Source organism: Pogona vitticeps, chromosome 7, assembly GCF_051106095.1.
Source record: "Pogona vitticeps strain Pit_001003342236 chromosome 7, PviZW2.1, whole genome shotgun sequence".
Lineage (NCBI taxonomy): Eukaryota > Metazoa > Chordata > Lepidosauria > Squamata > Agamidae > Pogona > Pogona vitticeps.
In genome coordinates this window covers 17,810,262-17,951,734 of record NC_135789.1, presented here as the reverse complement: position 1 = coordinate 17,951,734, position 141,473 = coordinate 17,810,262, and the positions used below count along the sequence as shown (strand labels likewise).

The window sequence follows — 141,473 nt, the reverse complement described above, 5'->3', positions numbered from 1 at the left end:
TGGCCATGGTAAAAACCACTCCTTAAATATTTCACATATCTTGAAAACCTTATTAGGGTTGCTGTCGGACTTGATGGCCCATAAGGATGACACCCGTTGTTTCGTGCCTCTCGAGTTGAGTCTCGGAAAACAAGAGGGAGCAGGATATTATGGGGTTACGAAGATATTTCTAATGGTATGTTTGTTTTTTGGAACTTTTCAGGTTCAGGTGGATTGAAGGGTGTGAGATGGGAGCTGGCTGCCTTTCCTCCAACAAAAAAGGCTGAATTTGTCTTGTCGCTATAGTGCTAGGCAAGCGTTCTGGCCCCAAAGCAGGGGAGGTCTGTGAGCGTGGGGATGCCGGAGCCACAGATGGGGACGTGGCCACTTCCCAAAGAGGGGCTCATCAGCGTGTTCCGTCGAACATGCTTGAAGCAGTCTTGCGATCAGGCACCCTGTCTTACTGAGCAATCCGATCGCAAGCATGCTGGACTTGAACACACTTCCAGGGATGCCTTGAGACCTTTTCATTGAAGGTGGGAAGGTCTGAGAGACTTCCCAATAGAGTACCGTGGGGTGTAGGACTTACTCAATGACCCTGTGTCCCCACTGTGGTTACCGTCACCCCTGCTCTCAATCCACAATCCCGAGTTCGAAGGTTGGCCCCTTCCGCCTCCCAGGACATCATAAAATATGCCCCTTCCAGATGTGGCTGGCAACTCCCATCCTTCCTCACACTGTACGCCGCAGAATTCTGTGGTGCTTGTTCACAAAGTCGCTAAATATGGACCCACCCCTTCTCCTCCTGCATCAAGAACCTGAATGTTTTCGTTCGCGGGTTTACAAAATCCATCCCTTTGTTGAAGAACCACGCAATCCCCTGGCACTGCCAAAAGTTTTAATATGCATGCAGAGATGGGTGTCTTACTGTACTGGGCTGGGCTATTTCTGCTCTTCTCGAATAATGTTGTTTCTGTTTTTTTCCCCAAAATCGACAGCTGGACTGGTCGGGTTTTGCCAGCAAACCCCATTCTCTGTGCAAAAGTTTGGCCTGGCATTCAGGCCAGCTGTTATTGAAAAACAGAGAGAGAGAGGGGGAAAAAAACTCAGAATATGGAGTCATTTTGTACAGTGTGGGAACAAGGAGTTTGATTTAGTTTTGATAACCTTTGGTACCTGATCAGACCTCTGACGAGTCAGTAAGGTCCCCTGCGCCGTTTGCTAAGGCTGTGAATGATTTTGGTCCCTGCGTTGTGGCTGACCTTTCTTGGTCGCAGCTGATCCTGTGATGGTACGCGTGGCATCTTCTGGCCGCACACATGCGTGCGCAGATGGAGAGAGACAGGCGGAAGGCCTGAGAGGCAGGGGCATGGATGCGCAGACGCACAGATGGAGAGACCACGAGTAGGGACACATGTAGGGAGGGAGGGAGAAAAGGAGAGAGAAATGGAGGGGGAGAGGGGGTGAGCTTGATCGGGGAAGATAAGCTGTCATGAATAGACAAGAAAGAGGAAGAGAGAGGGATACACACGTTGTTGTGACATGCTGTCAAGTTGCCTCTGACTTGCGATGATGATGATGATCGTACCAGTGAGCGATATCCAAAATGTCCCGATCTCAACGGTCCTGCTCAGTTCTTGGAAACTGAAGCTTGTGGTTTCTTTTAGGGAGTCCATTCATCTCGTGTTGGGTGTTCCTCTTTTCCTGCTGCCTTCCACCTTTCCCAGCATGATGGTCTCTTCCGGGGAATCCTGCCTTCTCATGATGGGCCCAACGTAGGACAGACTCTCTTTCAGATTTGCTCCAGGATCCCCTTGTTCATCTTCCTGCACTCCGAGAGTATCTAGAAAGAGAGCTGGGGACTCGGAAGCAGAGAGGTGGGGAAACAGGAGTGAACAGAGAGAACACAGCCAGAGTCAGAAATAGCAAGAGGGAGATGTCAGGGCACCCATGAACGGACCACCCACAGAGAGATGGGCAGAGGGGGAAAATAAGACATACAGGTGTAGTTGAAAAGATGCAGACAGCATGCAGCACGTGACAGGTGGACAGGTAGAGACCCCCCCAAAGCAAAGTCAGCGATAGAATGATGGCAGACAGGCCAATCCACTGAGCCATATGCAGGCAGACAGGCCTGCACCCATGCACACACAGAAGGGTGCAAACGCAGAGACACCAGCATAGGGGAACAGAGAGGCTCAGAGCGGTATCTGTGCGCGTTTGTTCCAGCCCCAGTGAAAGCAAAAGCCTTTAATGGAAACACATTTATTTCAGTGTGCAAAGTTTGGTGGCAAAGGAATGGGACTTAGCAGGGGATGAACTGCATGCACACGGACAGCCAGAGAGACACAGTGCAGAGGCCCATAGAATGGGAGCTCAGGAACAGATCGTGGTTTACCAGGCGTGCATCATTTCTGAATCTGTCCCTTTTTACAGAAATCAGTTTCTGGAAGCCAGGCTAGGGGATCGGAGCCAAACGGCTTTGGCCCAGCAAAAGGATGGTCTCAGGGCGCCAGGAGGCACTGCGCACCCCTCTTGCGCTCTGCTCTTGCACGCCGGGTTGCCGTGTGGCGCAAGCACACAAGCAGATGAGCAACGATCCCTCCGCACGGAAAACAGACCAGCTAATGACTATGTTGGCCAGCGTGCAAGAAAGCGAGGCCCAGATCGGGCTGCTGAAATGATATAATCGTGTTAAGCGTGTCCAATTTCCTGCCTCTTTGTCTGAGCAGCCGTTTGCGAGCTGTCACGCCACCATCTTAATAAAAGTGGTCAGGATGGGATTGATACGTTTTAAGAAGGGGGGGGAAAGGAACAACCCAAGCTATTCTATGCAGTGACAGATGATTTTCGGGCTGTCCCCCTCCTGATGATTTAAAGCGGACCCTGTGCTGACAGGCAGGGTAGCCAAGGGTCTCTGGAAAAGCCTGAGAGATGGAAGTCTACCTGGAAACCTTCAACCAGGTGTTGATTCTTACAGCGTGCTGTGGAAAGAGGGTTCTGCCGACCAACCCTTTCTTTAGAAGGGCTTCGCAGCATCTGAAAGTCTAGATGATGTTTTCCCCAAATTCAATTATCCCTAAAAGGCATTTGATGCCCGCAAAGCACCTCTGTGTGTGTGTGTGTGTGTGTTTGTGTGTGTGTGTGTGTGTGTCCTTCCTATGTTGCTTCCTCCTGATTGAGAATCAGGAAACGTCACACCTAAAACCAGTACATTTCATGGTATCAAAATTCCCAAGTTTCAAGGATCCCCGGGAATGCAGAATTTCTCATGGTCCCCAAGTATGGGCAATGTCCATCCCAGGGCTCCTCAGACCTGGGATCGTGTGGAGTGTGCTTAATTTCTCCAGCGCCCATAATGCTTTGCACTCCGTCTTTTCACAGCTTGGGGTACCAAGGAAGCAGGGAAGACAGGAGAAAGGCTCACAGTTGTCTAAACATCTCAGGGAGTTTGTGGTGACGGTTATTGATTCCTTAAGAAGATTTGAGGGGAGAGAGGAGAGCCCTTTTCAAAAACTTGGAAGGCAGTCCTCCAGAGGAGGGGCAGGATCTGTCCTCCATCATCCCAGAGTGCAGGACGCGTCAGAATGGGCTCAAGCGACTGGAAGCCAGATTTCGGTGGAAGATCATAGAAAAACTTCCTAACTGCTAGAGTAGTATGACGATGGAACCCGTGACTTCATGAGTTGGTGAGCACTCCAGCGCTGGAGGCCTTCAAGAGAAAATTGGGTAACCCTCTGTCCAATCTGCTTTGGTTGGGATTTCTGTATCGAGCAGGGGGTTGGATTGGATGGCCTTCAAGGCCCCTTCCAACTTCATTGATTCTGTGATTCAGTTCATGCAGCAGCGGAACAGGACAAGCTGAACAGGCCTACATAGGGCAAGTCAGGTCAGACGTGTGAAATCGTGACTACAAGCTGTGAAAACCCGACTTCCAGGTCTACGCAGCCCACTTGGTGAGTTCCTTGCCTCTGGCATTGCACGAATCAGTTTCCCAGGTTTCCATCCTGTTGGGTGGGTGCGCCACTTGGATTTGTGGGTGGAGAGGGGACAGGATGAGTCACTCCGTTGCTGGCACACGCCTGGCCCCCCAGCCCCTGTACCAGTTGCTATGAAGCAAGGGGATGAATCACGCCCGTAGAAGTCATGCATGGGGCTCCAGAAACCAGGGGGAGATAGAAACCAACTCCCCACCCCGCTTTCTTGCAAGAAAACACATTGGAATAGGAAAAGCTGGCATGCATCATGTACCTTTTTATAGAGGGGGAGAAAAGTAGATGATGTGGGAGACACGGCCTTTCCTCCAGCTTGTCTTTCGTTTCAGGAAGGGGAGGGAAAAGTTTAAATCAAAATTGCTTCTTGTATGTCATGTAACGCCACCCACGGGTGTTAAGCCTTGTTCCAGACAATGAGGGTGGGTTTTTTTTTTGAGAAGGGTGTCATCTAAAAGGGGAGACTTGCCAAAAAGCTGAGTTTCTCTGCAGATTCACCAAGGGCGGGTACGTGGGGCAGACGGGGAAAGAACACCAAGGGTGCTCCGAAGCAGAGGCGCCCCTAAGCTTGATCGGTGGAGCTCAGGTTCCGTGTGATGGCACGGCAGCCAAAATGAGCCATGGAAGGCTTTGCCCCATTGCTGATGCGATTTCTCGTTGACCCTGGGTTCCTAGTCCACCTGGAGGGCGGGGGGTATAAATCGCAGGGTGCCAAATTAAGTCCATGTAACGGCAAGCGGGAGCAATGGTGTCGCGCCAGTGCGAAAGGCACAGGGGCTGGTAAAAAAAAAAGTTGGCAACCTCAATACTTCAGGAGCTGGTTCCGGAGGAATCCATGACGCTTATCTTCCTCCTCTGCTCTCTTCTTCTGCAACTTAACGTTGTCTGCAGCTTTTGAAGATGTTCCCTAACAAAGACACGTGTTCAAACTCTGTTCCCTGGGCAGCTTCTAAATCTCTGGTTTCTGAAGCTGGAGGTCTCCTTGAGGTCTCCAGTGGCATTCCCTGAACTGTTCAGGTTGGAACCAGACTGCAATAAGTCTGTAGTATAGATACAGCTGGTGTTTGTAGCTCAGAATTGCTGACAGAAGCTGAGCTCATCCACACTCTTATATTCTCCATGATTTTGTATCATCAATCCAAATCATCATTCTAAAGGGGAAATCAGAAGAAGGCTGAGTCTTGGAAGGGCAGCCATGAAGGAATTTAAAAAGATCCTCCAGTGCAAGGATGTTCCCTGGAGACCAAGGCCGAGATCATCCACACTCTTGTATTTCCGATCGCCATGTATGGGTGTGAAAACTGGACAGTGAAGAAAGCTGGCAGGGAGAAAAATAGTTTTAAGTGTGGTGCCAGAGGAGAACTTTGTGGATACTCTGGACAGCCAGAAAAAAAAGTGGGTTCTAGTTCAAATCAAGCCTGAACTCTTTCTGAGGGCAAAAATGTGGAAACTGAGGCTCTCCTCTTTTGGGCGCATCACAAGAAGGCAAGGCTTACTGGAGAAGACGGCAAGGCTAGGAAAAGTGGAAAGCAGCAGGAAAAGAGGAAGACCAAATGTGAAATGGGCTGACTAAAGGAAGCCACAGGTTTCAGTTTGGAGGAGCTGAGCAGGGCTGTTGAAGACCAAGATATTTGGAGATCCCTCATTCATAGGGGCAACTTTACGGCAAACATCACAGCAACAAAAATTGGTGACTGATTCAAAGTGGAGGAGCTGGTGGTGAATCGTGAACTTCCCAAAGTAGCTGATCTCTCTGGAGGCTGTTTATCTCTCCCACTCCTTTTTTCCTCCCAAAATGTGAGGGAGGGAGGGAGGGAGGGAACTCCGCCAACACGTGGGAAATGGGTGCTTCGTAACATCCATTGGGGACCCTTTGGTCCAGGGTGGACCTGATTCTCGTCGTCTTCTCCGGCCCAGGAAATGAAGGGCAGATAAGAGCCTGGTGCTCTCTGTTTTCCTTCTTCTCATCCTCATAAGGGCCAAGGCTGAAATCCAGAATAACCAGAACCACCTCATCCTAATAACTGTGGGAGACAACACACCATACAATGGGAGGTGTGTCTCCCTCTCTTCCTCGCTCCTCTTCCTTCTCTTTCCTTCTACATTAGAGGAGGAGCCGATGTCCCTTGACCACCAAGGCCGGTGGAGAGCCTTCATCATGACCCTCTCCCACAGCTTCTTGCGTTGCAAACTCATGGCGAGGCCCCTATCCTTGCTTCGGAGGCGCTGTCCTTGTGAGTGACATCGCTTGAGTCAACACACAAAATAGTGCATTGCCGTTGCCCACCCTACACCCACACACCTTGTTTTTCAAAGAACTCCACAATATCAGTTCACTTCTCCTCCTCGTTCAGTGCAGAGGTAACCATGAGAATGCTAACGTGTACGATCAGACGCGTCATTTCCACATGTTGACGCCTGTTTAGAGATATCAGAGGGGCTGTTCCGTGGGCACTTGGCAGGGATGTGGTCGAGTCTTCAGGACTGAGTCGAAGGTCCGAATGCGAGTCTTGGGTCTGAAGCCCAAAGTCTGAGTCTTTGGGTTTTCAGCCCAGGGTTTCCCCTCCCCCCCCCAAAGCTTGAGACTCAAGACTTGGGCTGTCCATCCGCTGGCCAGCTGATAGGCTGAGTTGGACTTGAGTGCGAATGGTGAGTCCCCACCCCTGGTTCTTGGTTCAAGCCTTTCTAGTCTCGAGAAGTGGCCACCAGGTTGTCCCCTCCAGAGTTTTCAAAACTTGGAAGTCCTCCATCTCCATTTTGTCATGATTGCGCACCCCCCCTCCTCCGCTTGCTTCATTGCTCCTTTTCCACGCCACGGTTTTAATCAAAGCCTGCACCGCCGTCATCCGTCAGAAACAAAAGTCGTGAACGGCGCTGGTGGAAAATTGCACTCGTGCAGGAGAGTGGCAGCTGCTTGCGATGAGGGTGCTCCGGAAAGGTCAGGAGACTCAGACCTTCAAAAATCTGGGGAGAACCATTCACATCGGGGAGGAGGGAAGATTGTCAGGATCTCTTAATTTCTTTATTATTCCTTCTGCATCCGGTATTCTGGTGGAAGGGTGGCTGTTTTCAATCACGCAGAAGAGGAAAGTATGTTTTCAGATAGAGTCTTGGAGCGCTCCTGTAAACTGCGGACTAAAACCCAGAGTGGATGGACTGCAAACCCCCCCCCCCCCAATTGAAGCTAATGGAAGGAAGGAAGGGAGTTTGGTACGAAATATTAGGAAGAGGAGCACGGTGGTGTGGTAGAGGAAGAAAGAATTTTTGTCGGGAGGCACGTAAAAACTAGAAATGGATCACCCAGAGGCCAAAGAATAACCCAAGAGTACAAGAATATGCTAGAGCCCAGGAAGACTGCAGCGCCTAAGGGAGGCTCAACTAAAGCCTGTCGCATGCAGTTCAATAGTTCACCAGGTTGTGGAAGTGCTGACACCTCAAGTCAAGAGCATGAGGCAGCAAGCCCATCCCAGATACTTTCTGTAGTCACATTTGGTTGTGCCTCTCCTCCTCCTCCGTATTTGTGTTGCTAATATTCTTAAGTGCCCTCAAGTCAATACTGAGTGATGGCAACATTCCTCTGGAGTTTCATTGCCATCAGATCAATTCTGGGTGAGGATAACACTTTTTTTTAATCTCTTCCTCCTCCTCCTCCTTTTATTTCTCCTCCTTCTTCTTCCTGATGTTCTTATTAGGTGCCTTCAAGCCAGTTCTGAGTAACGGCAATATTTATCTGGAGCTTTATTGCCATCAGGTCAATTCTGGGTAGGAATAACACTTCTTTTGGGGATCTTCTTCTTTGTCGTCATCTTTTTCATCTTCGTCTTCTTGATGTTCTTCTTAAGTGCCTTTAAGTCAGTTCCAAGTGATGGCAACACTACTCTGGAGCTTCTTCTTTTTCAGTGTGCTCAGGTCAATTCTGAGTGATGGTAACACCGCCTTGGCTTTTGTAGGTTTAAAGGTCTCAGCAACAGCTTCTCGGTCCCTCTTTCTGGTGCCACCTTGGGAGCATCATGTAGCTTTCCCATCATGGCCACTCAGATAAAGGGCACGTCATCCCATTAACCACATCTGCTCCCTTTGGCTGTTCTTGACCAGCCCTTCTCCCAAGAACCATGGCATGGATTCCATCTCTCGCCTCTTGGCTCCACTGCCAGGCTCTCCAATCCACCGAGCTACCCCAGCACTTCATAACTATCCCCTCTGCCTTTGCCAGCTTGAATGGGATAATGCACTTCGATGTGTTTCCTCACAATGGGAGAAATCTTTCTTTGTGGCTTTTTTCTCCCTAGTCAGTATGCGTGCACACACACACAAACACACATGTGGAGCCTGTTGCCACCTGCATTGGCAACAGATTCAAAGGGAGTCTTGCAATCTAAGTGCCGGGAAAAACCTTCCTTTTGAAGGTCAATGGCACCCGAGGAAACGGGCCAAGTGCATGGAAGATTAATCGCATTTTAAGGTTTAGATCTCACCTACGCCCAGAAATTCCGCAGAGAGGGCCAATAACGGCTAATGCAATTTTACATACAAATGAATCGTTTCAAAGGCGGGGGAGAAGAGAGATGGGAGGGGAGGAAAGAAAGAAAGAAAGAAACGCTGGCCAGAAGGATCCCCTTGATTCATTTTTTGAAAAGGAGAAAAGCTCCCTGCTGGCTTACCGAGTCAGCGGTTAAATAAACACAAGCTTTCCGGCCCCATCAGCGGTGGCCTTAAAATGTGACCAGAGGGCCTCGGAGACGGAGAAACTGGGTCGGGCTGGGGCTGTACAGTTGTTGATGTCACCTCCCGTCGCCTTGCCGTTTCCTTTCCTAAATTTAGCAGCTTTCTCAGTGGGGTCGATGCGGCAAGGTCTGGGTTCGAGTTTTGGTCTTGGTGGTGCTCTTGATGTCAATGCCATGGCTCCACCATGGTGGGTCTTTGCCCCACTAAACGGCTCCATCCATGGCGGCATGCAGGAAGAGGAGGAGGAGGCCAGCCATGAAGACTCACGACTCGTGGTTAAGCCGGACTGAAGTCACACCTGGCACTTGACTCGCCCTCGACTCGGGCTCCCTAGACCACCCACCCTCCCTTTTTCTCCTGCCTTTCCGGAAATCCAGAAGCAATACCTCCAGGGGAGGTGGTGGGAAGGACCGGGAGGGATGCCCTCCCTCAGTTGCCATCCCTGCTCTGGAGTCCTCGGCACGGGCCCTGCACTCAGGCGCATGGGCACAGGGGGCCTCTGTGGCAGCTGCAGAGGGACACACAGGTCCCAGATGGCAGCAGGTGTGTGACTACCAGCTCTCAGAATTCCCCAGAATAAGGGCTTGCGACTCAGACCTGAGGAACTGAGATTTGAACCCAAGACCTGGTCTCTGATTTGGGACTCGGACCCTAGGACTTCCCTGGAGGAGACCTGGTTGAATGGCCACGCCCACGGTGTGACTCCACCCACAGAGGCCAATCATTGGCTCCCACCTGGCACGTGGGGTGTATAAAAAAAGCCCCCTCTCCCAACTTTCACCAGTGAGTAGATTTGGGTATGGCTGGTGGAGGAGGAAGCAGAATGACTCTCCTCACTTGGGTTGCTGGGTGATTGCCAGTCTATGGGAGAAGTTTCCGCTTGAAGGGATGGTCTCGAGATCCAGTTTTTTTCCACAGTTCTTGCTCCTCCTTGTGAACACAAAGCTCTCTAAACCCTTGTTGGGAATCCTGTTGCCCTAAGGGTCAATGCATGGAGGAAAAAGAAGAGTCTTCGGTCTTCATACATTCAGTTCCTCTGCACTGGAGACATCCGAATGTGAGACTCCATTCTTCTGGAGGTCTGGTCGGGGAAAGATTTTGGGGGTTTTCTGGATTATAAATACTGTAATTCTCAATGCTAGGAGTTCTACCTACCATTCAGGCTCCTTACAAAAGCTTTAGTGTGGCTTACCTGGGAGAAAGGCCTAGATTGGAAGAGTTTGAGGCCGAGCAAGGCCTAGCCTCCACCCAGGCTTCCTGTTTCTGCCCCACGGCCAGCTGGGAGTTTTTGTGTGAAGCAGGAAGCCTGGGCAGAGCTTGCTTTATGAGTCTTGCAATTTAAGCTTTTCTCAATGTGCAACACATTGAGGCATGTTTGGCAGGTCGCAGTCCTGAAAGGGAGGATTTTGGTATTTGCTGTGCAGAAAAATCTGAAAACCCCACATTTCATGGGTGTTTTTTTCAATTTTATTTTATTTTTTCTGGCTGATGCAGAGAGAAATTTTGATGAGCCGTTTCTGCACACTGGGCTTTGGGAAACCGCTGAGAAGGAAAATGTTTTCAAGCCTACCATGTGGTGTTTGAAGAAGCTCTTATTTAAAAAAAAAAAAACTAAAGGGAACAACTTCAGTCACCTTTAAGAAGCAAAGAGCAGAGACGTGGGATATCTCAGTAAGGAACTACGTATATTTTGTCATCCCCCCCCCACAAGCTCCCGGATATTTTGCTCTCCAGCGCCAGAACGCCAGTCCTTCCAGGACTCGAAACCTTGATATCCAGACTGAAAATAAATAAATGACGGTGTCTTTTTATCCCCAACTGCCTTGTATTGTGCGAGCTAAAGCCCATTAAGGCTGTCGGGATTTTGTTTAGAGTTTTATGGCATTACAAGCGGTCCTGATAGGATTTAACTGGTTTAAATTAACCGGGTGATTTAATGGATTGTCCAGATTAAGGAAGAATCCGTTAAAAGACGAAATAGAAGGAAAGCCACAGCTTCAAGAGGCTCCAGAGAGATGGAGATTTTGCGTCAAACTTTTCCCAGCCCAGAAGACGCCCGGATGCAACCCGTTTTCCCCGTCCCATGACTTAGGCACCCATCGCTGCTCAGCTGCTATGGCCAGTGCAATTCTCGCCCTCTCTTTTTTGCTTGTTTCTTGTGCGGGCGCGCGCACACGTATAAAATCACATCTTTCAACAATCCAAGAAGAGATAATTAATTTATTGCTCCTGCATGAAAGCTTTTCCTTCTCCTCTAGACATTGGTTTATGGCACACCGTGATCAAGAAGCAGATTTATTTCCAGGAAGAAGAAGACTGGAAAGAAGAGGAAAGAAAGAAGCAACGGCTTTCCTTCCCCGCAATTTATGTAAAGGTGTCCTCTTTTATACTCTCGGTCTCCCCTCTCTCTCTCTCTCTTTCTCTCTTCTTTCCTCCCTCTTTGTCTCAAATAACATGCTCTTCTGCGCTTCGGTTCTGCAGTCCTGAATGGTCTCGCTGGTGCTCCTTCTTGCCTCTGGTGGGAGAGCATCCTTCTGCTTCCAGCCCAGCTCTACCGTTTGGCACAGAGAGGGAATTGCCCCTGGCTGTAGTTAATAAGGACCAGCTACTGCAGCTATCTTTCCTGAGTCCCCCTGGACTTCCTTCCTTCCTGGCAGACAGGAAGCTGGCTAGGGATAGGCTGTTTAGGTTCCTTAGACTACAAATCCCATGATTCTCCATCATGGGAAGTGTGCCTAAAAGACAAACCCCCTTACAGTGTGGTTCGCCTGGGGGAAAGGCCGTGCCAGGAAGGTGGCTGAACTAGGCCTAGCTCTGGAGGTCCAAGCTTTTCCTGTTCCTGCTGCAATGCTCCCTGGGAGCTTTCTCTCTGGAAAATATCCCCATACCCTCATTTTCCAACAGGGGGCAGGCACACCTGCTACTTAAAGAAGCGGCCTCATCGCTTTGCCGAATTTTTGGCCAAACCTCCTTCTCAAGAAAGTTCCAGTGGAAGAGCTTGAAACTCATTTTTCACGGCCGGCGTGAGGATTTTCTGGAGATGGGAAAGTTCACCATTAAGCCTCTGAAACGGAGACGGCTTTGGAGAAAAAAAATTCCGGGAGACACTTTTACCGGTGAAATTGATGGCTTATCATAAATCTTGAGTTGCTTTTTCTTCAGTCAATGAAATACATCGACTTGCGATTTCCTACAGGTAGAATTAGGTCTCTGCTGCTCACAGTAATGGCAAGTGACGTGTCCTTGTGGAATTCTTCGTTTCCAGAAGCTATTTGCATATTTCTTTTCCCCATCTTGGGTTATTTTATTTGCTTTTTCCCTTTCGCTGATCAGAGCCGTTTTTCCCTTTTTCCTTTCTCTGTTCTTTGATTGAGGACCTGTCTCTTTCGCTCCGTGTCATGTTTTGTCTGCTAAGGTTTGTCTTTTGTGAATGAGAAACCACAAATTCAGATGGGGAGCACCTGAAGGACAGGAACCCACCCACCCCCAAAATGGAAACAGAACCGAGGTATGATTTGTCTCAAAGAACCAACAACCCTCTTACATTTCCACAGTTAAAAAGAAGCAAGATATCATGTATTCTTTGAGCTGTTAGATGGTAAAGTCTTCCCCTTTGGGTGTGTGTGTTGTTGTTTTTTAATTTATAAACCTGAAAGAGAACAAATCCACCAACAATCTCAATGGGAACCGGGTGTTTCTGGGTTTTTTGTTTTTGTTTTTAAACCAGAATATTTGGGAAGGGGGAAATAGAACAGATGATGAGGATCAATCCACAGTGGGCGGCTTGCATCCCGGAAAGGTATGCTCTTGTTAAGAAAGGCGTATATATTGCAGCTTCTTTGTTGCAGATTTCACTTGTAGTCATAATAACAATGACACAGAGCTGGACGTTGTAAGTTGGACCTTGAAAGAGGCAGTTAAAGAAAAAAATTAACATGAAAAGAAGATTCATAGCTTGGCCTCCCATGCATGCATTTAAAAGTTTTAAGAGTGGGATCATTTCAAGAACATCCCTTATAAATCTAGTGTTGGCTGTCCAGACTAGACAATCTGGTGCCTTCTGGATATTATTGACCACATTTCCCTTCTTTCCCCAAAAAAACAGGATGGGTTCTGTAGTCCCAGAACATCCTGTCAGGGGGAAAAAAAACACCAAGCCTTCATGTAACCTGGGTTCAAGTATGACCTTTTTCCTCAGCCTTGCCTGGAGATGCTCAACTGTGAATTGGGACCTCCTACACAAAAGCGGATGCTTTTATTTTTGATCTCTGGACCCTCTTCAAGAAAAACAAAATTAAGATTCTGATCCTTCCTGGTCTCTGAATCAAGGAGGCCCTTTCCACTAAAGATAAGTTAAGATTCCAGTCCTCATGGGTTCTGCACAAAGAGGACCATCTTCTACAAACAAATGATGATCCTAGTCCTCATGGGGTTTGGAAGAAAGGGCTTGTTTTCAAAGGCGACTAAGAAAATCATCTCATGCCGAGACTAACAGATCTGGTTTACTCTGGGTTTCCGACGGCTCCGTTTTCAAGCGGCTCTTCCCGGTCGTCGTTTTAATCACATTATCTTCTCTACAACTTCATTAAGTGGATTTGGACTTGAGAGAGGAGAGAAGGAGGGATAGTCCAGCCAGCTGTTCACCACCTCTTGGGTCGTCTTTGATTCACATGTACTGACAAATGCAGATTTATGCAAACAAAGCTGGAGGTAATTAATTGCAACCTGTCAGAAAGCCAGCAAGAGACTAAATTTGGTGGCTTTTGCATGTAACAGGAAAGCTGTCTTGGGGAACAGAGATGAGGAGTGGGAAGTTGTCGTAAAGGAATACAAATGCCTTAATGGTCATTTTGGGCTAGGATTTCCTGGGAGACGGCTGAATTATTAGGAAAATGTAAAGAAAATTAGCGTCCCGGAGGCAGGAAAACCACAATCCACAGGCTGAAGGTCCAGAAGCAGGTGGGAGAGCTTCATTCGGTTGGTATTTCTGTGCGGAAACACCGGTTTTGCACTTCTCATGAACGGCACCCGAGCAGAGCACAGCAATTCAGAAATTCATACATTTAGAAACATTCGAGCGAAGGAAATGAGAAAATGGTCCTGCAAAGCCACAGATTCTTTATAGTAAAAAAAAAACAGGGCTAAAGATGCATCTCGTTAGAGGGGAGAAAGAAGTTTGGAAAATTCCATCAAGGGGAGCAAAGTTTGGAAAAGTCATGCACGGGAAAGTGACAACAAAAATGTATGTGTTTTTGATGAAGTGAGTAAAAAAAACTTATCAAATTTTCACAGGAGGGGGAGAGAAGAGGGGGAATGAAGTTTTACACTATGAAACAAGGATGTAAAGAGAATGACCTGGGATTCCACATAAAGCAAGATAGCCCAAATTAGATGTGCTTATCATATATTTAGAAGAGGTGCTCCATCAAGGGGAAAATAGGTCTGTTTGTCACACTGTGTGACTCTCCCAACCTACGTACAGTGGACCCTCTACTTACGGAATTAATCCATATTGGAATGGTGGCTGCAGGTCGAAAAGTCTGTAGGTCGAGTCTCCATTGACCTACAATGCATTGGAAACTGATTAATGCCATAACCGGCCATTTTTGTTCCATTTTGGTTTTTTTCTGGTCTGTAGGTCGATTCTCTGGCTGCAAGTTGAACCTAAATTTTGCGGCCAGAGAAGTCTGTAACTCGAAAAGTCTGTAAGTCGAGCCGTCTGTAAGTTGAGGGTCCACTGTATCAGGCATTTGGCATGTTTAATTTTGCAAATGGTCTCTGGAAAGACCACGCAGGCTTAGTTTGGGAAACTCGTTGAGGAGGAAATCATGTTGTGGGAAAGAAAAAGGGATAATTAGAAATAACACACCTGCTTCTTCATGCAGGGATGGCAAAGATGTGGTTCTTGGCCACCCAAATGTGGTCGCCAGTACTGTTAGAAATCAGGTGTGGACGTCAGTCCGTCTCCAGGACAAGCTACAGAAGGCCAGACACCCCCAAATATTTTTCTCTTACAAAGACTTTTTTCTAAAACTGAAAAAGACCATCCCCACCTTCTACTGGCCAGTTTTTTTAAAATACAAAAGTGTACACCATACCTCCCCAATGTTGTTGTTTTTTTATAAAAAGTGCCATATTTTCCTTTTTCTATAAGTCCTTTCAAAAGAACTGTATTTTGGAAGCCTGTGTGACCCCGAAGCTTGCCTCATGCTATGTCAGTGGTTCCCAAACTTTTTTGACTCGTACCCCCCCTTAGACTTACTGATTGCTGGGCTCCCCAATACAATAGGACTGCCATAGCCACAGAATCTGTACCTGCAGTTCCACTTATCCGCCACTTGGAGGAAAAAAATCCGAGAAATACACATTCCCAAGGTGTATTACTAGGACTGGCCACTAGATGGAACCAGAGGCCATGCTCTATATACAGGTGGCTGAATGGATGGAAACACATTTGTGACCTGATGCCTCTTTAGGGAAACCGCTTATGGCAAAATGGAGAAACCGCATTTTGAGGGGCGGGAGCAGAGAGAAGACGTCCTTGCAAACAGTAAGGCAGGAAACCCAGCCCTTTGGCAAGACTGGGCTAGGGTTTCCTCTCTCCACCGTGTACAGACACCAGAGAACCTTGAAGCAAGCACTCCGTTCTCGTACGGTACGGTACTTTGGGTAAGGCAAGAGAGAAGGGAAGAGGAAAGGATGAGATGGTCCCGTGGTGCCCCCTGGCTGGGTTTCGCAGCACCCTGGGGCCCAAAGGCACACAGTTTGGGAACGATTGCCCTCTATAATGTGTAATTTGACCCTGCAAGCAGAAAGTTGGTGGTCCTTCTTCTAATCCTCCCCCCTCCTTTCCGTGCTGTGTGCCTCCCCAACAGTTGCCTCTGCCATTGCACTCCAGGGACCCGGTGCAATTTCTTTCCAAATGCCAAGGAGGTTTAATATTTGAGCCCCATCTTCCGTGACATTTATACAAGCGCTTTTGAAAATTTGACAACTTTCCAGCATCGGTAGGTGTGGAAAAACGATTCTCCTTTTGCAGCAGCAGAACTTGTGAAGAGATCAGAAAGTAACTTTTTATGGGGGGGGAAGGAACCCATTGACATGGTGCAGTAGGACCCTTGTACTCACAGCGGATCAGTTCAAAGCGCTTTGCTGAGAACCACAGATGACAGCAAACACGATTAGAATAGTGAGCATGGCCAGCTCTGCTGGCTTCATCATTAGAAATGGATGTTTCGGGGATTTTTCTTCTAATGTTTTTAATATTTTCAGATTCTGGATAAGCGAGTCGGCGGATACCGATCCCGCGGAGAAGGGGGTCCTACTGTAAATCGGAACCCCATAAAATCCATTGGTTATATTTTCAGCTAAGTTTTGGAAGTAACTATAGACATGGAGCATCAAATGGACCCTGAAGGTTATCTAGTCTAGCCCCCCTCCCATCAGTGCAATATTGTGTGCCCTGAAGTCAATTCTGATTTATGATGATATTTGTAGGATTTCTGAGTTATGTAAGGGATAGGATTTTGGCAGGGCTACCCTCCATTGAGTTTCCATGGCCGAGAAAGGATTTGAACCCAGGTCTTCTGAGCTTTATTGTATCCCTCTACACCATCTCTCCATTGCCTTCTGGTTTCTTATCAGTAGCTAAATGGGAGTTTTAACTTACTTTTAAGAAATTCTAATGCTCCAAGTAGCTGTAGAGCTCAAGGGTTGATGTCTCTGGCTGCGGAGCCAGAGGTAGTGAGTTCGAATCCCCATCTGTGCCTTCTTGATGGGTTGGGCTGGATGATCCATAGGATCCCTTCCATCATTGCAATTTCAGTAAGTCAATTTGCAGTCGTACGACCACATCAACAGCTCTGCAGTTCTAAGATGATGGTGGTGGTCACACTCAGCCTGCCTCACAAGCTTGTTGTGAGTAATTAGTAGAGGAGGAAGATGGCCTTCAGCGCATGGGGTAAGAAGTAGGGTATAAATGAAGCAAAAAATGCCCAAAATGCAGCTGGAATTCACTGGTTGTCCATGCCAACGGATGTGATTTCTTTCCCACGTGTGTAAAGGGATCTCAGCCACTAAGTAACGGGGTTCTGATTTAAGCATTTCCTCGTTGATAGTTTTCCCCCATGAGACTAAAAGGAGAGGAAGCTTCGGATTTCAAACGATGGAAGTTCTGTTTGGAGGCATCTCAATATGGTCTCCGGAGCCAAAGTCGGTGCCATGATGTTCAGTCTCCGATAGACAAGTGATGGAGAAGAGGAGAAGGTGAAGGCCAGGGAGGATGACGAGGAATGGAGGAAGGCGATCAGGTAAGCCGATCTAGTTTTCTGTCAGTGGTTGTATCTCTGAAGAATTTGTGGTGGTGGAAGAGAGTCGAGGAAGGGGAAAGAAGTTCCTTTTCATTCATTAACAGATCTACACAATCAGAGTTATGAATGGGGTTCCATCTTGTGCCACCTTCCATTGGGATGGAATGACTTGTGTTGGCATGTAGGGTGTTTTAAAATTATTTTTAATTAAAACTTGTGTGCTATAGAAAGTGATTTGCTGTTGTAGATATGTTCCCAACTGTAAGTCAAGAAATGGTTGCTTTTTAAAAATCCCCTTTCATAGAAATGTCTCAGAGTGAGTTATGGAGACTGTAAGTGCCAGTTGATGAGAAAAGGGTGGACTGCAAGGGGGGGAGTTGTAGCTATTCTGTGAGTCACCTTACGTCTGCTGTGTAGCAAAAAGGGAATTGCAAATTCTGCAATGTTCTCAAAGTTTCTGACCCAAGGGGGGGGGGTAAGAGGTGTTGTGGTGACTGAATCAGCCTGGAATTTGGGAGACGTAGGATCTCGGCCCTATGGAACCCACCAAAACATCATGACTGAAGAAGAATTAGAACCAGGGCCCGTTTGTTCAATCAGTTTTCAACTTGGTCTCCCCCCCCCCCCCGGCTTGGAGGCTGTATGTAATAGAAGTAGTTCTTGTGGGGGGGAAGGTGGAGAAGAAGCATAAAAGAAAGAAATAGAAATGAAATGAAACTTAGTGTGTATTAGCTTGGGCCAGTCTATCTGATCTGATCTGTCTGTCAGTCTATCTATATACCTCCCTAACCACCCCCACCCCCCGGATAGCTATATAAGAACATGCTGTATCTACTGTATCTAGATAGCAGTGTGGATTCAAGATCCTTTGAAGGTGTTCTCCCTTCCATGACTTCTGAATGTATGGAACTCCCCGCCACTAGAAGCTGTGAGGGTCTGAATAGCTTTACGAGGGGGTTGGATCGATGCGGGGTGGGCAAGTTGCCCTTTGGCTACCTGTTACAAGGATTTGACAGGTAGGAAGGCACAAAGCCCTGATTTATTTTCGTCCCACGTTTTGAATTATGGATAGCTAAGGGTGTTTCTGGCTGCGGTGCCCGAGGTTGGGAGTTCGATTCTCCCGTGGGGCCTCCTTGAGAGGGGCTGGACTGGATGATCTTTAGGGGTCCCTTCCAGCTTGGCCGTTCTAAGACGGCTGGCGTCCACGCTGAAGGCCCTTCCTTTCCTGGGCCTGTCCTATTTTCCAGCCGGAAAGCTGTGAGATTCCTCAAAGCCGAGCCAGCTCGCTCGCTCGCTCTGCCTTGGGGTGTCCTTTTCTCCTGCTAATTCGTCCTGTAAACTTACCTGAGCTCAGAGAACGAGGTGACCCAGATTTAAACCGCCTCCCGCTCTTTGTTCTGAAACTGGGGCCTCTGTGACCACTCTCGTCCATTTCATTATCCGGTGGTAATTGTTTTCTCTGGCTTGATCTTTTGTTCTGTGCTGATGAGTTTTTACAATCGGTTTAGCGCTCCTCTGACACACAGCCTACGTGCCTTTTGACCGAGGGCTGATTTAACGTATGTGTGTGTGGGGGGGGGAGAATTCATCTTGGAGGCTCAATGAACACAGGAAGCAGCTGTCAATTGATTAGTACCATTGGATAATTGGTAGCAACTTGGTGGATTTTTGGGATGGCGGTCTTCGGATATGACCGAAAACACTAGACCGCAGTTTCCGATTCTTTTGCACATCCATACCTTGGCAGGTGGTTTGCTCAGACACACTAATAGACGCTCAACCTCGTTGTGAGAGAGATGTAAGGGATTACACTGCAATCTTTTGTGGACATTGTCCATCCAGGTACAGATTGAAGGCACAGATGACAACAGAAGAGTAAGACCGTCTAGCAAACTTTAGGACTGGGACAGGCGGGAACTTGTTTTGGAAAGGCTGTTAAAGAGCAGACCTCACAGAGAGGCTGAAATTCTATTGTGTACCCACTTTCTAGAACCTGCCACCTTCTAGATGTTGTTGGGTTGGAACTCCCATCGTCCCCAAGCACTGCAGAAGGTGTCTGAGGATAAAGGGAGATGGAGTCCAACAGCATGTGGAGGGTTGCAGGATAAGAATATGGGTGAAGCTTTCTAAGCTGTATGGGACCTCTCTCTGTTCATTGGGCTCTGTAGAAGGAGCCTCTCAAAAAAACCCTATCAACCTGTAATGCTTTGCAGCTCCCATGGATGTTAGAGTGCTACACCTGTGTGTTCCAGGCCTGGTTGGCTGTTGTTGCAGACAGAGTCTTGGCAAAACAAAGAATAATAAGAATAAGAATTATATCCTGAAACTCCACTGAGAACTTTGATTGCTTGGCCAACGCTACCAGAATTCTAGGTGGTGGAACTTCTACAGAACTAAACAGAAGTTGCTGAAGCATTGGGGACTTGCTGTTTTACTAGTTTTTGTGATCCCTCCTAGATTGGAACGCATTTCAGAGAGCAAGTTGTCGGTTTCCTTCAGAAACCATTTAATGTCCTAGCTCTCTCTCTCTCTCTCTCTCTCTCTCCCCAAGAGCCCCTGAAGCCCTCCCCACTATCCTGGCCTTTCTGATGTGGTGGGACAAACAGGCCATCAATGCCGAAGGAATTTATCAAGAGATGGACATGATTCGGCTTTGGATCGAAATGAGAGTCCAAGACGGATGGGGCTGTTTTCCTTTCTGCAAGCAGAGAGAGATGTGTATTGTGCTGAGCCATATATATGTATGTGTGTGTGTGTGTGTGTGTGTTTCCTTACCCATCTTTCTCTGAGCTCTCAAGACCTGTGAGAACGCTGGCTGTAACGGGCTTTTTCCTTTTACGGGAAAGGCCTGCTGACTCAGCTCTTTTGGGCTGGAAGAAAAAGAAACAGGGTGGGTGAGAGGGACCCTTCTCTTCCCCCCTGCACCCCCCCCACCGGCTTGCGCTGTAAATAAAATAAATGGGAAGCAGCCTCAGCAAACCTGATGGCAGGAGTGGCTATAAAATCTGGACTCTGCCAGGGTCGCCTTGAGAGGGTGCCGGCGTAAGGGAGAAATATTCCCGTTGGCTGGACATGGTGCCAAGAAACGAGAACCATTTTAAAGGAACATCCGCGCCTCTTTGAAGGACCAGCTTTCTCAGAGGTCTTCCTGCCTCTGTCTTTTAAACCCGGTTGTCTTGAACCCTGGCGAAGCCTCGCCCAGAAGACTCATACTTGAACTCAAACTTGGGACCAAAGACTCGGATTGGAGACATGAACCCAAAGACTTGGTGTGTTGATGCTTGCTTTCTCACCCACCTGGGTGCATATATTTGTACGTATGAATACCCTCTTCTCCCCTCCCCGCTGCCTCCCACCATTGCCATTTATGGCTCCTCCTTCCCTTGGTGCCGCTGATTGAGGACAAGATCACAGGGGCTCCTCCTGGCCCCCCAGATTAAACCCCGATGACATCTTTCTTGGGAGTTGTCCCCTTTTCATCTCTGCACTCTCTGTTATCAGCAGCACCATTGTGGCGCTCTTTAGAAAAAAGGTGCATTAAAGGGCACCTCCGAGATTGCGCCAGCTTTTTGTCCGCTTCCCCCCCCCCGCTCCCATTGAGTAATGATCTGAGACGGCAGCTCAAGGGGGGAGACGGAATGAGAAAACACCGGTTCCATTATCAGCGCAATTGTACCCGTAATCGGCAGGGGATAAGAATCTTGCTCGTACAGACGCACATGGAGACATACACTTGTGGCTTGTCTTCTTATCGCTTAATTGGATAAAAATGGGGAGAACGAAATGGGCTCCTTTGTTAATAATTTCATAAACGCCGTTATCTGCGGAGAGCTATCAAAACAAGGGGAAGTGTATACAAACGCCTTTGGTTTCTAATGCTTTCCTGAGAAATGAGTGGTTTTCATGGCATTTAAATCCTCTCGTTTTCCCTGTGCCATTCAGGGATTTCTGGAGGGCACCTGCAGTCCGTTCAACCACCAGACGTTTTCTGGATATTCATGCTATATATTTAGTTTTCAAACACACTCCTGCATTTTTAATTTTTGGCAACGGAGATGTTAGCCTTGAACCAGTGTATGATTCATCCTGTGGATGAGGACGTTTCCAGTGACTCCTGATGGTTGAGATGCTCCGGGAAGATGGAAGAATGCTCACCTGTAGACAAGGGACTGTCCCTTCTTAGGTGGGATGAGCAAGGTAGACTGTGGTGCAAGGCCTAACTCGGTTCGAGGCAATGTTTGCCAAGTTTCACCTTAGCAGCTGAGGTTGAGCAAAACACCTGTCCATCTGGTTTCCCTTGCAGATCAGGTCCTGCAAAGTTTGTGGGCTTGTCCTTAAGTGAAAGCTCCATCTACGGACTGAATTATTTCTGAACCAGAAGAAAGCAAGATACAGAACCATAAGAGCAGAAAAAGATGGAAGCTGAACCAGGGAAAACAGAGAGGTGCAGGAGTCCAGGAGTGATGGTTAGTTCATAAAACCTGTAGCAGGAAACCAAGAGGGTTGCTTTTAAGAGCGACGTCCACCCTAGTCTTCTCAATGTTGGGTATAGTCGTATTTACTGAATGTGGCGACTGAAGATCATACAGTAGATCATCTTAACTGAGTTTGATTTCTGTAAAGATTTAACACAACATACAACTTAAAAGGGAGTTGAGTGTTTTGAAGAACAAATCAATGCATGGAGGAGAACATTGAATACCTGGAGAGATGTCCCCTTGAAACCCCTGGGATCTCCTTCTGAGTAAGAAACGCTGATGTGCACGTGGTGGAGGGCCCTCCCGCTCAAAGTCAGACGACACCCTCTCGAAGAGGAGAAGACCCTCCTTAGCAGAAGGGTTACAGCTCAGGGAGCTTCTGACCTTCCAGGTTGGAAGCTTTAGGTTTCTGCTCAGGCCATGTTTACCTCCCTGGTCACTTTGGTGGACTTTCTGCAGCCATCCATCTCTGCTGGCTCTCTCTCTCTCTCTCTCTCTCTCTCGACCTTCAACAGAGTCTTATCTCAGAAGAGAGCCAGCAGAGGTCTAAGTTATTAATTGAAAATCCAATTTTTGGAGGCCAGCCAGTGAGAGAAAGGCAGAGTGAGAACCAAAGACTCGGTCTGGAGCTTGCTGGCCAGCTCTCTCTCTCTCTCTCTCTCTCTTTCTCCCTCACCAACTGTGCACTTTGTTTCTGTATGTGAAAATGAGAAATTTGCAAACTTCCTCCCTCTCATAACTGAGAATAATGTGCATTTTTCCTGCATGTTTTGGAACTTTTTTGGGGGTTCCAAAACTCCATGAATTTGCAGAAGAGTCGGGCTTGGGTTCAATTCTTTTGGCTTAAAGACACCATGGATTTTACACAGAGAGTAGAATTTTGCACCAGTATTTATCCCTAAATGCAATCTTTTTAGTGGAACGGCCAAAGTTTTCAGCACAAAAGCAATGGGGGGGTGTTTGTTCAAAACGGTGTGAATTTTTTGAAAACGATTCTTATTTTGCTCATGCTGCATCTAATTTTAAAAGGCTGGCATTTTCTCACCTTTGTGCAAGAACCAAAAATTCTTCCAAGTGGGACCCTTGTTTCCATAGGAGTGGCGTTGGTTTCCATGGGATTTGTTGACTGGTTCAGTGGGATTTGTTCCTGTTGAACCAAATGGGAAACCTGACACTGGTTCCTTCCTTATTCCCTTGGAGTTAACTTCAGAAGCCATCTGTAAAAGTAGTTGGTTTAGATTTCTACCAAAAGCCTTTGTGCAGAGAGCAAGAGAGGAAGGGATATTGGGGCGATAAAGCGGGGAAAAGGTGGTGGTCATCTTCCGTTTTACTTCCTGCACATCAGCTGGGGGGGGAGGGCGGTCGCAGAGGTGGTTTCTGAAGAGTTTATCCCAGTCGATGATAGCCATCAAGAGGTCCGTGTGCAGGTGTTCAAGAGAAAATTAAACCACCGTCTGTCTGATCTCCTTTGAGCTGGATCCCTGCCTTGAGCAGGGGGTTGGACTGGATAGCCTTCGGGGGTCCCTTCCCAACCTGTTCTTCTTTGATTTTTTTAAGTTGGTCCCCGTTTTTGCAGACTTTTAATGGTAGGGGCAGCTTTTAGTTGAAGGCTTCTGGGCAGGATTACTTCCCTTATGGAAAACCTCCAAACAGGTTGAGCCCAAACTTAACTTACCCAACTCTGCGTCCCAGGAGGATGCGGCTATTATAAAATTAAAGTCTTCCCTTCTGGCCTTCTCTCTCTCTCTCTCTAAGGTGGGTGATTCTAAAACAAGAACTTCAGCTTCAGAGGAAACCCATTCCAGAACGCCAGGGTCTCTTTCTTTGCTCCTCCTACCCAATAATTGGGTTTTGTGTCATCATAAATTACATTCAAAAGGTTGTAACCGCCAGAGTAGCTATAAATACAAGGGACACGTATTGATCAAGAACCGTCTGCACATAATAGAAAGGAAAACATCACTCTCGCCTTCGCGCGCTCTCTCTTTCGACCAAAAAGAAAAGAAGAAGAAGAAGAAAAAGGGTCAGAGGGATCTAATCTAATAAAAAGACATTCTTTACCAGAGTCCCAGATGGGTCTTTAAAAAGCACAGCCATTATTTCTGTGGGGCCTTATAGACTGGCAGTGAGAGAGAGGGAGAAAAAGAGAGAGGGGGAGAGAGAGAGAAGCCGTTCCCCGCCCCCCCAAGCTGAAGGACGGCCTATTGATCGTTGTGTTTGGCCCAAATTAAAAGCCATGTGTCCCCCCCCTTCCCCGTCTTTCCCCCTTCTTCTCTGTGTCACCCCCCCCCCCCCCCCGTTAGTTAAAATACTGTTTAAGCAATTCTCATAACGTCATGTTGGAGGCTGGGTTCCAGGATTTGATTTGATTTTTTTTTTCCTTCAGAGGAGGTGGGAAGCCAAGCCAGGCAAGGAGGGAAGAAGAAATTTCCCCTTGACAAGAAAGCCATGGTAGAAAACGAGATTTAGTGTAATTGCCTGGCTTTCAGGATAATGGATAGCACTGTAAGAATAGCTCAGAAATCCGCCCTCTCGGCTCTCCTCGGTGGAATTTATTAAAAGGTGCAATCATTAAATATGTAAATAGTTGATTTATAACCAACAACACAGGCTGTTAATTGATTCCTCCTCCCTCCCGCCCTCTGAAAAACAACAGCAACGTTTGAATTTACTGTGCAGAATCTTAGCAGATTTGATGATTCAGGGCAAATTGGTTCATCCGTCCTGGTTCAGTGAGATTTGAGTTGAGGCCGTTTATCAGAGATGCATTAGATCAGGATATAAGCATGGAGTAAGAGGTTGTGAGGGAAGAAGCCCAAAGTCTAGCCAGATGAGCCCTTTCGGGTGGGCCATTCAGATTTTCTGGACTCCCCCATTCTTTTTTGAACTCCAAGAATTCCCCCAGCAGAATTCCAGGAGCCTACAGGCGCTCAGATTTTGGCTCACCTGGAGCAGGGTCTAATTCTCAAAGGCTGCCTGGCTGCATCTGGGCCTACTTCCTGTTAAGACATAAAAAAGGAAGCTTGCTCTGTTATCTCCTGAGTGTTCAGCTCTTGGGCCGGCACCATCCAACCTTTCACCTTCCCTGGGCCACACTGGAAGATGAAAATTTGGTTTGGGCCGCACGTAAATTTGGTCTGGGCCACATGGGGGGGGGCAGCCCTAGCTGTCCTCCGCAGCCCCACTCCAAGCGCGCTAACCGGCAGCTGTGATCTCAGACAGAAGAGGCTGCCAGCTTCGACTCCGGTGGCTTTATGGGGCTGGGAGGGGGTCCACCTATTGATGGGGACAGCGCAATGCAGTCACGCAGCCTCTCTGTCTCCTCCCCTCCCACTCCTTTCTTCCTTCCCTCTCTCTCCCCCCCACCATTGTGATGTGCCCCGGGCGCATTCCGGCCGCAAGCGCTGGCAGTGTAACTTGAAACTTTGGAATTTCTTTAAAAATAAAAAATTGCACTGGGCTGCATTACAAGCTGACCTGGGCCTTACGCGGGCCGCGGGCCGCAGGTTCGACAAGCCTGATCTATATAATGTTAAGGTCATAGAGATTGCAACTCCTAGGAAGGTCTATCAGCTTCCCCACCACAACCCTTTTCTTTTCTATTAAAAACAGGAAGCAAAGCCCAAGACAAGCCACGCCACCCCAGAGAATTAGGCCCTGCAAATTAGGTGAGCAAAATGCAGGTATCTGTAAGTAAGGGGTGGGGGGCTCTGTGAGCTGAAACTCCTGGAATTCTGCTTTCCCAAAATGCTTTCTTTTCCCAATTTTTATTCACCATGCACATCCTTCTTATAAAAAAGGGCATTCAACTTTGTCTATCATCTGGTGGTGGGGAGTTCCACCCACTCATGTGGCAACCTGCTTCTCTGTATGTATTTGGTTCTATGCTATGCCACGTCCTTCTCTGCATTACTTTCCCCATCGGTCGCTGACACCAATCCGCCTCTTTTTTGGCTTTTTCTCCCCTTCCCTCCCTCCCTCCCTCCCCTTCTTTTCTGCCGTATTGTCTGAGGCAGGCGTTTGAGAAGCTGCTTTAAATCAAATGAACAGGCCATTCTAAGTGAAATATTTCCCTCCTCTCTCGGGTTGAACTGGTGCCCAAACGGATCTTATGGAAGTGTGTCAAGCTGGAAACCGGTAATAAGATTCCAGAATCTTGGCCACGTTCCCTGGAAAACGGTCAATCCCTTCCCATTGGCATTGACAATTTCCAGGCAGTTTGGGAAGGTAACCAGTACTCCCGAGTTTTCTCACTCCTGACAGAAAACGGGTGTCTCTACACATGGAGAGGGACCCACTTTTCAAAAAACAAAAAACCCAGAACCCCCCCCCTCCAAAACAGATAATCTCTTTTCTTGCTCAGCCACTTGAGCAAACTGCAAGAAAACACAGCAACCCCAAATGCTCTTTGATTTTGCACAGAACCCTTTTGTACAAAGACATTTACAAATGTCTTTGTACAAAAGTGGGGTAGAGGGGGAACACCCTTACAAGTCTAGCAAAACACACTCAAATTTCCCCCCCCCCCCGAATGTTTTGGAGGAAAGAAGCACGTGGGTCATTCCGAAAGGGTTTTGAATAAAGGCCCGGAGGAGGACGGAGCCCTCGAGGGTTCCCAGAGATTCAGCGGCATCTTGTTCTGTCAGATTTCAGGGCCATATCCTGACGTTGGAAGAGCAGGCCATTGTATTTTCACACGGGGAGCTCCCTTCATCAGCCCTTGCCAATTGGCCCGGGCGAGACAAATTAGAAGACCCAGGACTGAATCCCGGTAACAGCCGTTTGCCGTGGAAAAGACGAGGGTGCCTTCTGAGATGGGACGGGTGCCCAGAAATGTGCAGAAACCGACCCAGTCGGGGTTATAAATTCAAAAGGTTAAAAACGTGGTCCATGTAAGGAAAGCATCCGGAAAAGTGTGGAAGACTGAATGGTTGGCATCAAATGAGAAAGTGAGCCACACTCGACCCTGCCCGATCAGAGTTAAGCTCGAGAGGGGCTCATAGTTGGCGTTCCCCCTCCCGTCCTTGAAATTGTTGCTCCGAAGATTCAGAACAAAAGAAGGGACCCCCCCCAAAACCAACCAAGGCCAAGATCCAACCGCTTGAGATAAGAGGTCCTCCACATTCAGAGGAGCATGTATCTCTGTGCCTGAATATTTGGGACGTGCCAGATCGGGTTAGGAGTTGCCTTGAAGTCCAGTCCGTGGCTGGCTCTCCACCGTGGGAAGGAAAGGAGGCCTCGAAGATGTATTTTTTCCTGAGTCAACGTGGCTTTCCTGATCCTCTTAGGTTCTAGAGGGAATCCTGAAGTTCTTTGCCTCCAAATCCCGCTCTCTTTGACGCTGGTTGAGTCCTTTGTCCCATTATAGATGCTGCCCTTTAAAAAGGATGATGGCAAACTGGAGCAAGTTCAGAGGAGGGCAATGAGGACAAGCAGAGGGCTGGAAACCAAGCCCTAGAAGGAGGAAAGACTGGAAAGAACTGGGCCTGTTGAGCCTTGAGAAAAGAAGATGGAGGGGAGACAGGAGAGCACTTTTCCAAGACTTGAAAGGTAGTCCTACAGAGGAGAGGCAGGATCTGTCCTTCATCCTCCCAGAAAGCAAGACATGTCACAATGAGTTCGAATGACAGATGTCAGATTTGGGCTGAATTATCAGGAAAAAAACCTTCTTAACTGTTAGAGCAGTATGACAGTGGAACCAACAACCTCAGGAGGTGATGGATGCTCCAGCGTTGGAGGCATTCAACGGAAAATTGGACCACTGTCTGTCAGATCGGCTTGGTTTTGGATTCCTACTTTGAGCAGGGTGTTGGACTTGATGGCCTTCGAAGCCCCCCTTCCCACTCAGTCATTCTGATTCCTTTAACATCAACTCTCAATCCCTTTTTTAAAAAAAGTTCCGATGCTCCAATGATCACGGAAAAGGTGGTCATGTTGCGTCCCGCGCTCGCCTTAGAGGGTCTCAACATCGGATCTGATGTTGTGGGATTCTGTCCAGTGATGCAGCTGTAGAAGAGGAGGCCCCGGGAGGGGGGGCGTGAAAATGGCCAGCGCCGGAAAAAACACCAAGAGGAAAGACCTCTGGATGGAGGAGTGTTAGGATTTAACTTGACAGACGCGGCAACGCTTCATTTGAGACAGAACGGCTGACGTCTGGTGATTGGCACTTGCCTGAGCTGATGGCACTTGTCTTTATCTCTCTCTCTCACACACACACACACACAAACCCCCAAATGTGAAAATCATCCGAAACACAGCCGGGCTAAGAGCTCAGAGCAGACACCTGAAAGCCATCAGCCAAAGATCTAAAAGAGATATTTATTTATTGGACTTATTACATCTTCCCGTCTTGGGCTGATTGGTAAGCCCCCAACCCGCCACCCGTTTTTTTTTTAAAGCTTTTGGAGGCCACAGGTGGATTCCCCTCCATTGTGCTTACCGTTTGGGACACAGCTAGCCATGTAGCCGCGGTTTTGAGTCCAGCCAGTTGGGCCTTGTAGGGCCAGCTCCACTATTGGGCAGAGCTAGAGGGTGGCCTCGGGCGGGAAGAGGCTGGGGATCAACAGCGACCGCCGCAACTTCAGCGGCTGAAAGAGCGCCCACTCTCCAGAACCAGCTAACTGGCCTTGATTGCGACAGAAGACTCAAGTCTCCTTGTCAACTTCATCACAAAGTCTTTTCCATTTTTGAGCCTTGTCATCATCATCATCTTAGAACCACGGAGCCAGAAGGGACCCTATGGATCATCCAGTCCAGCCCCTTTCCAGGAGGCACCGGGGGGGGGGGATTCAAACTCCCAACCTCTGGCTGAGCAGCCAGAGAGACCTAAACCATGGAGCTATGAAAGAGGAGGAGGGGCCATCTTGTTTAGCCTCGGGCGGTGCTACAGCTTGGGCAGCCACCGTCGCTGGGTGGTGAACAAAGCCTGAACGAGGGCAGATCAGGGGAGCCCCGTCCGTTCTTAGACGCTCTCCTTGGAAGCACATGGTTTGGTCGAAGCGGGGTAAAGTTGGTGGTCCCCAGGTGTGCCATGGGGCAGCCGTCAGAGGGAAAATGAGAATCTGTGCCCATCATGCCAGGTAGACCCTCCTGGCTTAGCTTTCATCTGATGAGCACAGGAAGTTGCTTTTCTGGTTTGGGAAGAACCAGTGGCCAGCTTGGACCAGCAAGATTTATCCAGGATCTCAGACTCTTTGATCACCCCGGTGTAGAAAACGGATGGTCAGGCTCTTCCTGTTAGCCTGAGTCAACAGGGAGTGATGAGCGATGTAGTCCAGTGACCTGAGGAGGGGCGGCGTTTACCCACCCATCTGCTCATAGAGTCGCCAGCCAACAGCAGAGTCTACCTTTTAACATCTCTGCATTCTTGCCCTGCCAGAGAGCAAGGAATTAGCAGGTTTGGATAAATTCTCCAAAAACAGACATAAAATTCTCTCATTGTTGATACTCAAGTGTGAGTTACAGTTTCTGCCATGCTAACAATGAGGAACCTTCTGAAGAAAAAATTTGGTAGCCCTCATTCAGGAATAATAGCACAGTGGAATGCCGCTCAGTGCATATAAATACATAAACATTGAAACACTCAAACCTTCGGCCCTGATGGATGATTTATCCATTTCGGTTTCTGTAGCACTCAGTGTTATTAAAAGTGCCAATTTTTTTCCTTCCTCAGAAGAAAAATGTGGAATGGGTCGTTTTATAAGAGACAAAGGAATAGGAACTCTCATCCACTCCAGAGATGGGGCATGAATACACATAACAAAGGAGTGCTGAACTGTATCTCCCAAACAGGTTCAGCATCTTCGAGAACTTTGGGAAGTGTGGACTAAAACCCAGAACGGACTTGCAAGATTTCCCCCTTGTTGGCCAGAGCCACCAAACATTACTGTAATCCAAAGATGCCTGGTGGATATAAAAGCGAGATTTGTATGTTATCAGGATTCTGCAACACACCGGCACCGAGGGAAATGGTCCCCTTCAAAATGGCAAATCAATGTGCAAACCAAATACACCCAGTTTTAAAATGGAGGAGGCGCAGTGGGAAAGCGTGAGCCATTTGCAAGTATGTTTTGTTCCAGCTGCAAAATACAAAGAGTGTCGCAGCATTGCTCTGTTCCTCCCTTTCTGTGAGAGGGAGACGAGAGAACGGAGAGTCAGGACGGAGCCACAGCTGTGCCGAATCTTTTCAGGGTCTGTGTTTGGGTTTTTGTTTTTGTTTTTTTGGACAAATGCAGTTATCAAACAAATTCTCCCGCTCCTTTTGGCCGATGGTTCCTGTTTCCACAACAGACCGAGCAGTTGTGAAGAGGGTTGAAAGAAGAGGGTCTGCTCGTTCGCTGGGTAATCTTATAATGGATTATCTCGCAATTGCCAAACAGGAACGCGTTGTCGAGGTTTGGGGGTAAACAGACAGAGGAAGCCAAACGCAGCTGAGAATGACAGCCGCCGAGATAGAAGCTTGGGCGTCAGCCCAGCGAAAGCACTGGGTGTCCGGGAAATGCACCACATCAGTGCTGGTTCTTCCAAAACAGCTGCGTAATAGGAGAGAATTGAGTAGGACTGTTTCCCACCAGAAGCCGTCATGGCTTGATGTTTGGTTCCATCGACAATGGGAAGCGGGGATGTCTTTTGGACAAAAGCTGGCATGAAAATGAGCCAGAACGGGTTGATGGGATACTGCTGGACTCAAAAAGCTCATTTCTTTTTGAGATAATAGTCACCTTAACAGAAGTGTGATTCATGCTTCTTTTTATGAAGATCCATAGACCATTGGTGGATTTATAAATTTGCAGAACATTCTGGGTTTAAAATCCTGAGCAGCTCTTGTTTCAATTCCTGGAAAGTGACTACTGATTGTAGTCTTAAATTGTGTGGACACAATTTAAGATAGATTATCAGATACTTGACTTGACAACATTCTATGTTCCTGGTAGGACTGGGATTTTCAGATTATTTTGAATTACTAATCCCATAATCCTCCATTCTGGGAGTTCTACGTCACAAGACAGACAATTTGCAAACCCCTAAATGTGACTCACCTGGGAGACAAGGCCTAACCCTTAAGGCTTTGAGGCCTAGCTAAGCCTAGCTTCCTGTTCAGAAAGAAAGCTCCCGTCTAGCACTGGGGCAGGAAATGGAAGCTTGGGCCGAGCTAGGCCTAGCTAGGCCTCAAAGCCTTAAGGGTTAGGCCTTTTCTCCCAGGTGAGCCACACTGAGTTGTCTGTAAAGGTAGATGGAACTCCCAGAACAGAGAGTTATGGTGTTTGTACTCCAGAAACCATACTGGCTAGGTCTTTCTCCCAGGTGAGTGAACTTCCAGATGGGGAATTATGGAATCAGTAGTCCCCCCCTCCACACACAAAAATCCCTCAAAATCCTATCCCTTGTTCCTAGTGTCCTTGTCCATTGTTAGAAGCTTGTTTAAGACCATTGCTCAACAGCATGGCAACCAATTTATATCCAGAAGGTCTAAGGTAATCTAGCTACCTGTGTGTGATTTTACATGGATTATTCTTGTGTTTTTCAATTTTTGGTTTTCTACCTCTCAAGAGTGACTTTTTTTCTTTTTAATATCTGTTCCCATATTGTTCCTAGCTTTAATTATTGACTTCAGTGATGCAGGTTGCCTCTTTATACTCCTTGTTCTTGGCTTTAGGTGGTGACTTTTAACTTGAAATACTGTATTGCCTTCCAATGTTGTACGCCGCCTTGGGTCCTTTTCAAGGAGCAAGGTGGGGGTAAAAATATTTTGAATAAATAAAATAAATCAGGTTCAGATGTCCTGATAAGTGTGGGAAAGACCTCAAGTCTGAAAGGTTGTGGACTCATCATAGATCTTCCGGAGCTAAATGAACCCATGCTTAGCTCAGCGAAAAAGAGAAGACAATATTGCTAGACAAAATGGAAGGCAGCAGGAAAAGAAGAAGACTTAATGTGAGATGGACTGACTCCCTCAAGGAAGCCACAAGCTTGAGTTTGCAAGAGCTGAGCCGGGCAGTTGAGGACACGACATTTTGGAGGTCGCTCCTTCATAAGGTCACCCAAAGATGGAGGCAACGTGAGGTCACATGACAACCGCTTGGCCTAGTGCTGTCTTCCCGGTAAGGAACTCCACTTTTTTGCTTGAAAAATGTCTGCTTTTTAATTTTTTAATGGTTGAAAATTCATACGACGTTCCTTTCTCAACAAGCTGGCTTCCCCTAATTAGTTTCCCCTTCTTGAAAAAAAGAGGGGGAAAAAACTATTTCAGGAAGGTGGTGGTGGTGGTGGGAAGTCCACATCTGGTAACTGTTCCAAGTAATTCCCTTTTTAAAAAATTCATTTGCTAATGAATTTCCTACGGGTTGCTCAGCCTCTTTGTGGTGCAACCTGGGTCTCTCACAAAATGTAGCATCTCTTGGAGCGACAACAGCTTTTCCCTCTGCTAGAAGTACTCAAACTCCCTCTTCTATCAAAGAGACACCAGATGGGGACTTAATAACTACGGATCATGTTTTTCTCTTGCCCGGAGTTGTGTGTATAACAGACAGTGAGACACACACAGTGGGAGAACACAGAGTTTTTCCTGTAACCTAATCTCACTCTGATCAACTCTGGTTTGCTTGCTAGATTTTTATATCCCACCTTCTGGCCCAGAGCATGATGGTGGTTTGAATGATTTCAGTGAAGGCTGTTGACTGTGATTTTGTTGAGGGGTTCCGGGTTTGAGCCTGAACTTCAGTCTGTAGGGTTGGACTTATTTGAGGGGCTGAGTCCAGCGCTTCAGAGGCTTCCCGTAAATGTCAGACTCAGTAGCTACTGAGCTTAAGGTTGCCCAGTGAGTTCCATAGAACTCCCAGAATGGAGTATTATGGGATGTGTAGTCCAAGAATTCTAAAAATCCCATACGCATTCCTAATCCTAATCCAAGTCTTCGTAGTTTTAATTCAACACACCCTGTTCCGTTGATTCTTTGCAAAGAGTATAAAAGCTTCTGCTTAGAGATCTTACTGTGGACCAGAAACTGGATAAACCTTAGCAACTAGGAAGTGGAAAGAAATGGTCAGTCTTCACCATGGAGTGATATTAGTTTCAACTGAGGGCATCACATTGAGTGCTGATATTCCCTTTAGTTACTCCTTTATTTATCTTCATTATGGATCAGACTGGATGGGAAAGGGTTCATTTTGGAGAGCTCCCCCCCACCCTAAGATGTGAAAGAGAACTGTATGTCACAGCACATGATTTCCCACACCTCTGTATCTTGTGTTTAATGTGCTCTGTGTGATTGGAAAGTAAACTCAGACCAGAGATTCTGTTACAGGAGACGAAGCTAATTAAATGTTAGTGAGACCATTCCTAATGCTGCCAAGTTTGACCCGCTAAAGGGCAATGTCGAGGCAGGGCCTCACAAACGCCCACAAGATTAAGTCGCTAGCCACATCATGAAGAGCTTCTTCAGGTGGCATCTTAAATTATAACCATTTCCCAGCAAGACTGAAAGCCACCTGACAGGCAAGGCACTCCTTGTTGTGTGTTCCTGGCATCTGGACTCAAACGATCACACCCACAGCTAGAGCTTTCTTTTTGAATCAAAGCGGGAGTCCCTCTCCCTCTCTTAAATGTGCCATTGTGTGGGTGACGCCTGTCATGGGCAGCATTCCCAATTAACATAAAAAGGGCATGAAGGACAAGATGGACGCCATGCCGTCTTCTGCTGAGCACGTCTACATATAGATTTCATCCCTGTGTGGACAATGGGAGAGGAGAAAGAGAGAAGGAAGGGAGGAAGGAGCTGGTGATGGAAGGAAGGAGCTGATGAAGGAAGGAAAGGATCATGCCTCACCTTTATCAGTCATATTTGGTAGGAGGATCTCTTAAAGCCAGAGTAGGCCAATGAACAGGAGGAGGAGCCTCATGCTTCAGCTGACAGCATCGTCGGAGAGATGGCCAGTCCCCCCCCAACAGTGGGGCATTGGACAATGAAGAGAGTGTGACAGATGTGAGGCCCATTTGCCTCTGCCCTGGAAAAGGTGACGGCTTAGAAGATTTGAGCAAAAGCGTCATCCGCGTCTTGAAGTCTCCTGAGATCTGGAAACAGCTGGACTCCTGGGAGAGGGTATGCTGAGAGCAATGACTTCTGGGAGCCCCTTAATTCCATTTGTGGAAGACCCTCATGTCACAGCCTCTTGCATCCATGGTACTCAACCCAGTCTGGGGAGTAGATTTCAGGACCTGGGACAGCTCCCGTCTTCATCAACCTAAAACTGAGCTCTCCAAGATATGGAACTTATCTTGAGGGATACATTTCAACACCTTGAATCCCTTCTAAGAATTTTGGATCAAAACCCGGAGTGGATACACCGCGACCCCTTGCAAAAGATTTCTGCAACACTTTGAAGGCCATGAGTTTTCCTTGGTTGATATTTCTACAGGTCTGTTCCAGGGTGGAGACAAGCAGTCTGCAGAAGCTGGATCCTCCTGCCGGTTGGGAGCTTCTATGATCCGGTGGCCATGAGAGACGCTTCCAGTCCCGTTTGTTGAACCCAGGAGTTAGAAGGGCTGCTACATGCATCTCCCTGCCTTCTCTCTACCTTCCAAGATGCCCAACGAAAGGGCAGGAGGTGGGAGGGGATCTTTCCCCCCGCAGCCAAATGACCATGAGGGACAAAGAGGCAGGCTTCGGGGCTAAACCTGCAACGGACATCAAAGCCTCCTGTTCCCCTTGCCATTTGCTGGAAGGCAAGGTCGTTGATGGTCCATGTCGGTGGGAGATAAAGCTTTTCAGGAAGAGGGTGGTTACTCAAGGCTCTTTATTAACCGTCATCCCTTTTACCTCCCCACCCCCAAAAAAAAATCAGGAAAAAAAAGTCAGCCAAACCATGGCATCATTTTTAACTCCAGAGCCTTTTGTGTTCCCTGAGTTTATTTGTCTTTCCCGACAAAATCACAGCCCTGCCGATTGCAGCTAACCCCTAATAAGTGAGCAAAAATCTCTCTGTCCACCTCCCTGTTTTCTCTCCCTCCCCCCACCCACCCCCACCCCGGCTGCTGTTATCTCAGCATGGAACTGGGAGTTGGAAGCACGATTGACCCAGTAATTGTCTAAATCAGCGTCGCTCTAATTTAGTGGAATATGGTTTGAGCTGCTAAAAAACCAGCTCCGACTGCGAAGGAGATGGAGCAACCACCAGGGTTTCCGGAGGCTAGGAACATTTACTTAAATGGCGTCGTCTGCCTACGAGGTACCGGAGGGGCCACGGCGTACCATGGGGAGAGCTTAACCCTTGGAGGCAGAAATTAGGTCACCGGGAAAAAAAGCCTTCCGGCAGCAACTGGGAAGGAAAGTTAACTTTGGGGAAGGAGAGAAATGGGCGGCCCGCTGCCGAGACTGGAGGCCAGAAGGAGTGCTGCAAAAAAATGGCCTTTTTCTCTGCTTCCGCGTGACATAAGAGGATGCCCCGGTTGGACCAGAGCAGTGCCTCCTTCTGCGTTTTTGGGTTGTTGTTATTTTTTTTTCTTCCACCGTGGCCAACCCGATTAGCTTGAAAGGGGAAGGAGAGATCCCTCCCTTTCTTTTTTTGTCCTAAACAGCGGCTGATTCAGAGGTAGACTGCCCCTGGCTTGGGAGGCTCTAGAGGAATGAGATAGCCCTTTCTTTTGTCCCAGCCAGCTGCTTGTTCGGAGGTCAGGTTCCTCCTCTCAAGACCAGCTGCTCAAAGGATTCCCACTGGACTCTCGGTGAGGCTGAAGCAGTTCAGCCGTACAAACCCTGGTTCAGTCCAGCTGTTGAGTAGAGGGGCTGTCGTTGGGCTTGGTCTGCCATTTCCACCTCCGTCACACGCTGAGTTTCTTAGACTTCCGGCATCGCTGAGTAACCAAGTCGGCCATCGAGTCCAACCCCCTGCTCATGGCAGGAGTCCAGATCCAAGCAGATTGGACAGATGGTGGGCCTGTTTGCTCTGCAAGTGTCTCCAACATTGGAGCGCTCACCACCTCCCCGGGTCATGGGTCCCCTTGTCGTACTGCTCTAACAGTTAAGAAAGTTTTTTCTGATATTCAGCCCAAATCTGACTCCCTGTAACTTAAGCCCATTGTGGCATGTCCTGCACTTTGGGATAATCAAGGACAGATCCTGCCCCTCCTCTGGATGACTGCCTTCCAAGTCTTTGGAAAGTGTTTTCCTCTCTCCCCTCCGTCTTCTTTTCTCAAGGCTAAAATCACCCAGTTCTTTCCATCTTTCCTCCTTCTAGGGCTTGGTTTCCAGTCCTCTGATCCCCTTCGTTGCCCTTCTCTGAACGTGCTCCAGTTTCTTGGCATCCTTCTCAAAGTGCAGCATCTATAATGGGACCAAGGACTCCAGAGAAGGCCTAACCTGTGCTGAATAGAGGGGAACTCGTACCTCGTGGGATTTGGAGACTATATATCTGTTAATGGCTCCTCTGCCACCCGCTGACCTTGGACCCTTTTCCCTCAGTTGTAGTCAGGGGGTCACTGAGTACCACCCACTGTCTGAAACCGCCCAGCGCTTTGGTGTAGGGCTCTTCATGGTTTGACCTCAGCTCTGCTTCTGGATCCCCTTTGCCTGGTCTCTTTGACGGCCGTGCGTCACCTTGGGCATCTAGACCACCTTACTGGGATCTGCTCACTGCGAAACAAAGTACACAACCCATTCTCACCTCCGTACTCATATGGGCCTTGTGGGTTTTGTAGTCCTGCCAAATGTGGACCTCCACAAATTTCTAGTCCTCATGGATGGCGAGTGACTTCTCTTACAGACCTCTTGGCCAAGGTTTAGCTCTCCCCGTAATTCCTGAAGAAATTCCTGAAAATTTTTCCCTCTCCAAAAAAAAAGGGGGTGGAAGGATTTGGAGGGGGTGTGCGTCTCTTTTGTTTCTGATCATGGGGCGTTCTTGGCAAAGATACTGGAGTGGCATTGCCAGTTCCTACTCCAGGTGGAACTCCTACTCCTGAAGCTGAGGCTCCAGTACTTTGGCCATCTCATGAGAAGAAAAGACTCCTTGGAAAAAAACTTGATGTTAGGAAAGTGTGACGGCAAGAGGAGAAGGGGACGACCAAGGATGAGATGGTTGGACAGTGTCACCGAAGCAACCAACATGAATTTGACACAACTCCGGGAGACAGTGGAAGATAGGCGGGCCTGGTGTGCTCTGGTCCATGGGGTCACGAAGAGTCGGACACGACTAAACGAACGAACGAACGAACGAACGAACGAACGAACGAACGAACGTGTGTCTCTTTACAGAGCCAGGCGCAAGAATGCTCAGATTCAAGAATTCAGATTCTTGAATCTGAGCAGCTGGTGGGAGCAGGAAAGTGGGGGGAACTCACCGTTGGTTCTCCCCCCTTCTGTTTCCCCTCGCCACCCGCCGCCCCTGCTGTGTTCACCGCTCCCTGGAGAAGCAATCAAGTCTTCACCTGAACATTATTTCCAAAGACAGCACATCAACATATGTTAATGGAACAGTTTTCTAATTACGTTTTTAAAAATGAAGAGAGACGGGGGTATGAAAAAGAGTGCACATTTATTTGTGTTAAAAGCAGCTGCCCAGCGTGGAACGCGCGGGGCAGGTTTCTACCTCCACAGGGCTCTTCGGCAGCGGAAGGAAAGGTGGCTAAATCCAAGCTTAGAATTAATTGGACGCATCCCTCAAAATTTAAGGATTTCGCCATCTCCCATTAAGGGAAGATTTTCAAAGGCTATCCCTCGCCGGCTGATGGCTTCCCCTGGCTGGGTCTTGCCCAAGGTGGAGTCAGACCCTTGATGTTGTCCAGCTGTAGCCGCTAGGCTGCTCTGCCTCTCCGTTGGCTAAGCTCAGAAGAGCTGCAACAGAGGCACAACACTCAGGCCATGGATACAAGGTGAGTCTCTCACCTGGATCTCAGCTGCTCTTACCCTCTCGGTCACCTTTTAACACAGACCTTTTCCCCAAAGCAGACCAGGGGTTTCTCGCTTTGTCGGTTTGTTCATTTTGGGTTTGGCAGCTGGGAGTGCTTTGTTGAAAGACTCCATCAGCCTGGCGTTGGAAGCCAACGACTCCTCGGATCCAGGAGAATCAGAGCAGCTAACTTGCTGAAGCATGTCGGAGCCAAGAAGACCCTTGTTACTTTTGCAACATTTGTGAGGATGTTCGATATTTTATCATAACAGGATGCCACGGGCTTCACTCAGGGCAGTGAAGCAGGAGAAACAACTCCAGACAACTCGTTTTCAGTTGTTTAAAAAGAATGTAGAAACTCCCATTCAGAGATAGTGCAGGAGGAAGAGAACTCTAAACTTGGTTACTGAAGCCCCTCAAGCTGGCTTCCATGTATGTGATTAGGCCTCTAGCCTTTATTAGATATAATAATTATCTGTAACCTCAGAACTGCAGAGTTGAAATGCACTTGATGGGTCATCAAGTCCACCCCCTGTTGAGAAGGCCCAGTTGGGGATTTGAACTCCCAACCTCTGCAACCAAGACTCTTCTCTAATGAAGAAGGACTACAGATTCTTTTCCAAGAAGGAGGGAAAATTGATTTCCATATCACCAAATGGTTATCTATCTGTCTGTCTGTCTCATCATCATTATCATATTGGTTTTATTACTTCTTAGAAGAACTAATAGTATTTCCCTTTTCTTTACCACTAAATTTTGAGCCTGAGCAGGACTTTCTCGGTAACCCTTCCTGTTCAGGATAGATTATTGGCCTGTTCAGAATCTGATGAAATTCCGCTTCCAGTGACTTGTATCATTTCCAGTAGCCTCTGAACCCTTTCCTCCTTTCACTTCCTTTGCTCGTGTGTCATGATGGTGGCGAAGGAGCTACCAGTCCCACCTCTGGAAGTCTCCATGGGAGATAAAAAAAAAAGAAGAGAGAGAAAGACTCAGAGGAAGCTGTCTGATGGGCTGGCCAAAAATAGAGACAAGAGATCATGAATTAAATATGTAGCCATCTCTCTTGTCTCATCTCTGCCGACAAGCTTGTCTCGGAGTAATTTTCTCTTTTTCTCCTAAATGGGTAAGAAGTGTCACGGGAGGTGGCAGCAAGGAGGAAGGACCCCCCCCCCCCAAAAAAAACCCAGCAAAGTTAGGGATCTGATCCCACTATGAATGTGCCTTCAGAAGCAGCGGCAAAACGATTCAAAGAAGTCTTGCTAAATCGCCAGTGGCGATTTCCCATAGAATTCCTCCCTCCAGCCTGAGAGTGAAACCATAAGCACTTTCTGTTGGGCTGGTGGGGTTTCCGCAGTACAGTATGTGCAAAATGTGTCTGCACAAAATCAGTACCTTTGCTCTTTGGGAAGCATTCATCAAGAGCCAGAGGAGTGGCTGATGGATGAAAAAGACGCAAGCAACCCATTTGGTGCTTCCAGGCCAGTCAATAAGGCTGTTGTAGTTGTTGGGAAGGATGCATTTGGCTCAGAAATTATTACTGTAAATGCAAAACTTACTGGCTGTTTGAGGGGAAAGTATCCCTTGCAGAGGCAAACCCTTGAAATTATGGGGTAAAGGGACTGGTTTGGGGGTACACATTTGGAGAAGGCCAAGGGTGAACCCAAAGGCACCCTGAGAAGAACTACAGTGGGGTCTCGACTTACGAACGTTTCGACTTACGAACCGCTCTCATAGGAATATATGGACTCGACTTACGAACTTAGATTTGAGTTACGAACTCTTTTTTCCCCTTTTTTTAAAAGCTTAGGTTAAAAGGAAAAAAGAAAAAAAATCCCCTTCTAGTGGCAGAAGGCGGAATAGCAGCTTCCCATTAGTTTCTATGGACGAAAAGAGCAGATACGGATTAAATGGTTTTCAATGCATTCCTATGGGAAATGCAGATTCGACTTAAGAACTTTTCGACCTGAGAACTGCCTTCCAATACGGATTAAGTTCGTAAGTCGAGACCCCACTGTACTAAGATGTTGAGCTGATGACATTGCCTGATTAGGGACAGATGAAAAAGCGGAACATGCTTAGGGTGAAGAAGAAGAAATGTTTAAGGACAGACAGCAATTTAAAATATATGAAGGGCTACCGTACAAAAGCAGTGTGGTGCAATGGTTATAGCTTAGGAGAGTCTCATCCGTTTTTGGTGGCTATGTTCCAGACATGCACACACACTCTCTCTCTCTTACTCTCTCTTGTTCTTTCCTGTTCAGCATGACCTACCTCACAGGGTGGTTGTGAGGCCCAAGAGGTAAGGGGAGAGCCACAGACTCTCCACACACACCCCAAGTGCTCCTGAAAAAAGGCAAAAGAGAAGTGAACGAACAGGCCATCGTAACCTGCAGCTGTGAGTCAAACCGCCCCCACCGTTCCGACTTCGCCTTACCTCTTATGCAAATACGAGTTTCAAAAACGGACGTTTTGACAATCTGGAGTCAACCAGGAGAGCAAAAGGGTTTGTCACGGGGACAAATTAATGAGCCGGCAACCACGGTCTTCTTTCCCTCCCTCTCTCTCCCATTTTTTCCTTCCTTTACCCATCACGGCGGCTTGTGTGACAGGTTAAAAGCTGTGCACGGCCGGCCTTTTCCCGGGGAACTCGAGGCAGTTCTGCTAAGCGAGGGCCTCGGCTGACAACCCAAGGTGAATTTCGGTCCGGGGTTGTCTCTCTCTCTCTCTTTCTCTCTCTCTCTCTTTCCTCTTCTCCAGGAAAGTGTTGGAAGCCAATTAACCTGATGAAGAAAAAGGGGCAGAGAAATGACAAGCCCATCTAGGAAAAGGGGAGATGACGTCCCAAATTGGCAGCACGCAGGAAATCCTCTGATGAAATCCTTTCTTTTCCGGGGCTTTTTAATTGAACACTTTAGAGAGGTTTGGATTTTGATGGTCCTTCCTAACCTGATCATCTCCCTTCCCAAGTTAAGGGGCAAAAGGGATCAAATCAGAGCACCGTTTGGAAGAGGATGCCCGTTCGCTCCCATAACCCCAGGGCCCCATGAAAACACGGCGGGGGGGGGGAGCAGCACCTTCCTTCCAGATGTTTTTCGGGGTCCAACATCCATCAACAGACTGGCTCGGGATCCTGGAGGTTGTCGTCAAACCAGATCCAGAAGGCTGCACTTGGCTGGTCCTTCCTCCGAAAGCAGTTCTTATGTGCTTTCTCAGGGCACTGCTAACTCAGGGCAACCTGTTGACCTCCAAAACGTTGAGTCGTGTCTTGCAAATTCGGGACTGGGGTTCCCTTCCCAAGTCAGTCCATCTTATGTTCGCTCTTCCTCTAAAGCCGTGGTTCCCAATCAGGGGACGTTGGCAAGTCGGGTTCCGAGCTCTGAGTCCCAAGTCCGAGTCCCTATTGAAAAAAAAGATTTTCCCTCTCTCAGAAAAAAAGGGGTGGGTGGGTTGAGTTTCAGTCATGTGGGGGGGGGAACAAGTTGAGTCTCTGTCCAGTCATCACCAGTGCGATTTAAGTCTGACTTGACAGCGAGTCGCACAACTCAAGTTTCCATGGCTCTTCCCAGCCTTAGGTCACTCTTGGACAACAATTTCCAGGTGCCTTCACCACCAGCTATGGGAGTTGTAGTCCATGAACCTCTGGGGACTCAGGGTTGGGAGCCGCTGCTCTAAAGCATGGATAGGTTTAACCAAGGCATAGTGGACCTTCCTTCCTTCCTGTCTTCCTTCCTTCCTTCCTCCCTCTCTCTCTCCCTTCCTTCCTTCTTTCTGTCATCAGCTCCTTCCTTTCCTTCCTTCCTTCCTTCCTTTCCTTCTCTTCCAGGACTTCCCAAGCTTTACATGCTTATGAGGAGGAGGAGGTTGATATCCTCATCTCTTTCTGTGAACTGCGACTCTCGCTCTGAGATTTATCCCTTCTCCATCCTTTCCAGGCAGAACGTATGAGCCCTTCTGGCCTGGTGGATGATTACCGACTCGGAACTCCAGGCAAGACCCTGGTCCTTCCCATGCTTTCTGGACAGCTGCCAAGCAAGCTAACTGGCAGGAAGAAAACTCCATGCTTGTGACATATCCCACCAGCCCCGGGACAGCCCCGGTTTTACTTTCTCTCTCTGTTGTCTCCAGGAGATGAAAACTGCGTCTGACAGAGAACGTGCAGTTGACGGGGAGGCAAAGCAGAGGTGGCCTGTGGCTCCTTTCGTCCTTTCTAGTCTACTCTCTTTTATTCTCCTTCGCTCGTTATTGAAGCAGGCAGGATGGCGAGAACGTGGATTCGTGAGCCCCCACCCCCACCCATTTGGTGCACCTACCTGTTACACAATAAGGTAATTGTTCATTAACTCGCTTTTTAACCCTCATGCATCAGGGCTTAGCCCTGAACAGCAGCAAAATTAGAAACGGGCCATTTTTTTTTCTCCCAGAAGCCAGCATGGCACAGAGGAGGCTTTTTAAAAAAAACTAGCATGTTTATGTATTGGTTCCTCCTCCCTCGAAGGAGGAGGATTAATTGCATATTTTACATTAATTTGCATGTTTTACTCACTGGGAGAATCCAGTTGGTGTTTCTCTAGGAGTGAATGGAGCATCTCCGTTGCCCAGCAGGCAGGGATGACAGCAAGCCTTTTGGGGCAGGGCCCGAGGCTTGGGGCCTGGGTCTCAAGCCTCGAGTTCAAGTCTCCGTACTTTCACATGTGTCCTGAGGCTTCATACTCTGGACTTCGACTGTGCGGACATCACCCGGCGGACTGGCTGCCATCTACGCAGAGATAGCCGGCTGACATCCATTCTTGGAGCTGGCCCGTTGTCTCCTTGCATGTAGGTCACCCATCCCTGCTGATGGGGGCGTGTGACCAAGACATCCAGCCGCATCTTGCTGATTAGCCACGATTAGCCCCACATTATGCAAACCTTCTGCAGATGTAAGGCATTCACTCACTTGACTAAAGCATCCCAGGGCATCGTTTTCCTCCCTGCCCTGCTTGGAGCCAGACACGTTGTGAAACCTATGGATGCCTCTTAGTGTGCTTTATTTTTTCCCAGAAGTGTCACCGGCGCCTGGCTCTCCTGGCCGTTTTCCTTCGGGAGTCTGAGACAAGTGCAAAGAGGCTCCTTGGGATCAATGTTCTCATGTCCAACACATTTATTTTGCACCTTCCGTTGCATTTTACCTGGGCAAAGGACCTCTGACGTCGGTTTTTGGATGCCAGCAGAGGTAAGCCAGCTCCCTTGGCAAAGATTGTGGTTTTGCTACATGCTGTTGAGTTCCTTCTGAGTTAGGGTGACCCTATGGTTTAATGACCCTGTGAATTAATGAGCTAGCCTGGATCGGCCTGGATAGGTGGAGCCAGAGGTTGGGAGTTCGAATCCTCCATCTCACATTAGGCCTCCCTCCTTTTCTGCTGCTTTTTACTTTCCGCTGAGTCTTCTTTCCTTGCACCATGCCCAAAATACGGTAGCCTCGCTTTACTAGTTTCCCCTTCAACAGGGAATTTAGCTTTGATTAGATCAAGCCCCCATTTTCTTCTGGGCTTTCTGGGATGTGGCAAATGTGAAAATAAAGAAATCCACAGAAAGGAGAGAAAGGAAACTGCGCACTGCAGCCCCCAGGAAATTAAAGCAAAACAGAATTACGGCCGATTCCTAAAGCATCCATTTGAGTTTGGAACTGCAGTCTGGCCATTTGGATCTCTGAAAGGTGGAGATAAAATTTTGGAATGATCTCTTGTAGCTTTTTCGGAGCTGCAATTCAGCTGGTATCCATTGACGGATATTAAATTCTGGAGGGCTGACTCCATATACAGTAGTGTGGGCACTTTCAGCACCGTGGACAGCTCCCTCGCCATAGAGAGACATGGCTCTGATCACCCTCTGAGCTCAGCCTGATGTGTATTAAAAGAGGTTTGTTGAATCATGGAATAAAGGAGTCGGAAGGAGCCTCTGAGGCCATTGAGTCCAACTCCCTGCTCAGGGCAGGAATCCAAACCAAAGCAGATCAGAGAAGATGATGGTCTGATTTTCTCTTGAGTGCTTTCCAGCATTGGAGCGCTCACCCCCTCCCGAGGTCATTGGTTCCCTTGTCGTACTGCTCTAACAGTTAAGACGTTTTTCCTGATCTTCAGCCAAAATCTGGCTTCCTGTTGCTTGAGTCCATGATGATGTGTCCTGCAATTTGGGATGACGGAGGACGGATCCTGCCCCTCATCTATAGGACCACCTTTCAAGTCTTTGAAAAGTGATATCATATCTCCTCTCAGTCTTCTGAGTGGAATAAGTGGGTTCACACACTTCTAGGCTTCCACCCCGCCCTTCAGCTTAGCTACAGTCCTTAATAGCCGAAGGCAGGGGACCGATTTTCCTCTTGGCCTATTGAATCAACTGGGGTGTAGTGTGTCAATGTCTCTGTGACTTCCACCGGCCTACCAGTTGCAGCTTACTGCTGGACTTTAGCCATTGTTCTTTCATTCATTCATTCATTCATTCATTCATTCATTCATTCATTCATTCATTCATTCATTCATTCAAAACATCATAAAAAGCATATCATATAAATAAACGAGAATTAAACCAAATGTATATTAAAATATCGATGCAGTTGGCATAAAGCTGGCCATTTCAATGGGTTTCCATTGGTAGAAATGCCTGTCTAAACAGCCAAGTTTTTAGAAGTTTTTAAAAATATTATCAGTGAGGGTGCCGGGTAAAGGTACTTGATTCCAGAGTCTAGGTCTGGCTCCTAGTCCTCTCCCTCCAGCCCTCTCTTGGTCTTATATGGGTTATGTAGTGGAAAGCAAGTCCAGATCAAAAGGACAATTAAGATTCCTTAGTCTTACAAAAGGCCAGCTCTTGTTGGAGGAAATTGGTTCCTTGGTCATACTTCTTAACTGTTTGAGCGGTATAACGATGGAACCATCACATCCGGAAGTGGTGAGTGGTGCAACGCTGGAGGCCTTCAAGGAAAAAATGGGACAACCACCAGTCGGATCTGCTTCGATCAGGATTCCTGACTTGAGCAGGAGGCTGGACTCAATGACCTTAGATACCCCCTTCCAACTCTATGATTCTATGGGGAAAAACCCTGCTAAAAGGATGAGGGCCAACCAGCTCCTGAGATTTCAGGATTCTGCTAAAGGAGGAGGCAGCTATGGGGATTTTGATAGTGAGCACCTCCATTTCAAGGTTTTCCAGTCCAACACTCTATCTTATCTTTGCATGAAAGAACAGCAAGGAAAGGCACTGCTTCCTTCTGAACTGGGTAGAGCCCATCGCTCTTCCCGCACCCGTTTGCAGGAGACATCCGCTCCGCACCTGGTGGGCGCACCTTCGTCACCCATGTGAGTTTGGCCTACATATCTTTTGTGCTGAATTATTAGCCAGGTTGCACCAGTTGCCAACACGCTGGAACCGCAACACCCATCAAAGGTTTAAGAGCTTTAAATGGGTGTTAATTAGCTCAGCAGGGAAGCAGAAGTTTCAAATGAGGTTTATCTCCTCAGCTCCTGTTCAGTTCGACAATGCACAGAGCTAAAAAGTCTGGGGCTTTCATTCAAACTTTGCCTAATTGAACCGATTAGGGTTGTTATCCCGCTAGCTTGCGTGTAAATAACCATCAGCCCTGAGGCTGTGGTTTTTATGGGAGTTTTTTAAAAAATCAGCCATGGGACCTGGCGGGTCTGGTGACGGAAGGCAGGGAAGTGCAGGTTTTCCTCCGAACTTTAAAAGAACCATCCAACTTCTGGATTCAGTACCGCAGAGAGCACTTATCGAGTTCAGGCTGAGCAGATTATCTTGGACCTGACAGTCCCCACCATGACGCAGATGGACAGACTTGAAGCAGTGAGGGAGTGATGAGGCCCTCTTGAAATTCATTTGGTATTCTTGGGGGGGGGGGCGGGGAAGAAGACCAGTTTTGCTGCATCTACAGCTGGATAACTTGGGTCCTGCGTTGGTGGAATTTAGGCAAGGAAAGCAGCCCCACTTGGTCCCACATAGGATAGGTAGCCTCTGAAGAACAGGGCTGGCAACTGAGAGAGGCTGCGGCCTAAGAGCCTTTGATTGGCAAATATCCCACCACCAAAAGCTGGAGCAGAGAGGAGATTGCATAAAGCTTGCCGTCCCGGCTCTGGCAGATTCTTCTTTCTTTTCCCCATGGTCTTAAATGTCTGTGCCTCTGTATGCACGGTTGGGTACCCCGGGAAGTAATAAATAAACACCCAGCTCTTAAAGGATTAGACAGGAAGTGATGACCGGGGGGGGGGGGGAGAGAGACACACACTCAAGCGAAAAAGCTTTGGAATAGATTTGTAGAGAGGACCACATTGCATTCCGACGCTGTTAGAAGATGTTTTGGCGTTTATGGGGGGGAATGGGATGTAGATAAACTGGTGTCGTTGGGCTGTGCCCGAGCACGTCATTTCTCTCCCCCCCCCCAATACCACTTCCCCGGCCGATGCTTTCGGATGATAAGGGTGCTCAGGCGCATGGCGCAACCAAGGCACATGGTGGATGCTCTTCGCCTCCGGGGATTAAGATCTGCCCATGTGTGTAAACGGCTGCATGGATTTCGCTAAGCATCGCGTCAACCCCACATGTTTAAAACATGGCGGGTTGCTTTTTAATAGAGTGTTCAGAGAGGCAGAAACTCACCGGTCACAGAGAGTGGCCAGGCTGGTTAAGGCTGCCCCCCCCCCCCCGCACAGGGGCAGTGTATGGGGAGGGACAGGTGGCTGGAAGGAGAGATTTTACTCAACAGCTATATATTTCTAGGAGTTGCCTCTTTCCTAAAGAAAATTATTTTCTGGTGGCACTTTAAAGCACAATAATCTTTTGTGGTCTATTTGACCATTTCCTTCCCTTGTTGGATGGATGGATAGACGGACGGACGGATGGTGCTTCTGTACCGCCAACCTAATTAATAGTCGCTCTGGCCATTGCACAACATAAACAAGATTAACAATATGAACAAATAATTCAGCAGTCCAATTGTCTTAAACAAAAGAGATGAAGCAAAATAGATAAAAAGACAGTACCATGAAAATGGAATGGCCAGAATTCTATTACAGTCAACCTTTGACTTACAAACTTAATTCATTCCGGAAGGAAGTTTGTAAGTCGAAAAGTTCATAAGTCGAATCAGCATTTCCCATAGGAATGCATTGAAAACCAATTAATCCTGGTTCTTACCTCAAGGGGCGGTTTGTAACTCGAATCATTAGTTCCCATAGGAACTAATGCAAAGCTGGTTAATCCGTTCCTACCACTAGGGGCAGAATTTTTTTATTTTTTTCCTTTTAAACTACAGTAAGATGACTTAGGTTATAAAAAAAGGAAAGAAAAGAGGGAGGGAAGGAGGGAACAGACACCTTTTCAGCAGAATACCTTGAAAAGCACCTTTTCAGCCAAGACAAGCACCTTCTGGGAAAAACCAAGCACCTTTCAGACAACAGATCAGCTTGAAAAGCACCTTTTCAATCAAGACAAGCCAATATAAGCTCCTTTTGGGGGAAAGGGGGGCAGCAAAGGAGGGAGGGAACACCTTTTAAAGATCCAAAAATCAATTTTTTAAAAAAAGCTAAAAAATAAAAATACAGTCCGTACAGTACTGTACCAGGCAACTGTCTCCAAATCCACTCTCAAAATGCTGGGAAGAGCAAGGAAGCAGACAGGCACCTTCTTCACTGGCCAACGGTTAACTGAAAGTTCAAATTTCACGCGTTCCACACCTCCCACGTGGTTTTTTCAGTTCCTAACTCGAATCTAAGTTTGCAAGTCGAGTCAATATTTTTCTATCACAGAGGTTTGTAAGTCAAAATGTTTGTAACTAGAGCCGTTTGTAAGTTGAGGGTTGACTGTAATTCATTGCACAGAAGTAAACGGCCTTGGCATAGAAAATGATGGCAGAGGGCTGCTGCTAGTCAACAAGTTGTGGCTTGCATTCTGTGTTGTGTGCCGGTAGTGTGACTTAGCCCGAGGCGAGGGATGCAAGCGTTGACTCATCAACTAGGGGCCTGCTCACCCTCAACAGTTCATGGTCATTGTCCATGGCTACTAGTCCAGAGGGTTGAATCCCCAGCCTTGCAGGCAGCCTGCCCCTGTAATTTGTTGGAAAATTAACAGTGCAGTTTTAACGGTGCCAGGCTGATGGGCTTCCCTGGCAACCACTGGGTGAACTTGATTTTATTTGCTCCTTGAGTGCGGCTCTGCCATCCCTCCCCCCTCCTGATCTGTTTGTTTCTGGCACTGCCATAGCCAAGGCGGCACACAGACAAACAATGTAAAAGTGCTTCTGCACCTTCCTTCCGCGGGCGGGGAGGGACACGGATCAGGTCCCGAGAACAACAGTTCCCAGCTGTCTCGAAGAAAAGCATCAATTATTATTTTGCTGCTTCTTTTCTTCTCCAGTTTTTTTTTCTAAATGGAAAGAAGACGTACAAATACATTCCCAGCTGCTGTTGAGCTGGTTGTAACAAAGGGAGCGCTGAAACCCAACGGGTTTTCGGTCGGATGCTGAATCTGTTTCAGAAAACCTTACGCGTTTTCTGCATCAAAAAGCCGGGGAGAGAAATTCTCTATTCAGGCAACGGCATTGTGTTGGGGAGGAAGACGCGGGGCGTGATGAAAACTTGATTCATGTTCCCCCCACCCTCCTCCGTTGCCCTCCCTCTCTTCCCGTCCTGCATTGAGCTTATTGCTTTGTCCAGAGGAACGTTGTTTTTGGAGGGGGGGAAGATGAGAAAAAGAGAGGGGAGGAGGAAGGAGAAAAATAAGAATTTACGGGCCATGCTATTTGGCTGCAACTTTCTGGGAGTCTGAATACATTCAAGGGAATCAGGATATAGAGACTGTTTGGGTGTTAGCAATATCAATCAATCAATCAATCTATCAGCTCCTTCCTTGTCTGTCTGTCTGTCTGTCTGTCTCTCTATTCCTTGTCTGTCTGTCTGTCTGTCTGTCTGTCTGTCTGTCTGTCTGTCTGTCTGTCTGTCTGTCTGTCTGTCTGTCTGTCTGTCTATCTATCTATCTATCTATCTATCTATCTATCTATCTATCTATCTATCTATCTATCTATCTATCTATCTAATTTTCCACTACATCTACTGTTAATTGGGAGACACTCTGGGAGCTTTGTGGCTCAATGGGAATTTGAATCCAGATCTCCTTATATTCCAACCATCAGGCTGAAGAGTGTGTGTGTGTTTGTGTGTGTTTGGACTACAAATCCCACAATTCTCCATTCTGGGAATTCCACCTGACAGGCATGCCCAAATCTGGCTCACCTGGCAGAAAGAAAGGTGGGAAGGCTCTAAGGCCTAGCTCCGCCTGGCTTCCTGTTCAGGAAGGAAGCTCCTCACCAGCACTGGGGCAGGAACAGAAAGCTTGGGTGGAGCTCAGCCTAGCTAGGCCCCAAAGCCTTCCAGTCTAAGCCTAGCTCCACCCAGGCGAGCCACATTGAGGTTTATGTCAGGTCTGTGTAAATCAGGCAGGAATTAAGGGATTTGTAGGCCAAGAAATCCAAAAATCCCATGCCTTCTAATGATAACCCCACACTGCAATTAGAAACCTAACTCGGTAAAATGGTGATTGCACCAATCATTAATTCCTTGAAGCAAAATGAAAACAGTTTCCCCCAGAGAACTCTTTTCCTCCCTTCACTCTCAACTGACCCTATTTGATTGTTTCCCTCCTCTCCCCCATTCTCTTGCCTCTCCTTAGAAACCAAACACACTTCCCATTTATTTATTTTTTCTGTCCTCCGAGCCTTGCAAACGGTGTACAAAAATAAGCTGCCCCTCAAAGAAAGGGTTAAAAAAATCCCCTCCACGCAACAAATTTATCTTTACAACTTTTCCCATTCTCTGTCAGTTGACACTTATTAACCCGCTGCAAGACTCATTATCTCTGCGAATAAAATAAATAACGAGGGCTCACGCTATCAGACAAGCTGATACTGACGCTGGGGAGAAAGCTGCGTTGACGACAAAATAGAAACGCCAAAGCGAGGTCTTTTGGCATCAGCCTCCTCCCCTTCAAGTTTCTCCCTCCTCACAGCTCCTTCCAAATAAATAAATAAATAAATAAATAAACAAACAAACAAACAAACAAACAAACAAATAAATAAATAAATAAATAAATAAATAAATAAATAAATAAATAAATAAATAAATAAATAAATAAATAAATAAATAAATAAATAAATGGGGGAGGGGTGGGGGGAAACATTGCCTAAAGAAATTTCAGACCCTGCTCCACAATCTGTTTTTATTGGAATATTGACCTACAAGAGGATAATGATTGAATCGCAGAGTAGGAAGAGACACCAAAAGTCTTATAATCTACCCCAATGAAGCAGGAAATTCAGAGCTAAAGCACTCCTCCACCTGCTTAAAAGCCTCCCAAAAACGAACCCATTGTTGCAGAGTTTTGAATTTTTGGCAAAATTCCCCTTTACTAGACAGTAGAAGTTCAAAGATTCACAGAGGGGAATAGCTTCGAGTTCCCCAGATAGTCCACCCCTTTCTCATCAACCACCACTTAAGTCTCAGTAACTCATCCTGTGAGTTTGTAGAAGAAAGAATTGTAAACATTCATTACTTACAGCTGTGAACAGATCAACAACACAAAAAGAGGCTTCCAACAGACTTTAGGGAAGAAAAAAATAGAGGTGGGAAGGAGAAGCTGGGTCTCAGAGAGAGATTTATAGTAGAAAGAATAAAAACATTTCATTGCTTAGAGCTGTGAAAAGATCAACAGCAAACGAGCAGACAACCTCACTTCAACAGACTAACAAGAGGGAAAAGGAACACTGAGCAGAGAAGCGGGGCTTTCTTTGAATTCAGAGGTGGGATGGGAACGATTGGTTAGCGCTGGAGAGATTGACAGCCCCCCCAAGCCATTGAAACCACAGGCTTCATGCAAGATTGTAAAAGCTCCCAACACCTGCCCATGAACAGCCCTTGGTGTCAGGAGGTCCTTCTTAATGTTCTGTCGAAATGTATGTCCTTGTCGTTTAAACCCATTGCTTGGATGTGAGAGAAAAGAAGCGTGGTTTATCTGCCATAACAAAGTAGGTGGGTTCAGTCATCTCTAGGGAAAACTGTGTTTTCGCTTCTCCTTGGACTTGCTGAGCAAAGTGTTGATCTTTGGGTTGCCAATGAGCCCCTTTGCAACAGGGTGAAAGTCCATAAGACCCTCTCGAAAACTATCTTGAGAGAGAGCCCAGAATGGTAGATGTCTTTGGTTGGGTGGCTCTAGCTTCATGTATCCTGGCTGCGGAGCCCAAAGTCAGGAGTTTGAATCCCTCTCGGTGCCTCCTTGACAGGGGCTGGACTGGATGACCCCGAGGGTCCCTTCTAAGATTCTTATTCTTCTTGGAATCAAAGGACTTGGCCGTTTTGTTTGGTCCTTCTGTTTTTTGAGGAGCTTGTTTTCATCCGAGACAACAGACAGGGGGCAGTAGGTAGCCTCGGGTGGCTTGCAAAAGCTAGTGCTCCCAGCGATGTGATTGTTATACCATATATCTTCACAGCCTCCTCGAACAGAGAAAAGGAAAAGGTAGGGAAGCCATTAATTGATTCCTTGTTAATTAACCTTTTCTAGACCCCTTGTAGGCATCTGAAAATGGTTTTCTTTTGAGCAAGGCTTATCTCTGCCTTGAAGAGGGACAGCTCACAGACCTTAAACCCACAAGATCAGCAAAGGGGAAAGGACAGAGGGGCCCCCCTTCCTGTAGATTAAGCCCTTCACCTGTTCCTCTTAGTCTTTATTTATTTTTTTAAAAAAATTCTCTGTAGATTTAAACTCAAACAATCTTTTTATGCACAATTATACACAATCTGTTTCTCTGGGAGCAAGCTGTTTGAAGTCGTCTGATTTGCTTACCCCCATTGACTGATACAAGCATTTCCCTCCCTCCTCTTTGTGTCACATCTTGATATTAATCTAAAGATTACAGGCTGACGTTCACGCGGTGTTCCTTCGAGAACATATTTGGGCACGGGGTTTCTGGGAAACCAGTTTCCTTGTTTCTTCCTCCCATCTTGTGCCAAAAAACTTGACATTCTTCCTCCTCTGCCCATCGAATCGGACAAACCCAACCAAGAAGCATTAATACAGTAAATAGGAAGGTTGTCATTATAGCGCCACTCAAACCAGATTGCTGTTGTCCAGGAGGAACTAAAATTCCCGTGCTCACAACAAAAGCCATGCACAAAATCCAGACACCCGAATGGGTAATTCCTTTACTGGACAAATGTTAAAAGGAGGTGAGCCTTGAGGTTCTCCAGATCCCTCATCAAGCTGGGCATGGTGGAGGGTTATTTTTTTGCCCCTGAGAAGAGACAAAGAAAGAGAAGAATCATCCTGGCTAGATGCTGAAAATGTACGGCACATTGTCCTTTGGTATGAACTGGCCAATATTGTAGCCAGGAATGGGTTGCTTGAATCTTTCCAAAATCATCCATAGATGGGCCACTAACAGTAATCCCTCTAGACCTTTGCAGTCGCCCCCCCCCCACATACTTGCATGGTAGGAGAGTAATAAGATGCCTTTCTTCATGATCAGTTTCAGACCTATCAAATCTCGAACAAGCAACATTGGTGGGTGCTGACTTCAAATTTTGTTGACTTTCTTAAAAAATGGAAGTAACAGTGAAGTTTTACAGAAACTGTCCATTATGCTGAATCTTCTGCCTTCTCTTCAGCACCCTGGAGAGTTCCATTTTAGTCTGAACTTGGTCTTACCCAAGGCGCTATCCCAAGTGTTTAGCGTTCAGAAACCTGGATAGCTTCTCTAAAGTTCATCATAAAACCCAGCACGGATTCACCAGACTTCTGTGGACGGCTGCTCGTTGCATTCCCCCTTTCTTCCTCTCTCCCTCTCTCTCTCTTTCTTGTTGGCAGTCTTTCCGTCTAAATCCTGACCTGCACTTCCCATGTTTGAAAGCAAGGAGAATAACACTGTGTGATTTCCTTCCCCGGAGACACTTTCCGATAACATTCCACATTCATCCATCAAAACTGCCTTGTCGGCTTTTCTTCTCCAAGGAGGGAGGAGGGAGAGAGAGAGAGAGAAAGAGAGAAAGGCACAGAATAGGAAAGAAAAACACCTCATACAGTGAAACATGGTGTGATTTGCTCCCGACAAAGAGGAGGGAAAGGGGACTGACCGGCCACAAAGCTTCCCATGAAACAAATCCATGTAACCTTGTCTTCAGATGGGGATGTATATTTTTATAGCCCCCTTTCACAGAGGGAAAGACAAGAGACTTTCTGTCCCATTTCGGTGAGGGGCCGTGCATTTGAATTTGCCAGAAAATTGGGTGTTTGCCGCTGAAATTTTTTTTAAAATCATGAAACGTATCAGTTTCAATTCCGTGAGCCAATGCTGTGTGGCTGAAATGGACCATGAATGGAGACAGCCATGAAGAACCATGTGTCTTTATTGTAAGCAGCCCAGAGTAGTAATTTGGCACTAATGGGAGTGGTAAACTAACTAACTGACTGAATTAATGACACATACCACCACTCCAGCAGGCTTCCTGTTGTGCCATCAGTTGTGCGAGCCACCTCACAACCAGTGTGAGAATGGCCATGCGACAAGGCGCTTGTTGGGAAGGAGGACAATCTTTTCATGGTGAGAGCCATTGACTTGGCATTTAGACTGGGTGGAATGATGTTGGGCATGGGATTTCCAGAATTAGAAGCACTGAATGGATTGTTTCAGTCTTTTTGATCCCACCCATTATGATCTGGACTCCAGACTGATCGGTAAGCACCATTGCCAGTCCTGCTGTTGACTTGCAGTGGAAAAACCCAAGTAGCTGTCACATTTTCGTTCTCTCCTTGATGTGCATGAAATCTGGAGTTCTAAGATGATGGTGATGATGATGATGGAGGGAAGAGAGGCAAAGTGACAGGAAGTAACAACCAGGCTGTCTCTCCTTTGCTCCGGCAGTCCGTTGGGTGGTGCACCTTCTCCCCCATTGACCTCAAGTGGGAACAACACCCGGGCCTTTCTCGGCCTTTCCAGTCCCCCTGCTTGTGTCTAAAAATAACACAATCAGGTGTTGTGATGCTAGGCTTTGTGGTTTGCCCCCCTTCTCCCTCTTTTATAGACAGCACAATTGCTGGGAAGTAGAATTCTGAGAAAAGCTCTGGGTGCAAGCGGTGCATACAAATGAATCAGGCCGTGGTGGTGCGATTATTTACCCTGAAAACTCTTGTCTGTCTCTCTCAAACCAGCTCTTTGTTGTACAGTTGGAAATGTGCAAGGAGAGGAAGTGATGGGGTGCTTCTTCATTTCCACCTGTAGATTCAACAGTGATCTTTAACCCTAGAGTTAGGTGAGGGAATTTGCTAAATCCCCCTTACTGTATCCCTGTGTCCATCTTTTCCTGTCTTGCTCGTTTCCACTGTTTTCCTCCTCTGTAGCTGCTTTGTTTCCTTCTTTCACCTAATTGCAGCTATTTCTAAACACACACACATACCATGGTCATCGAAATGATCCCGGTCCATCAGCCATCCTGGAATGAAGGGCAGTTGTTGATCAGGTGTCGTCTCGCAATGCCACCACGGTGGGTCGAGAGAGGTCATGTCCCCCTAGTAGAAAACCACGGGATTGGAAAGGCGCATGGCCTTAAGCAGCCACTGTATGTCATGCGCTGGCTGAAATCCAGTTGCTTGACATAGTACATTGCCACTAGAGTAGGCCCATTGAATCAGTAGGGATGTGGTAAGTCCGCCTCTCCATAAGATCTATCAATTCAATGGGCCTTACTTTAAGACGGTAAGTCACGGCTAACGTAGGCCCGCTGAATCAGAGGAACTTGTGAAGGAGTAAATAGTCCAAATCCCCACTGATTCAGTGGGCCTACCCTAGGGTGAGAAGAGGGACTGAATGTGAGGCCATGTGTTCTGACCAGGTGCCAGGAAGGGTTCATCAAAAAAAGATCCTGGCCCGTTGGGGGGCTGGTGAGTCCCATGCCGTGGTTTGGATCTGCTCCGGGCTTTGCTATAAACTTTCCAGAAGCTGCCTAAGGTGCAGGTCCCCAAAAACTGTTCCAGCCCATCAGAGCTAAGCAAGGTGCTGAATCATCTCCCTTCCACTCCCGAACAGGTTTAGCATCTTGAGTAGCTCTTTTGAAGTTCGCATCACAACCCAGAAGGGATTTGCCGTCTTTTCCTGGCGTCGGAGTCGTGAACCCTCTTGATGTGCTTCCCCCTCCCCCGAAAGCCACTGCTTCTTGCTAACCCACCCCTCACTTTCCTCCCCTTTCCATCCATCTCCTTCTATTCCCCCCCCCCGCCTAGCCTTCCTGTGCCCTTTGAAGCTCAGACAGAGACTCCAAAGAGGGAGGAATAAATAAATATTGTAAGCACGGCTTTTAAGGCTTCCATCTGGCTCCACTTTTAATTTATTTTTTCCTCCTTTCTTTTTCTTGTTTTTTTTTTCATTTTTATTTTTTAAAAAAGCTTCTGTGCTTTTCCAGACGCCGTGCAAATGAGCCAGAGCTAATGTCTCTGTGCTTTCTAGATTAAGCACCAACGCTTTACAGAGCTAAACGCACATGGGGCTATGTAGGGAAGCTTCGAATACAGAACGTCTCTCTCTCTCTCTCTGAGTGGCGTTCCCTCCTCCTCATAGTCATCAAATACAGTTTGGAGTCGTGTATGCTGAGACGGCGGATGGGGCGGGGGAGACTTTTATTCTGTCTGCATTCCCCCCCCTCCGCAAAAACAACCTCCTCCATTCCCCCACTCCCCAGTGGAAGGAGGCGCAGGTATTTTTCAAACTGCGCATCTCTGAATTTTGAAATCTCTTCCCTGGCAGCATTTTGGTGGTGAATTCTGAAGAGCAGGCCCTCCTCCCAATAGTCAGATGGACGGCACAGACTTCTCCAGACTGAATCTGAATAGATCCTAAACCCCAAACCCCCAACCAAATCAGGATAGATCCCGTATCTCATCAAGAGACTTGTGCACAATCTTAATTGAGGTATTAATACTAATACAGTATATTTATAGGTAGGCATCCTTCAGTCTCGAGAGATGAGGGTCACATGCTCTGAATAGAGAGGTCTTGGAACAGTGTCTAGTGTGGCTGAGAAGGCCAATATGAGAGTGACCATCCCTTCCACACTGATGACAAATACGATCTGTCCCCTGTTTTTGTTATTTGCCCTTCTTTTTACAAAACTTTCTTATGCACCCTTCCTTCTTTTTATAAGACTTCGTTATGTGCTGTTAAGTCCTTCTGACTACTGGTGACCCTAATTAGGGTTTTTACTGTATGCAAGAGGTTCAAGGAGGAGTTTATCATTCCCACGCATCCCCATGCCCGCGTGTCCTAGTGGGCACTACCAAGTTGCCTCTTTGTAATTAAAAACCCGATGCTATTTAAATGACAGCCTTCAAGGTCTACAGTAGATCCGCCAAATCAATGGGATTTACATGTGTATTGGCTTCACGAAAGCCCCGTCGATTCAGTGGGTCTCCCCGCTCTTGAGTCTAGCGTCTGGATTTTACCCCAAAACCTGGAATAGGTGCCCCTTTTCTTCCTGGACCAGCCCTGCCCACGAACAGCCCCTGCTGTTCCATCACACCAACCTTGTTTTCCATCGCTCTCATCGACAGGCCTGGAAAGTAAACATCCAAATTACAATATAACTCCTGACTTCTGTTAATTAAAAGGCTTTTTTTTGGGGGGGGGGTGCGTGCCTGTGTGTGTGTGTGATGAGCTTCTTGATTAAAAGCGCATCAATTCAGAATGAGCATTTTGGCAGTCGGGAAGAGGGAGGGGGAGAGAGGAGAGGGTGGAAATTGCTTTTGTTGCACCGATTACTCTATTTTAAAACTCCTGGCTGTTATCACGCTAATAAAAAGCTGTCACTTTTCCTGTCATGTAATTTTTAAGAGTGCCAGCTCTTTTGCATAGCTGCATGGCTCTCTTGCTTTATTTCGGTAATTGCAGATGGAGGAGGTACCTATATAATGCGTGCACACACACACACACACACACACAGAGAAAAACACACCCATCACCGCCTTATTGAGACTGTGCTAGAGAAGAGGACAAGGTTGGGATAGAAATCTTTGTCTATTTCACGTGATTGAGAACAAGAACCCCCTACAAAACGGCGAGATGCATGTGGTTTTTTTTGCATATTTGAGGATGATCTTGGCCAGAAAGATAATAATAACAACATGTGCTGGATGGGTTGCTTGTATCTACGCTAAAAACTGCACAGCTGAACAATGACAGATTGTTGCATGAACTTTTAAGCTTTGGATGGATCTTCTGGGGATTCATTCATTAGGCATCCTTCAGTCTGGAAAGACTATGGTGACGTGCTCTGTATGGAGGACGTGGAACAGCGTCTAGTGTGGCTGAGGACACCAATTCGAGAGAGACGCTCCCTTCCACACTGAAGACAAATCCAATCTGTCCCCTGTCCAGCTCCCTGGTTTTGCTTGTTTCGGGACTGCCTCTTTGCCTCGGTCTGCTGTACAAGTGTCTCTTCAAATTGGGAGAGGCCATGATGCACCGCCTGCCTCCAGGATGGATGCTCAGATGTCAGGGTTTCCCATCTGTTGAGGTCCATTCCTAAGGCCTTCAGATATTGCTTGCAGATAGCCTTGTATCGCAGCTGTGGTCTCCCTCTGGGGCGATTTCCCTGCACTAATTCTCCATGCAGGAGATCTTTTGGAATCCGACCATCAGCCATTCTCACGATGTGCTCAAGCCAACATAGACGTCGCTGTTCAGTAATGTATATATGCTAAAAATTCCAGCTCGTTCTAGGGCTACTCTATTTGGAACTTTGTCCTGCCAGGTGATACCAAAAATGCACTGGAGGCAACACACATGGAAGGTGTTCAGCTTCCTCTCCTGCTGTGCACAAAGGGTCCAGGACTCACTGCAGTACATGAGTGTGCTCATGACACAGGCTCTATCGACCTGGATCTTGGTCTATTCCGTCAGCTTCTTATTGAGCCATACTTTCTTTGTGAGTCTTGAGAACATGGTAGCTGCTTTGCCAGTGCGTTTATCCAGCTCAACATCTAGAGAGAGAGTGTCAGAGATGGTTGAGCCAATGTACACAAAGTCATGAACAACCTCCAATTCTTGTGTAGAGATAGTAATAGAGGGAGGTGAGTCCACGCCCTGGTCCATGACTTGTGTTTTCTTCAGACTGATTGACTCCTGTGTATACTGAAAAATGTGAATAATAGTGAACCCAATAGATATAAGCTTGGTAAAGGAGGGGGGACCCCAGAACAATTATTTTCACATGCATATATTCTTCACTGAGAAGTATTCATAGCATAGTCTCTGTCTCCCTCTAGTGGCCAGGTTTGATAATACATGTGAAAATAGTTTTTCTGGGTTTTTTTATATGTATTTTTAATATTTGTAGATGGTGGATGAGTAATCCTGTGCATACTGGTCCCGTGGATACAGGGGTACTGTTGCATCTTTTTGGCTCTTCAGATGATTCTCCTCTGTTTCTCTTCCACGCATACTTTCCTGCAGAAATTATTTATTTATTTATATATTTATTAGATTTATATACCGCCCATCTAGAATATGTCTACTCTGGGTGGTTTACATATAACATAAAAATAAATTAAGGTAAAATCCAAAGAAAGACTTTGAAGACTTCTGTTTTGATACTCCCTGGGGAAGGTCGCTGGCTTAGTGACTGCTACTTTCAGGAGTCCCACGACCAACGTTGGCTGGATAAATCCGCTTGAGGTTGTAGTCCGACTTTAACTGAAGCCAGACAAGAAGCTGATCCTGAGCATTCAGCACCATGGAGAACATCTGAACATTTCAGGCTAAAACCCAGAGCGGATTTGCCTCGCTAGGCATGGCATCCGGACTCGATTTCTCTGTCCTCCTTCCAGGTGGGCAAGCGGTCACCGCCGCCCGGCAGCCATCGCCGAGGTGTTCCTTTATCTAAAGTCAAAGAAGGACACTTGTCCTCGCAGTTCAAAGGCTGAATCTTTTCTTTTAAAAAAAAACAAAAACCGAAAACGTTGTTCAAAGGCAGCCGGGGGACCATTTGGCTGAAATGAAGTGAAGGAGGAAATAATGAAGCTAATTAAAAGTCAGGGCTTAATTAACAGGTATTTAGAGCATGGAAAATGGGTCTTGTAACTCGTAAGCAACCAGGCCAGCCCTGAGGAAACTTCTGGTGCTTTTGTTTTGGTTTGTTTTGTTTGTTTGGTTGGTTGGTTTATTTATTTTTGTCTTGTCCTCATTTCAGGCAAACAGACCTGTTTTCCTGGGATCAGCTTTTTGGAACTCGAATTTTGCCTGGCTGTTTGGAACGACCCATTGGAGGCTGGCGAGCGACTCCCCAGTTTCAGCTGACAAGTCATGGCCTTTCCATACTTCCAGGTCGGCTGGTTCCCCAGTGAACGACTTCTAAAAGCCAACGGATTTTGAGATGAAACCAAGAACTTTTTGGTCCAGGCTCATCACGAGACCCACCTAGATGATTTGAGTTGGTCCTTCCCCTTTCTGCCAACCCTTTTGAGGCATCACAGTCAACATGCATTTCGTGGCTCAATTCTATACACATATGGGATTTTTGAATTCTCCACGCAAGCTGACTGGTAGTCATCGCCCATGTTGCAAGTGGATGCCACCACCAGCCAGCTTGCTCCAGTTTTCTGCATCAGGTCCAGCTCCTGAAGACTCTCTGAAGGTTGCTCCTTATAGACCGCATTGCAGTAATGTAATACAGTAAGACCCCTATATCCACAGGGCATGGGTTCCAAACCCCCAGCAGATGCTGAAAATTGCATATAATAGTGAATTTTATACATAGCATGGGAAAAGAAAGAAAAACCCCAGAAAAAATATGTATATTACCAGCACTGTCCACTAGAGGGAGCCAGGGACCATGCAATGTTCTCTTGTTGTTGAAGTCATCTCCAGCTCCCTCTAGTGGCCAGTGCTGATAAATACATTGGGGAAATATGTAACATATTTCTAGTTTTTTTCTTTTAATATTTTCAGACTGCAGATAAGTGAAACCACAGATACCGATCCCACAGATACAGGAGTCCTACTGTATTGCTCATTAACTAAGTGTCTAATTATAACCAGGCAGGTAGGGAGAATGTTGGGTTAAGAGTTGCAGATTCCAATCCCACTCAACCAAGAAGTTTGCTGTGGGACTGTAGGCTCTGGTTTTTTGTTTGTTTGTTTGTTTTTGGCCTGGTCTACATAACAGGTTTTCTGTGAACTGAACCACACACGTGGAGCTCTGCTCCTTGTATGAAGGACGGGATGAAAATCAGAGCACAGAGAGAGGGAGGAGAAACAGACCATAATCTTTATGCCCAGAGCTGATTAAATAAACTCCTCAGGAGATCCAGAAATGATAGTAAGAGGGAGGGAGGGAGAAAGAACAGAAGGGTTAGAGCACTGGTTCTTAACCTTGGGTTACTCAGGAGTTTTGGACTGCAACTCCCAGAAGCCTTCACCACCAGCTGTCCTGACTGGGGTTTCTGGGAGTTGCAGTTCAAAAGCATCCGAGTAACAAAGGTTAAGAACCACTGGATTAGAAGAAAAAGAGGAAGCATCTTGGATGGATCAAGATCCATTAGCTTTACAAAAGCTCTCCCCCTGGTGTTGGAAACTTCTAGGACCTGGGTTTGTTGATCTGGATCTACGCAATGGTTCTGAATGCTTTAACTCTTTTGGGGAATGTAGTCTCACAGCACGTGGCCAGCGGATCAAGTGAGCGCTACAGCACTGTGCAATCCCTTTAAATAATAATAAAAAACAGCTCAGTTCAACATTTCCCCTGGAAGTCGGTGACAGCACTGGTGTGCACCCTCCCCAAACCTGCTGACATGGCTGGGGGGGCGTGATGATGAGGCGGCAGGATCGCCTCTGCAGGAAAGTGCCGAGCAGAAAGGGGCTGCTCTCGGTTTTGTCATGGCAACAAATGCCAACTGATGGACCCCCCGCTGGCCACTTCCAGGCACGAGACGGGCAGCCTCTTCGTTTGGGGCCACCCAGGGGAGCCGTTTCCTCGGCAGCGTTGGACCGTGAGGTTGATTGTACATGACAGTGACGGGCGCCCGTCAGGGACGCCGCTGAGGTCACTCCTCCGAGGCTTTGATTTAACTCTAAGCATCGGGGGGTCGGCTGGCGAGGCAGAAGCCCCAATCCTGACAGAGTTGCCTTGACGGCTGTCGCTGGTGGTTATTTCTGAGAGCTTCAGAAGCAGAGGTTTACTCTGAAGGAGACACGGCTTTCATCCCGGATAACCAGACGGAATAATTTGGGGAGGCCTCCCATTTCATAAAGGCCATCTTAAATGCCCCCCCCATCCCGGATAATGCATTGAGCTCTCCATCTCTTTCTCTCTGTGTGTCTCTTACTCCCTCATCATGTTGATTTTTCCTCCCACCAGTGGGCAGGACACTAAATGGGTAGGAAGCACTCCAGTAGAACATCCCTTCATTCCGCCTATGGCACCTCCAGGTTAGGGAGGATCACGCAACAGCAAGAGAAACTGTTCTCGCTCTGCAGTTAGCGATGGTGTTGGGGAGACAGGGTCTCACCGGATTGAAGCGTCACCACTTTTTGAGGGCCAGGGGTGATGATGCCATCAGCCGCCCCCTTCTGCAGACCCCCCACGGAACGTAGGGCAATCTTCACAGCAGCTGGGAGAAACACAGATTTCCTTAGGTGCAGTGTTTTGTTTCAAGCCATCCTGTCTCAATGTAAACTTTTTACAGGTGGCTTAGACTTGAACAGATAATTAAGACCCATTAGCTTTACAAAAGACCATCTCTCATTGGTTGAAATGGACTAATGCAGCTGCTTGAATTTTGGGGAGCTCATTTTTGGGAGATAGCTATGAGTCTTTTGTCATGACTGCGCTTTCAAATGTTTCATTTGATGTATCACTAGTCCTTAGAGCCTAGAGGGTTGGCAGAGTCTGGAATTCCCTCCCCAACTAATGTTTTTTTTTTGTTGTTGAAAAAACACACAACCCCAAACCCAACATGTCTGTTGTTGGAAGTTTCCAGGAGTGCCTATGTTGCACTAAAACAAGGTGCCACCTCTCCTTCAGTGGGTTTCCCCTGGAAATTGTCACCAACGTTTCCGCAAAATTAAAACCAGGCTCTCAGATGCCACTGGGCTTAGCTTATGTCTTGCTTCCTCTCTTTCCAGAACTGGTGCAATCTGCAATGGTAAGAGAGTGGAGTGGACAATTAGACCTTTGATTGCTCACCCCCTTCTGCTTGTTTTCCTTACCAACCACAGAAAGATTTCTCTACCTTTCAACTCTTGAGGGGCCCTGCAAAGTGAAGCAGCACCTGGAGCTGCCTACAGGCCACATGAATGTTAATAGCCTCTCTCCAGCTTCCTGTTTAGGGTAAGTTAAGGAAATCTGCCACCCAATGATCAAAGGTGGCACTGCAACCCCAGTCAAACTTTAACTATCAAAACACAACAAGAGTTAGTAGATCAAGGCACCGAAATGGATTGGTGGGCGCAATCACAATTATCATCAAAGTATGCTAAAGATAAGCAACAGGGCTTTTATCTAGAAAACACCCTTTTTGACATAATTCTTCTAAAATCAGAGAGAAAATGTATTGTTATATAAATTTCTCTTAGATTTTGAAACACAAGATGAAGTCGCAAAGGCATGTATGATGAAATGGGCACAGAATGTAGGACATAATATTGAACTGAATCAATGGGAACGAATTTGGAAAACAAATATAAAATTAACAATATCTGTTGTATTTAAAGAGAATATATACAAAATGTTCTACAGATGGTACATGACCCCCACAACTCTGGCTAAAATAAGCACCCAGTTCTCAAATGTATGCTGGAAATGTAAACAGAAAAAAGGAACATTTTATCACATGTGGTGGATATGCAAATATGCCCAAAGATACTGGAGTAAAGTGAGCCAGATACTACAAGAGATAATGGAAACTCCAATGCCGATGGTACCATAACTTTTTCTATTAAATATCTTGCCAGATATACTAAACTCTGAAAAATCATATCTAACTATCCACATCATAACAGCAACAAGAATAGTTTTTGCGAAACACTGGAAAGAACCTAGAACACCACAAATAGAGGAAGTTAATAATGAGAATTAAAAAATATTTGCCTGAGTATTTTTTATGATATGTGAAACTATTTCTGGAAGAGAATGTACAGTGGTACCTCGCTAGACGATGACCTCATAAAATGACAAATCTGCATGACGATGAAGTTTTGCGATCACTATAGCGATTCGCAAAACAGTGATTCCAATGGGGGATTTTCGCTGGACGATGATTTGGTCCATGCTTCGCGGACTGTTTTTTTTCGCAAGATGACGATTTTTACAGCTGATCGGTGGCTTCGCAAAATGGCTTCCCTGTGTTTTTGGGACCCATGCTTCACAGGACAGCCATTTTAACAGCTGATTGATGCTTGCAAAATGGCTTCCCTAGGGGCGATCTTCGCAGGATAACAATGTATTTTCCCCAATGGAATGCATTAAATGGGGTTCAATGCATTCCAGTGGGGAAACAGTTTTCGCATGATGATGATTTGGCTAAACAGCAATTTCAGTGGGATGGATTATCGTCATGCGGGGCGTCATTGTATAGAATTACTATGGAAAATATTGATTTGTAATGTGTCAATTCAAATCCACCCCCCCCTCCGAGGGTGTCTTTACCCCAGTTACCTTACCCTACCTTTATAACGAGAAAAATAAAAATTAAAAAAAAGCTTTGATTAATTAGAATGAATTGGTTCATTTAAAAAACATAACGCTGAAAAAAACAGGTGAATATTAGTGGCCTGTCCCCAACTTTGGGGCTGCCATGACTTCCTTAACTTACCCTAGGATGATTGGGTTGACCAGGTAGAAGGCCACTTCTGTACATCCAGGACAGAGCTGTGGACTTCAGCCCGAAACACCTCTGCAGAAGGAGGACCGTCTGAACTCTTTTAAGTCATTCTTCCGGGGCCCTCTCACTAAACGGTGTCTCTGTCCCCCCCCCCCGAATTGTTCTTAGATGTTATGAATCATTCATTTCGCAAGGCAGCTAGGAGGTGGCCGGTGGCAGAAGAAGAACGTGAAGTGTGTTTTTGAGCAGTGGAGGAAGAGCCATGCATGGAAAAACGGACAGGTCCCCCATGAACTCTTGAGCGTAGCGCTAAAGCAGTTCTGCGCGCCACGACTCGGACGGGGCAATGCCCAGCTCTTAGGTTGCTAGGAAACCAAGATCCTGGCGTCGTACGAAGGGGTGGCAGAAACGGCGGCAGGCCAAGCATTCTTTGGTTTTCCTTTTTTTGTCTTGTCTGTATTTAAACCCACGAACGGGACCTGCTGCCGAGACCCTGTCGCGAAGGCACTTGGCTTTGCGCATCAGGCGAGTGTATGATCAGGTGCCCTAGCATCCTATCTAAGAGGCTGGATGGGTCAGCTGGCAAGAGTACCAAGTGCGAATCCTGCCTCCACCTTGATCTCTCTGGTAGAAGAGAGGGGGAATGAATCATTCCACTTCAACTTCCCCTTAAATCTCTGGATAGAGGAGGAAGTGTTAAAGGAGAGCGGTGTAGGGCTGGGCCCCGAGATTCCACTGCCCAAGGTCAACAGTTACTTCCCTTTGGTGATGAGAAAGCATTCTCCACTGTATTTAGGGCCGAAAGCCAGATTAGAGGACTCGAGAATAAGCTGTTAATTAATGGATCGATTGATTTTTCTTTCCCCCGGCTGCCAGAACGGGGACTCAAGGTATCTTACCAGATTCAGTGGGTTTCCTAAAAAATTCAGACCAAATGAAATTCTGAAGAGTGATGACACCAGCCAACCTGACAAGGCCATTATTAAAATAATATATTGAAGTGATGTACGTACCTATACATTGTTCCAGGAAAAGGGAACAATGATCAAGGGACTGGAAACCAAGCTCTAGGAGGAGGAAAGATGGAAAGAACCGGGGCCTGTTTAGCCTTGAGAAAAGAAGATGGAGGGGAGAGAGGGAGAGCCCTTTTCAGATACTTGAAAGGTAGTCCTACAGAGGAGGGGCAGGATCTGTCCTCCATCGTCCCAGAATGCAGGACACGCAACCATGAGCTCAAGTGATAGGAAGCCAGATGTGGGCTGAGTCTCAGGGAAAAAATTCCTGACGGTTAGAGCAGTACGACAAGGGGGACCCATGACCTCAAGGGGAGGTGGTGAGTGCTTCAGCGCTGTGGAGGCCTTCAGGAGAAAAAGGGACCACCCTGTGTCGGATCTGCTTTGACTGGGGTTCCTGTCTTGAGCAGAAAGTTGGGCTCGATGGCCTTCAAGGCCCCTTCCAGCTCCATGATTTTAGGATTCTGTGATTCTCTACCTGCCGGCGTTTCCCTCGCAAGTGCTGCCGTGATGGTTGCCAACCACAACATCTTTATTTCCATATTTTAGTTTTACTGTTCTAGTTGTTTGAGCATTAGAGTTCCTTATGTGGTAAACTCCCATGAGAACCTTTTATGACAGAGTCTGCAGATGCTGTAAATAAAATGCATAAATATTATTGCTTTATTTAATGCTTAGCAGCTTTGCGTGGGTTAGAAATCCCTTAGTGTTCCCTTAATCCTGGTGCTCTTTGTATTTTCCCCCCATTATTCTTTATCTTCTTTCCTTCCCCCACTCTTTCTTGTCTTGCTTGCTTGTTTTTTTTCCTCCCCTCTCCATACTCATTCAGTCTTTGTTTCTATCTTATTTTCTTTACCAACCACAAAACGATTTCTCTGTATCTTTTATTTATTCAGGGACCTTGCAAAGTGAAGCACTACATGGAACTGCCTACAGGCCACGTGAATGTTAATGACCCGTCTCCAGCTTTCTCTGTAGGGTAAGTTAAGGAAGTCTGCCACCTAGTGATCAAAGATGGTACTGTAACCCCAGCCAAACTTTGATTAATTAAAATGAATTGGTTTAAAAAGCATAATAATTGTGAAAAGAACATCTCTAAGCAACCCTTATTGTACATGTCATGATTCAGCTCTTTAGGGTCCCACTGGAAATCTAGTTTAATGCCAACCTGAGTCCTCTTGCGTCTAACTAGATCTATCCTAAGTAAGTGGCTACACTGGCATCTCTTGCCTTCTCCAATAGAGTGACCTCCTCCATCTACTCCAAAAAATTTAAGATAGCTTATATGTCCCTTGGTTTATTTCACAACGACCCCATGAGGTAGGACAGAGCTGAGCACCAGCAACTAGACAAGTCCCCCAAGTTGGCTTGATGGGTCCTGGAGATTCATACTCCAGGTTTTCCAGGTCCTGCCCAACATTTCCTGCTTTGGGCTGGAAAACCGGTAGCTCTCATCTTGCTGAAAGACTCTTAGCTCCTTGCATCTTCATAACTGACTGAAGGGTGTTCGACTCCATGGATGCTGGTGAGTCTAATTCTCTCAACACTCTGACTCTCCTCTCAGAGTTTGGTGTCATCAGCTTTAGTCATTGATTGGAGATTGTTAACATTTTAACCCAAACCTCTAACTTACAGAATCCGTTTTTGGAGACAGGCGTCAGGACCATGGATAGCTATAGTCATGTTTTAATCCAGGCAGTGCAGATATTCACCACAGATGACCACACAATGGCATTATCATCTGAGGAGGTTCATGATTTTCCTAGGCTTACCTGAAATCTAACAGGCGATCCAGGGGATCTTTTTAACATCTTCAGATTTGTGAGCTTACTGAAAACCTCTGACCATGAGCCTCGGATATGGAAATGTCCTTCCTTTTGAAAACACCGTAGCGCTAAACTGCATCACATGGGAGGGAATGCTGGAATGAAACAAACCCATCGCTTTGGCCGTGGCAAAAAAAAAAAAAAAGCAGGGAAAGGCGGGAGGAAGGGCTGTGAACACACCTCATCGGTTTTTGCATCATTGGGATAGTGGGAGAAATGCATCAGGACAAAGTTAGTTATTTTTTTACCAAAGCTTCGAGCTTTTTTGCAAAGACCCCTCAGCCTTTCTCTGTTCTTGGCCTCTGCTCTCGCTCTTGAGAGGAGGTCCCTGGCCCTTAAAATGTGATGGAAATGAGAGGACTCATTAAAAATATGGCCAGAGCTTCTGTTTCCAAGCAGGGTAGAACTGGTGCAAAACGGATGGGGGACGGCAAGGACGGGAGGCGGAGACGCAGCCCTGCATTTGCAGGTGGCGTGGAAGGTACATGAGCTGCAATTCATGGCTCTGATGATTGCCCCTCGGTAAATAGCTCTTGTCCGCCGTGCAGATTTATCGCTTTGTTTATTGTCATCACCGGACATCTGGGTTTTTAATCTTCCCAGCCTGAACGAAGCTGGAAAGGGCAGAGGGATGAGAACGGCCTTGCGGCACGAGGAGCAAACCATTACGGATGACCAGATGGGCAGATGGACAGCCCAGAGGAGGAGAAGGGGGGAAATGGGGTGGGTGGAAGATGAAGGTTGGCGATGGGGGCGTGAAGCCTTTCCCCCCACCTGCATCCGGCTGCGGTTCCCGGACTTGTCCAGAGGCAGAAGAGTCTAGGACTGGGTGGAAATGGAGAGGAGGGGGGAAGGCAAAGTCAAGTGTGACGGGGGCGTGAATAAAACCCTCAGTGGGGAACCCCATCACGGCAGTGTTCTTCGCCAGCCACGAGCACTCTTGCTTTGACATGTTGCCCCCGTTGTGTGGTTATTTATTCGCCGAACGCGCCGCAGCGCTAGAGCGCTGGCTATCTCCGTGCCAGCTGGTGAGTGTCATCACCTACCTTGCAGCCTCTTTTAAAGAGCGGCCATTAAATCAGAAGTCTGTCAGGCGATGCTTTATTTAACAGAAACGGGTTTTCGCGCACACATGCCCCCCCCCCGCTCGCCCTCCTCCGCGTCGTCATCTTCTTCTTTTTCAGTTGGCATCCCAGGAAATCCCTCTGGCATTCATCTTTCTGGGCAAGCATCAGTGATAAAAACACACGCAGAGAGAGACGAAAACCAAAAGCCATTCCGTTCTGAGCTTTGCCAGGCCTCCGACTCTGCCACGTTCCCCAAAGTTATTTAGGGTTCAACTGAAAACGCACGTCAGCCCAGTTGACATGGAAACCCAGCATCCCTGATCAACTGGTTTCCTCCCCCCCCCCCAGGATCCGTGCTTGTTCCCAAGACTCGGCGGCTTGTTGTGAGTTGCTCGGCTCACGTGTAACGCTCTAACATTTTAATTTGTAACATCTCGCCGCCCAGAAGCCACTGGTAATGGTGCGGCTAAAAAATATTGTAAATAAATAAATATCTCAAAGGACACATCCGTTCCATCCAGAAGGTACTTATAGGTGGTTTAACCCCCCCCCCAAAAAAAGGAAGACCACCATGTGGCCCAAGTGTCCAAAACCAAAAAACAGTCATAGGTAAGAGCCTTGATTGATTTCTTAAAACATTATAAATAAAAGTACTATTGAGCTTTGTGACGCAGTGGCTAAGCTGCAAGACAGCAGTCCCCCACCTCGGATGTCTCGGCCATTCCTTCAGCGTTCCTTGGCCTCCTGGTTGCTGAATCTGAAAGATAAGCGAATGTCCCAGTCCAGGGGGCTTGGGGAGAAGATGAAAAGCCCAATCAGGGTGTTTAACTCCTCTTTTTAATCAGGACCTCCAAACACACGGAGAGAGAAACCTGGAGAAGGACTTGCTTGCTTTCCATTCCCATCCTGGCTTTTTGTCTTGCACAATGTACAGTTCTTGAGGGTGTTTGATTTGGTGCACATCTCCGGCTGTCCTTCACCGAGAAGCTGTAGGCCTACTGGGGAGTCCACGGGTGGTCCCCGTCATGGCGGTGTCTGGTGGGAAGCAGAGAGACGGCCTTACAAAAAGAGGTTAATATCTTTCTCTCTCGGAGAGCATCTCCGGCTGTCACTTCCTAGAAAGCGCAAGGAAATTTTTTTTGGGGGGGTGGGTAGTTTCTCTTTATTGTTCATCCCGATAGCTGTACAGAAAACACCCAGGAAAGGAATTCTTTTTTAATTCAATTTTTTAAAAAAGAAAAAGCTCTTTTGTCTGACTGAGAGCACGAAAGACGTCGGTCTAGACAGTCTTGTCTCTAGTGGCGATTAAAGCAAAGAAGCAAAAAAAAAAGTCTTTTGTTGGTTTGTCTGTCTGTCTGTGGGGCAACCGTTTTTCTTTTTTAAAATGCTGCCTTGACACTTCTCTTTGACATTAAAGGCCTCGTTGGCTTTCCCCTCCATATGTTGAATTGACGTGTGTGTGTTTTTTTTAATGACTTTTTTTGTTTCTTTCTCTCTGCTTCCAAGTCCTTTTCGCTCCTCCCACATCAGGTGTAAATCTCTGATGATTATTTTTTTGTCCGTAAACCTCGGAACAGCAACCTTGTGAGGCAGGACAGACAGAGAGAACATGGTGGGAGAAAGTTAATGTTTCATAGCTTAGTGAGGATTCAAACTAAGTCTTTTGACTCTCAGTTTTGTAGCCTTAGCATTACACCCAACTTCCACTTTCATGGAAGCCATTCCAGAGGTGAAGAAGGCCTAGATAGCTCAGGGGTGTAGATGTGTGGCTGTGGAGCCCATGGTTGGGAGTTCGAATCCCCCACTGGGCCTTCTTGACTGGGGCTGGACTGGGTGATCTTTAGGGGTCCCTTCTGGCTCTGTCATTCTATGATGATGACAGTGCTGAGATGAGGCCCTAACATGATTTTGTTCCCATGTTCCCCTGCACAGACTCATTCTGCCTTGTTCCCACATCTACCTGTTGATTTTTTTTTAGTTTTCCTCATTTCTAGACTCAGAAAAGTACCTATCTGTTTCCTCACACACTCACCTTAACATACACAGTTTGAAAGTTTGAAACACCCCCCTTGCTTTGTAGTTTTTCCTCGTGGGCCCACCTTTGTCAGCTGGTTTTAACATGGTTCTAAACTGGAATCCTTGTTTCTTTGTTTTAATCTGATAATTTGATATTGGCCAGAATCCTATTGCTTAGTCACACCAGCATAAGTGCCATAGCACTAGAGTTCAGTGGCGTATTTGCGCTAGATGCCATTTGCATGTCAGTCCCACAAGTTGGCAAGTGAACAGGGTTGCCGGGGGGGGGGGATTCCTTAACTAGTCATCCCTTTGTCCAGAGAAAGGTGGACTATAACGAAGACAAATAAAAATGAAAAGTCACAATGAGTGGTTTGTGCCCTTATGTTTCCTCCAGCATGACTGTCATGGTTCTAACATTGAAATGTACTGTGTTTCTGCATTGCGACAGGTTTGAAGCACAGTTTTGAGTTGTCTTGCACCTTGGAAGAGAGAAAGGCAGCAGATATAAAAAAAAAAAAATAAAATAAAATAGTATTACATTAATACAGTCAAAGGCCAGTGTTAAGACATAAATTAATAAGTAATCTTTGTATATATTTTTCAGTTGCAGAACTGTCTTGCGGAACTTAAGGAAGCACTGGAGAAACCCAAAAATCATCACAGTCTTGTTCGCACCGCGGCCCGTCGGACTTCGCCACCGTCCCTTCCGGCTGCCGTTTTTTCCTTCAGCAAGTCCTCGGATCGCTTGTCACGCCACGCCGTATCTCTGCAAAGTGAATTGAGTGTGCCCGGAAAGGAGATAATAGGATCAGGTTTATATATTTATTTTCTCGGTTCCCCCTCCCCTCCCCATCCCCCGTTTCATCCACCAAATGACTGCCTGCTATCTGATTTGTGATCTGGAGAGGTGAATAGCCAAGACTTGAGTACAGAACAGAATCGAGGCTGCTGGGTCATTATCTCCAATCAGATTAGGAACAGGGGAGGGGGAGGAAAGGAGCTAAGGGAGGAGACAGCTTGAGAAAAATGAAGATAGCAAACACACCCGATGAGGGAACCTCCGTCTTCCAAACCTCCCTTTAAAAACTGATGTAGCCAAGTTGCTAAGACGCTGAGCTCCAGCCTATGGAGTTCCTGGACCCTGGAACGGCCCATCCTGGCTGGGTGGCATCTGGGAACCCCAATCACCCCCCCCCCAAAAAAAGTACTGTAACTTCTGCAAACTCTGAGCAGGATTAGCCCACTGCTTGTGTAGAGTCTGGCTGCCGTATAGCTAATATTCCAACCGGCCGCCTGAACTGCTCCCACTCGGTTAGAACGGTGACCCCTTTGCTTTTTTACTGTTTTCTTCTCCCTCCTCTGGACATAGTCTCTGTGTGTCGTGACTCAAATTTAGTTTTTTTTTTCATTCTGAGGGCAAGGAAGGTTGTGATCCGTGCCTTCTGAAGCAAATGAATTATTTTATTAAATAATAAGAGATGAGCGCTGGTTCTGTGAATATGCCAGGAGAGAAATTCCTTAAGGGCAAACATTTATAATTTCATTCAGATTTTTCATTGTTCTGTAAGGGGGGGGGGAAGCAAAGATTTACCTCTTTATTCTTCTGTACTCCAGGCATGGTTTTGCTTGTTGTGAATATATTTAAATTCCTTTCTTCGATTGCAAACTCTTTTCAGGTCTCGGAAGTGTTACCATTTCATTTGATTCAGGAGTTGGTTTTTGTCTTAATTCTATGCTAGATGTTTTATTATTACATTGTTAATCGCTCAGAATAGCGCTATGCACTATTGTATATATACGTAATGCATAATATATATATATATCATGCATATATATGTAATGGGAGCGGTATACAAATGCAAGAAATAGAAAAATGATTAAATTGAGGCAACACCTCTCCAAAATCCCCAGCCAGCATGGCAATGGGTCATCTGATCATGGGATGATGGGATTTGTAGTCCAAAACGTTTTTCCCTCCCCAAGCTCTGGAACCACTAGGGAAAGCAGAAATTCTGGGTAAGTTCGTACTTCCTCATTTAGAGTATAATTTCATGGCCACATATATGCCCCTACTGAACACCACAGGGTGGACTCTGGAGTGAACATAGGCTGAAGGGATAGATCAGTTTGCTTGCTATCAAAGATCTGAGAAGTACCTCCTTTCTTGGCTTCATATTGAGTCTTGCATGGTTTGATTTCTGCTTGCTCAGTCCAACGAGCTTCTTTAAGACTTCATTCCATGCTTGGGGAGGGGAGGATAGGGAAAATGAGGGGGAGAAAAGCAATCAGTAAAAGAAAAAGCTGCTTTTTTGGTGATAAGCCACAGACGGTGAAGTTCCCCCTTGGCGGAGAACGTTGTGCTGAGATGCGGTGGGAAGGGGGGGGGAAAGAACCATACGTTTGTTTCTTGTGGATAAGGGAACTCGCATGCCGAGAGAGGTTTACATGCCCCCTCTCCCCTCCCCCAAAAATATTGCTTAAACCAAAGTGGTGGGTTAATTACGACGAGGAGAGAGCCGGAAAGTCAGGCAGATTGGAAAAAGGTTTCTTTTGCCGGCACGCCAGCGCTCTGTAAAAGAGGACATCGGAAAAAACGGCAATCACAAGGAAGCGGAATGGGTGGAGAGCTCTGGGGTTGAGAGGTGGGGAATTCGAATTCCCCCCCCCCGTGGGCCTCCTTGTTGAGGGCTGGACTGGATGATCTAGTGGGTCCCTTCCAGCTCTGTCGTGATAAGATTAGGGTGTTATATCTGCTAAAATTGCGTCCTGGGAGGAGGGAAAGCTGCACTGCTCTCAAGGAGGAGACCAGAATAGTCTTGTCTTAGTCTTTTCATCACAGTAACTTAAGAGAGCAATTAAACCTGGTGGTTTCCAAGACGCAAGACAAATCTGGCTCTCTTGCCGGCCAACCGCCATTTCCCAACCTCTGCAGATTTCAGCATTTTTTCGGTGCCGGCTGTCGGTTTTTGTTCTTTTTGTTTCCAATGAGGAGGAACTGCCGATTGATTAACTTCTCGCCCCACAATAAAACTAATAGCCATGTATCGCTAAATCCATTCTGACTGAAGGCAACCCGTGTCAGAGTTTTCCAGGTAAAGAGTCCTCAGAAGGAGTTTCCTCTTCCTTTCTTCTGGGAGGGGATCCCCGGGACGACTGTGCAGTTTGCCCAAGGCCACCCAGGATGGCTCTTCTCTCGGGAGGCCCATTTGGCATTCGAACTCCCCACCGCTGGCTCTGCAGCCAGAGACCTCGACCCCCTGACAGGGCAAGGTAATTTTGTCACTCTGCTGACAAGGACAAAATAAGAGAACTCTTTTCTCTCTTAATCAAAACTGCATTGGTAGGGCTTTAGCACTAATTCTGCAAACAATGACAGCCACCACGTTCTTGCTTTTTGAGGATTAAAGGCATCACAAAGTCCAGCTTGGTCTAAATCCAGCGGTTAGAACCATTGAATCAATAAGATTTACTTAGATGTGAACTTAGGGTTCAAGCGTTCACCACAAAGGATCTACTCTAGTTGGATTTAGGCTGGACAGTAAGATCCTTGAATCCACGGATAATACATGCTAAAAGAAAAACTCTATAAATATGTATTTGCACCATGTATTACCAGAACTGGCCAGTAGAGGGAGGCAGAGACCATGCTATGTAATCTTCAACAACAGTGGCCAGTTCTCATTAATACACTATACAAATGCATATTTCTAGAGTTTTCAAAAATATATTTTTAATATTTTCAGACTACAGATAAGTTAAACCGTGGATACTGATCCTGTGGATATGGGGGTCCTACTGTGTTTTTAAAATAATCATCTGGTAGTTTTGTCGTTGCTCTGTGCATGGAAGGGAACCAGTAGTACTTTTGCTCAGGGAGAGTTTGGGCAAATGGCTGAGACCCTGGTGAGACAAAAAAAAGGGGGGGGAGCGCCCCTTGTTTATCTTGCACCCAGAGGCCAGAAGCCAAGTAAAGTGAAAAACTACTTTGTTGTTGCATTGAGAAAGGCTGAATTACTGGGAAAGTAACTTTAGGAAGTCTTCTTTCTGCCCCTTTACAGGAGAGAAAGAATGTGAAAATAAAAGGAATGTGGAAGAAACCAATCGGGCATTAGTCCTCTCTCCTCCATGAATCTCAAGGGCCAAGATCCTGTCGCGTAGCCGTGCCTGCAAAACATGAGCTGGTTGAAGCTGTTGCAAAAGGGTGCGTTGCGTAACTGGTTGTGCAGTCGGACAGGCTTCCTAGGTATAAACTCTCCCCCTGCCCCAGGAACTTCCTTGAGTGTAACTTTACATGAAGTGCAAAAGGCTTTCAGCCATGGTGTGGCTTTAGCCAGTCGGCCTCTCCCTGCTTGACTTGACCCCGCAGGGCTGTTGTGGAGTCAGAAGCATGAGAGATAGACGGATCCAAAACAGAGGAGAGAAACCTAACAGAGAATAATAATTAGAGCAGATGAATATCTTACTGAGTTTTGCTAAAATCCCAGTGGCAGGGAGTTCCAGAGCCTAAAGGAGCAGCCACCGGGAAGTTCCTCTCTTGAGTTTGGACAAAATAAACTTGTGAAGGTGGTGGGACCAAGAGAAAGGCCTCTCCTGATGATTTTAACACCCAAATCGGCTCATAACAAAGCCCTTCACCATTTGGGACCATGTTACCTGTTGGATTGCCTTTTCCCCGTATCCGCTGCCCGACCCGCCAGATCTCTGTGTTCCCTGTAACCAGCCCCAGTCAACAATCTGGCCACAGCATTTTGGACCCTCTGGAGTTTCCTGACACTTTCCAAAGGCAGCCCCACGTAGAGCGCGTTACAGCAGTCCAGCTGGGAAGTCACTACGGCGTGTGTCACCGTGGCTGGCTCAGACCTCCCCAGGAACGGACGTCACTGGCACACTAGTTTTAATGCTGCAAAGGCACTTCTGGCCTCCAGAGAGACTCAGGGGTGAATCCAGGAGCGTCCCCCGAGTGGCGCGCCTGAGTTTTCGGGGGGGGCAACGTGTGGCACTTTGTCCATATGACTTACCTTGCTTGAGTTACGCCAGCATGCATCACTAATAAGACATTGTCCATACAGTAATTTGTTTATAATGACTTGTGTTGCTACGCCTGTATTAGCCCCACTTCCTACACCCTTCATCGTTACCCCAATGGTTTAGGTCTCTGGCTGTGAAGCCACAGGTTGGGAGTTCGATTCCCCCACTGTGCCTCCTTGGCAGGGGCTGGATAGGGCCCCTACCGGCTCTGCAGTTCTAAGGTTATTATTATGTTATTATCATCATTAAAAGCCATTTCTCTTTCTTACATAAAGGAGGAATCTTGCGGGGTTCCTCCCCCCCCACTTCGCCCAACGCCTGTGCCACACTTAAAAGGCTGCAAACGGCTTTATCCAAACATCCCTTCTGGAGAAATTTCATTTCAAAGGCCGTATCCCTCTCTAATCCGTGAGCAAAGTTCACAAGTCATAAACGGCAACTCTTATTAACTTCCCTGTTGATAGATCAGTAACACGTAAAAACTCACTTATTTAATCTGCAATATGTCTGAACTTTGCATTCCGGCGGGTTCGTCTCCAGCACTTGAAAAGGTTACTTCTTGGAGATAACAAATGCTACACCTTGCGTTCTGGAAGAAGCTGTCCAAAAACCGGGGGGGGGGGGGGGGAAATGTTTCTGAATCCTGTGTCTTCTCAGAATCCAGGCGTATTCACAGAAATCAGATCTTGGGATGGGATTTTGCGCATTCTGGGAGTTTTATTGGGCTCACTCATACACACCTTCCAGACACCTGAGTGGGGCTCACCTGGAGACAAGGCCTAAACAGGAACACTTGGAGGCTTAGCTGGGCCTGGTTCTACCCAGCTAAAAAAGCAAGCAAGCAAGCTCCCAGCTAGCCTTGGGGCAGGAACAGGAAGCTCAGCCTCGCTCGGCCTAGAAGCCTTCCAGTTTAGGCCTTGCTTCCCAGGTGAGCCACATGTAGGTGCCTCGGAATCTGTATGATACGTTAGCTTGAAGTCCCTGAATGAGGAATTATGGGATCTGTAGTCCAAGAAATGCAGAAATCTCATCCCAGTGGAGAATTCCGTTTTGGTTCAGTTTGAGAATTTACCCTAAAGCACATCTTTATTTTGTATTTAGGGTAGAAAGAATTGGATCCTCAGCCCGGTGTTCCCATTGTATCTCTCTGCTAAAAGGAGAACATTAACAGTTCCGGCCGTACTCCAGCCAGCTGGGAAGGGTGGTCCATCCTTCTCCGAGATAATCAACCTGGATGTAATCCTTCACACTGAGCTGCAGCAGGGTCATTCAGAAACGGTTGCACCAGATACGGGGGAGGTCCCATGGAGATGCCCCCCCCCAAAAAAAACCCAGCAATCCGGCTTTGTCCGGGAGCCTCACAAGGTAGGAACTGGTGAAGAGTTAAGGAAGTTTTAAGCTGGGAGTACCCACCAGGGGCTCGTTTCTTGAAGGCTGTCCTTGATGTGCCGCGAGCTAAGTCTAGATCGTCCAAGTAAGGGACAGAAGGGAGGTGGGACAGAAGACAATGGAAAGGCACGCATATGTATGGAGACCAACGGACAAAACTCTTCCTGTTCATGTTACCTATTTAAATCCACCTGTAAACATCACAATACTGTACTCTTGTTTCCTCTGTCACATAGCATCCTTTGCTATCCTGTTTTGAACGTCTTCCAAGCTCGGTGCTTCTCTCAGAAATGATGGGGTCCCCTCCAGGCCTTTGAAAAGTTAACCTTTTGAACTCTTCGTCTGACATGGGCCCTTTTTCCATGTGAATCGTAGGGTGTGCTGGCTGGCTGGCTGGTTCAGTGGTGGTTTAGGTTTCTGGCTATGGAGCCAGAGGTTGGGAGTTCGAATCCCCCACTGAGTGCCTCCTGGGAGAAGTGCCAGCCTGGACGGCCTTGGGCGAAAGTTGCGCCGTCCCGGGGAGGCAGGTTCTGTTCAAGCAGGGCAGCTGTCACACCCTTGAACCCACGTCTTCTTTGCCCTTCCTCCATTTTGTCTCTCACACAATCCCTACCTTAACCAGCAAGGCACCGGGTGTCAAAAGTCCTGACGGAATGAATGGCTGGGTAGCTCAGGGGTCATAGGTCTCTGGCAGCTGAGCGAGAGGTTTGGAGTTCAATTCCCCCCACAGGAGCCAGACTTGATGATCCTTAGGGTCCCTTCCAGTTCTGCCATTCTGAGAGGATGATCATTATATACAGCAGGACTCCTTTATCTGAGGGATCAGGATCCACTGTCTGAAAAAAACATATGAAAAGAAAAAAAAACCCAAATATAGGTTTCTAACGATGAACTTACCACAACTGGCCACTAGAGGGAGGTGGAGACCATGCTATGTACTAATAGCATTTGCTCTTTTAATCGTGTTGGCTATAATCTTCATTTTTCAACATCCTCAGGGGGGCTTCGAACCTGATCCCCTATGGATACGGGGATCCTCCTGTCTTATTCTAATTACAGCTTGTGCTGGATTTTTTTAAAATTTCAAAATGCAGGAAGCCCTGACCGTTATGGCCAAATGGTAAAAGTTGGGGGGGGGGGAGCAGTGTGAAAAAAATCCGAGAGAACCCCCCACCCACCCCCCAAAAAAACCCAGTTTATTTCAGCTCTTCGGCTGAAGATGGAGACTGGAGTGGGGAGATGGGGTTTTACACAAAAACCTCAAGAAGGGAAACCTTCCAAACACAACCCGACTTGGATGCCATACTGAGCTGGTGGGGTGCCAGCTCATTATGTGGAATGGCGTGGAGTGCAGCCAAGCAGGGCATGGCTGGCATTTTGAACAGAAGTTCCCCGTGCTGAAACATTTTGTTCCACCCGTGCTGGCTGTTCTTCTGTCCGTTTCCCTGAGCTTCTGAGGGGTGGCATCTGTTTTTCTTCAGCTTTTCTGGGTTTTTTCCTGTCTCCCCCCCCCCCTTTTGGGGGGGGTTGCTTTCTGCCATATTTGCGAGGGGGTGTTCCTTGGGCACCGGGGGGGGGGAGATGCCCTTTCTCACTGGGGTGTCTGGGTTGCGAGATCTAATTAATTCCTAATTAGCATCTGCAAACAGCAACTTACCAGGGTCAAGCAGAAGTGGGGGGGGTGCTTGAAAATAACAAGTGATCAGGGAGACAGAAGGGGAGGGACAGAAAAATGGCAAGAAGTGTCGTGTCTCTCCCCCCCCCCCCAGCATCTGGCCTCCTGCTATTTACTCAGTCGGATCAGCACCCAGAGTCAGATTCCCGAGCACCAGAATTATTTCATTTCCTGGGGGTGAGAGCAGAGAAGAGGAAAGCTTTTCCTCTCCTCGGGAGTCATGCAGGGTTGCGCAGCCGGGCCTCCATCCCACGGTCTCCATGGTGAAACTTCCGTCGCGTTGCTTCTCTGAGCCCACGCACCATTTTCTCGACGGGTCTTGGAAACCTAGAGGATTAAAAAAATAACAATTTTGGGATCACAATTCCCATCCTCCCCCTCTGGGCCTTCCGGAGGGGTCATCAAGAACGTGGCAGGGTTCCTCATCCCTGTGTTGGATTCTGGATTCCACAGACTCACAAACACACACACGGTGGTGGAATAGGTGCCCCTTCCAGTTTGGTTGGACTACGGTTCCCATCCCTGTTGGTGCGGCCTCTTGGGAGTTGTAGTTTAGCATCTCCTGGAAGGGCTCCTCTTCCAGACCCCTGCACGGGCAAGCGAAGTTCTGTTGTGAGGAACATCTCCATCTTTATTTCCTTCATTTTCACAGGGAAAGAATCATTTTTTAAAAAATCCCTTTCCTCCGCTGGAGAAGAATACAAGCAGGCTTGTTATTTTTTAACGGTGCATTTTTCACCATCTGGGACTTTTTCCACAGGAAAATTCATGGAAATGTATTCTGTACAAACAAAAAACAAACGTTGTGCATTTTGTCCCAAAAAGCCTGGTCGGCATTTTGTGCAAAAATGCTTTTAAAAATCCCCCCCAAAAAAACAAAGTCCAACCACTAATGCTCCTTCTGATGGAAAAAAAAACTTTGTCTTTTCATTCAGTCTTTCCTCAGAGGGCTCAGGGGAATTGGAAACCAAGCCCTATAAGGAGGAAAGATGGAAAGAACCGGGCCTGTTTAGCCTTTAGGAGAGAAGATGGAAGGGAGATAATATGATGGTTGTGGTTTAGTCGTTTAGTCGTGTCTGACTCTTCGTGACCCCATGGACCAGAGCCTGCCAGGCCCTTCTGTCTTCCACTGCCTCCTGGAGATTCATGCTGGTCGCTTCAGTGACACTGTCCAGCCATCTTGTCCTCTGTCGTCCTCTTCTCTTCCTGCCTTCACACTTTCCCAGCATCAGGGTCTTTTCCAGGGAGCCTCCTCTTCTCAGGAGATGGCCAGAATATTGGAGCCTCAGCTTCAGGATCTGTCCTTCCAGTGAGCACTCAGGGTTGATTTCCTTCATAACGGATAGGTTTGTTCTCCTTGGAGTCCAGGGGACTCTCAAGAGCCTCCTCCAGCACCACAATTCCAAAGCATCAATTCTTCGGCGGTCTGCTTTCTTTATGGTCCAGCTCTCACTTCCATACAACACTACAGGAAAAACCATACCTTTGACTATTCGGACTTTTGTTGGCAAGGTGATGTCTCTGCTTTTTAAGATGCTGTCAAGGTTTGTCATTGCTTTCCTCCCAAGAAGCAGGCGTCTTTTCATTTCGTGTCTGCTGTCTCCATCTGCAGTGATCATGGAGCCCAAGAAAGTAAAATCTGTCACTGCCTCCATATCTTCCCCTTCTATTTGCCAGGAGGTGATGGGACCCATGGCCATGATCTTAGCTTTTTTGATGTTGAGCTTCAGTCCATTTTTTGCATTCTCCTATTTCACCCTCATTAAGAGGCTCTTTAATTACTTTCTGCCATCAGAGTGGTATCATTCATATATCAGAGGTTGTTGTTTCTTCCGGCAATCTTAATTCCGGCTTGGGATTCCTCCAGTCCTGCCTTTCACATGATGTATTCTGCATATAAGTTAAATAAGCTGGGGGACAATATACAGCCTTGTCGTACTCCTTTCCTAATTTTGAACCAATCAGTTTTTCCATATCCAGTTCTAACTTTTGCTTCCTGTCCCACATATAGATTTCTCAGGGGATAGATAAGGCGGTCAGGCACGCCCATGTCTTTAAGGACTTGCCATAGTTTGTTGTGGTCCACACAGTCAAAGCCCTTTACGTAGTCAATGAAACAGAAGTACAGTAGATGTTTTTATGGAAATCTCTGGCTTTCTCCATAATTCAGCGCAAGTTAGCAACTTGGTCTCGAGTGCCTCTGCCTCTTCGGAATCCAGCTTGTACCTCTGGGAGTTCTCGGTCCACATACTGCTGAAGCCTACCTTGGAGGATTTTGAGCATAACCTTGCTAGTGTGTGAAATGAGTGCAACTGTACAGTAGTTGGAGCATTCTTTGGCACTGCCCTTCTTTGGGAAGGCTTCCCGCTCAGAAAGAAAGCTCCCAGCTAGCATTGGGGCAGGAAGTGGAAGCTGAGCAGGGGGGGTTGGACTCGATGGCCTCCGAGGCCCCGTTTGACTCAATTCTTCTCTATGACTCTATGAATTAAAACGGGAGAGAAATGTAATAAAATAGTTGGGTCTTTGATACATACAGGAGTTATGGACAACAGCAAATACAGAGGAAAAATGGGTTGCCTTAAAACATGTTCTGTGCCTTAACAGTGTCGGGGTTTTTTTGGAGAATCGGCAACCGAGGGAGAATTTCTGCTTATTTTCTCCCCCCTCCCGGTGCCACTTGGAAAGCATGCCATTCTCAAAATAGGGCAGGGTTTGGCCCACGCTTCTGCCAAGTTTGATTTCCCTCACAGGCCAGTGGCTCTGCCTTCTTATCCTATCCACGCACATGGCCGTTCTGGATTCATCTCCGCTCTGCCTTTGGCTTCCCAGTTCCCCCCCCCCCCCCCGAGGGTTAGCAAGCCCGGCTTCAGAGTCCGGGAAGAAACAGAGGAGGTCCGAGGCTCTGCCAGGAAACGCAGCCGCCTGCCGGAGATTTGGAAAGTTCAGGCGCATATTCTGTGTCTGGATGAGACCAGAAGCGGTGAGGTGATGGTTGACAAGAGATCCAGCAATGTGATTTTTTGGTACAGATGTGAAAAACCTCCATCTGCTTTTAGCTGCCTTTCCTCCCCACCCTGAAGTGGCATCTGGTTTTGAGATTTTTCCCACTCTTGAAATTTGGACATACGTTTTTCAAGATAATCGATTCTTTAAAATGTGCATTAGCTGCACGGATCTGCATCTTGTGCTTTCTTGTCTGCAATACACATTGGGGGGGGGCATTTCTGTCTTATTACTTTTTTAATTTTCCTTCATGGAAGAGAGTGTTCCCCCCCCCTCTAAATTGTTGACGTTCTGTGCCATTTTGATCATTTTATCTTTATAAGTCAGCGCACGGGAGCCAGGAGAAGCTGCCGTAAGAAACTAGCGTTCACGTTACAAGTGGAATACCAGCCGTGTGCATTCCCAAACTGTTACCGGAGAAAAAGATTTCCAGCTTGCTTTCTGCTGACAGTAAATCTCTTATTTGAGCCAGGGTAATTCACATGGAGAGGCATCCATCATTTCAGGATGTGTGAGCCGTGTCTAGTTGCTTATTGTGGGTTCTTCTTTCTGGGGCATTGGAAGCTGTGAGCGCTCGCTTACCTTACGTAGATCAGCTCCTGCAAGCAACGGAGACTGCACAAGGGCAGAGGCCCAACAGATTTCGCAGCCCGAGGCAGAGGAACCCTCCCCACCGCATTCAAGAGCTGATCGTCTTGACTTGCCCGTACATAGGAATGGCCAGAAGCGATACCTGCACGATGCGGCAGGCAGCCATGTGCTGAGAAGTCAGAAGGCTGCCTTTTTCCTCTTCCCTCCTCATGCCTTTTTCCTTTTCATGTTGTGTCCCTTTTCTCCATTGAACCCTCGAAGCAGGAAAAAACACACCTCAAATAAGTAAATAAGAGAACCGTACGATCTTGAGCAGTCTGTGAAAAGAGAAAGAGGCAAGCCTGTCATGAAGATCTGATGAGGGGTATTTTCTCAGGGTTTGGTTTGACTGAGTAGACTTAAGCAATGTTTTCCAGGCGTCTCTTTTCCTGGAAAACTTGGCCAAACTCCTCAGCCAGTCAGTCTAGCAGCAGATCACCTTTGCAGCCACGAGGACTAGAAACTTAACTTCAGTTCCATGGCCGGGCCCCTGTTCTACGATTTTTCTACCCTATCCATGAATTCTGGGCAACCTATTCTGATGGATCGAAAGAAGAACCTGGACACATGTCAAAATATCTGCCGACTTTCTTTCCCACTTTGGTGATGGAAAAAGCTTACATATAATTTTGGAATGGGGGTTGAAGATTCCCTGGGGCTGTGAAAGGGTTGCCTTAAAACAGCTTAAATGCTCCCAACTAGGCAAGGGTGTTGTTTCCTGGTTAGGCTTCCGGTGTTAGGACATGCCATGAGATGGGTGCTTCTCTCATGCGTCTAAAAATCCCACCCTCCTGTCAAATGTGTAATTTGGGACAAGACAATGGCAGGCATTGGCCGTTTAAGTAGCACAGAAGGAAAGTCCAGCAGAATTAGCTTTCAGCATGGTGGTGTTGGGGAAAACACAACTTTCTCAGCTGGCTTTGATCTCCGGAAAGATTTGCTGGGAACCAAAGAAAAATGGTGGATTTTGAAAGTCTACATTCTCCAAGGAGAGTTCCAGAAACTTGGCAGATGGGTTGATCCATCTTTTTTTAAATTTATTGTTGTTGTTGTTGTTGTTGTTGTTGTTGTTGTTGTTGTTGTTTTGCAAAGACCAGACAAACAGTAATCTTGCAAAAGAAGCTTTGAGGTGTCCCGACAAATCAAGACTATAATGCAAAGTTCAAATGGACCGTGACTACAACCCAGCATAGCTTTATTAAACGCAAGAGGTGCCATGTAAACATCTGGGTCTCCTGGATCGGGACACTTGCAGAGCCTTCCAGAGGTCCACCGAAGGGCCGGGTGGAATCAGCGAAGACAGGAGCCGGAAGGGGCCTCAAAGGCCGTGGGGGCCGACCTCCTGCTCAAAGCTGGGATCCAAGTCAGGAGGAGAATTCCTCTTGAAGCCCTCCAGCGTCGTGGGTCCCATTGTTGTGCTGCTCTAACAGTTAAGGAAGTTTTTTCCTGATATTCAGCCGAAATCTGGCTTCCTGTAACTTGAACCCATTATTACATGCCCTGCACTCTTGGATGATGGAGGACAGATCCTGCCCCTCCTCTGTAGGGCCACTTTTCAATTCTTTGAAAAGCACTCTCCTCTCTCCCCTCTGTCTTCTTTTCTCAAGGCCAAGCATGGCCAGTTCTTTCCGTCTTTCCTCCTCCCAGGGCTTGATTTTCCAGTCCCCTGATCATCCTTGTTGCCCTCCTCTGAACGATGCACACGCAGGTCACTTCAACATCCTAGGTTAACAATCTTCACAAAAGCCTCGTAAGGTCAGCCACTCTCATCCTTCTTCAGAATTCCCTTTGGTCTGAATTTTTTTTTTTTTAGGAAACCCGCTGAATCTGGTAAGATGCACTTAGTCCTGGTTTTGGCAGCCTGTAAAAACACCCAATCGGTCTGCCGGTCAGCCCATCCGCAGCTTATTCCTGCGGCCCCTAAAGCTAACCCTTCCACCCCTAGGTACAGTGACATGCTTGAGGGGAAACGCTGGATGGGAAAAACACCCTTGGTCTGCAGTGTTGGAGGAGCCGAGTTTGCTGGTCCCTGGAGGTTCTGGGTGAAGTCACAAAGACTTCAGAGCAAAGCTCTCCTCACCAACTTGGGAGGAAAACTCTCCGTGGAGATCAGCCCTACTCTGAGCCCAAGGGCTCCGTTTGTTTCCGCCCCACCCAACGCTTATGAGTGTGGGCCACTTCCCTGGGGTCCAGCTGGTTTCACGGAGAGGCTCAGAGCTCTCAAGCGGACGTCCCGCCTGCCTGGAAAGCTCTCGACCCGACGTTGGCCCAGGGCCCCATCCTTGACCTGTGCCAGAATGGGCGGCCCTCTTCCCTCTTTTCTCCCCCTGTTTATGGTGACCTCCTTCCTCCACGCCTCCACCGACGAGGCCTTCCTCCGGGTGGTGTTCAACCACCACAGCCTCAGCCAAGATTTCGAAGCCCTGCCGTCTCATTTCAGGCCAGTCCGCCCCAGCGAGGCCTTCCTGGGTTACGTTGTGGAAGCCAAGCCGGCCAACGCCTGCCACCCCATCGAGGCTGCACCTCGGTCCAACGGTTCCTCGGCCACCTTTGCGGCCCTCATCCGGAGGTACGACTGCTCTTTTGCCACCAAAGTCTCGCACGCCCAGAGAGCAGGGTTTCAGGCCGCCATCGTACACAACGTCCGGTCGCAAACTCTGGTGAGCATGGTGAGCCAGGAGGAGGGGCCCAGCCCACCGGTAGACATCCCTTCCGTCTTCATCGGCGAGTCGTCTTCCACTCAGTTGAGGAGAATCTTCCATTATGACCCAACGGCCTACATCATTCTCATCCCCTCGCTCTCCCGCTGGGACACCGGCTGCACCGAACCCGGACGAGAACGTCCACCCCAGGGCACCCCCCGCTTCCGCGCCCGCTGCCCCGGCTTCACCGGAGCCCACATCCTCCTGGTCGGCCTCACCCTCGCGATCTGGATGGTGGCGTTTTACTTGGTGCGTTGCTTGTAATGATTCGATCCATCGGGAATCCTCTCCCCGCAGTGAAAGGCCATCGTTTCCATGGATTGTTAGGCCACAGACTCAAAAAAAAAATTAAAAAATTAATGTCTTCCTGACTGTTAACGAAAACTCCAGAATGTTTGCTTCATCGTTTTGTGTGTCTGAGTCAGGTGTGAGAAACCCATTGTTTCCCATTTTTAAGACCAACCCTCCAGGGGGAACATCGGTGAGGGTTAAAGCGTGTGACGGGGTCCAGTCTTTCTCCTTTTCCATCCCTTGGTTCTTCCTTCTTTCTCTCTGCTTTCTCTCTCTTCCTCAGTTTCCTTCCCCCCGCAAGGATGGAAAACATGTGGCCAGCGGGGCAGGTGCCATGTTGGCACGTGTTCCTTCCTTCCTTCCTTCCCCACCCCCCTTGCCTAGCCAGCTACCAAGGGAAGGATGATGGCTCTCACCCAGGCACCCGAGTTAATCCCTCACAGAGAGCTCGTGAGATCAACATCTCTGCATCATCTTCCATTTTAATGGCCATGGTTCAATCCTGCTGCTCTCAGCTTCCTCCATTTTGTCCTGTTGCTCTGCCGGGCTGCAGGGAAAACAGGTTGGAGGCTGAAGAGAGCTGAGATCTGCCGGTTTACGTCAGGTACCTAGAAGTCGTCCTATGACCTATACCATCGCAGGCGAATCATCAGTTCCTCTAAGCTTGGAGTTCCCTACACAGGCTGGCAGCAGGCATCCTGTCTGAGGATCCGTCCCCAAGTTCCAGTCCAGACCACATGCCTAGTCTAATTTCGCTCACCTCCTATAAAGAAGACGGGTCTTTTCCCACAGCCCTCTGCTCCTCCTCCCCCCGCCTCAAATCCACAAAGTGACCCTTCACTTAGGCTTCTTCTGTTTCCCAGGCGATGCCGCCCCCCACGTGCATGACCCAACTCCCAAGGTCTCTCTGAACACAAGCAGAGGTTTAAAGACCTGGGGTGAAAGGAGACCCACCCCAGGACCTCAGAGGGGAGGTGGAAGGTCACAAGTCTATTGGCACATGGTCTGATCGTGTGACACCAAGTTCCCAGCTCAGAAAGAAAGCTCCCAGCTGACACTAGGGCAGGAAGTGGAAGTTTGGGCCTAGCTTGGCCTAGCTAGGCCTCAAAGCCTTAAGGACTAGGCCTTGTCGCCCAGGTGAGCCAAAGTCAGGTGTCTAAAATGTCATAGAGAACTCTCAGACTGGGGGGGATCATGGGATTTGTGGTCCAGAAAATCAGAAGTTCCCATCCTGTACGAGGAACAGTGGTGAGCATTGGATTTAGTTTGGATCGAGAGATTATACGACCGCCACCATCAAACATTTGAATGGGCATGGGTTGCACGGTGGATGGTGCTTGTTTTCTGGACCTCAGGAAGGTAGAATCTAAAGTAATGGGTTCAAATTCAAAAAAGATTTTGAGTAAACTTTAAAAAGAAGTGCTCCACTGCAGAGCCCGAGGCTGGGAGTTCGAATCCCATCGGGGCCTCCTGGACACAGGTTGGACTGGATGACCTTTAGGGACCCCTTCCAGCTCTTCCATTCTAAGATGATTATTCCCACTGGAGAGGATTGATGACATCGTTACCTTGAAGTGATCAGAACAACGAACCCCATGGGTGGAGCTGACCGGACCCAGGTCAGTGGTCAAAATGGTCTACACAAGATACCATCTGGAGCTCAGCAGTGGAGCGAAGGGTTGGGAGTTTGATTCCCCCACTGATCCTCCTTGACAGGGGCTGGACTGGATGATCCCTAGGGGCCTCTTCCAGCTCTACAGTTCAATGAGGATGATGATGGTGGTCCAAACCTCATATCTCCTCAGTGGTGAGGGAAGTTGGGTCTCTGGCTGTGGAGCCAGAGGTTGGGAGTTCGATTCCCCCATTGGGCGTCCTTGAATGGACTGGATGATTTCCAGCTCTGCTGTTCTAAGATGATGGTGATGACGATGTCTTAGCTGTATATGTCTACAGCTAAAAGGGGCTGCACCTAATGACCCTTGGGGTACCTTCCACCTCGAGAATACTGGATTATAAATGTAACGAGGAGGTGCTTGCTAACATCATGAGAGCAGAGAGAAAATCATCTTTTGAGTTGAAATTCCAGTTTTCCGACCTTTTCCCCCACCTCTCGCCCTTATCCAAAAACCAGATCTTTGGGTCATCGATCTAGGTAGCTTTTGGATTATTGATCTAAGCAGCTTTCAAATGAAGTTCTTTCCATCCTATCATGGCTGTTTTGAGGCAGAATTAATCTCTCCCTCCACCCCCCAGCTTTCCTTTCCTTATTAAATGATTTTGTTTTAACTCGCACCGAGCCTGGCGTCCGATGACTTCCATGCAATGGGATCGATGCTGCTCAGAACTGATAGAAAAATTAAGCAGGTTTAATAAACTTCACGCATGGCTTCAGTACGATCGCCGGCGAACATCGAAGAACGGAAAGAACCCTATCGACGTCCTCTGCCTTAGAATAGCGCTGATAAGTCACCCCGGTGCAAGGTCCCGATCGTTAAAAAGGAGGATGAGAAGCCAAAGGGAAGGGAGAAAGTGTTTCTCAGCCCAGAGATGACTGTGGTGGTGAAAACAGATGTAATCTCTAAAATCATCCTCCTCTTAGAACTGCAGGGCTGGAAGGGACCCCTTAGATCATCTAGTCCAGCCCCTGTCAGGGGGGCTCCGTGTGCGAATCGAACTCCCAGCCTCTGAGCTATTTATTGATCATCATCCTCTCAGAACTGCAGACTTGGAAGGGACTCCATAGATCATCTTGTCCAGCCCGTCAAAGAGACCCCGTGGGGGATTCGAACTCGCAACCACCGGCCCCACCGCCAGAGACCTCCACCCTTGAGCTGTCGGGATGGCCGCCTCCTGCCTCTGTGACTCTCTTGGTTTCTTGGGGGTGCTGACAGACAGGAAAGGAATCCGTGATCCTGTCAACCTCTTTCCGTCGGGGCATGGAAACCACCAAACAGGGAAGATCCAGAAGCATCCACTGGAAAACGAAGGGTTCCCCCCCCTTCGGGGCCGTTGGAAGCGAATTCAAGAGGGTTCCCCTCTTGCTCACTTGGCTTCCCTCTCTGCATCCCACCGTCAAGGCACTTCCTTTCTCCCAACCGGCCGTAGCCCAGTGGATAAGCATCTCCTGCATTGGGGAGCCCCCTTGGCTGGGGGGAGCTTTGAAAATGGGGTAGAACCGTACCCCAAGAGGGGAAGAAGCAGAACGATGACAGAGGCGGCAGCAAAGGCCAAGCAGGTCACTGGCCTCCGCGGGTCTGGAACGAGGGCAAAAAATCCCAATGACCGAGCATCCTAGCCCAGAGCCGTTTGGACGATTCCTCCGTCCACCGCCCAGCGTATGAAAAACTTTTGGTTTCTTAAGTTCTTTATTCTTACCCGGTGGGCGTTGGAACAGGCTTACAACGGCCCACGCCAATCGCACATCTGTTCTGTCCCCATCTGGCTTGCTTTTCTCCCCCCCCCTTTTTTTAAAGTTTACAGTATTTTCGATGCTGTGGAGGAAACAGCAGATGACCTTTGGGTTTTGGCTACCGACGGTCCGTCTGGTTTGACCTTCTTGTCGCCGAAAGGCCAAACAGATGCCTTCAAGAAAGGCTACACATGGGACGAAACTGGCCCTCCTGCTCTTGGTCCTCTTGTTTAGCCACTTAAGCTAGACTGCTTCTGTGGGTGGAGGTTTTGCCACACCCCCTCTGCTGACTAGAAAACAGGGTGAAGGGAGATTCCTGTGACCTTGCCCAGCTTTCATGTGCTTGTTTTATCAAATGTGGGCCTCCAAGTCATTTTGGTGGCCAGCAATTGAAGATTTGGGCCCAGATGTTTCTAAAATATTAGCTATTTCTCTGTGGATTTAAGGCCAGCTCTCTCTATTTTAAGGATGGCTCTTTGGGTCTTAGGTCATTCCTCAGCAAGGATGGGCAAAGGGCAGCCTGCCAGTTGTTGTGGGACTACAGTTCCCATCATTACTGGCTATGCTGGCTGTGGCCGATGGAGGTTGCAGTCCAACCGAATCAAGAAGTCTGCATTTTGCCCACACCAATCATTAGAATCATATCTGATGCATTTTGTTTTACGTTCTTTGCATACATTAAAGTTTTGGATCTAAGCTAGAACTTGGAAATAACTAGTTGCAAGTAACATAATTACCTCTAATTAGATACTTTTGGGGTAATGATCAATGTAGGACTCCCATGCACAAAATTGCTTCTTATGTCTTAAGTGTAGTTGTTGACATCTAGTTACATGGATTTAACAGTTATTTTTCTAGGTCATTTTAAGACATTCTGACTTTTTAAAGGTTTTATGTCATTCTCTTGTCAATCCTCAATGGGAAGGGAAGTACAGTATTCCTTGGTTATGACTTTGTACTTTCATAAATGTTTCCAAGGTGCAGTATCAGAACTGGCCACTAAAGGGAACCAGAGAGCCTATTCTGCCCATTGAGAAAGAAAATGCAAGATACTAATAATCTGCAACTCAACAGATGATAGGTGGCTTCAGAACAACAGAAATAGAATCCTGGCTTTAAAAATAGTGAGTAACTCAAATTTCTTTTAAAATGTAACTTCTGAGTTGGTTTTTTTTTTTTGTCTGCTTCCTCTTTCTCACTCCTTTGTACTTTTGCTCCTCCCCCCCCTTTTCTTTCCTGGGAAACATAGTGAATTATGCATGAACACATACCCCAAATAAGTATTTCTGAAAAAAATTATGATTATCATTTGTACACCGTTATTCTGTCTAACGAGACATCTGCTCCCCCCACACCCCGTGCAAAAGAACTCCAAAGAAGGCCATGGGTGGCTTCCAGGCTTTTTTCTCCGAAGCTTTCTCGGAGTTGGTTGCATTCTGTTCAGGTGCTATTTCCCCCACCCTACCCTGAATAAGGAAAAAAAAATCACTGGCGTTCCACCACTCTCCTGCCACCAGAAGCCTGCCTTACACCCTCTCCCCCCTCCTACTGCAAATTACATCCCCCCCACCTCTGCAGATGCAGACCTGCCGCTAAGCCGCCGAGGTCTGTTCCCCGGGGTAATCTACAAAAGTACACATTGTTATTCTCCGGGACGCGAGAACAATCAGCACGGGTTTGCAGTAATGCTGCGAGATGGATTGAAGCTCCTTAAAAAGTGAACGGTTGCTTTTCCTTCCCGGAGAACTGTTTGGAAAGGGAAGGGGAGAGGGGGAACATAAAGGAGGGGGGAACATAAAGGAGGGGGGAACATAAAGGAGGGGTCTGCCCCCCCCCCAATCCATTCCAAAAGTCAGCGGGAGGGTGAGGACAAGGAGGAGTGAGCAGCACTCCTAATGGGTTGCATCCGTGGTGGCTGCAGACTCTACATTTTGAGGAGAGCCCTGTGAATCCATTCTGGGTTTTCCATCTGTTGTGTGCAGGAGGGGTCTAAGCAGTTGGAGCTGGTCTCTGAAGTGGATCTAGCTTCTTGGAAAGTTCTGAGCAAAATCCAGAGTGGATTCACAGCCGCTGCAACCGGCTTCGCCGACTACCCCTCGGCTGACGCCAGCTCTGGCAGTTCACAAGACCAGCAGAATTGGGTGTAAGAAGTGTGCTCTGAGTTCTGTGGGGAGTGAGGAAACCAACATGCCGACACCCCCAAGGCTCTCCTCCTGCATTGGGGATTGTGGTTGTGTATGAGGGCACCGATGCTCCTACAGTATATAACCGTAAGCCTATAAGAAGAGGTAGACTTTTCTGAATCCGAAATTTAAACAGCGTCTTTGCAATAAGTTTTCGTTTTCCCCCTGCTGCCGCCGATAAACGGGCCGATAAATCAGGCACCGAGAGCCTGATGCGTATTAAAAACAAAAGATATTGCCCTTATGCGTCTTGCTTATATAAACCGAGGCAAGGTTTTAGTCTCACTCTTGCACTGGAGATGACTTCGTTTCAGAGGGGAAGAGCTCTGGATGGGTCCTGTTTCGCTTGGATTTCAAATCAGAGCAGAATTTCTTTTGATTCACTTCTAGTGACCGACAGAGCTCAGAGACAGAGTGGGGCATTTTTGTGCAAAATTCTGTGCAAGTAACACAAAACCACCCTCTCACAGGTCTGAGGAACGGTATTGTGAACACCTGCCATATCTTCTCCTTGATCGATGAGATGAGCCAGATTTCGCCTTCCGATCCTCAAATAATTCCCGGGGCTTCGGAAACCGTAAATGAGGGTCAGAGACCTGAGGATAAAAACTGAGATTTAGATTACAGTACGTCGTACGAAAGCCTTTTTTTAAAGCCCCCCCCCCCGTAAGCACGGAAAGCGATTAGGGAGGGACACGAGAGACAAATTAGAGAAGGGGGTCTAACCGGAGTCTTACGGTTTACGGTCGGAGGTGATTTGGTATGTTTAGAAGCTATTATCAAAATCATGTAAGCTCCTGGGTGATTTAGAAGAAACAAGATTATTGTGTGTGTACTTTTTAATAACATGGCAAAAGGAGGGGAGGCATGGCTTTGATCCCAAGAGTGGGAGAAGAGGCCAAACCGAGTGGAGCGAGATGAGAATGCAAAGGGTGGAAATTCTGCACTCAATTGCCGACCGAGTCAGCCTGATTCAGATCTGAGCAAATCAGGACAGCTGAATTTTGCTCTGGAACAAATTGAACCAAATTTACTGACCGGGTAAGATCTGGAGCACAAAGCAAATCTGACAGGGCCAGGAAAAAAAAGAAGAAGCTCCTGTCTCATCGCTCAGGAGCCAGATGTAACCCTGGGCCACATGCACACACATGACACACAGCCTGAAAATGTGTAGGTTGGCTCCTCTCTTAAAGGTCTGCCCTTCTCTGTGCTTGCTGTGTGTTGCTCTGAAAACAAAAGGACAATTTTGGTTTTCCAGCGGAAGTTGAGGAGGGGTGAACGATCCGAATTTCCAGATCGGTTCAGATCAGGGCACAGATCAGGCACGGATCCAGTTTGAACCAGGGTCTGTTCTGAAGTCCCAGATTGGGTTCTGAACTGGACCAGTGAGGGTGGCTCTTTCCCTCATGTCCTCTGCCTTGCTCTTGCCTTCTCTTCCTCCTCCAAAATCCAGGGGTTAAGAAGATAGGAGATTTGGAAAAGCTTGAAGGCTGTAGCCATCGGCTGGATGGATCTGCTTCATAGAAAGCAACTAAACAATGACTTATGGGGGCTCAACCAATATGTGGGTTTGGTGGTGAATGATCTCAGCGTTCCCGTTGTTAGTGTTTGAAGTACCAGATGGTGTTGTGAAAGACTGTCATCTCTGATCGATCACGAAGAAAGTGGCCCTCGGTCATAATCTGTTCCGGATTTCATCTGAACTTTACAGGTGCTGTCCGTTAGCTCCTGGATCCCAACCTCTAAATTCAGAGCCTTAAATAGCTCCCGTGAAATTAGGACTAAAAATCTGGAGTGGCATTCTCAAGCCCACACTGGGTCTTTCCTTTACATGCCTGTTTTATTCTCCACTCTGATCAGAATGATGATATTTTGAATGAATGAATGAATGAATGAATGAATGAATGAATGAATGAATGAATGAATGAATGAATGAATGAATGAATGAATGAATGAATGAATGAATGAGGAGTGAAAGCTTAACTAGATGTCAAAATAAAGGTCTGAAAATCCATGGCACAACCCATGCTTCCCCATCCCTGTAGGCTTGACATCTTGGCGAATGCCTTTAAAGTTGAGGCTAAAATCAATCCACAAACACCCCACAGCTCTGGAGTTAATAGAGCTAGAATGAAATTTAACATGGATAAGTGCCGCGTTCTACAACTATGGGGGATGCATAGTTACAAAATGGGGGATATTTGGCTCAATAATACTGCAAGTGAGAAGGATCTTGGAATTGTTGTAGGTCAAAAGCTGAATATGAGCCCACAGGGTGATGTAGCTGCAAAAAAAAGGCCAATGCTATTTTAGGCTGCATTAACAGAATTATTTTGAATTGTGGTGCTGGAGGAGACTCTTGAGAGTCCCCTGGACTGCAAGGAGAACAAACCTCTCCATTCTGAAGGAAATCAACCCTGAGGGCTCACTGGAAGGACAGATCCTGAAGCTGAGGCTCCAATACTTTGGCCATCTCATGAGAAGAGAGAAGACTCCTTGGAAAAGACCCTGATGTTGGGAAAGTGTGAGGGCAAGAGGAGAAGGGCATGACGGAGGACAAGACGGTTGGACAGTGTCATTGAAGCTACCAACATGACTTTGACCCAACTCCGGGAGGCAGTGGAAAACAAGAGGGCCTGGCATGCTCTGGTCCATGGGGTCACAAAGAGTCGGACAGAACTGAATGACTAAACAACAACAACAACAGAAGTATAATCTTCAAATCCCATGAGGGACTAGTTCCCCTCTATTTGGCACTGGTTAGGCTTCATCTTGAGTCCTGTGTCCAATTCTGGACGGGAACCTTCAAGAAGGATGGCAACACACTGGAGCAAGTTCAAAGGAAGGCAATGAGGAGGATCAGAGGACTGGAAACCAAACCCTAGGAAGAAAGATGGAAAGAACAAGGCTTGTTTGGCCTTGAGAAGAGAAGAAAGAAGGAAGACAGGAGAGCAAACTTTTCAAAAGCTTGAAAGGCTGTCTTACAGAGGAGGGGCAGGATCTATTCTCCATCACTCCATAATGTAAGGCATGTAATAGTATGCTCAAGTGACAGGAAGCCAGATTTCGTCTTGAGTATCAGGAAAAAACATCTTAACTGTTAGAGCTGTACGACAACGGGACCCATGACCTTATGGGAAGGTGGGGAGCCCTCCAACACTAGGCTTTCCAGAGAAAATGGGACCACCCTCTGTCAGATCTGCTTTGAGTTGGCTTCCTGCCTTGAGCAAGGGGTTGGACTGGATGGCCTCGGTGGACCCCTTCCAGCTCCATGATTCTGTGATTCTTTTATTCTATGATTTATCCCTTCCGCTCTCCTGCAGGTGTCGGATCCCTGAAAGGCACCGAATTTTAAGATCCCTGCATTGCAGATTTTGCCTTGATTGTCCTTTGCTTGAAGGAGGTCCTAAGGTTGGAGAAACGGAGAAGCCGAAGGTGAAAACCACATGAGCGGGCAAGGGGTGAAAAGCTGAGGCAGGCTGGGTTGTTTTTTTTTCTCCCCACCCCTTCTGTAAAATTTGGATCAAGTGGAAAAGCGGGACCTTCCCTCCATCACTGCTCTGCTCTTGCCCAGGCGGCTGCATCTCCTCAGTGGCTTGTTGACATTTGAATAAATCAAAATCCAAACGAGCTGGAGGAATGCAAGGGGAATCGAGGTGAGGCGAGGCAGGAGAAGAGCGCTGGGGGACCCGTGAGGTGCTGGGGAGGGGGGGGAACTTTCTGAAACCATTGCAGGCAACGCCCCAGGCCAAGCAGAGCAAGGTCCTGAGGACTCCTTTGCTCATGAGGAGAAGCAAGCGATGCTGAACTCAGTGCAGGGAACCTGGCATGCAGGACTTGGATCGTCATGGAAGTGGACCTCAAGACCTCCTTACAGCTCCGGGTCCCCAGAGCTGCCTCCTCACCCGGATCTCTCGGGGCACTCCCGAAATGACAGGAGACAATCTACAAATCCCAAGGGCCCTTCCTGGCGACTGAAGGGGGTGTGTGTGTCTTCAACTGGAGTGATGTGGAGTGTGCGCAGCAAGGCTTTGGATCCGAGTCTGAATCTTTAGCACCAAGTCCCGAGTCCCTATTAAAAACAAGTTTTTTTTCTCCCCCAGAAAAAAGGGAGAGGCAGGTGGGTTGTGAGTTGCGATTCAAATCCGAGTCATTGGAAAAAAATTAAAACTGAGTCATGTTCGAATCAAATCGCTGGTGCGACTCCAGCCTGGCTTGACAGCGAGTCCCAACTCCAGTTCCCATCCCTGGTAGAGAGTCCCCCCCCCCTCTCTGCCCCCCCTCCCCATCCCACCCAAGCGCTGATGTCATAAGGCCCTAGGTGGGTTCAAAATGACCAGCATGATCAGATTGGAGGCCCCAGAAGGTAGGAGCCTGGGAGAGACCGAACTCATCTTCTGTGATTGGAGCGGGTGAAGTGGCCTCCGAGAAAATCCGCCCCGTGGCCGAGAGAACGGCAGATCTTTCTTGGCGTTTTCCTCCTCTCTTCAAGATGCCCAGGTGAGGCTCAAGACGTTCTACCAAGCTCTCCTGGTGTTCCCCCCTTGCTGATGACCATGCGGCTCGGTCCCTTCTCTCCTCCTTCCATGGTGGCCTTCTCCTTGCTTTTAGAAACCATCTCCGCCACACCGTTTGTCCACCTGGTCTACACCGACAACTCCACCTGCCTTGACTTCAAAGCCGTCCCGGCCTGTTTCGGGCCCCCGCTCTCTCACACGAGCATCATGGGCAACTTGGTGGAGGCAGTGCCCGGAAACGCCTGCCAGCCGGTGGAAGCCCCGCCAGCCTCCAACCAGACTCCGTCGGGGTTCATTCTCCTCATCCGCCGGTATGACTGCCCCTTCGGCACCAAGGTCCTCCACGCCCAGCGTGCTGGCTACCAGGCCGCCCTCATCCACAACCTCTACTCGGATCGGCTGGTGAGCATGGACGTGGAGAGGCCGGAGACGAGAGAGCAAATCCGGATCCCTTCTCTTTTTATTGGCGGGTCTGCCTCCAAGCTCCTGAGGAGACACCTCCGTTCGGGGAAGACCATCCAAGTCAGCACCGTGATCCCTCGGGATTACGAGAATCCATGCTGGGATCCCTCGGAGTACGCCGTCCTGGATTACTCCACTCGTCACCATGACCTCCGTTTCTGGCCTGGATACTGTACGCAAAGGATGATCATCAGATTCCTGGAGGAGTTTGGATTTCTCATCCTCCTCGGCCTGGTTCTCTCCTCCTTCATCTTGGCCGGCTGGGTGAAATGGCGCCACCGACGCCACAGCGCCCGAACGAGGACCTTCCAGAGGGGAGACCCATATGACCTGTGCGTGATCTGCATGGCCGACTTTGAAGAGGGCGATCGGCTGAAGATCCTCTGGTGTGGCCACACCTACCATCACACCTGCATCGACACCTGGCTTCTCATCCAGCCCAAAACTGGCAAGACCTGCCCCATCTGCAAACAGGAGGTCCGTGTGGCCACCTAAGGGTGTGTGTGCAAAGGGCAGGGTCCGGAAGCCTCATCATCATCATCAGGAGGAGGAGGAGGAGCAAGAGGACGGAGGAACCCCATCGGGCGAAAAGCAGAAAGAACAAGTTTCTCCCACACACCAGTCCGTGGTCCTTCTTCTTGCTGTTTTTTTTTTTTTAGGGGGTGGGGCAGGGGGAGATTTGATATATAATTGGTTGGAATAGGTACTGATTCAGATTTATTTCCCTTTTCTTGCCCGGTTTTACCCCTTTTTCTGGCTTTTTCATGGAAATAATAACAACAACAATAATAAAGCCGTTTCTTTGGGAGTGCTGATATGGAAAAGGGTCGAGCACCTTGCCGGTGAGGAAGGGAAGGTGGTCTGCTGTTGTCGCCAAGATCGTGGTTTGTTCTGAGCCATCAAAGCCAGTTCAGAGTTGCAAGGACCCTAATATGGGATTTTTGTTGTTGTCGTTGGGGACGTAGGCGAGATGTTCGCCTACGTCCCCAACAACAACCCCTTAAAAAGAGGTTGGGTCTCAGGTATTGGATTTTTGAGATTTGTGGACTACAGAACCCAGATGTCTGTGAGAACTCCCCCGCCCACCCCCCAGCCACGGCTTCTGGGGGCTTTAATCAAGCATTCAAAAGTCCTGGCAAATATTTTCATGTTCTCATGGTTAATGAATTCAGCCAGCTAATTCTTTGTCTCCGGGAGCTGCAGGGGATGATGGGCATGGGGAAGACAACCATGCTCATCATTCCCTGCCGCTCCCACAGCCATGCCCATCTGCTTCTGCCATCTTTCCCACCAATTTTCACAAAAGGAAGGTTCCCCCCTCCCTTTTGTGGAAGGAAGCACAGCGCAAGCAAGCAAAGGGGACAATTGACGGGTCATAAAGACGCGATCAACCCATCTATTGCTACTACTCTGACAAGTCCATGCAGCAACCCTTCTTGCGTTTTCCCACATTACATATAGAAAACGGTGTTTTTGACATATGCGAGATGTTCAAGGAATAATTTCCCATTGCTACATCTCGGTGAGTTTCTATGTCCCAGTAGGGATTTGAACCCAGATCTCCCGTGTCTTAGCTGGACTGTCTGTCTTCTAAACCTCACTGCCTCTGTCACTTCCCCTCCCAAAGCCCTTGGATCAGGGAAAGCGTTATTCTTCTTCTTTAAAAAAAACAAAACCAAAAATGAGAAAGAGACTACATGGAATACTATTTGATTATATCAAAATGCAAACAGCACATGGAAACCTATTAATGCTTTTCCTTTTGCTTTGTGGGGGGAAGAACGGGGTGCACAAACCCACAGAAATACATCAAGATCAGTTAAGAACATGTTTCCCCAAAGCCGTCTTAATTCATTTTATAGCCCTGTCTATTTATCTCCTGTCTCCTTTATTCCAAGTTTCTCTTTAATATATTGTATTACTAATTTCCGGCTTCTCGGCATCACTTTATAGCTTTAAGAATTCCTCAGAAGCATTTGGAGCTTAAGGACTTTGCATCGCTCCCATATTTTCATTATTAAGGCTTCTACCTGGGGAAGGTGAGTGGCAGTGGGAAGACCTAGCGAGGACTCCAGTCATGCGGGTTTCTGCGGGTCTGCTCTGGGTTTTGGTCAGAACTTTGCAGGCGCCCTCTGAAGAGCTAAACTCCTCAGGTAATTCCAGAACCTTGGACAGCTCCATTCAGACCAGATTACTTTATGCTTTGGTCATTCAGCCATTGCTAAATTTACAATTAAAACATAAATATGAACAGAGCCATGTGCACCTGCAGAGGTTTTGTTAATGTAGTGCTAGCAATTGGCAGACAAACAAACTTGTACCTTCACAAAATGCTGGGTTAAAAACAAAACACAAACCAGCTAAAATGTGCCCACAATTTATTATTTTAAAAAGTTCAGTTCAGGTTAAAACTTGGGACGGATCTCCTCCCACCCAGGTTTCCCAGGTTGTGTCTGTTTTTCTCAGAGGTGTCAATTTGGCCACCATCCGAAGGACTAGAGAGGTCCAGAATGGCTAATTTTGTGTTCCTTGAGTGATTTGGAAGATTTGATGCCACCGGTGGTATCTCTGACTCCTTCCGTTTTCATCTTTCATTTATTTATTTATTTTTATTTATTTATTTTATTTCTATCCCGCCTATCTGATCATATTAGACCACTCTAGGCGGCTTACAGTAAAAACAACAATGTAATTTTAAAACTTTACAGCAGAAACTTAAATAAAAAATAATAATAATAAAGAACAGAATAAGAAAAAAGATCGTCAAGGGTTTTCTGTTGGGAAGGCCCGCCTATACATCAATGTTTTTAGTTGTTTCTTAAAAAAAAAAAAAATTTAATCTTTTGCTCCCAGCGTCTCCTTCCTTCTCCCCACTCCGGTGAAGGATTCTACCTGAACACAAACACATTTTGTTAGGGCATCGTGTGCATCAAGGTGTGGGTTGTGTGGGTTTGTGTGTTGTTGTTTATTTGCACTTGTTGCTAAGCCAAGCGGCTAAGCCGTGAACCCGATCCTCCAGGGGAACCAGGAGAAAGCTCCGAGTCGCGATTCCTCCTTACAACTCAACAAATCAAACACCCGCTGGTAATGCGATAAGATGGATTGAAGCTGCTTGGGAACATAATGAAGCAAAGCATTCCCCCCCCCCCCAGAATCCAACCCTGATGTTGTGTTATGACACCACCACCCTTCTCTTCACCCACTCCTTGTGACATACCAGAAGCTTTTTTTTTTACACTCGCCACCATTACACTTCCGTAAGCTTTCCCCCTCTGTTCCCTGAGGGAGACGGAGAAGCGCCGCCTCGGACGATCAAGATTCATGGTTGTGGCTGGGAGCGAGTGCAGGACACTGTGAAATCTATCGCTTTTCGCGGAGAGTTCAGCTGCTGTGGTGGATTAGCATGAGAAGAAACCCTTAAGATCATGAAAGAAACACGCAATAGAAGAGGGCCGTTCTCCTTTCCGATCTTTGACATCACAGCCTTCTCCACAATGAACCGAGACATCAAAGATCTGAAGTGTCCTTGAAACTAGTGAAGAAGGGTAGTCTCATTCTCATTGCGAGCCTCCAAATGCATTCCCTTTGAGGTCGAGATTGCGGTCGCGGCATTCGGAGGGAGTCTGGGAAACATAGTTTTGTGTGCTTGGGTGCCAGGGGAAACTACCTTTCCCAGGCCTCCCAAAAAGAATGGAGCAGTCATGAAACACATGATGTTTTCGTTTCTGTGGCCACCTCCAGGTCACAGAGAAGAGGAACTCTGGTTGATCAAGGGGCAGGAGACAGGACTCCATGTAGGTCATGCCCAAATTAAGGAAGGCCCATTGGAGCTCCACACACTTGGAGGCCTTGGGAGCCAACAATTCCCATTTATACCAGCATCTGAGATAGAGCCAAGATGAGTAGAATGTCTGGTGCTTCCACTCTGCTGCCACCACCACCAGGCAACCTGAGAAGATTGGAAGAGGGTGACGGGTCAAGGAAAGGCTGGCTGATAGACGGAAGTGGGGGCAGAAAACCTCATACCGAGTCAGGTTCCAACGGAGTAAGACCTAGCTTCCGTTCATACTGGAGTGGCCACATGGAAAGAGTTTGCATGCTTCACGCCATCAGCACTGAATTCTTCTGGCTTTATTTCAGGTCCAAAATGTCTACTGAAAAGCTTCGCTGCCCTCCCATTTCCAGATGTGACCTTCCGTGTTTCCCTGGAACAGATAATCATGATCACATGGGTCTGAGTAACCATCTGCCTTCAACTCTTCCATGGCTCCCAGGCTGTCACCGGCCAATTAATTTTTCTTCTCCAAGTTCTTTAACAAAGCCTCCACATTCATAATGGGAATTCCTCTCCTGGGAAAAAAAATTGCGATGAACAAAATGCTCTCCCATAATCCTGTTCTGCAGGAAGTAGACTTTGTAGTGCAATAGAAGAAGCCATCGTAAAAGCCAAACAGGGGCCAGGCACCTTTTTTTTGCCCCAGATGGGGTCCACGTCTGTGGTGTGAACCTATCAAGAATCCAGACCTCTTCCCATGCCACCAAAGCTGCAATTTGCTTGAAAACATGGTGCACAGGGAGCATCCACCTTGTTTACAATATCAGCAGTCCAGAAAAACTGCCAGAAGGGCTACCACAGTTGTAAACAGGGCCCAAGCTCCTTACGCTCCTTGTTTTGAGGTCAACCTGCAGCTCCCTCCACCCAACTGGGAGGCCACCCAAGGCTGGACCCACCACAGGATTTCCTGCCCCTGCTTTCTAGAGAGGAGACCTGCCTGCTGGGTAGCTTTTGAAGAGAGGATCCAGCATAGTTTCCCTTTACAACAATGGCTCCCAACTTTGGGTCCCCAGATGTTCTTGGCCTACAGCTCCCAGAAATCCTGGCCAGCACAGCTAGTAGGGAAGGCTTTGGGGAGTTGTAGTCCAAGAACATCTGGTCACTCAAGGTTGGAACTCCTGCTTGGAAACACTTGATATCATATTAAACGAAGCAGCTGGCAAGGTGTGGGAGATGGCTGTCCAACTCCCCATGGCAAAGCCGTGAGGTCACAAAGGTCCCCAGGAGCAGAGTGTCTTGATGGCCAGCTAAGAGGAGGTGGCCGGAGACCCTAGAGGGGTAGCTGGCAGCAGTCAAGAAGAGAAGAGGATGAAAAGAAAAAGAGGCTGCCCGGATCTATCTGCCATTTCCACCCACTTCTCTCCAATCTTGTGGAAACTCAGATCACCAGCTACTGGGTACGTCTCCTGTATAGGTTCTCAAAACGATCCCCTTCAGCTCCAATCCACCCAGCCGAGCCTCGGGTAGGATTCAAGTAAGATCTTAGAAAGCTTCTGCCAGGATGTGGTCTCCTTCTCTGCTGGCGCTGGTTTTGTTCCTTTCTGTTTTTGCCGCCGAAGGCTTCCTTCGCACCGTCTGTCGTCCTAATTCCACCACGCTGGATCTTGAGGCCCTCCCAGGCCTTTTCGGCCCTCTGCTCCCCACGGAAGGGCTCACGGGGTTCCTGGTGGAAGCAAGGCCAGTGGACCTCTGCCCGCCCATTGGAGGCCCGCCCAGCTCCTCCTTCGTCTTCCTTGCTTTCCTTTACTGGTACAAGCTCTGCTTCACCATGAAGATCTGTCACGCCCAGCAGGCAGGCTCCCAGACAGCCGTCGTCCACAACGTGAACTCCCCAAACCTGGTGAGCCTGAGGAGCGAGACGGACGTCCATCTGCACGATCCCATTCCAGCCAAGGCAGCTTCCAAAATCCTCAGGCGGCTTCGCCAGGCTGGGAAGCTGACTTTAAAGCCCAGATATTTCCACTCTGCTTGCAAACGTTTCTTGGGAACTGCTCGGATCTCCTCCTCGTCTCCTTGCCGTTGCCGCGCCCAGCTCCCTGGGCCTTGCTTATTGCAGATGATTTTGCTCTACACCTGTTGGGTTATCTGCTCCCTGGGGTTGGCCTTGACCTCCTCCTTGCTCCTTGAGAAATGCCTCTCGAGGGGCCCGAGTTCGAGGTCAAGGAGAAGACAGCTTCTCCCGGAAAATTGGCAGAGCAGGGCTTCCATCGTGTTCAGTCCTTCCAAATACCAAGAGTGTGCCATTTGCTTAGAGAAGCACACCAGAGGCGACATCCTAAAAGTTCTCTCCTGCTCCCATGCCTTCCACAGGAGATGCATCAACATCTGGCATAACACGCAGGTGGGAAGCAAGACCTGCCCCCTCTGCAAGCAGAAGGTGACAGTGGTCAGCCTTTTGTACGCCACGAGGTTCTGCAGGGACAGACAGGGGGAGATCAGCTGGACGGCGATACCTCTCAAGAGTAGACCGACCGCTGAGGGCCACAGACCACACCGAAGGAGGCATCATCCTTCCCAATTCTGAAAGCCAGAAGGCCTGGAAAGGTATCATCTTCCACCTTCTCACCGTGGACCATCCAATGTGGGAGACTTGAAGGTGTTGGTGACCTTATAGAACGTGGAAAAGAACCTCATCACTATTTAATCCCTCTAGTATTACACCACATCTGGGTCTCAGCCCCCTGGAAACAAGGAGCCCCACCCAGAAGTTACTTTGGCAACCGAAGAAAGTTGGAGTATACTGCCATTCCCCAAGAACTGGTGGAAACCAGGAGCGCACACCCTAGCAGGGGGCACTTGGAAGACTTTACGGCAGCCTCCCCCACCGAGGCTGGTGCTGATCCATCTCGTTTTTCCAAACCACCTCGGGAAAATACAAAGCGAGTGTTTATGCAACCCAGATCTCCAACTGGCTTTGGCCGCTTATTTAGGGGGAGAAATTTTGGAAATGAATTCCTCCAAAAAGGTCATAATGCTATAGTTGTTGTCTCTCCTTTTATCCTCCGAATGATCCTGTGAATGACGGAAATCACTGACCCAAGATCAACCGTTTGCGCTTCCTAGCTGAGCAGAGATTTGAACCCAAGTCTCTTGGGTCCTAGCCCAGTGTTTTAATCATGACACTGCAATGATGCTCATTCTTTCCATATCCCTCAGATGTAGCTCCTAGAGAAGTCAATGAGGTCTCCTTCCAAGCAATTAGGCAGAGGTTTACAGCTTTATCCGGGGTTGATCCTGAAAGATCTTGTCCGTTGTCATTCTAGCCTGAGACTTAATTGTGGCCAAAAGTCAATCTTAGACATCATTCTAGTTTCACAAACAGGGAAACTAAGGGTGCAAGAGCGAACTCAACTGCATCTGAAATTACACAATACCTTTATGGAGATTGAGAGTAAAGATGGAATTTTCAAATTTTCAGGATTAAAGATACCATAATTCTCCATTCTGGATGTTCTACCTACCTTTCACAGCCTTATAAATCTTATAAAGTGATGCATGTGGGAGAAAGACCTATATTTAAAAGCTTTGAAGGTAAGCTAGGCCTAGTTTTATCCAAGCTTCCTTTTTCCTGCCCCAATGCGACCTGGGAGCTTTCTTTCTGAGCAAGAAGCTTGGATGAAACTAGGCCTAGCTAGGCCTCAAAGCCTTTCTCCCAGGTGAACCACAGTTAGGTCTTTGTAAGGTGCCTATAAGGTGGGTAGAACTCCCAGAAATACAGGGTTTGTAGTCCAGAAAACCCGAAAAGGCCCATCTTGAATTGAGGGAATCCTCACCGGGAAGCATCTGAGTTTCCCAAAACATTCAGGCTAAATATTAACACAATGAAAAAGCCAGGAGAAAGGAGGAAAAAAATCTCATTGAGTATGATGAAAAATCACCACCCTGCAGGTTGCATTGCATAGCAAAGCAATTTCTCATTTTTGATCCTTCGAGTTGTGTATCGTCTGTGCTCCAGCAGGACAACACCTCCTTGCAGTCATACTGAGAACTGTTGAATGGAGGGTTTGACTTGGCTTTTAGTTTAAAGGGTTCCTTGGTTTTCCAGAGAAAGTGGCCACTGTTTTCATCCTGGTTGCCTTCTCTCCTTCAACTTTAAAAAAAGCGAACTCGTGGTTCTGTGCATGTCTCCATGGAGTTGGCTTTCTGGCACTAGACCCTGTGGGGTCTCGTCACTCTGGCTGGGGCCCCAGTTGACTTCACTGGGGTCCCTGAAAGCCTAGGTCCAGAGAAGCAGATGAGAAGTAGGAGTCCCAATTTGAAATGCAGTCCTTTAATGCAATGCTGGTGAAGGCCTCCATCACTTTCCCAGACTCCATTTTAAAGGCACCTTGCAAAGACCTAAATGTCTTTGGCTCACCTGCAGAAAGGCCTCAATTGGAAGGCTTTGAGGCCTAGCTAGGCCTAGTTCCACCCAAGCTTCCTGCTCAGAAAGAAAGCTCCCAGCTAGCACTGGAGCAGGAAGTGGAAGCCGGGGCCAGGCTAGGCCTAGCTAGGCCTCAAAGCCTTAAGGGCCAGGCCTTGTCCTCCAGGTGAGCCACATTTAGGTGCCTGTAAAAGGAGATGGAATTCCCTGTGTCAGGAGCATTTTTTTTTTGGCAGTTTGATGATTCTAGAGGATTTTCGAAGTAGAAAATTAGCCCACAGAATCACCAATGTGGGTTTGGAGAAGGGCTGGTGAGAGTCAGACCACAGGCTGACTTGGTTCAGGATCCAGTCCACCCTGTTGCTCATCCTGACGCTTTTGCCAAGATAACCCTTTCTTGGATTAGCCTTGATGATAAAGGATATAGAAATATTGCAAATGGATTAATGAATACAAATGAGCAGCAGCTCTGAGAGCATGCCCCAGGTGCCAAGCCTGGCCAGAACAAAGGAAGCTGTAAGAAAGACTCATCAAAACATAATTAGCAACGCCATGGCAGACTGCTGCTATGTCTTTATAAGAAGTATCCGGTGAGGATCTTCATTAAAGCACAGGGGAGAGGTGGGGTTAACTACTTGGCAAAATAATTTAGTGACGTGCCCACTTAGATCCAGATGATAATCTTTTCATCAAGGACCACTCCCAATAAGTTTTTAAAAAGAGAGGGATCTCCCTGCTCTTCTGTGGAAAACGTGCCATGTTTTATGTGCTGTCAAGCCACAAACAAATTATAGCAACCCTGATAGGGCCCTCCAAGATACATTAAACGTTTAAAAAGTGGTTTTACCATTCCCACACCCACTGAGTTTTGTGGTGAGCCGGGATTTGAACCCAGGTCTCCAAAGTCCTAGTCCATCACTCGTTCCAATTTTCTTGGTGTGTCCCTTTGTTTATTTGTTTGTGTGCTTAACGTTAACCCTACTTTAAAACTTCCAACGGAGAGGTTTTAATTGCAGACCTGAGCTTTCCTAGGAAGCCTCATAGCGCCAAACTCTTTCCTGAAATGAAGGTAGACTTAAAATAAACCAGGCGGAAAGGAGGGGACAAAAGTAAGAAGGAAAACACTGAATGAAGTATGACAAGCCATACGTCGAGCGGATGGTGGGAGCAAAATATTGGGAGAACCTGGTATTTTCATAAAAACAAATGCTCCATCAGGATCCAGTTTTGTTTCAAATGAAATTCTGGTAAGAAGCCATCCTGTTTTTTAAAAAAAAAACAGAGGCTGTTTCCTTTTGATGGAAAGCAGGTGTCCTGGACGAGTCTACAATACTGTACTCAGAATCTGAAGCTGGGGCGGGGGACACCATATCACCTTCCCTGGCTTCCTCTCACCCTCTCTCCGCTTTGATACTGGGCTCTCATCCACTTGCCAGGGCTAGAAGTGATTAAGACCATCTCCAGACAAATGTCCTGGTGTGGAACATTAAGAAGTGAAGACAGCGCCCGGGGGGAGAGAGAGAAGCTCAAATATGCATCACGTAGCCACCCTTCCTGTTGAGATCAAGGAAGCAACCGGCTTAACCAGCAGGGTTTGAGCTATTGTAAGAAAGCAGCACAGTGTTTGTTATTTAATTTACTGTTACCATATTATTATTCACACACACACCCCGCCATGGCCAAGTATGCAGAGAAAGGCTCCGCGGATTCTTCTTCCTGGCATGACAAAGGACCAGACTGGCTTTGGGGAGATTACGCCCGCGCGCCTTGGCTTGAGCAGAGGCGGGCCACGGTGCCGTGGAGGGCGCTACGATTTTTCTTGAGATCAGCCTGCCCCGGGTTTTGGCTGGAACTTTGTCGGAACTCTCTGAAGGGCCCAGAACCTCTCCCCTAAAGAGGTGCAACAGTGGGGGAAAATACCTTCTTTAAAGTTTGGACTAAATGCCGAAATGGATTTGACCCGGGTCACTGGGACCATGAGGCCCACGGATTTTAAAAGTGGGTGGATCTGGCTTTACCCTTAAGCAGAACTATGTTGTCCCCATGCAGTTCTCCTTCTGGTTCTCCTTCAAGGCCGGCCAAAGCTCCTTAGCATCGTTCTTGCGAATGGGGGGAAAAGTTACATTTCCTAGCATAGATCCTTCAACCCTTTTGTTGGGACCAATTCCTTCCTCGCCATTCCTCATACGCAGGCCCAGGCTACACTTAGGGTGGGAAATTAGTAGACTTTACAGCCACCAGTTTATCTCGTATCTTCCGGGGCTTAACCTCCAACTTACATTGACCCCATAAATGAGCAGCTTTCCTGTCCTCCACAGCCCTGCTCCGCTCTTGCAAATGCAAAAGTCGTGGCTTCCTTTAGGGAATTAGCCCATCTCGTATTTGGGTCTTCCTCTTTTCCTGCTGCCTTCCGCCTTTCCCAGCAGGATGGGCTTTTCTGGAGAATCCTGCTTTCTCATGAGGTGGCCAATATCCTTGTCTAAACAAGACCAGTGTTGTCTTCTAAAGAAATTCAAGGCAGAATTCAAGGAAAAGGGTATTTCCACTGGCTAGCCAGAGGCCACCCTTTGCTCAGGGCAGTCCACTATAGGGAGGCGGAGGGACCTCTAGGAATCCCTACCAGGAGGACGACCGACCAACGGACCACCGTATGTCTCCTGTCTTCTCGGAGCGCGAACGAGCAATTTAAACACTAACACTTTTGTTGACAGATTGCTTCGGATTACCGACAGCCTCGCTGGAGAAAGGCGTCCACATGGCACTGGGCCTGCGCGTTCCTCTCGAGCCGTTTCCTGGAGTTGAATAAATGTTTGCTGCTCCTCGGGCATTGTACACCTGCTCTAATTAAAAGCAGTTTGTTTCCTGGAGTTTCCATTTATCCCTGCAGTGGGAACTGGTGGCTGGGCTGGATTCTTTGCTCTTCCACCTTCCCCCCCCCCCGCCTTAATCATCACAACATCCTGGTTTCCCGTCAGATGCACATACCACTCGGCCCCTGCCGTTTTCTCCTCTCTGCTCTGGGACAGGATCATTAAGGGTTGGCTTCCACTTTATCTCTGGAAGGTTGTGTGCCCGTCGCTCGTGGCTCACAGATCCAATCATCATTGCCTCGGGGTAATCGCTTCCCGAAAGGACCTGGCTGGGCTTCAGATTGGAAGGCTGGACGTTGAAAGTCTGTGGGGCCTCCAAGACATTCTGCCGCCTGAGGACGAAGAGAGGAGACGTCCCCGCCTTCTGTTCCATGTGTTGGTGCACCAGCTGAATGGAGACGATGGTGGATTCTCCAGCCCTGGAGATTTTTCCTACTAGGAATATGTTTTCCAGCATTGGAAGGGGTTGGTCTTCAGACCTTGAGGTTCCCTTCTTGGTTACCATTTGGTGTTTTGGTGTTCCCAGTCATTCAACCTTCTTCTGACACTGGCAATGGGTTCTAGTCCTCAAGGAATTTTAGAAGGTGCCAAAGGAACTGTGCAGCAGCCCTCAGGCTATCCTCCAGCCAAGAGAAAAGAAGGAAGCACAAGGGAAAACGGCTTGAAGGGACTGGATTACTCTGCCTCCTGATAGGGCCGGCCCTCTTGGTTCGTATGATGGATGTCCGTTTGGAAGCGGAAGGGCTCATGCTGAAGTCACACAGGAACATGCGGGGTGGATTAGATTACGCATCAAAGAATAGAATTGTAGGTGGAAGGACTTCTGGAGGTCATTTAGTCTAATCCCGTCCCACTGCAGGAAATGTACAGGTAGGACATGGTGGCGCTGTGGATTAAACCGCAGAAGCCTCTGGGCGGCAAGGTCGGAATATCAGCCGTTCAAATCCACGCGACGGAGGGAGCTCCCATCACTTGTCTCAGCTCCTGCCAAGATAGCCGTTCGAAAGCATGTAAAAATGTGAGTTGATAAATAGGTACCACAATGGTGGGAAGGTCATGGAGAACGGAGAATTCTGGGAGCTGAAGTCCCCCAAAAATCCAAATGGTGCATCTCTGTTCTGATGGAAACCCGCAGCGGTTTGTGCACACCGAGCCACCCACCTCTACCAAAAAGGCCCCTTTCTTATACCTCCACCCTTGCCCCCACACCTTTCGATTACTCCTCAGTTACAATGCTGGCTTCCGCTTTTTGCTGTGGGACATCTCGTTGCTGATAAGTGAGCAATCCCCCCCCCAAAGTGCTGGGAAAGAGTTTAAGAAGAAGAAGGGAAAAAAGAGGGGAGAAAAGAAAAAGAGAAAAGGCAGTGCTTGAAATCAATTCTCTAAAGAGACGTTTTATCTCAGTTGGACAAGGACTCCCACCGGGGAGGTCAGATGACTGGGTCTCCTCCTTCATTTAATCAGATGCTTACCGGTTGAGGCTGGCGCTGCTGGTATTACGGCTTGGAGGATGATTCCCAGAAATGTTCCTGAAGAAGTGGGGGCCGGGGCTGCGTGTGTTGCTGAGTCATTGTGAACATTCATGAGTCAGCGTGGAAGGAAGACCCGAATCGGAGTGAGGAAGGGGCCACGCAGCTATCAAACTGGTCCCAGAAGACGTCGGGTTGAAGCAAGCGTGTCAAGCCAAAAACGGATGATGGTTTCATCATTCCTCTGGTTTCACTTCAGATTGAGCTTCAGCCCTGGCTTCTCCCCATTTTTCCGTTAGGACCCCCCCCCCCCCCAAAAAAAGGGAAGGCTGGAGCGATTCATAGCAACAGACCGATTCACTTAGGTTTTTGTCTCCAGCCGTGGGATGTAAAATTGAGCTCTGGAGCCCCAGATCTTCCTCGGCCTCCATCTTTTCCCAGCTTTTAGAATTGTATATTTTATAATTTGTGATTGAAGGTCAGAAATAGGATTGGATGTTTTCATCAACATCATCTTAGAACTGCAGAGCTGGAAGGGGCCCTACGGATCATCAAGTCCAAGAGCTTAAGGGATTCTGGGCATGTAATGGTTAGGGGAAACTGAAGCAAATTGGAATACAAATTGAAGGAAGACAGCTCTCGGTTAGATCTGGGTAGGAACAGGAAGCCTGGGCTGAGCTAGGCCTAGCTCGGCCTCAGCGGCTCTCAGGCTAAGGCCTTGTCTCCCAGGCGAGCCACATTGAGGTGTCTGTAAAGTAAGTCAGATAGAACTCCCAGAGTGGAGATCATAGGGCGCGATCTGTGCTTCCAGAATCCTAATGATTGGTGCTCCATTTGATCCAGTCTGTGGCTTGACACTGAAACATAGCGTAAATTCAGATTCTCAGCCTCGCCCTGACTTCCACTGGAAAGCCAGAACAGCTGCCACTTTTAGATTTGTGCATGAAATTTTGAGATGGCATTGACCCCAAACTGGGGAGTAAAATCCGGCCAAATTTCAGGCTGTTACTCTCAGAGGTTTTTGCAGCTTTCAATTTTGGACGGAGGGATTGGTCTTGGGGGCTGGGCCCCTGAACTGATCCGTTAACTCACTTCACTGCCCCGTCCCAAATTTGGCCCTTCTCTTTCGGGGGGGGGGCTTCCCTCCATCACGATTTGGGCCGATTCGTTCCATTAATGGGGTTTTGTGGGGGGTTTTTAAAGCTCAAATCAGCACGCAACCCACAACTTCTTTTTACAACTCTTATTCTCTCATGGGGGTCAACCTTCCCGTTCCTGGGGATCTAAACCCTCCGACAGTATGTTTCCTGCTGTATATTACATCTGATGCAACAGCTCCCCAGTAATGACATTATTAAGGCAGAAATCCAACGGGGGCAGATGGGAAGGGTGAAATAATTTCTTTCTCTCTCTCTCTCTCTTTCTCTCTCTGGCAACAGATGGCCTGCCTTTTAGTATCGCAACACACTGCCAGTTAATTAATGCTTGCTGTAATTAAACTTTACACAAATTAGCCTGTCGGCTATGCTAAAGGGAACCGTTCCTCTCAAATGCCACCTTGAATCACCGAGTGGCGGGGGTACGGAGGGTTTCCCACCTCTCAAGAAAAGTGTAATTAGAGGCAACGGGTGACCACGTAGGGAGAGCAGGCGGACAGGATTACAAGGGTAGGAAGCGTGAGCGATTTGGCTTCTCACATCAGGATCCTAGAACTGGAAGTGTAGGATATTCCTGCCACGTTCCACTGGGGTACCCATCAGCTGACAGGTTCCACTTGAAATGCTAGTGAGGGGTCTTTCGAGCACCAAACTGCTTCGAGGTCAGTGGAATGGTGGCGGCCATGGGCATCTGCCTGTGGATCCGGCTGAGGGATGCTCAAGGCTTTCGGTCAAAGCAAACCGACCTGACCTGGATTAGAGCACTCACCCCTCTGCCATTTTTGCTGTCCTCTCCCATGGACGCACAGCGGTTTCCAGCTCAGAAGAGACACTGTGCCAAGGAGAAACTTTTTCAGACGTTAGGTTTATGAAGGGCATGCCTACAGAAATGTGTGACAGGAGACGGCTGAAGCTGAGGGTGGGCAGGCCCCCCCGCTCTGGGTTTTTGTCCGAACTTTGCAGGAGATAATGGCCATGCTGGGAGTTCTCCCGGCCTTGAGGTCCGACATTATGAACATCTCGGTGTGAGGCAACTGGAGGAGAAAGGCCTCAGTGTGAAGGCTCTGCACAGCTAGGCCTAGCTGCATCTAAGCTTCCACTTCTTGCCCCAGTGCCAGCTGGGAGCTTTATTTCTGAATAGGAAGCTAGGCCGAGCTAGGCCTAGTTCCGCCTCAAAGTCTTCTAGTTGAGACGAGCCACATTAGGTGTCTGCAAGGTGTGTTTCTGTCAGGTACAACTCTCCGATGGGAGGATGATGGGAACAATAGTCCAAAAATCTCATCTCGACCAGATCCCCTCAAATATCCGCCTTTGGTTCTTGGATTTTGCTGGCGTTTTTGAAACATGATATTTTAGGGTAACCCTTGCTGCGCCCTCTAGTGGCGGGAGGACTTCTTAATGGTGTCTCGACGATGCTGCTAATGCTCTCGACCATTGCCACCTGCTTTCATGTGCCTTCGTTAGTCTGCGCATACCTGCTTGTGACTGTATCATACCACAGCTGGATGTGTGGCGCTCTTTAAAGCGAGGCGACAGAACAAAGAGAAGCCGAAAAGGAAATGTTTTAACTCATTTCTGCTCTAAGGTCTCCAACGGTCTCTTTGATCCTGGACATTGATCTTCCTCCGATGTTCCGGTCAGAAAAAATTTCAGCTTTTTTTCTGAGCTGGTAACAAACAGGCTTGCAAAGAGAGGATCTGGAAAGGAAAGCTGAATCAATGTCTGATGGAAACAAAATGAGGATCTCAGCTTATTCCTTTTTTTTTTTTTAAGATTGTCTCATCACTGCAACTGTGATGTCATTTCAATGGTTTTCAACCATCTTTTCATTCAGAGATTGTATCTTTAAAAAAAGAACACCCAAGAACCCAAAATGTCAGTGGCCAAGAGAGGTGGAACTCAAAGATTGCATTGCATTTCTGGGGATTTTTAAAAATTATTAATATTTATTGTGCTTTCTATTATTATCGGAAGGTTTGATGTTCGCTCGTTCTGGAATTTGGAAGACAGGGGCGGAAGGCAGCCAGCCAAGATTATTCCACATCTCTCCCCACCTCCGAATTTGGCTCCAGGCTCTGATTCTCCATGTAGTTCTACATGGAGGAAGCATCATTCTAAAGTGAGGAGAGTCAGAGGGATGAATGGATGGGTAACGGTCCCTTAAATCCCTTTAACTTCTTGTTCACATTGAGACATCAGCCAATAAATGCCGATGCTTGGAGGAGCAGCTATCAAAGTAATTTATTCCATTACTCATTGCAGCCAGGTGGTTGTTTACTTACAGTTGCTCCAATCAGGCAAATATTAATGCATTCCATGTTGTCGATGTGCTGCTGTGTGGCCAGAAAAATGCCTGGAAATGCTCTCTGGTCCCTACTAGTGTCCATTTCTGATTGAGATATATATACTCGATGCACAGCTAGTGGCTGGGCTAACAGGGGATGATGGGAGTTGTAGTCCAAGGGGTCCGTCCCCCCCCCCGTGCTGTGCTTTCTGACCCCTTCTCGGAAGATGAGTTGTGCGTCTGGTTTCAGAAGGATTTTGAACCCGCTCCTTCTGTTTGATGGAGGAGGCAGGCCAGCCGCCCCTTGGCTTGAGCGGCCTGAGCCAGACGGGAGGTTTTTGTTGGCTCGTCCTTGGCCAGCTCCCGGCATGGCAGCGTGAAGGATCTCTAGGCAACCGGAGGAAGTGTCCAGCATTAATAATGATGGTGGCACTTGTTAAAAATTTAATTAGGGACCGACAGCTGTGCCTCTGACACCACCGAAAATTCCCTGAAGCTGTTGCAACATGTTAATGTTGACACACAACCAGGGGCAAGGGAAAGAGGGAACAAACCATAGTCACACAACAGCTTCGCTGCATTATTTTCTCTGTTTAGGAAACCAAAGCACAGGCAGTGGGAATGTCAAGAGGCGTCTTCCCCGTCCACTGCTGCCCCTTGTGGCCAGCGGGTGAGCTGCAAGAGGAAGTGGCATTCTCTATGGCTTATCATTGGTTCCCGTATTGACTCCGCCTCCCCAAAGCGCTCATCTCAGTCATCCCATTGGACAAGACTGAGGGTCCACAAAGCCAAGAACCTTTGCTAGAAATTCTGGAATTAAGTAGGTGGGTACCGTTCTCTCTCGGTTTGAAGACCAGCGCCGGACTGGAAGGATGGAATGGAGTGCCCTGGGGAAAAAGGGCATGGCTGACAGACCTCAACTCTGAATGAGAGTACTCTGCCTGACACTGGTTTTGCACAACATCTAGTTGTGTTTGCTTGTATTCATTGCGCTAGCTCGACAATATCCCGACTTTTGTACAGCTTGTCCAAGTCAATACCGAATGCATTAGACGTTGCTCCGGAGTGAGGCCGTGCGTGTGTTTGAGGAACTCATGAGGGTGGAAGTGGAAACAATGTGTTTAAATATTTCTCTTTATTAATCACTGTTACAAGTGTATGTGCATACAGTACTGTATCATCATCACCAAAGTCAATACCGAGCAGATTAAGTGTTGCTTCAGAGGGAAAGCGGGTTTTTAAATACATCTGTATGGACTGGATATCTTGAGTGGTTGAGGAACCTGGCTGCAAAGCCAGGAGGTTGGGAGTTCGTTTCCCCACTGTGCCTCCTTGACAGGCTGGACTCAGTGATCCATAGAGCCATTTCTGGCTAAGACAATGATGATGTGCCCTCAAGTCAATTCTGACAGAGGGTGGCCCTTTTCAGGATTTTCTAGGTAGAGATTACTCTGAAGTGGCTAAGTATTCCCTTCACCTGAGACTGTGCAGCTTACCCTAGGCCACACAAGCTGGCTGTACTCGCTGGAGGCACAGTGGGGGAATCAGACTCCCTCGGTCAGATTCCTAAACCACTCAGCTATCCAAGCCTATACAGAGGTTAAAAAAACACACCCTCCCTCTGAAGCAACAGTAAATGCGCTCGGCATGGACTTTGACGAGTGGCGTAAAAGTTGCAATACTGGGGAGCTAGCAGGCCAAAGGCCGACAAATACATCTAGAATTTTGCAAAGTACATTAATATATATTAATATGATCTTTAGAGGCCCAAATGTAACCATGCTTTGAAAGCAAAGTGCATTCAAGCCTCGCTGTGCTTTTCCAGTGATTAAGAAAAAGCCACTCTTTGCCCTTTACTTTGCTTACAGAAAAAAAATAAATAAAGCTTTTACCGCCGTATAGTGGAGGTCGGCCATGGGTTGGCAGTTTAATACTTTGCCACTGGACCAATAATTAATGTCATGCGTGATGGATTTGCTTGGGCATGTGGTTATTTTTCCCCCACTCCAGTTCTACCTCTTTCCCTTTCTCTCTCCTGCTTCATTTTTTGCTGAAAACACAGAAAAATGAAGGTAAATGATTAACATCTCAGTGCAAAGCCTTCAGGTTTTCAAAGTGGGTAGCAAATCAAAAACCCCAGATGCAAGTCCGTTTTGAAAAGCCCTGCCACCCTTGGCTCCCGGCCTTTTCCCCTTCTCGGTAAAGCAGAGAAAGAAGGAGAAGCGAGAGAAGACGACAGCCCATTGTCTTCAAACCCAAGGAAGATAAACGGGCCGAACGCAGTGAAGGCTGGAGAGCTTCCGTGTTCAGCGGGGTGGGAAATCTACTCCAGGGTTTTTTGGACACTTCAAAAGAAGGGCCCAAAGCGCTGAGCTGACTTGGGGCTTAGGAGGAAGCATTTTCTTGCTGTCAAGTTTGGACTAAAATTCAGAGTGGATTTTCCATCCCACTGCGAGCAAGATCAGCAGCCTTCTTTTTCTCTTCTCCCACTCCATCTTCTTGTCATGTCCTCATCAGAACAATGGCATCACATCCTTAAATCACATTCCTATTTTCTCCTTGCCACACACCCCCTTTGTGTGTGTGGAATATCACAGTTGTGATTGTTTTTCTAGTTGCATTTTTTTAAAAAATACGATTTGCAGTGTTGTTTATTAGCTGCTTTGAAATGCTTTGTGTCTTCCTTCCCTTCTTTCTTCTTGCTTTCCTTCCTTCCTTTCCTTCATTCCTCCCACCCATCAATCATCCATCATCAGCTCCTTTCTTCTTTCCGTCATCAGATAGATCCTTCCATCAAGGAAATATATATATATCTAATATAGAAAGCTTGCACTCATTTGGTAGATCTAAACCAGGGGGTTTAAACTCAGTTTACCTGGGGGCCGCTAGAGGCAGAGCCTGGGTGAGGCTGGGCCGCATCAGATTTTCCGCCAAGCGGAGCGGGAGCCCGAGGAAGCTGCCCAGGAGTTTCCTTAGCCGACAGACAGGTGGGCTGGCTGGCAGGCTGCAGTTCTGGATGGAGGGTGCAAGAGGTGCTGTCTTGGGAGAGAGCCGGAGAGCGAGGCAAGGCTTTTTTTTTACTCTTGACAGCAGAGGATGTGTGGGTGCTTTGGGGGGGCAGGCAAGGCGAGGGCCACAAACTATCATCTGGGGGGCCGCAAATGGCCCCCAGGCCACATGTTTGAAACCCCTGATCTGAACAGAGTTGGCCTATGGAATCACTAGCACTGTGTGAGTGTTGATTGGGGGTGTTTTTTAAAAAAATTATTATGATTATTTATTGGGCTCCAAATGCCCTAATTCCTCATTCTGGGAGTTCTACTGACCGCCACACCTCTTGCAGATACGTAACTGTGGCCCACCTGGGAGAAAAGGCCTAAACTGTGAGGCTTTGAGGCCTAGCCCCACCTAAACTTCCTGTTCCTGCTCCAGTGCTACCTGGGACCTTGCTTTCTGAACAGGAAGCTAGTCAGAGCTAGGCCTAGCACTGCTCAAGCTTCCTGTTCCTGCCCCAATGCTACCTGGGAGCTTGCCTTTTGAATAGGAAGCTAGGCCGGGCTAGGCCTAGTTCCGCCTCAAAGTCTTCCAGCCTACTCCGTCTCCATGCCTTCTGGTTGAGTTTTTTTCTCCCAGGTGAGCCATCTTGCTTGAGGTTGGATGTCTGTTGCCAGCCAAGTACTAGGTATCTCGGATTATGTTCCTCCTTGAGCTGTGTCCACATCTTCCTGCTGGCCGCCAAGTTAAAGGGTTCATGATCAGGGTGGACCGAAACATTGGCTAGGCAGGGACAAGAATTTAGAAACTGAGGAGGAGGAAACCATTTCTGTGCAGCTGCGGCGTGAGATGGTCCTGCTTCTCACTCCTTCTCTGTCTTGTGGCTACTTGGTGGTGGATCCAGAATAAATGTCTGACAGCCCGGTTGCCCGCAGGGGCAGTTTTCTCCCAAAATGGCGAAGCAATTACGCCTGCCTCTCGGAGTTAATTACTTTCCTCCTCTCCTCGTGGCTGGGGTTCTTCATTTTGGAGAATCGCCCACGATGTTGGCCCATCAGGGCTGGAAAAATTACCTCTCTCCCGAACGGCAAGCTGAGCGCAAACTGGTAATTTCCTGCCTTGGAGGAAGAACAATGCAGCAAAACAGGGGAGGGCGAGGAGAGTGTCGGGCTGGGTGATATCCCAAGATGATGGGGAGGTTTTGAAGATTCGAGAGGGAGCTCTCGGAGGCCGTGGCCTGCCGGCGTTTGCAGTGGTACCATTTACATCCCACCTTCTTCCCTTAGGATCTGTAGGAACATCTGGGGAAAACTTGGCAAAAACCTCAGAGAATCGTCCCCAGACAAGGGAAACCATCTGTTGGCCAAGAGTTTGACTCTGTGTGAAAGAGGTTCCTGTGTTCTGGCTCAAGCCACAACCATGAGGACTAGAAGCTTAGATAAAAGACTAGGGGGTGTGCCGTTTTTGGATACCAACTCCCAGAACTCTCCAAGATCTGCCCAGGCAGAATACTGTACTAGACCCCAACCTTTTGCTCACCCGGGGAACGGCGTGTTTCTTGAGGCTCTGTCATCTCCTCCCGCTTGTGCTTCCTGTGGTTGGTGTTTGAAAAAGAGAAAGCAGCCACCATGCTTCCTGGGAGTTATATTGTCACTGGCCGTTAGGATGCATAAGAGGCACATCTCAAAGAACTGCAACTCCCAGGAAACAATGGTGGAACTTTCCTTTTTTTAAAAAAAACACACAACTGCATGAATGCTAGAGTTGGGTAAAAGTCATAGGGAACTCTGCAAATTAGGAGAAAGATGCATGGAAGGCGGAAAGAGAACCCGACACCTCGCAATTTGATAGAAAATATGAACAGCTAGAAAATCCAGGTGGGGTTCCGAAAAAGGTAACAATTTTTGTTGATTTTGTTGTTAAGTGCCAGCAGGCTGCCTCTGACTTACGGCAACTCTGTGAACGAGCCATCAAAATGTCTCGTCCTCCACTGCCCTGCTCAGCTCTTGAAAACTCAAAAGTTGTTTCCTTTAGGAAGTTTGTCCATCTCGTGTTGTGGCTTCCTCTTTTCCTGCTGCCTTCCACTTTCCCCAGCATGATGGTCTTTTTTCCAGGAAATCCTGTCTTCTCATGAGGTGCCCAAAGCAGGTCAGCCTCTGTGCTTCAACCTTTTGGCCTCCGGAGACAGTTCAGGCTTGAACTAGGACCCACTTGTTCATTCTTCTGGCCGTCCAGGGTTATCCACAAAGCTCTCCTCCAGCACCACCTTTCAAACAGATCATTTTCCTCCCCGGTCAGCATCCTTCACTGTCCAGCCTTCACACCCATCCAGGGTGATCAGAAACAGAAGAGTGTGGATGATCTCAGTCTTGCTCTCCAGGGAGAAACATCCTTAACCCTGGAGGATCTTCTCTGATTCCTTCATGGCTGCACTTCCAAGTTTCCGTCGTGTGTGTGTGAGTGAACATTATGTTGGAAATGTTTGGAGAGGAACCCCCAGAGGGTGGCAAAAGTTACTCCAGGGCTTGTGACCTATTTTGGCCACAAAATTCACCCAGATGCAAGGAGGTCTTCTGGCCACAACGTGGTTGTGTGTTGCCTCTTTGTGAGCGTGAGGCGAGGACCCGTCTGCTCCCCCGGCCCATCGAGCTGGGATCCATCTGCTCAAACGCTCCCGGAGCCCCCCACAGTCTTCCTCCCTGCGTCAGGCGGTGGACTGACTGCCGACGGAAGAGAAAGACGCCCCAGATGGCAGCCCCTGCTTTTTCTTCGGCTCGGCCATGTTTATATAATTGTGGGATTCTCTTGAAATGTGCAGTGGATTGGAGCTGACAGATTAAGTGGCTTTTCGCTCCTCTGGGACCCCGTGGGCCGCGATCAAAGCTGAGGGACGGCACAGTTTTGGCGATATCTTGGGATTTAGCTGAATCCCAAGCTTTGATGTATTGTCCTTTCCAACACACACACACATTTCCTTTGGAAATAAAAGGAGCGGAGAGGAGAACACAATGACTAGAGAACCAGTTCCTGGAAATGAAGCATTCCCTGTTCCTTTCTAAATATTCCCCCAATAGTTATTTCCATCAGTCAAGGAACTGGGGTGTTAACCTCTTCTGCTTGAATATTCATTGCTCAGGGGGTGCTGTGGTACTGGTGTCTCGATGGTGCGTGTGTTAAGTGGGTCTTTCCAGTAATCACTTCAGCTTGAACGTTCCTCTTCCCTTCTCAGCGTCTTTACCTTTCACACTGCGTCTTTTCTCTTTACTTTGTAATTCCCACATTTTCTTTCTTTTCTTTTCTTTTTAGAAGTTGGTATATGAGCTGCCCTGCAAGCTTTCCAACTGTGGAATGGGATGGAAATGCTGTAAAGAAATGGTATGACTTTTCCCTTTTAGAATAAAACGACGGATGAGTCTAAGACAGTGATAAATTTTGAAACGCGGGTGCTGTTTCTAACAGTTCCTTTGACCGTGCCCCACTCCGGAAAGCCACCAAATACCTGTGAAGATCTGCTTTTTTTTTTTTTAAAAAAAAGCATGTTCTAGCTGTGTTCATCTCCATCAGGGAGCAGGTCTTTTGCAAACGAAATGACTCTTTCATGGCCCACTCCAAAACATTCGGCCTGACAACGCTGCAGCGTTGACGTGGTACAACTGGAGCATTGGGTGCCGTTCCACCGATGTATGTAACATTTGGAGATCCAGTTGATCTCAAAGAGAAGAATAAACTTGTCAAAATAAGAGACAGATAGATTCAGAAGGCTGCACCATCGATGTGTGTGTGTGTGTTTAGTCGTTTAGTCGTGTCCGACTCTTCGTGACCCCATGGACCAGAGCACGATTTTTGCAAATCGTGGCAAGCTGAAATAATTTGCAATCCTCCCCCTCCTTGCTGCAGGACCGAATCCATCCGAACATTCACTTCGCTTCAGTGTGGCATCCGGCAAATCCGCTTTGATCCTAACTTGGGTCAGAATGAGGCCAGTGTCGTTGGGAATGTGTGATTTAGCTCAAGTCAGGTCCACAGCTTTTTTGGTCACCCTTCGAGCCAGAGGGGAGGAGGGAACGCTGATTGGAAATGGCAGCCCCCTGTTCCAGAAATGGCCAGGTTGAAGGTACGTCCTTTACAGCTCATCTCCTCCAGGTCTGGTTGAATGACAAACCCCAGCAGCCTTTGCCTGGAAGAGCCAGGGCTGAGCCATCCGGGGCCACGCTTTCCAGCAGGAGTAGAAACCAAAGAATTATGTAAGGCTGCAGACGTCTCCTTGGGAAGGAAATGGCCGAGGGCAAGGTCGGCCCAGCCAGGCACCTGATGGCCGGCTTTCCTGGCTGAGACAATAGTAGGAGGCTTCGCCGCCTCTCTCCCGCCGCAGTGCGCTCTCCGGGGTCCTGACGGAGCCATGCCTTACCTGGCGTAATCCTGCCCTGCTTTGACTCCTCTCCCCTGACGTGACTTCCATTCACCTGACGTGACTCTGACATGGTTCGGACCGAGTGGTAAAAGGAGCTGTCTCGCCGTCCTTTCCTCCCGAGGGCCCCGGGAGATGATTTTGCTGCTTTTGAGAGCCTGGATGTGGGGTGAGAAAAGGAGCTTGAGAAAAGGAGGAGGGGGAGGATAATGGCAAGGCGGCGCGAGCAGAGAGAGAGACGGGGGTAGCCGTCACGAAGCGCACAGTACAGGCGAGTGTCAAGTGGGAATGAGCAGCTCCGAAATCTCTTGAAATGCTTAGAATCAGAGAATCAAAGAATCAATCAAAGAAACGGAGTTGGGAGGGGCCCCTAAAGCCATCCGGTCCGACCCCCTGCTCAAGGCTGGAATCCAACTCAGAGATATAGTTGTCCAGTTTTCCTTTGAGGGCCTCCAGCGTTGGAGCGCTCACCACTTCCTGAGAATCATGGGCCCCGTTGTCGTACTGCTCAAACAGCTGAGAAGTTTTTCCTGAGATTCAGCCACATTCTGGCTTCCTGGAGCTTGAGCCCACAATGACGTGTCCAAATCAAACGAGAGCCAACAAGATGCTTGGACTGCCTCTCCCATAATCCCTCATCAAGATGGCTAAGGCTGATGGGAGCAGTAGCCCAAGGACAACCCAGAGGTTGCTCACCCCTAGGTTAAGGCCAGAGACATTTTCTCGAATTTTCTTCCCTGACAAGAGTTGATCCTTGCCTTTGGGAAGCCAAGACTTTGCTCGGTCTTATCGATTCAGTGGGCCTTCTCCAGTTGGGGATTAACCATCGGGCTTAACTCTCTGTATCCTGGCGGATTAGCAAGGATTCCAGTCCCGACGTCTTCTCTTTTCCTACCCTCTCCTCTCAATGTTTCGAAAGCTGTCCAGATCAGCCTTATAGCTTAATAGAAATGTGTTTGGCCCATCCCTCCCGGAGCTAGAAGGGCCGATCAGAGAGAGTATGTGAGAGAAAGTCTAAGTAAATCCAGCAAGAGGTTTTGCTTCGACTCTAATGAGTCTCTCTGGGTTTTCCGACTCCGATAATCTTACGGCGCTAATGACGGACTGAAGAGACCCCCGTCGCCATCCTTATCTTTCCAGCAGGCACGTCAGCTCATTGATTTGATGCTGCCCTGATTCATAGATTTCTTATTTGTTATCCCATTCTGGGTCAATCAAAGGGAGGATGCGTTGTGTTGATGGAGTAGCCCTGCTCGGAGTTGTGAGTGACAGCGGGAGAGAAGGGAGGGGGTGGCGGGAAGGGGAAGATTAAGCCTCCCGTTACAGTAGGTTCCAGGCTAAGAAGGTTGCTCATTGTCCTTCCCGCCGAGCAAACACAGAGCGCAGCTGGGTTGGGCAAGGACTTCCTTGGAAGGGCAGCACAGCCGAACTGCAGGATTGGGCTCTTTGCTTTCCAGCACCTTCTGAGAAGGTCCTCTTTTCAGCCCTTGAACGCCTCCCACCCCCAAAAGACAGAAGCTCGATTTGCAGGTATCTTAGGAACACGTAAAACGGCCTTGGCTGGGGATTCGTTCCGGTTTTTTAGTCCGAACTTGGATTATCTCCTGTAAAGCTCAGAATATAACACAGAAGTTTTTTTACTCATGGTGACCTCAGCCTTCTCCACTTATGTCCCCTCAGTGGCTGCTGAGGATCCGCTTTTGGATTTCTTGGACTACAGATCCCATAAACCCCCCAAACCCCTCCCCCCCATTCTGGGAGCTTTGCTGGACCTAAACGCACTGCAGATCCTTCTACCTGTGGCTCACCTGGGAGACAAGGCCTGAACGGGAAGGGTTTGAGGGCAAGCTCCACCCGAGCTTCCTGTTCCTGCCCCAGTGCTAGCTGGGAGATTTCTTTCTGAACAAGGAGCTAGACAAAAAGGGTGGGGACGAAGATGCCTTTGTTAAAAAATGAGGAACCCGAAAAAGAGAGAGGAAGAGGAAGAGGAAGAAAGATAACAAGCCTTCATCCAGTATCTCAAAATAGGTTTGAAAACATAAAAGTATCAAACACCAGGTAATCAAAACCCTTTACTTGGGTAGGAGAATTTGCCAGATTAATTTCCTCTAATGTTTGGGATTTTGCCCAAAAATTATGGGATATTCCTTTTTTTCTTCTTCTTTAAAAAGCAGCTGAGCAAAATTCCGACCAGATGCAAATGTAGAGTTTCGGTAGCCAAGAAGAAGAGGGCAACTTATTTGAACCTCTTGGATGACTTCCGTTACAGCTCCCAGGCAAACCTTTCTAACGTTTTAAGGGAATGATCCTGGAAAATTGAAACCCGAGGAGCATGCTGTGTTCTCCACGCCCTTCCCCTTCCTAATATGGCGTCTTTCTGGCGTTCCCGCTGCTTTTTAAAAACCCACCTCCCCCATTACTTTTGATCTGTGGGATTTTCAGGCTTGAAATAATGAACACCACCTGGGTGTCTAATTGTCTATACGAGCTGGCTGCCCTAATTTGGAATTAAATTGTGCTTCCATTAAGGCTTTCATCTGAGGAATCTCAAAGTGCTTCACAAGCATTAATTAATTTTGCTTTTTGGGACGTGGGCGAACCCCCTCCCCTTCCCGGTTATATAAATGAACAGAAATGTGTGTAAGTGTGGTGATGGTCCCCTTCATCAGTCTCTCTTTGCTCCTCCCCCTCGCAACCACAATTTATCATCATCTTAGAATGGCAGAACTTGAGGCGACCCTATAGATCATCTTGTCAAGGAGGCCCCGTGTGGGGGATTCGAACTCACAACCTCTGGCTCCTCAGCCAGAAACCTAAACCTAGAGTGCTTGTTCTGAGCAGATAGCGGGGTATAAATAAAATAAAATAAATAAATAAATGAACCACACAGCTATCCAGCAGTTCTTCCATTTAAAGTTTGGCTTTATTTTTAAAGGCAAGTAAGATGGCACTCATTTCTCCTGAGTTTTATGTTGGGATTTTGAAAGAAGACTGAGTGATGTGTTTACTTGTCTGAGCTGCTCCATCCGGTCCCTCTCAGTTTGTTTCCGAGCCATTTATTTTTTGTAGAATCATAGAATCAAAGCAGATCAGACAGAGGGTTGTCTAAAAAAATGTTCTTGAAGGCCTCCAACGTTGGAGAGCTCGCCACCTCCCGAGGTCATGCGTCCCGTTGTTGTACTGCTCCAATGGTTAAGAAGTTTTTCCTGCTCAGACGTGCAGATGACACAAAACTGGGTGGAATAGCTTGCACCCTGGAAGACAGAAACAAAATTCAAAATGACCTTGATAGGATGGAGCCCTGGGCTGAAAACAACGGAATGAAACTCAACGGGGATAAGTGCAAACTCCTGCACCTCGGAAAAAGAAACCAAACACACAGTTACAAGATGGGGGCTACCTGGCTCAGCAATACTGCGAGCGAGAAGGATTGTGGCAGAAAATGAGCCAGCAGTGTGATGTGGCTACAAAAAAGGCAGATGCTATTTTAGGCTGCATTAACAGAAGTATAATCCCCAAATCCCATGAGGGACCAGTCCCCCTTTATTCAGCACTGGTTAGGCCTGCTCTTGAGTCCTCTCTCCAGTTCTGGACACCACACTTGAAGGATGGCAGCAAACCAGAGCAAGTTCAGAGGATATCGACCGGGAGGATCAGGGAGCTGGAAACCAAGCCCTTGGAGGACAAATTGAAATAACTTGGCATGTTTAGCCTTGAGAAAAGAAGACGGAGGGGAGAGATCAGAGCCCTTTTCAAAAACCTGAAAGGCTGTCGTACAGAGGAGGGGCAAGATCTGTTTTCGATCATCCCAGAATGCAGGGCATGCCAGCATGGGCTCAAGTAACAGGAAGCCAAATTTAGGCGGAATATCAGAAAAAAAATTCTTAACTGTTAGAGCAGTACAACAAGGGGACCCATGACCTCAGGAGGTGGTGAGTGCTCCAGCGCTGGAGACGTTCAAGAGAAACTTAGACCACCACATAGCAGACATCTTCTGATTTATATTCCTGCACTGAGCAGCAGGTTGGACTGAATGGCCTTACAGGCCCCTTTCAACTTCATGATTCTATAATTCTATGATCCTCAACAAGCCGATTGCCATCCTGGATGTCAGAGACATAACACAAAAGGAAAGAGGGGTGCGGTGGGAATAGGAACACTAGCAAACTGAAGGCATGGTACTTAAAGATCTTCTAAGAAAGGTAGGATGGAAAAACTTAAAGAAGAAGAGGATCTTCTTAAATATGGTATTATTCTGATTGAAGGCACCATGCTCTCCTGTCTCTGACTCTGCTGTATCCCAGTGGGATGGCTGTTGATAAATATCTGGCTGCGGAGCCAGAGGTTGCCAGTTCAAATCCCCCATGGTGCCTCTTTGACTAGGGCTGGATGTGATGATCTATAGGGTCCCTTCCAGCATTGCCTTTCTAAGATTATAATTCTAGGATTATAATCGTTGATGGAGAAGAAAGAAAGAGCTGAATGGCGCTGGTGTCTCAGCAGCGTTGATGGCACAGTCTGGAGAGAATCTCAAGGCTAAAGTGTGGGCCTACCAATGGCCAGAAACAGTTTCAACACCCGCTTTTGGAGAAACAAAGGTGCGCTCTGTCCCTGTCCCTTTAAAGTTTCCTGCTGGGTAGGAAGAGGCAGAGCCTGAGAGGAGAAACCATGGCCAAGAGATATAGTACATAAAAAGGCTCAGTTGGACCCCAGGTCTTTGCTGGAGCAACATCTGTGCTCGGACCTCTCCAAGGTGCTGAACTGCCTGGCCCACCTTCAATGCAGGCTTCTTTACTGCCGCCACCTTGTCCTAGCAGCTCATCTCGTTTTTTTCCACAGCTGAAACGTGGAGGAACTGGGGTTCTTGCTTGCAAGGAGTGCCTACCTGTGAGCAGGGACATTGTTTCTGCAGGAGTGTTCCCCCCCCCCGTAGAACTCAACAAGAGAGATGATGTGTTGACGATCCACAAGTCAGTAAGTAGGGCTTTTAAGTTTGTGAGAAGGAGTTGTCAGGGGAGCCTGGCCTGGCCCGGGCAATTCGAGAGAAGTCCATCGCAGTAAGTCAACATCACAGGCTGTTCAGGGACAGGACACATTGGAGAGAATGAATGCCCATTTAGGGAAGTACTGTATTTACCAGCGCTTTCTTTCTTTCTTTTTTTTTTTTAACAAATAACGTAAAGTACCTCAAGCTGAGGTGATATATTTGGGCATTGTGGCTGAGTCACGGTTAATTGGATTTAAAAGCAGGCATTACATCTGTGTTGTTAGGGCCAGTGCATTACAGGAGGGCTGGGAAAGGGTGTGTGTGGAGAAGGCGTGTATGTGTGTGTGTGTGTGTGTGTGTGTGTGTGTGTGTGTGTGAGAGAGAGAGAGAGAGAGAGAGAGAGAGAGAGAGACATTTTCAAACATTCTTTCTCAATTCCAGGGTGAGCTAAATTCTTCCTGCTGTGACAATGTCATTCAGACGGCATCTGGAGAGGGGCAGATTGTTTAAGAAATTTGCGGAGCTCAAAAGAGATCTAGGGACTAGATAAGAGGAAGTTGGGGAACCCTTGGAGTATGAATCCCATCATTACAGAACTTGGTGGCTCTGGCTGGGGATGATAGGGACTGGAGTCCATCTGTGCCTGGAAGATATAGGACAACCTTTCATAGGACAGCCCTTGCCGACATGCCATTTGCAGTTCAAGACTACAATTCCCATTAAATTTCTGCAATTTAAGTTGTGTGAATATATTTTGAATTCCAGACTGTTTCCCTTTGTAACATTTGTTTTTATTTTTGATTGATTTGTAGCTTCTCGAGGAGGATGCAAATCCTCATTTTTCTCTGACTTCCAGGCTGATTGTGTGGTTTTGTTCAGTGAGTTTTGTTGTTGATGAACCCTAAATTAAATGGTGCATTTGGGAGACCTGTTTTCGTGCATTTCTGTGCAAACTTTTAACAGCCAACTGCTTGCATTATTGCTTAAACAGGAGAAGCCTTGGATGGGTTGCTTGTATGTTTTTCAGCAGCCAGCCCATCCCTCTGTGCTTGCTGTGGCGGTGCACCTTTTTCTCTGACTGGGAAAATCTGTTACAGACTTTTTGTACACACTGCAGAAGCCCAAGTAAGGCAGGAGGTGAGGAACTAAGAATGTAATAAATACTCTCTAACGTTCTTGATGGAAGAGTGTCGAAAACTGAGCAACCACAGTGAGAGTTTTTTTCACTCCTATGTGGGAGTGAAAAGACCCGTCCTTGTTTTGTACAAGCAACAGCATTTGGATGCACAAAATGGTTGCGTCTTTTGTCGGAAAAGCCTGTGTTTTGTGTCACAACCTCTCTCTTTTGTGCAAAATACAAAAATTTCCAAGGAAAACACAGTTTAATTGACTCCTGGACACACAAACAGCGCCCCCCCGCAAGAGAGGGGCTTTTGCATTATGTTCCGGCACCGTTGGCTTCTCAAGCCTTTGTTTCCCATGGTTGCTTTTTTTCAAAAAGGGGTAGCGATTGTGCCTTTCCTGGGAGTTGTAGTTTTCCTGCCCTTATGATCCGTAGATGGCACCTCTCAAAGAACTAGATAACTCAGTGGTCCTTCTCCAGGGGAGCAAAACCAGATTTAGCATCCTGAGTCCACCACCAAACACAGTCAATCAACATTATCAAAACATTGACGGGTATCATAGAACAGATACAAGTTTTAACTGAAGAAGAAGAAATCTTCAAAATTCCCTGAACTGATGGCTTCCTTTGCAGTGTCGATCTATCACTTATATGATCTTCCTCTTCTCTTGCTTTTTCAGCCTAAAAGTGCACAACCACAATCTTAGAACTCTTAGGTGTCCCCTGGAGTCCATTTTCATGCAATTTGTTATTTTTTTCAAAAAGCCCAGTTGCCTGGCCCCAGTAGATGTATGGCTCCCAGTTAAACTCAGGGCACCGTTTTCTCCTGGTCCTGTTTCACCAAGCAGAGAGAAACTCGCCGGCTTCTGCGGGCGTCTGATTTCGTGATGGCAGCCACACCAATCCATGGTGCCGGTGAAGTTATTTGAAACCAAGGAAGGGGAATGTAATTGCCATTGCCAGATTTTTGGCTGATTCCAAACTTACAGGATCAGCGGCAGGGAATTTGTGCTGCGCCGGTGCGAAAGAGTTGGAAATGATAGCGTCATCGGACTGTACAGGCAGGGAGAAAGCTGATTTAGTTCAGCTCACCTTTCTAGTCTGCCGAATCCTGGTTTGATCGCCTAATTGGACCTCTCCAGACTCCAGATTGGGTTCAAGCTCAGCTTCCATGATTCCAGCTGAGGATGATGGGACATCAACTTTTCTGGATGAGGCCATACCTCGCCATCTCTTTCCACGGCTTAAAATAGAAGTTTCTTCATTTTGTTCATAATCTATTTTCAGGTTTATAACTATTTTTTAAGAGCACCGATACTGGGATTTGAACCTTGCTCCTGAGCAATGACTGACCTTTGAAGACTAAGAAAGTTGTTAGTCCTCATGGTTCTAAATAAAAAAACTGGCTTGATTAGCCAAGGGCTTTGTATTAAGTCAGAATATTCATTCTTCTCAACCAATTTTTAATGTTTTTAGCTTGAATAGGGTGTTTTAATGAGGTAAGCTGCCTTTAGTTCTTTTCTTAGGAGAAAGGCAGCATAAAAATATTATACATAAATATAATTCACACCTATTTTTAAGACAAATTCCCACTTAAACTTGCCATTTGTCTAGAATCATGAGGACTAGCACCTGCAGTGGTTTGGTTTTCTGGTCATGGAGCCAGAGGTTGGTAGTTTGATTCTCCCCATGGGCCTCTTTGACAGGAGCTAGACTTGATGATTTATAAGGTCCCTTCCAGTTCTGAAGTCCTAAGATGATGGAGATGATTTGTCTTTAGGGAAGTTGGACTATTAACTTAATATTGTCAGCTCCGAGAGGTAGTAAACCTTTATCACTGACTGTATTTTTTTCCCCACCACGACAAAGTTCACTCTGAGAAGCAAAACCGGACACTATGCTTTTATAGTCCCTGATGGGCTGGGATTGGCTGTTACGCCTGACTTACTATTTTATTTTATGTATTTAAAATATTGTTACCCCGCCTTTCTCCTTAAAAGGACCCAAGGTGGGTTACAACAATTAAAAGACAATATTCAAAAGCGAAAACCAGTGAGTATACAAGCCTTACCCTAATGGTGCAAGCACTACAGAGCCGGAAGGGACCCCGGAGATCATCCAGTCCAGTCCTTGTCAAGGCAGCCCGGCAGGGGATTCGAACTCCCATCCTCTGGTCCTGCAGCTGCAGCCCTCAACCTTTGAGCCATCTGGCATTTCCCAAATGTGGTTGGGATGGCCGTCTCGGTTGAAGTTTAAACTTCAGCTCCATTTCAAGAATCGATTGCAGAAGGGAGCAGAGATAATACGAGTCTATTTGAAGAAGTGTGAGGGAACAGGAGAGCAAATATTAGAGGAATTATATTTGCATGGAACCAGTCCCCAGTGTGCTTGCGTGAACGTACCTTGTCTCCTAAACCAGGATTTCTGGAATGGGCGGAGAGGGACCTTTGTGACTCTCGGGTTGGCTGAGCCCCTCTTCCCCCAATGTAAGAGCGTGGAGAGAAAAAAAGGAGGAGAACGGCCATGCTTGAAATGTTACTTTAGAAAAGTAATGCATTACCATTACATTCTCAAGGCTTCCCAAGTGCTTAGTCGCTAGTTGTTGTTATGTGCCGGCATGTTGCAACCCAGTGAGTGAGCCATCTCCAAAACATCAGCTGCCCTGCTCAGTTCTTGCAGACTCAAAAGTTCTGGCTTCCTTGAAGATCCATCTCACATTCAGTCTTCCTCTTTCCCTGTAGCCTTTTGCTTTTTCTCAATTATGATGGGGTTCCCCCCCCCCAATGAATCCTGCTTTCTCAAAGGAGGACCACGGCTGCTCCAACCTTTTTTGCCTCCAGAGATGGTTCAGGCTTAATTGACTTTAGGACCCACTTGTTTTGTCTTCCTGGCAGCCCCGGAGTATCCGCTAAGCTCTTCTCCAGCACCCCATTTCAAACAATGCAACTTTTTCCCCCCGGTTGGTTTTCTTTCCTGCCTGGCTTTCACACCCGTACGGGCGACTGGAAAAGACAGAAGTGTGGATGATCTCAGTCTCCAGGGATACATCCTTACACTTCTTTGCTGCCCTTCTTAGTGCGTAATTGTGGTCTTTCACTGCATCACCGCATATTTCCCCGATCAGAAGGCACAACCTTGGGTGCTTTTATTCGTTGTGTGTGTGTTTAGTCGTTTAGTCGTGTCCGACTCTTCGTGACCCCATGGACCAGAGCACGCCAGGCCCTCCTGTCTTCTACTGCCTCCCGGAGTTGTGTCAGGTTCATGTTGGTTGCTTCGCAGACACTGTCCAACCATCTCATCCTTGGTCGTCCCCTTCTCCTCTTGCCATCACACCTTCCTAACATCAAGGTTTTTTCCAAGGACTCTTTTCTTCTCATGAGATGGCCAAAGTACTGGAGCCTCAGCTTCAGGATCTGTCCTTCCAGTGAGCATTCAGGGTTGATTTCCTTTAGAACTGATAGGTTTGTTGTCCTTGCAGTCCAGGGGATTCTCAAGAGCCTCCTCCAGCACCACAATTCAAAGGCATCAATTCTTCGGCGGTCTGCTTTCTTTATGGTCCAGCTCTCACTTCCATACATCACGACAGGAAAAACCATAGCTTTGACTATTCGGACTTTTGTTGGCAAGGTGATGTCTCTGCTTTTCAAGATGCTGTCAAGATTTGTCATCGCTTTCCTCCCAAGAAGAAGGCGCCTTTTAATTTCAGGACTGCTGTCTCCATCTGAAGTAATCATGGAGCCCAGGAAGATAAAATTTGACACTGCCTCCATATCTTCCCCTTCTATTGGGACCAGTGGCCATGATCTTATTTTTTTTGATGTTGAGTTTCAGACCGTTTTTTGCACTCTCCTCTTTCACTCTCAATACAAGGTTCTTTAATTCCTCCTCACTTTCTGCCATCAGAGTGGTATCATCTGCATATCGGAGGTTGTTGATATTTCTTCCGGCAATCTTAATTCCGGCTTGGGTTTCTTCCAGTCCAGCCTTCCGCATGATGTATTCTGCATATAAGTTAAATAAGCTGGGGGACAATATACAGCCTTGCCGTACTCCTTTCCCAATTTTGAACCACTCAGTTGTTCCATGACCAGTTCTAACTGTTGCTTCCTGTCCCACATATAGGTTTCTCAGGAGACAGATAAAGTGGTCAGGCACTCCCATTTCTTTAAGAACTTGCCATAGTTTGCTGTGGTCCACACAGTCAAAGGCCTTCGCATAGTCAATGAAGCAGAAGTAGATATTTTTCTGGAACTCTCTGGCTTTCTCCATAATCCAGCGCAAGTTAGCAATTTGGTCTCGAGTTCCTCTGCCTCTTCGGAATCCAGCTTGTACTTCTGGGAGTTCTCGGTCCACATACTGCTGAAGCCTACCTTGGAGGATTTTGAGCATAACCTTGCTAGCGTGGGAAATGAGTGCAATTGTACGGTAGTTGGAGCATTCTTTGGCACTGCCTTTCTTTGGGATTGGGATGTAGACTGATCTTTTCCAATCCTCTGGCCACTGTTGAGTTTTCCAAACTTGCTGGCATATTGAATGTAGCACCTTAACAGCATCATCTTTCAAGATTTTAAATAGTTCAACTGGAATGCCATCACCTCCACTGGCCTTGTTGTTAGCCAGGCTTTCTAAGGCCCACTTGACTTCGCTCTCCAGGATGTCTGGCTCAAGGTCAGCAACTACATTGTCTGGGTTGTCCAGGATATCCAAATCTTTCTGATATAATTCCTCTGTGTATTCTTGCCACCTCTTCTTGACGTCTTCTGCTTCTGTTAGGTCCCTCCCATTTTTGTCTTTTATCATGTTCATCTTTGCGCAAAATGTTCCTCTAATATGTCCAATTTTCCTGAACAGATCTCTGGTCTTTCCTTTTCTGTTATCTTCCTCTATTTCTTTACATTGTTCATTTAAGAAGGCCCTCTTGTCTCTCCTTGCTATTCTTTGGAAGTCTGAATTCAAGTTTCTGTAACTTTCCCTATCTCCCTTGCATTTTGCTTCCCTTCTCCTCTCTGCTATTTCTAAGGCCTCGTTGGACAGCCACTTTGCTTTCTTGCATTTCCTTTTCTTTGGGATGGTTTTCGTTGCTGCCTCCTGGACAATGTTACGAGCCTCTATCCAAAGTTCTTCAGGCACTCTGTCCACCAAATCTAGTTCCTTAAATCTGTTCTTTACTTCCACTGTGTATTCATAAGGGATTTGGTTTAGATTATACCTGAGTGGCCCAGTGGTTTTTCCTAATCTCTTCAGTCTAAGCTTGAATTTTGCTATGAGAAGCTGATGATCAGAACCGCAGTCAGCTCCAGGTCTTGTTTTTGCTGACTGTATAGAGCTTCTCCATCTTTGGCTGCAGAGAATATAATCAATCTGATTTCGATATTGCCCATCTGGTGATTTCCATGTATAGAGTCGCCTCTTGTGTTGTTGGAAAAGAGTGTTTGTGATGACCAGCTTATTCTCTTGACAAAACTCTATTAGCCTTTGTCCTGCTTCGTTCTGAACTCCAAGGCCAAACTTCCCTGTTGTTCCTTTTATCTCTTGGCTCCTTACTTTAGCATTCCAGTCCCCTAGAATGAGAAGAACATCTTTCTTTGGTGTCAGTTCTAGAAGGTGTTGTAAATCTTCATAGAATTGTTCAATTTCAGTCTCCTCAGCAATGCTGGTTGGTGCATAAACTTGGATTATTGTGATGTTGAATGGTCTGCCTTGGATTCGTATTGACATCATTCTATCATTTTTGAGATTGTATCCCATTACAGCTTTTCCCACTCTTTTGTTGACTATGAGGGCTACTCCATTCCTTCTACGGGATTCTTGCCCACAGTAGTAGATATGATAATCATCTGAGCTGAATTCGCCCATTCCTGTCCATTTTAGTTCACTGATGCCCAGGATGTCGATGTTTATTCTTGCCATCTCCTGTTTGACCACCTCCAGCTTCCCAAGGTTCATAGATCTTACATTCCAGGTTCCTATGCAGTATTTTTTTTTGCAGCATTGGATTTTCCTTTCACTTCCAGGCACGTCCACAGCTGAGTGTCCTTTCGGCTTTGGCCCAACCACTTCATTAGCTCTGGAGCTACTTGTACTTGTCCTCCGCTCTTCCTCAGTAGCATGTTGGACGCCTTCTGACCTGAGGGGCCCATCTTCCAGCGTCATATCTTTTAGCCTTTTGTTTCTGATCATGGGGCGTTCTTGGCAAAGATACAGGAGTGGCATTGCCATTTCCTACTCCAGGTGGATTGCGTTTAGTCGGAACTCTCCACTATGTCCTGTCCGTCTTGGGTGTCCCTGCACGGCATAGCCCATAGTTTCTCTGAGTTACTCAAGCCCCTTCGCCACGACAAGGCAGCAATCCATGAAGGAGTTTTATTCGTTACCGCGAGTGTTTTAATTTTTGAAAGGAAACTTTCCTTTCTTATCTGTGACGGGCCTGACACGACACAAACCTCTGGAGCTGCAGGGGAAAGCAGATGACTCTTTAAAAGGTTGGTGGAGGGAACCGTGGCGGTTACGTGACCTGGTGGGGATTCGAACTTTGAACTCCCAGGCCCCAGTCGTGACTCTGACTGTGCTGTCGCCATTGCTATTCTGGATTCCTGGATTCTCTTGGTCCGCTTGCTTCCTCCTTCATGCCACTTCCTATTCGTTCCATCTTTCCACCTTCAGTCTAAGCACTTTTCTGTCTTATTGTCACTCACAAAGATCCAGAATATCAACTTTCCTCTCCTTAATTGCGGGGGGGGGGGAGATTGGGTAAGATTGTTTTTTCTGCCGCATCAGGGAGAATGAATTTGGGGTGTACATTTGTCCTAAAATTTGCACACGATTTCCAGCCATTTCCTCCACAAAACTGGGAGGCCTACCCTTCAAGCTTCCGGAAAGTCGAGCAGAGTTAAGTCTCGGATGGGTTGCTCACTTCTTCTTTTTTTTTACACGACCAACCAGTCTTTGTGGACTTGACTCTGCAGGTGTGTGTGTTTTGTTTCTCAACAGGTCACACAAACTGACATTTTATGCAAATCGTAGAGTCTTGTAGCGGAGAAATCCATTTCTTTGAATCCATTTGTGAGGAATCTCGGGGGGGGGGCTTTAAAATCCCTCGTCAAAAGTGTCTCTTTGGGTTGAAACAGCCTAAAATCTATGAGGACAAGCAATTTAATAAGGGTTCTTAGCAGGCTGATCTATACCTCTGAGCAGCAGCCCGACACCAAACAAATCCTTTCTTAACAGCAAGAGGTTTCTCCGTGAAGTCTGGTTTTCAGGGTACTTAAATAATCGGTGGACCAAAGGCCAGATCTGACACCCAAGATGGCCAGTTGCTCACCGTTCTCTAAGGTGGCTCCGTGCTGGTCTTAGAACTCAGTTTCTAACATTGCAGCAGCTGGGTTGCATGACTGGGGACCAAGCATCACCCTGTGACAGCAATTTTCAACCGTTCTAATTAATTAAAGAATCAGCACCCATTTAGTCTAATTGAGAACTGTTTTCCAGAGGTGATGTTCCCATCAATCAGGGTGAGTGACAGCTCCCATTTGACTTGGATTGCAAACATTTAGGAGCTGATCCGATAGCTCCCTCTCTTTCCTTGTCTGCAATATCTCTCTCCCTGACATGGTTTTTGTCCCCTCTCTAGCTGTGTTGCCTAGTGGATAGGAGTTCCAGCCCAACGGGAAGATGATGTGAGAGGATACAGAACCACCTTCAATACCCATTGGTGTCCCAAACCTCTGATGTGGCAAATTCCCTTTGAAGGATGTCCATGTAAACAGACTTTTCTGCATCTTGTAGCCGTGAGTTCCGCAGTTTCACTATGTGTGTGTCCCCAGATCATTCCCAAGGAATATGGCCATCTAAAGCAATAATTTAAGTTCTCCACCACATTTTCCTAATTATGCAACCTAGCTGTTACTGTGTGCTACTGCATCAGGCACCGAAAACACCACATCATGGAATATCGGTTGGTGTGGAATACAAAATAGACATTAGCATTTTGTTTCCATGTGTCACCCTTGGGCTTCTTTTTGGCACATCTGGTTGACTGTAATGCAATAAAACAAGGCACAGAACCTTGACAAATGTCAGTTTCCACACACACACCGAGTGAGTCCAGAAAGGCTGACTGACCTTTAAAAAAGAAACAAGCAACCCATCCAAGGCTGAATTTTGTCTGGTTTCCCCAAAGTCAAAGGGCTTTGTGTGGATTTTTGGAATAATAGGGCAAGCTGTAGATGTGTGTGTGGCAAATGCACTCTGAAGTATATTGAGAAGTTTGATAAAAGCTTGAAGTCATTTGGCAGGAGATGGTGCCACCCCTTCGACAGCTCCGCTAAAGTTCGGACCAAAACCTGGAGCGTAAAACTGCCACCCTTCCCACTGACCTTGGAGCCACCCTGAAATCTCTTTGTCACATACAGCACTGATGGTACCTGTCTGTCATGGGTTTGGAGGGAAAGTTCCATCCTATGGGGAGTGGAAGGCGGGACATCAGGGGGGAGGAGCTGTACTGTATATATTTGGGGGAAGTCCTTCGTAAGGGAGCTGACGTGGAGAAGTGGAGTTGGAGTCTGTGGGTCAGACTGGGTACAACTGTTCGTCAGATAGTACATACCTGATAGGTTCAGGTTTCTATCTAGGTAGCCAGAACGGATAGGTTCAGGGTCTGTGCGTTACCTTAAAGTGTTCCGTGGGAACCAATCTGTTGTATGTGTATGATTGGGACTATACCAAGTTCCAGTATCCTATTTACCTGATCCTTTTATTTACCCTGTTTGTTTTTTCAATAAACCTTGTTCTCTTGTTTATTAAAATCCATTCCTGGTCTGGGTGACTTGGTAGAGCGAATGGTTGGTGGCAGCATAACTACAGGGTGGGATACTCCAGTAGGTCTGGGGTTGCTACATTTATTGGTGTCCAGCGGGTGGGATACGACTGGTCCAGTTGCCCAGTGGTCCAGCAAAGCCTTGGCTAGTGTGCCCAGAGCAAGGGGGGTCTAGTCAGGGAAAATCTGAGGGCGCGTAGGTAATCTTCTAGGCTTACCTCACGGGGAGGTAGGCTAGTGGAAGAACGTGCAAACTCAGATTGGGGGACTAGATTAGGGAGCTCTGAGGCAACCCGTTTTGGCGGGAAAGGGCTGAGGCAAAGCTGCGTGAAGTAACAGTGATCTAGCCTGTCTGCTGAGAGGCCTAGCAGAGGGGGTGAATTCTGTCTGGCAACAGTTGCAAGTGGGTGCTGGAGGGACAGCAGCAGTCTATAGAAGGCTGTTTCTGAGGCAAAAGGAAAAAAGTCGTCGTTTTATTTTGAGGCGTGACTTTTGAAGGCAGCCTGTTCTGGGGGGATTATGCCCTTGACTTGAAGCCAAATGGCAGAAATGGGGGAAGTGAGAGAACCACAGGGAGACCAAGGTTCTGAGGAGGAATTTGGCTCAGTGCAGGATGAGAGCACGGGAGAACTGACCTCAGAACTCAGAAAAATGCTCCTAGCCCAACAGCATGAACTGAGGGTGAGGGAAATGGAGGAAAGGGAAAGGGAGAAACAAAGACAATTTGAAATGGAAAGGGAAGAGAAACAGAGACAGTTGGAGTTAGAAAGAATGGCGTTTGAGCTGAAGAAGCTGGAAATAATGAGTAGAAATAGGAATAACAATAATAATGAGGGGAACCCAGGGAATGGGGAAGGCAGCCTGTCTAAAACTGACTTGAAGAAATTCCCTGTGTACAACAAGGGAGATTGCCCTGAGGTGTTCTTTTCCCTCGTGGAAAGAGCGTTTGTGGACTTCTCAGTAAGGGAAACTGAGAAGATGACCATTATGCGATCTTTAATCAGTGGCAGCCTGGCAGAAGTCTATGCAGAGATGCCAGTGGAACTGCTGAAAGACTTCGCTGAGTTTAAAAAACTGGTGTTTGCCCGGCATGGGATAAATGCTGAACAGCTGAGGCAAAAATTCAGGTCACTCACAAAAAAACCAGAGCAGACTTTTACCCAAGTGGGGGCCCAACTGGTGAGGTTGCTAGAGAAATGGCTGTCTCAGGAGGGGACAGAGACCTACCAGCAGCTCAAAGACCTGATAGCGCTGGAGCAATTTTATTCAGTCCTGCATGGGGAACTAAAGTTCCATGTGAGAGAGAGGAAACCGAAAATTGTGACAGAAGCGGCGGAGATCGCAGATTTTATTTCCCAAATAAGGAAGCCCTTAGGTGCTGAGGGGAAAACTGTGGGTAAGCCCAAAGAAACCTACAGCAGGTACTCTCAGGGACCAGGGAAAAACCAGCAAGGGGGAGGGGCCCATGTTGAAGGGAAGCCCTCTGACATGAAACCACCAAGACCTCAGATTTTGGAGGGAAAACCAAAAACAGATGAGAAAGACTCCAAGTACAGCAGAAAATGTTATTTCTGTCAAGGAAAGGGCCATCTAATCTCAGAGTGTGAGAAATTAAAGCAGCTAAAGGGAAATTTGCCTCATGATTTGAGTGGAACCAAGCCAAAAGCGGTGTTCTGTGTCCAGACAGAGCAAAGCTCCTTGCCACTGAGGGAGCCTGTTGCCATGGCGACTCACTCTGGACCAGTTACATCTGCTGATCAGGCTGGGGAAAATGGTCCTCTTGTGGAGGTCAAGCGCTGCTTACTAGTTAAGACAGATTCGCAATTGTTTGAGACTGCTGGGGTGGACGTAGGAATACTTGACCATCAGTATAGGGGGCTAAGGGATACTTGTTCCCAGGTGACCCTGTGCCATCCAGACATTATTCCTAGGAAGCATATAATCCCAAATGAGAGCCTGAAGGTGGCAGGGATTGAGGGGCAGGTGATCTCACTGCCAGTAGCTGAGGTACCTGTGAGCTTTCAAGGCTGGAGGGGAGTTTGGCGTCTAGCGATTTCATCGACTCTGCCAGCAGCCGTGCTCGTGGGAAATGACCTGGCTGAACATGTGAAACGGGTGCTAGTGATTACACGCTCACAAGCTACCACGGGGACAGTTCAGGGGGGTACTGAAGAGCCCGAGGCTGAAGCAGATGAGGGTAGTCCCGAAGCTGTGGCAGAAACCTTAACCACAGACAGCAAATTTGGCCAAGAGCAAAAGGCAGATGCCACTCTCCGAAAGTGTTTTGAAAAGGTGACAGACACCCAGCTAACACCTGAAACCCCAGCGAGATTTCACGAGAAAAAGGGAATTTTATATAGAGAGACCCTGATGAATGTCTCAAAAGGGGGAGATGGGATCAGAAGTCAGCTAGTGGTACCTGAAAAGTATCACCCCATGATCTTACAAAGGGGGCACTCTGACATGTTTGCTGCGCACTTGGGGGTGAACAAAACACAGCAGAGAATCACACAAAATTTTTACTGGCCTGAAATCGGGAAGCAGATCAAGGAGTTCTGTAAACAATGTGATGTGTGTCAGAGGCAGGGGAATAACCGTGACAGGACCAAAGCGAAGTTGTGCCCTTTGCCTGTGATTGACACCCCGTTCAAATGTATAGGAGTGGATATTGTGGGACCTTTGCCCAAGGCCACAAAGAGGGGGAACCGGTTCATTCTCACCATTGTGGACCATGCCACGAGGTACCCCGAAGCCATTCCCTTGACTAACATCGAAACTAACACAGTGGCAGATGCCTTGGTGGGGTATATGTCCAGGATGGGATTTGCCTCAGAAATAATCACAGATTTGGGCACATCGTTTACATCAAAGCTCATGAAACGGTTATGGCAAATCTGTGGAATTAAACACAAGGAAACCACTGCCTATCACCCCGAAAGTAATGGGTTAACGGAGAAGTTCAATGGGACTCTGATGCGCATGATTAGGGCTTACTTGGCAGAGAATCCAAACAATTGGGACCAGAAGCTGCAATCCCTTTTGTTTGCTTACCGATCAGTGCCCCAAGCCAGTACCGGGTTCAGTCCGTTTGAACTTTTGTTTGGGAGAAAAGTAAAAGGTCCACTTGATTTAATCAAACAGAATTGGGAGCAGATCACCCAGAGTGACCCACAAGATGTTGTGACGTATATAGACACTTTAATGAATGACCTGAAGAGAAACCTAGAGCTAGCAGCAGAAAACCTGCAAGCTCAGAAGGTCAGACAGAAAACCTGGTATGACCAGAAAGCCAGGGAGAGGCACTTTAACCCAGGGGAGGAAGTGCTTTGGCTTAGGCCCTGCCAAGAGAAAAAACTGCAGCTCAAATGGGCAGGACCATACAGGGTCATTTCCAAGATGTCGGACCTGAACTACCTTATAGAACAGGAGGAACACCAAGCACGGAGGGTGGTACATGTGAATGCCCTGAAACCCTACTACAGAGGGGAACAGAGGGTTTTATTTGCCATAAAAGCAGCTGAGAGTGAGGAAGCTGAATTGCCCTTCTGGGAGGGTAGAGGGGAAGTGAAATACAACCCAGATGAGGTGAAGATCAGTCCTGCACTCACCCAAGACCAGCAGCAAGAACTAAAAGTGCTGCTCACTAAATATCATAAGGTTTTTTCAAATAAGCTGGGGATAGTGAAGGGAGTGATGCATCGGATCCACACAGGGGATGCACCCCCGCAAGCAGTATCCCCGTACCGAGTGACGGGACCCTATAGGGACAAGGTGCGGAAGGAGCTGGACGAGATGCTTAGGGAGAACATAATCGTCCCCTCTTCTAGTCCTTGGTCCTCTCCGATAGTCCTGGTGGACAAGCCTGATGGGAGCATTAGATTTTGTGTAGATTACCGGAAATTAAACCGCGTAACCACTCCTGATGCCTACCCAATGCCCAGGCTAGACAACCTGATTGAAACCATAGGGGGTTGTCGGTTCATTTCATCGTTGGACCTAGTAAAGGGTTACTGGCAATTAAGGGTTGATCCCAGGGATCAGGAAAAGACCGCATTTTGCAGCCCTTTCGGTCTATATGAGTTTAGAGTCCTTAGTTTTGGTCTCAGAAATGCACCAGCCACATTCCAAAGGCTGATGGACCAGACCTTAGCAGGGCTCAGTGACTTTACTGTGGCCTACATTGACGATATAGGGATCTTCAGCAATACCTGGGAAGATCACCTGAAACACCTGGAGATAGTGCTGCAGAGGTTAAGTGCAGCAGGGCTAACAGTAAAGGCAAGCAAGTGTCAGCTGGGTAGCCCAGAAATAAAATACTTGGGTCACATAGTAGGGGGAGGAGTGATCAAACCCCTAGAGGCCAAGATAGAAGCCGTTCGTGATTGGCCCAGACCCAACACCAAGAAAAAAGTCAAATCATTTCTTGGGTTGGTGGGCTACTACAGAAAGTTCATCCCGAGGTTTAGCGAGATGGCGACTCCGCTGACCGATCTGACGCGGAAGAAGACTGATGACCGCATCCCGTGGACCAGCGACTGTGAGGAGGCGTTCCAGAGGTTGAAGGAGGCACTCATCCATTATCCAGTGCTGCGTGCTCCCGACTTCGACCGGGAGTTCATCATCTACACCGATGCGTCTAACAGCGGGGTAGGAGCAGTTCTTTGCCAGGAGGATGAAAATGGTGACCAGCATCCAGTGTCCTACCTGAGTAGGAAACTCCAGAAAGGTGAGAGACATTTGGCAACCGTGGAAAAGGAGTGCCTGGCCATAGTCTACGCGATTCAGAAGGCCAAACCTTACATCTGGGGAAGACATTTTGTTCTGTGCACTGACCACTCACCACTGCAGTGGTTAAAGACAATGAAAACACATAATAGTAAACTTATGAGGTGGGCTTTAAACCTGCAAGATTTTGACTTTGAAGTGAAGGTGGTCAGAGGGACAATGAACTGTGTTGCTGACGCCTTGTCAAGAAGACCCGACGAGTGAAGACGGCGAAGAAACCATGGACTGTGTATATTGGTGACCAAAAGTTAAATGTACCTGTTTATTGAACAGGCGTGGTTTGTATTAATAAAGGTAACTTAATGTATTGCAAATATTAATGTATAAATGCATAAGTGATATGTTTGACCTAGAGTGAGTAAGTATGGGTTATGGGATTGTATTAGAATGTATAACTGTTTATGTGTTTTGATCCTGGTTGTTTTTTTGGAGAAAAGCACTTTAGCTTTTCCCCCGCAAAACAACTTATAAAGGGGGGAGGTGTCACATACAGCACTGATGGTACCTGTCTGTCATGGGTTTGGAGGGAAAGTTCCATCCTATGGGGAGTGGAAGGCGGGACATCAGGGGGGAGGAGCTGTACTGTATATATTTGGGGGAAGTCCTTCGTAAGGGAGCTGACGTGGAGAAGTGGAGTTGGAGTCTGTGGGTCAGACTGGGTACAACTGTTCGTCAGATAGTACATACCTGATAGGTTCAGGTTTCTATCTAGGTAGCCAGAACGGATAGGTTCAGGGTCTGTGCGTTACCTTAAAGTGTTCCGTGGGAACCAATCTGTTGTATGTGTATGATTGGGACTATACCAAGTTCCAGTATCCTATTTACCTGATCCTTTTATTTACCCTGTTTGTTTTTTCAATAAACCTTGTTCTCTTGTTTATTAAAATCCATTCCTGGTCTGGGTGACTTGGTAGAGCGAATGGTTGGTGGCAGCATAACTACAGGGTGGGATACTCCAGTAGGTCTGGGGTTGCTACACTCTTGATTTCTTCCCCAAGGTGAGGGCCCTTGTAAAAAAAAAAAAAAAAAAAAACTCCGCTTAAGAGGCGTGACGGAGTCCAGTTTTAAAGCACCCTGGCTTGCTTTATGATTCACCATTTCTCCCCAAAAGAGAGGCGGTTAATATAATTGTCTGGCCACGACAGGCGAGCAGCTGGAAATTTCGTAGCTGGGAGATGTATAATCAGGCGCGGGAGGACTGGGAGGAGAATTTAAGTGGAGGTTAAGCAAATGCTTTACTTTAATAACATGTAGAGGCAGCCCGGGTAGTTATAAAGAGGATAAAATAAATATTGTACAACGAAGCGCCGGAAAGGGATGTTTTTATCACCCTGGGAAAAAAAAACCATTTGCTATTTGCTTTCAATTTAGATTTTTCCCCCCACCTCTTCCTCTTTTTTTTTTTTAACTGAAACCTCTGCCTTTTATATGCAATACAACGTGAGCAGGAGTGAAAAATGGCCGGGCTTATCCGTAACTTTTCTGAGAAGGGTTTCTTCCTTCTGTCTCCTGCCGGCATCTCCCCATCCTCATTTTTTTGTCTTGTAACGATGGCACATCATTCAACCCAAAACCAAGTATCTGCTACATCTTCCTTACTCCTCGCTCTCGGTTTCGCTCTCCCTCTCCCTCTCTCTTAGAACTGGACTTCGGCCAATCTGCGAGGCTTAAAAGCTTTCTCCAAAATGACAGGGAGAATTCATTAATTAATAAATAAAACCTTCTCCCGGGAGACGAATCTGCCGGAGACCGTCTTTCCCGTTCCAAGGAACCATTAAAATAAAATAAAATAAATCTGTGAACCGTGGGATTTCTTGAAAAGGGTTTCCAGTCAGGAAAATCCATGCATGCCTTTGGGGATGATGGGCCTTCTAATCTGCCCAATGGGATGTTTTTTGGGGTTCCTACTCTCTTCCACACACCATGCTAGGTTGGGTACATCCTGAAAAGGCAGTATTCTGTGGAAAAGACCACCAGGCTGGGAAGGGTGGACGGCAGCAAGAAAAGAGGAGCACCCAACACAAGATGGATTGACTCTCAAAGGAAGCCACGACTTTTGAGTTTGCAAGAGCTGAGCAGGGCTGTGGAGGATGGGTTGTTTTGGAGACGGCTCATTCATGGGGTTGCCATAGATTTGGGGACGACTCGATGGCAAATAACGACAATAACAACAACACACTCCATAGGCTTAGTGAGGTGGTTGTCTACATTTCTATCACACCACCCTGTAAGGGGCAGGCGGATCCGACACCAGTGAATTGGCAAATCCGCTCCAGGTTTTAGTCCAACGCAAGAGGGCCTTTCCCGGTGGCTGCTCCTTTGGACTCTGGAACTCCCTGCCACTGGAGGCCCAGATGGCCCCATCTTCGCTCTCCTTCCACCTACAGGCCAAGATGACCTTCTTCTCCAGGCAGACTTTCCCTTTAATGACTGCTGCCCCAGAGGGGTTTCTTTTTAATGAATGGTTGTGCCTTATCGCATTGAATCGGTTTTTGGTATTGCTTTTGTTTATCGTTTTCAATCTAATGTTTGTTTAATTCTTTTTATATATTTCTACGCTCACTGTTTTAGCTTTAAACAATGGGTTTTAATCAAAGTCACCCCAAAGGGAGAAATGGAAAAAATGGGAGATACCATTCATAAACTGGGGGATAACAAAGCCAGCCCTAAGGGGGGGAAATGGGAGTTACCATTCGTAATCGGAGAGGGAATAACAGAGCTACCCCTAAAGGGGGGAAACAATGGGAAAATGGGAGATACCATTAATAAACTCGGGGGACTAATTTAGAGAGGGGGACAGAAAAACACAGGCCAGAGAAGGCGAAAGAACCACGCCTAAAGGGGAAATGAGAAAAGTGTTATGCAGTTATTAATAGTGTATGGGGGAGTGATGCCGATGGGGAGAGAGGAAGTCAAAGAGAGAAGAGAAGGCGACGGAGCCACCCCTAAAGGGGAATGGAAGAGGCGAGAGCCAAATAAGGAAGAAAAGGCGGGGAAAAAGGAGGCGGAGACTAGATTTGGAGGGAAGGCGAGGAGGAGCGGCCTGTTTAGAGATGGCTGGTGGAGAAAATGGCCGGCTTGGGAGGAAGGAGTGGAAGTTCCAGGAATGTGAGGGGAAAGTGAGGGGTCCTCGAGCTCCCCAAGCCAGGGGCAGGAAGGCGCCGTGTTGGGGGAAGAGGGGTTGGCAGGAGAGAATATGCCAGGCGTGAGGGAAAACTGCTGAGGGAAAAAGGAAGAGGATTTTATTTATTTAGGATATTTTTCTCCTTTATCCCGCCTTTGTCCTTGGAAAAGGACCCAAGGCGGCTTACATTGTAGGAAAAGTCAGTGTTTAAAAGCTTGAAAACAGTAAGTATGCAAACAATTAAAATTAAATGATACGAGTCATTAAATGAGGTTAAGGAACAAATTATATTAAAGCGGTCAATAAAATCCAGAGTCTGATCCCTGTTCAGGAAAAAAAAAGCAACCACCAAAAAGGGGATTCAAAGAATTACCCCAAGAAAGTGGCAAGTGGAGGAAAAGATAAAGAAGATGTGGGGGGGGGGGAGAGAAAATCTCCGTTTCACTTTTTTTTTGCATTCAAGTTTTTGAGACTTATTTTTAAGTTTTCCATCACGGATGATCCTTTTTTTCCATCTTGTAGAGAAAATGTGTGTAGCGTGAGGATGGAGGGAAGATCCATCAGTTCTTACATTTTCTTAGATTCAACATTCAAAATAAAAACAAATCTTCAGTTTCTTTCTGTTCCAGCTACTCAAAAAAATAGACAGATTTGGGCAACACCTTTGACAATGGAAAATTCATCCCCCTGTTTTTACTGGCTTTTTGGAAATGGCTGTTCCCAACCTAGAGAGGACAATAAACTTCACAACTCTTGCTGAAGCCACTTCTTACCAATAGAGACCCTTTGAA

At 47.5% G+C, this 141,473-nt stretch overlaps 4 protein-coding genes and 6 long non-coding RNA genes across 14 annotated transcripts in view; 9 read left to right on the top strand and 1 right to left on the bottom strand.

Moving 5' to 3' along the window:
* Positions 1-55: 55 nt before the first annotated feature.
* On the bottom strand, positions 56-9,964 carry LOC144583982 (uncharacterized). Its single transcript, XR_013537937.1, has 3 exons — positions 9,889-9,964; positions 908-1,046; positions 56-121 (listed from the first exon to the last, which is right to left on the bottom strand). It is a non-coding gene; the product is annotated as an uncharacterized LOC144583982 (long non-coding RNA).
* On the top strand, positions 3,119-20,007 carry LOC140701699 (uncharacterized). The gene is made up of 5 exons (XR_013537936.1): positions 3,119-3,708; positions 3,815-3,935; positions 10,191-17,005; positions 17,850-18,021; positions 19,557-20,007. It is a non-coding gene; the product is annotated as an uncharacterized LOC140701699 (long non-coding RNA).
* Positions 20,008-20,204: 197 nt separating this feature from the next.
* Positions 20,205-23,639, top strand: LOC144583981 (uncharacterized). The gene is made up of 2 exons (XR_013537935.1): positions 20,205-20,274; positions 21,309-23,639. It is a non-coding gene; the product is annotated as an uncharacterized LOC144583981 (long non-coding RNA).
* A 16,754-nt stretch (positions 23,640-40,393) lies between these two features.
* On the top strand, positions 40,394-73,265 carry LOC140701798 (uncharacterized). The gene is made up of 6 exons (XR_013537933.1): positions 40,394-41,686; positions 42,402-42,573; positions 58,625-61,762; positions 63,423-65,246; positions 69,790-69,991; positions 73,238-73,265. It is a non-coding gene; the product is annotated as an uncharacterized LOC140701798 (long non-coding RNA).
* LOC144583980 (uncharacterized) lies at positions 73,264-110,369 on the top strand. Its single transcript, XR_013537934.1, has 4 exons — positions 73,264-73,380; positions 75,309-75,572; positions 88,285-88,430; positions 110,137-110,369. It is a non-coding gene; the product is annotated as an uncharacterized LOC144583980 (long non-coding RNA).
* Positions 82,547-84,609, top strand: LOC144583979 (uncharacterized). Its single transcript, XM_078378876.1, has one exon. It carries the CDS (start codon positions 82,740-82,742, stop codon positions 83,868-83,870), a length of 1,131 nt encoding a protein of 376 aa, XP_078235002.1. The 5' UTR covers positions 82,547-82,739; the 3' UTR covers positions 83,871-84,609.
* On the top strand, positions 93,861-96,150 carry LOC110079330 (E3 ubiquitin-protein ligase ZNRF4-like). Its single transcript, XM_020794290.3, has one exon. It carries the CDS (start codon positions 94,040-94,042, stop codon positions 94,961-94,963), a length of 924 nt encoding a protein of 307 aa, XP_020649949.3. The 5' UTR covers positions 93,861-94,039; the 3' UTR covers positions 94,964-96,150.
* Positions 99,805-104,706, top strand: LOC140701784 (E3 ubiquitin-protein ligase ZNRF4-like). Its single transcript, XM_072978772.2, has one exon. The coding sequence runs from the start codon at positions 99,805-99,807 to the stop codon at positions 100,825-100,827; it is 1,023 nt and encodes a 340-aa protein (XP_072834873.2). The 3' UTR covers positions 100,828-104,706.
* A 6,911-nt stretch (positions 110,370-117,280) lies between the features above and the next one.
* On the top strand, positions 117,281-123,760 carry LOC140701797 (uncharacterized). 2 transcript variants are annotated; one of them, XR_013537932.1, is made up of 2 exons: positions 117,281-117,554; positions 123,277-123,760. It is a non-coding gene; the product is annotated as an uncharacterized LOC140701797 (long non-coding RNA). The 2 variants fall into 2 exon arrangements; XR_012080776.2 differs by lacking the exon at positions 117,281-117,554 and adding an exon at positions 120,992-122,446.
* A 7,831-nt stretch (positions 123,761-131,591) lies between these two features.
* LOC110079329 (uncharacterized) overlaps positions 131,592-141,473 on the top strand; it is an 86,552-nt gene continuing 76,670 nt past the window's right edge. For all 4 annotated transcript variants that reach the window (XM_078378872.1, XM_078378871.1, XM_078378870.1 and 1 more), the window contains exon 1: positions 131,592-140,906. In XM_078378872.1, coding sequence (XP_078234998.1) covers positions 133,314-137,762 — 4,449 coding nt within the window. In that variant the 5' untranslated portion in view covers positions 131,592-133,313 and the 3' untranslated portion in view covers positions 137,763-140,906. The remainder of the gene's footprint in view (positions 140,907-141,473) is intronic.

Excerpts from the sequence above, each read along its gene's own strand:
- LOC140701784 (XM_072978772.2), top strand. The coding sequence starts at position 99,805 with ATGTGGTCTCCTTCTCTGCTGGCGCTGGTTTTGTTCCTTTCTGTTTTT.
- LOC144583979 (XM_078378876.1), top strand. The coding sequence starts at position 82,740 with ATGCACTTAGTCCTGGTTTTGGCAGCCTGTAAAAACACCCAATCGGTC.
- LOC110079330 (XM_020794290.3), top strand. The coding sequence starts at position 94,040 with ATGACCATGCGGCTCGGTCCCTTCTCTCCTCCTTCCATGGTGGCCTTC.